The 144,179-nt window shown below is 30.4% G+C and overlaps 2 protein-coding genes and 2 long non-coding RNA genes across 11 annotated transcripts; 1 reads left to right on the forward strand and 3 right to left on the reverse strand.

Annotated features, from left to right (window-relative positions):
* Window positions 1-9,239: 9,239 nt before the first annotated feature.
* Window positions 9,240-112,968, forward strand: LOC123660590 (cGMP-dependent protein kinase, isozyme 2 forms cD4/T1/T3A/T3B). The gene is made up of 11 exons (XM_045595645.1): window positions 9,240-9,554; window positions 56,783-56,949; window positions 87,476-87,695; window positions 98,328-98,469; window positions 106,044-106,138; window positions 107,622-107,768; window positions 109,834-110,158; window positions 110,365-110,447; window positions 111,377-111,561; window positions 111,951-112,167; window positions 112,637-112,968. The coding sequence occupies exons 1-11, from the start codon at window positions 9,241-9,243 to the stop codon at window positions 112,800-112,802; spliced, it is 2,061 nt and encodes a 686-aa protein (XP_045451601.1). The 5' UTR covers window position 9,240; the 3' UTR covers window positions 112,803-112,968.
* On the reverse strand, window positions 30,404-31,238 carry LOC123660593. The gene is made up of 2 exons (XR_006744228.1): window positions 30,952-31,238; window positions 30,404-30,630 (listed from the first exon to the last, which is right to left on the reverse strand). It is a non-coding gene; the product is annotated as an uncharacterized LOC123660593 (long non-coding RNA).
* On the reverse strand, window positions 81,146-84,657 carry LOC123660591. 8 transcript variants are annotated; one of them, XR_006744223.1, is made up of 6 exons: window positions 84,002-84,122; window positions 83,233-83,547; window positions 82,987-83,153; window positions 82,124-82,448; window positions 81,305-81,436; window positions 81,146-81,176 (listed from the first exon to the last, which is right to left on the reverse strand). XR_006744223.1 is itself a non-coding variant. In XM_045595648.1 (5 exons), the coding sequence occupies exons 3-5, from the start codon at window positions 83,147-83,149 to the stop codon at window positions 81,431-81,433; spliced, it is 540 nt and encodes a 179-aa protein (XP_045451604.1). In that variant the 5' UTR covers window positions 83,150-83,153; window positions 83,233-83,547; window positions 84,492-84,657; the 3' UTR covers window positions 81,338-81,430. The 8 variants fall into 8 exon arrangements, 3 of the variants coding, with proteins under 3 accessions (XP_045451604.1, XP_045451603.1, XP_045451602.1); XR_006744222.1 differs by lacking the exon at window positions 82,124-82,448; XR_006744224.1 differs by lacking the exon at window positions 82,124-82,448 and having other exon boundaries at window positions 82,941-83,153.
* Window positions 84,850-85,641, reverse strand: LOC123660592. The gene is made up of 2 exons (XR_006744227.1): window positions 85,040-85,641; window positions 84,850-84,911 (listed from the first exon to the last, which is right to left on the reverse strand). It is a non-coding gene; the product is annotated as an uncharacterized LOC123660592 (long non-coding RNA).
* Window positions 112,969-144,179: the final 31,211 nt, after the last annotated feature.

Genomic DNA, 144,179 nt, shown 5'->3' on the forward strand with positions numbered 1-144,179 from the left:
GGTAACGGGCGTGTTCTAAAAAACCCAATAAACGACGATAAAATCCGAAAAAGTTGTTCATATCATATAACTTTTGTTTTGCATATTTTATACAAATTTAATTTTAACTTTAGTTTTACCGATTTAACTTTAGTCAAATGTGTAGTATATGATGTTGGTAACAAGTTAATCGAATTATGTTCCTGTCAAGACTTACCTAGTTTTTAATCTTTATATGGATATAAATATGTATTAAGATTCTACATGAAATGTAAATTTTAAAGGTCAAATTAACATGTCTTAAATAGGATAATCTTGAGAAAAACCGATCTACATAGCGAGTCATATGCGGTTACTTGGTAATATCTGTTACGAGCACATTTTTAAACGCATACGGTTAACGGTTTGTAATTAATTTAACAAACAATTTCACATTATTTAATAATTACAAATACGAACTACTCTGTCTGTTTTACATTTAAATATCTAAATAATTTAAAACAATTATAATTTAAAGATATGCAAGTACAAGTACTTGAAAAGAAAGGTGCGTAGAAAAGACTTCAAGATGAAATATTTAGATAGACAAGTCCATGAAAAAACATTAAAATTAACACGTACCGAATCATTACTATTTCACTAGTAGATAGTTCTCGGTAATACCGACATTCCATATCTACAGTATTGTCGTGACCAACATGCTGATACTAAATCCGCTGAACTATCAATTTGTATTTGGCGGTATTCATGAATTATTAATCCAATGAATGAAAGAAACTTAAAAAAGTTATCATTTGCTTGTTTGGACATATCAATCTTAGGATACATTAAACTGATTTTTTAAAATTTCTGTTTCCGAAATAGTGATTATTATCGTAATTAATAAATATTTTTCCTAAATAGTTTGAAGTGTCAACCCTATCAAATTCCCTGAATTAGACGCTCTGAATGCGAGCACAAGTCGCTCTACGTCTAAAGTTGGGTTGTTCAATTATATAATGACTGCATCTCTACGGAAGACCCTTATTTGGTACAAAGTAGTTTTTTAGATGCCTCCTCGGTCCTCCCGTGACCAAGTTTGCTGTCAAGTATCCGAAACGTCGGGCATCTATACACTTAATAAACCGCGATAAAATCTGAAAAGGTTGTTTCATTAAAATATATAATTAATAACTAATACATTAAAATATCTGTAGTTTTTGGAAAATACACGGTGCACTCAATACACTTCACAATAAATTGTAAAACTTGTTTTTCCCTTTTTAGTGGTTATTTGTCGTAGCCAGGTTTTTTGTTTTTTAATAATTCATTTTTATTACAGACTTTTTAGTTTATCATTAATAAATAAGCATCTTTTCGGAACCCAAGTTTCTTTTCTAAGAAAAGCAATGTGAGGAGTTCACATGCTGACTAATTATTTATGTGTTTAAGTTTCCACAGACGTTGGAGCTCTTCTCGCATACACGTGTGACTCGAGTTCGAATCCTAATCGGGATTAATTTAATTTTTTTTGTGTTTTTATTCATGGTTTTAATTTACGCAGTGACAGCGTAAGACTTAAGAACATATGAATATTTTTTTAACTCTCTAGAAAGCGCCACATTGGATTTAAGGCTATCAATATGTATTTGTATATTCTGAAATCAGCTAGTCAAGTCCTTTTTTTCATAGAAATCTTACATACATACATATTTCATACATACACTCAAAAAACATTAACCTCCTTCTGCAGTCGGGTAAAAATAAATATGTTTGGTATTTATATTTAAAAAATACGTATATATTTAAAAGAAAGGATTAGAAAAGGAATTTTAATTACGATAAAATATCACTATCGAATCTCATATCGCATCTTTTAATTTCTCAATAACCGCCATTAAATAAATCCTAATTAATGACTATTATACTAAATATACTAACACAGTGTACACTATGTCTACTCTTAAATAAGATAATTGTACACACAACAACCCAAGCTCTTTTGAATTGAAATAAATTGAGAACAATCTATAAATAGCTGAGGCTGGTATAGTAAAAATAAACATTGAGGTTTATTAGCTTTAAGTGGTTGCTTATGTTTCATAATTGGTTCAACGACAGTCTTGCATGTATGTGCTTTTAGGTACAGATGATTTGTGGCCTGTGTGTCTGTCTCATGTTTCATGTATGTACCGTGTAATGAGACGCGTCTTCCAACGAAATATTTTTATTTTTATGATGTAAATATTACTCAAATTAAAAAAAAAAACTGAACGTGTTTAACTTGTAATTAAATAAAAATAAAATCTTCTCACGCCTTCAAGGTAATTCGTAAAATAAAAAGCAAAAAAGTTCCTAAAAAGACAATATAAATTCTTTTCGCATACAAAAAGAAGGTTAAAAGCATATGTTTTTTTTTATAATATATAACATTACTGGCCCGTCGTCACAGTTGAAAATGACCCTGCTTTCCATCCTAGGGTTGTGGAAATGATTTATTTGTTCGACAGTTTCCTAAAACACAGGCACTAAGTTGCTTACCTTAATTAACAGACCACTGTTGTTTATGTTCTACGATAAATATATACATATATATTTCTATATATGTGTTCACTATTGACCAACTGCTACGTAACTGATAAGTACATAACATTTTCAATATATGCAACAAACGCGCTACTCAGGTCTCGTAAAGGATTAAATAACTAGTGTATTGTATACCACATACATTATTGTATATAGCCCTACGATCTAGAATCTAGATCGAGATGTTTCCATATAACGTAGTAATTTATACCTCTGACTTATTCCTCTTGAATGATATAAAAAACATTCTGCATTTCAAACATTATTTTAAGACATAAATAACATAAATTTTCCAAATCTTCCTTAAGACCAGTTCCTAAATTCAGAAAAACGGTTCAAAAGTAAAATGAACAGTTTCTTTTTTTCATTTTACTTATTAACCGTTTTCTGAACAGATAAAACAACCAGGATTGTGTGAAATTTATTTTCACTATCACTAATTTCATATATTTATATATTGGTTAATGGATTCAAGAGGACCCGTGGATAAAAATATTACAAAAACTTATTACAAAAATTTAACAGATGTGTTAATTATTAAATTGATAAACATTGTCAAAAAACAAAATATGGTTAAAGCATGCTTAAGTCTAAGAAATTTAAAATAAACATATCTTCGATGATTATATGAAATTTAGAACGTTTTAGAACAATTTAAATTTTGCCGTAATTTACATAAAAACAATTTAACCTGTTTTCTACTAAATTACTCAGTTTATTTACATTTAATGAGTTTTTAAACGCCTTAATAGTTGATCAAATTTTTTAAAACGAATACTTTATATGTTAATAATGAGAGTATTTACTGCAAAACATGACTTTTAGTAGCGATTAGAAATGACCTCAATTATATATAATATATTAAATGGTTTAATAAATTCTTGTAATTAAAGAAATTTATGAGGGCGAATATGGTCCTAAAATTACTTTTTATACTTACTTTAAATATTCCGATTTACTTTTAAATCAGAATATTTTTTTGTATTTATTAATGTCGTAACAAAACCTTATTTAAAGCTCGTTTAAAGTAATCCATTATAGTAATTCGAAGAATTATCGTCGGCTATATTAAAGGAACAAAGTTTAAACTTTTGTTATGTCATTAAAAAGTAATTTGTACATATTTATCAAGGTCCTGCACCCGTTTAAATTATCACAAATAATTGCTATCATTTAGCATTCTTCTTACTGTAACATGCAGCGGAATTTGGCATAAAGTAAATACTGTGCATAATTGAATGCAATCCTTAATTAATCATGTTGTTGTATATCGTTTTCCTTTACATTAATCATTGTTGCAATGAACTGAATTCATTATATAATGAGAAATTTATCCGTAAACAACCAGCTAACAAACCCAAATAAAAATAAGATATAATATATATATAAACGCTTCACACTTAACGCTCGCCAGTAGGATTATGTCCTGTGCCAATGGTCCGGAAACACAAAATACACAAACGAAAATGCCCTGACTACGACACACATCTATATGTCTAATACAAATGTTTGTCATGTGCGAGCATCGAACCCGCGACTGCTAGCGCAATATACAATGCTGTGACCACCGCGCAAGCGCGTCGTCAATAATATAGTTACGATTCATTCTGTAACATCCCCCCATATATGTAATTATTATAGGCATATTTCTCCGTGTAATATTTGTATTAGTGTTATATTTGCAATCTTTTGTTTAGTGAATCAAAAAAAAAAAAAATGAGATGACTTAATTCATAATTATTACGAGATCTAAATTATATCAAAATATTTTGATAGAACCTACATATAGTATATATTATCTATAGCAGTAAATAACTGACGCAGGATTCGTTACGTTTATTTAATTTGATAATAATTTGTATCGATTTATGTTAATTAAAATATATATATAGAGGTTATAAAAATCAAATTATATATAACGAGTGGAATAGTACGCTCTTTTAAACGCTTTCAAGATTTTTTGTCACAGTTATAAGCACAGATTTATTTACTACATTTATTGTGGTGTTAGCGAGAACCTGTTACGATCAACATTGATTTTAATGATTATGTAAATGAAATGTTTATGCACGGACAGTTTGAAAACTCATAGCATTAAATATGCACATTTGCAAGACGAAATTGATCGTGTAATAATGAATTTCTTAACGAACGACATTTAAAGAGTAATTAGACATTCTGATTTAATTAAAAATGAATTAGATAATATATTTACATGTTATAGACGTCTCAGGTTGCTCTACATAGGATTTCAACATCATTAAGCTACTGTGTGGTCTTAGCATATAGGGTTTATAAGATACATGTACATATCTAATCGTATAACCGTTGTGAGATGTTTGTTTGTCGGAGAAATATTATGTATTAAATTAATATGCGCCGTTCTCGTTGAAACGAATCGAGATGGAACAGCCTGTGCCTGTCAACGTGCCACTCTAGAGCATTATCAATATAAAAAGCATAAGATCAGATATATAAACGTTAAAATTTATTTAGATTATTTAAATATATTTGATTCTATTAAAGTTAAAAAAAAATACATTCTGAGCTTTTTGACTATTTTATAGAGTAGTCAAAATTACTTAATTATTAAGTTTTTCAATTATTTCAATTTTTAATCAACCTCTCAAATAATTAGCTTCATCCATCGATAGTAAATTTCTTTTAAAAATTTTATACACCACGACCTCGTTATGTTTATCATAATATGAATAAAATATTTCTGAAAATTCAATTATAGCTTGCGTAATTTCACAGTAATTGTTAATATATATGGCAACGCTTTGGACTTACATTGTATTACGTCAAAAATGATTTAATTGAACAACATTTTACGTTCACTTTTAAATTTATTATTTTTAAGGTTTCACTGGGCCTGATAAATTTCATCTCTAAAATAAATTACTAATAACATTTATCAGTAAACTAACAAACTATAGCTTTTGAATTAACATGTTGAGAAAAAATATCTGCAGATTGAACAGAGCTTGATAATGAAAGAGAAATATATATTATATTATAACTTTTATTAATCTGATAAAGATACAAGTCAGATGAATATCAGTAATCGATGAAAAAATTAATTTTTAACTATTTCCTTTATGGATGTATCGACCGTATTTTATGTTCACAAAGGCTGAATTTTACCAATAAAAGTAAAACAATTTAACAAGTGACAAAATTAACACGTAGTCTATTTAATAATGTATGTATACCTATATAGTTATACATTATTAAGCAGATATCGATCGGTAAATGTCAAATAATTTTTATGGTACATATATATCATTATATATTCTTCATTCTTCATATATATTCTTCATTCCCTATGTTCTTGATTTGAGACGTTCAAAGTTTACATATTATATATCGAAATGATCCTCCTATATAAACGATCGCATTTATGGTTTCTTTCGTGTTAACAATTTTTCACTCCAATTAAGTTAATTTCGCATAATTGCACGCCGACTTTCGTCCTTAATTTTTTATGCAAACATTATAAAGTTCATGTATTTTTTTTCATTGACATAACTGTATAATTGTGTATGAATGATCTGTACTACGAGTGTCTGTGGCTGACATTAATATGTATGTATGAAGTTATTGATGTCATCGGCAACATGGTCTTGTGACGTAAACAAATTTTATAATCGGTTTGACGATTCTGAACTACGATATATACCATATTGGGGTAGCAGGTAGCTAGAAATATTTTTCTCTAAATCTCCTCATATAAGGAAACTACCTGGAATTCTGAACCTTACAGAAGATCCTTTTCACCTTTAAAAAACACATAACACGAAACATACGAGGCGTCCGACTTTTATTTTAAATAATTATCTCTTTCAAATTATACGTATGGGATAAAATGTCGTTATTTAGAATTATATACAAAATCTCATTAAATTATGTGTAATCTTGGAAAATTCATTCAGTCGGTGTTGTGTTCATGTAACGAGTAAGGTAGCCAGAGCTCCCGAGGGACGTCGGGGCTAGGATTAACAATTAGATTGCAATTAATACTCCTGGTATTGCATTCTTCCAAAGGCCACGATATTCGCTTACTTTGTAGTACATAAAAGTCGTTGATACATTTTCATACATATCGACACTTATATCAAAGAACGGTTTGTTATTCAAAACTTACTGCTTTAACTTTTATTTAATCTTTCATCTTATGGTTTGAGCAGTTTTATTTCAAGCTAAATTAATAGGGAAAAGCACTCGTCTCGGCCTTTATACATCACGTATTTGGAAGGAAACAAAAAAAAAAACAATATTAATTTCCACCTGACGCATTCCCTTCGTATTTGTGACCATTGAAAAACCTTCACTCCAATGACCTTTTATTTCATCTTAACGTTTTAGCAATTGTGTGCATATGAGATATTAAAAACTTGATATTAATTCACGGAACAGAAACACCCACTTTGTAATGGTTGGTAAGGTTATGATTAACATAACACTTGGAATGGAGGTACTCCACCTTAAACTCATTCGAGTTTTGAATAAATGAGGTTTTCGATTTGAATCAATTCATTCTAACCTAACCTATTTTTGGTTATTCGATTATAAAAATACTAAAAATAAAAATATATAAAACTTCACATCGTTAAGTTGACAAATTACGAATTACTTTCACATACTATAATTCATTATTTTATTATCTTCTTTAATTCTTGGCGAAAGATAGCCTTTGACATTTAAAATGCAACCACAGATAGGTTGGTATATATAGATAGGTAAGTACCTCATTAATATTCGATGGCAAAAGTTTAAAAATGTAACGGACAGGTAAAAAAATAAAAAAATAACAGCAAGTATTTTGTAACAGCGATGAAAATACTATAAGCGTTTATTAAAATAACGTCAGTTTTGGCTGAGTGCCTCGTTTCCACCAGGTTATTTTCTTTTAAGTTCGAATTTTGTTTGGACAGTTGATTAGAGATATATAAATTAGGGCAAGAATTTTATTCCTATTTATATTTTTTTATGTTATTTTTAGAAATAATGTTTTAAACAGGAGTTGTCTTTTGGAAACTTTAACGCAATTTTTAAAGTTATTTAATGATAAGAAATTAGTATACAATTAAAAACAGTGGCTAACTTTACTTTTGTTACAGCTGTTAGTTATTCTCAATTTCAAAGGAAAACACTTACATATATTTATTTATTTTTCGTTCCATCGTTGCGCAGTCAAATCCTTGGTAATATTGCGCTCAGTGTGAACTTGTTCTTTGATATCAGATACCGCTCCTATTTGTCAATTCAAAATTTAAAAGAGATTAGATAGTCAGAATCATGTGGTCGTACATACATACGCAACTTTCAATCAGGTGATCAGTGCTCTCTTAATACAAATATGTATGTAGAAATATGTTATCACTGATATCATTGATAATCTATTATTTGAAACCACTATATAAAACTAAATATCTTTAACCGTTATACGTATTTGTCGAGAGTTGTGGAAAACTAATGTTTACCTACGTGAACGTACCAGGGTAGTTCCAAGTTACACAATTAGCTGATATATCGTGGACCTTGTGTAGTAAGAGATCTGACATATTTAGCGGTTGTTATAAATTAACTTACGTTTATTTATTTTAAAAGAATACGGGAGTAAGTCGTTTTTAGGGGTGCGCGTGAGTTTCGGTAAGCGTAATCAAGAGGCATTAATCTAAAAATACGTACTGATAATTATCATGCGATATTATGATTATAATTATACTTGTGATCGTAGGATAATTTTTGTTTATGTAAGTATAAGATTAACATTCAAAACATATGATCATATATTTTATAGGTCCATGTTTCAATGAAAAAAAAAAACATTTTCGTTTTCCATGCATTTGGCTTTATCGAGTGCACTTATCTTAGCGATACAGTTTTGTTTTGTCTCATGATATAGACATGACACACATCGTGTCGGTTTTAATTTAATCCACCCAGTGCTGACCGCAAAATGCGTCCACAGATAAATAACATAATTATTATCTAAAAATACTTTTGCTCAAATTACAATTAACTTAAAAAATATATTAATAATTATTACGAAACAACAATATTTTGATCAAACTTTGTTGTTCAATTCAATGTCAAGTTCCAGACAAGATAAAGCTCTGTAGCAAATTAAATCCTACAAGTATTTCAACTTTCAACAGATAGTGTATACTTTGAAAGAGATTAGATATTTATTGTAGTTAAATAAAATTTACGTATAACAATTAAACGCTATTTTTATTGACAAATGGCCGATAATGTAATGAGAAATGTAATTTGCAGGACGTCACCGAGGCACGCGGGGCTGACAGCGGCGTAGGATCGCGTATCAGCACTATATCGCCCGGCCGCGCTCGCGTCGCACGACTCGCACGCACTAACCCACACACATCCTGCGCTTCCCTCTAAACTGTGACCAAGGACCATTATAAGCGAACTCAGTGCTAGTGTTCGACACACGTGAACCTTATTAACACAAGTGCAATCCTTAGTGGTTCGGTGCAAGGCTCGGTAGCCGAGTGAATGCGCGTCTGTTTCGACACCCTCTGCTTTGGATCGTCGCAGCGAACAGCTGTTGACGATGAGCCGAGGGCCATAGTGCATACAGGTGGAGGAGCGCTTACCGTTGCCCCTACTGTCAACGGGGATAGACGTGCCTTAGACGAAACGTATCGAGAACAGGTAAATGGTATAATGGGGACACCAGGCGCGATGGATCTCGATCTGGAGAATATTGTCGCTAACGCAACGGCCCCTCACGAAATGCAGCCTCTTGTAAATAAGATAAAGGAATTAGAGCAATCGTTGAAGCGACGTGAACAGGAGATGTTAGAACTACGTTCGCAGTTAGATAAATTGCAGAGTGTGTTCCCGTACCAACATTATGGAAGAGGGTCCAGGGCTCCGAGGAAGCAGAGAGCTCAAGGTATTTCTGCAGAGCCGCAGACGAGTTCATCGTTGCAGGATCTGGCTCATCAAACATTCCCGGTCTATGACAAAAGTGAGATGTAAGTAGCTTTTTTTCCTACTATCAACTCCTAAATATTAGGTATTTTATTGTTCTATATCAAAACTCCTATAGCAGTACTAAAATTTTTGAAAAACTTCTTTTTTAAATTTGAATTTAAATAAGAATTTTCATTGTTTTTTATTTATTTTTTTATTCGGATTTAGTACATTGTTTATCAAAATAAACTTTAGAAACTTAACTTTAATCTACGTATATTTTTATCTTTCACGCAAAACATATCTACACTTTTACCTTCACAATATGATATTATGGCGTCTAGAAACAAACATGGTTATATTTAATTGGCAATATGTCCAATGTCAAGCAATAAATGTTTATCATATCAAGACGTAATTAAAGTTATAGGAAACCAAGGGAAAAAACCTGACACAAAGTTGCCTTAGGAGTTTTACAGTTTTACCTTTTTTACTAGAAACTCACGTATATTCACGTATCGAATCATCTCGTATTACAATATACTAGTAGTGGCCTAGTGGTCGAAATTCGACCATAAATAACCTATAACTTACATATATATCATATTAAGTGGATTTATTATGGTTACCTTTGACATTCAGTAAAGACAATATTAATTTATAATCTATTCTCACCACTGACCACAGACTATAATAACAAAACAAAAGAGTATATATGCATGCATATATACTGTGTGTGTCAAATACATGGTAGTGTGTGTAATGTTTTTATTATTGATTTAATGTTTTTTTATGCATAATTAAAAAAAAAATTAAATAAAAAAATTAGCATTCTGAATTATTCTCTATATAAACTATAAGTGTGCTAAATTTAATACTCCTCCGTCGGTGCAATTTTCGTAAAATGGAGAACAAAGTTGTTGCACCACGTATTTTAATATATAGATAGATATACTTTCAATCAACAAAACGGTAAATAAAAAATTACTGTGTATACACATATTTAAATCGTTTTAATTTCATTCATTACCTACAGACACTTTTTTGTATGATCGTATGATCACTGTTTCGAGTAACTATATAATCATCTACATAACGAGCTGATCGTCAGCCTTATTTCAACAATCGTGACTGCCGAACGTTGAAATTTACGTATGTAGTTTACACTGATATCATCTTAAACCTCATTGTGAATAGCTAAAAAATATATATTAATTGAATAAATGTCACACGTTAAGGCCATGATGTGCTAAATACATTTTTTTGTTTGTTTAAGTTTAGCTTATTACAAAATCTATTTGTATAAAATGATACATTCCGTTTATCTGTGTAAATAAATGATTTATTTTTTTATTAATTATTTAACTATTTTTCTTAACTCGTGTGTATGCAAGACGCGGCAAGGATTTGAATCGCATATGTACTAAACTAACGTGTAGCATATTTATTAAGATTGGTAAACTAAAAAAAATGATAAATTAATAAATACAAAGATGTCCTCATACATGAAAGTTATTGTTTTTAGAGATAATATTTATATTTATCTCCTAATATATGATTTACCTATGTACCTTTATATACTTACATAAATTCGTGTCATCAGTTTTGAAGAATTATACTCGTATAGTATAAAAAATAATTAATTTATTAAGCAGCGAATTAATTTCAAGTAAGTCAAACATAAACAAGTGCATTGATGATAATTAAACCGGTCAAGTTCACATTACGCAGAAAACATCCTCCTTAATATAGGGTGTCTTTGTTTTAACTTGTATTACCTATTGCATATAAGTTGTACTGTATTGATAATATCAATACAAATAATTGATAAAAATTGATAAAACTGGCTCATAATACTGCATTAAATATAATCCTTTAAATACATAATAAATTAAATAAAGAGAATGATTAAACAAATAAACACATAAGGTACTCACTAGCTAAGACATCGCGTTAAATTTTTTTTTTTTATTTTATTTGAGCATGTTAAAAAATATCCTAAAGTTTTATCTAACTCATGAAACATACATTGAAATAGACCCAGTAAAATTTTGTAGTGATATAAAATGACATAATTCATACATTTTAATGCAGTAGTTTACTTTATTGGCGTGGAGAAACTACTTCAGATGCATAGAAATAGATAGGTATCTCTACCAGTAACACATTTGTGACTCCACCGTTAAAGACCTTTTTTTTACGTGGGTAAAAATTCGTCATGGATACCCTGCGGCGCGGGGGCGCCGGTTATGTCAGACTCCTACTGACTAAAAAACCACCACGTGTGAGCAGTCCGCCTGGGTGAGCGAGATGGGGTCGTACCTCGCCCCGGCTCCCTTAAAGACCTTCCTTAGCATATAGACTAAAGACATATGAAACATAACGCAATCTAACTAAACTAAAATCTGGGCAAAATTTCTTAAGTTTATTTTAACAAACTGCGACAAGTATATCTATGAAAAAAGAAAATATAGTAATGAGTGATTTGATAATTCTATTTACAACACATATTGGACACGTAGACATGTATACAAATAAACATACTAACAAATACTAAAAAATGAATGCCAATTATAGACAAATATTGATAAAATGATATCGAAACTTCTACGCTATCAATAATTAATCGGCCAATCGCTAGATTGTCCCTTCCACGTAATTGACGAGTCTTTCACAAATATTACACATATTCATACGTAGTTTTGATAACGAAATAAGTATTTATAATTAACGTATGAGTGAAAATCCGTAAGAATCCGTAAGAATCCGTTGTATATACAATTTTATAATTATCGCACGAAACAAATTTTGTATCGTTCAGGAAGTTGAAATGAGGCAAAGAGGCGAGGTAAACATATTGTTTAATTATTGTTGAAATAATTTCTTTTTAGTTGACAATGTAAACTTTTGGTGGAACTTCCGCCTCCTTAGCGAGAAAAGACACAAACTTATCTGATAGAATACGTTGTGAACGGGCAGACAAATATCTGTAAATATGAAAATATCACATCAAGATTCGTTTAAGTTGGTGATTTTCATGTGATCCTATTTCAATTTGATCGAGGTCTGACGAGTACTTTTTAAACTATCTCTAACAATGTGTATTTAATTAATTAATTTATTCACTATGCTTAAACTCGTAGTCTTGTCGATGTAAATTGAGGTGGGTTTTTTTTTTCTTCGCTTAAGATAAAACACAATTATATTTTGTGCAGTTTTATCAGTGTGTCAGTTACTTTACAAATTTGGTATAGCCGTGAGTTAATACATTTTTTGTATTGAAATATAATTAAGATATAAGTACTAAATATAAATAGGCTTTTCTTGTAAAAAACTCTTTTTTTTGTTATATTATTGTAGTCATATAAGTTATTTTCTTTCAAGATCATAATCAGGCATGATGTAAGCTTTACGGTAGATGTAATAAAAATAAGCTTTATGTTTAAGTAATATATTAAATAACATTTTAGTATAACTTTATGCAAGCGAAGGTTTTTAATTGACTCATAAAAACAACAGAGTGCAATGCGTTTAACGATCACCTAAAGGAAGCCGACACGTAATTTATGTATCTGCGTTAACTTTGCAAAAGGATTCATATTTTATTCAAAATTCACACTTGCACGTGTATTTTTACTTCGATTTTATAAATCATTACTACATAATTATTTTATAAATACAAAAGTGTATAGTGTGCTTGTATTTATAATGTGGTAATCTTAGATGTTTGTCTGCTATAAAATACTCGTAGTTAGTAGAATAAAATATAATAATTTTGTACTTTTTTATTTGATTCTTATTTATTGATTATAAAAAGTAATATTAAGATTCGGTACATAGAAAATATAAAACGATAATGATTTTCATTAAAGATTTGCTTAGTTGTTCTTATAAACTGTACACAAATTGTTAATTTTTTTTACACTTGTGGCACTTTCCGTCGTGAAGATAGAAGTCGTCTTTGATCTCGAAACTTTCAAATGTCAAAACTGATGAGCTTAATCATAGGTCAGTTTATTTTACGTGACATTGGCGAAATCATCGGTGCTCATTTGGTACTAATGAAAGCCATTAACCCTAAAGAAGAAGAAGAAGAAGATAGGTCAATTTGGCTAAGGTAATAAAAACATTAAAAAATATATAATTGAATTTATTTCTAAGAATAGTCTCTTTATTATGATGCACCATTTAAGCTGGAAGCGAATGAAACTTGATAGGTCGTGGAATCATAAAACAAATGAGATAAATGCAACCTGCATTTTGCTGATGAGCTTTAAAATACTTAGTAAAGTAACGAGAACAAGGACTTAAAAGTGTTAACAAGGATGCTGACAATCGAATAAAGCCAATTGACGAGACCAAAGATCAAAGAAGAAAAACGCTATTATCATTTCTACTAAGCAAAACGTCATAAGAGAAATTTTGCGGTTACAACACGCCTATACAATTTTGATGAATTAAAGAATATAAAACTCAACTAACCAGACACTAAACACAAATCATCGGCCTAAATATCAATCAGCCTCTTTATAATTTCTAAGCTCTTAAGCAGCTGAAGGACTACAAATATTAAATTGTGACAAATTTAAAATATATATAGGCTAAAAAGTTTGAAAATTCTTTTAGTAGTTAGTTGTACAAGTTTATCTTACGCGAGAGCAAATTAATGTTTAGATATGTGGTAGTTCTTTTCGGCTGATTATTTCGCTCCGTCTAAAATTGCTATTGCGTACTCATTAATCCACTCTGTCTGACTAGTGAAATTCGAAAAGGCAGATCTAATAGTTATAATCCTGCTAATTTACCCGACGTGCGCCGATGACCTTTAAATCGGTATAACATGTTGCTTTATTAAGGTCTTTATAGAGATATCTAATTATTTTTTTTTTATAAAAGCTTCTATGAGAATGTCAATTTTTAATAATATATCCTTGTTTAAAGTTCCTCAATGTCTAACGACAAAAGTGTTCGGCAGGTGCGTGTTTGCTATTCACGATTTAATATCTGAAACTTGGCCGCTAACTATAGACCTCAGATGAATGCTCATGGTCACACAAACAATACTTATCTTTGCATGACCGAATAAGAAATGAGTTGATTCGTGCTCTGAGGATAAGAGGTTCGTAAATACCTCTCGCCAAGACCTTCTTAATGAGTAGTAACTTTCTCAATGAAAGAGGTTTCGCTAACATAAATAATTTTAAAACCTAATTGTTACTCCACGATTTATAAATAAACTCATGTAATACTAAGTATGGATTTGAAATAATTAAATAATAATCTATCCAAGGAGATAATTAAGAATTTGTTTTTATATTTACATGTGATTTAATATGAAAAATAATATTCTATACGAATAAGTCATTGATTTTATTTAAATAGTATTGTTTGTTTATTGTCAAATTAAAATATGTATGTAATGGTAGGTATATAACGTTTGTTTGTAATAAAGTTGTAACTATAACTTTCCAGAAAATCATAAATATACAGAGTTATTGGACAACTAGAATAAAAAATTGTTGGTTATTTATTGATTGCTTAACGTATTATGGTTATATGGCTATCCATGTAGACACTATCCTTGTCTGTTCCATTATTATTAAGACGATAGATTTATTTGTTTGTTTATAATCCTTTACTCAAAGTACTTAATATTAGTAATATATATATATATATATATATATATATATATATATATATATATATATATATATATATATATATATATATAATGTAAAGATGTCAATTAAACGCTACATGTAAAGGTAAATAGAGGAAATTTTCTTATTATTCTTTGCATATTAATAATCATACATGCAGTTTTTTCATATGTTAACAAATAATTTTAGATGCCTGAGGAAGATCTAATATAAGATTGAAACGTCCTATCCTATTGCTGGGCATAGGCCTCTTTAATCTGCTTAATCCACCACGCTGCTCCAATACGGGTTGGCAGATATATTCCCTACTACGAGTATGAGTAATGATCGCTATCAGGTGTACATGATAACACAACCGGGGCCGACGGCTTAACGTGCTTTTCGAGGCACGGTGGGGAGACCCACAAGAACTGCACAAACACCCAGACCACGGCCAACATCTGTATGGCCAATAAAAATGTTTGTCATGTGCGGAGATCGAACTCGCAACCGCCAGCGCAACAGCCACAACCCAGTGCTGTGACCGTTGCGCCAACGCGGTGACGAATTGTATTAAAAGCTTGAAAAATTACACAATCATAGACAGCCGTAGTCATTCAAAAAATTAACTTCTAATATTATACGAAAAGAAAATTAGCTGTATCGAAACAGATAAAAGTGTTATTATAAAAACATTAACCGACTGCAATATAAATTTCAAAATAGTAATAAAACAAACGGGGTTAACAGTAATTATAGGACTGTTTTATTGAGGATACAGATAAAAATTCTCAAAACAAGTTTAAGAAACTAATGTAACGTTATTGAGTACTTACAATTATAATAATTCGTTAGTATGTCGATCTAGATACATAAACAGTTAAATTATTTTCGAAATGGTTTTTACTACTATAAAAAACGTCTATTTAACCGTGGATTTAAGCACGCAACGTGTTTTATCAAATTGTTCATTGTATAAGCTTATCCATAATTGTTTTTGTTCGCAAACCAAATAAAACTCACTTAATTTTACATCGACAACGTAGGTAGTCGAAAAAATAGTCAATTAGGTACATAAATACGCCTTATTGGGGATAACTCAAAAAGTACTTGCCAGATCTCGATCAAATTCTAATGGTCCCATTTACACATGACAAGTTTAAAAGTTAAGACAGCTTTCGTATAAAGAAATAATCAGCAAAATCGGTATAATAATATAGTCGAATTGATGATCTCCTTCTTTTTTGAAATCGGTTGGAAATGAAATACATGTAGGTACATACTGTGTAGTAAGTACCTACTCAATGGTATCTATGTAGTAAAATATTATTTTATATATAGAAATATTTGTATTTCTACATTGGATTTTTGCGGGGATGATGCGTCTAGGAATACGTACATTTTATACCTTTTTTTTTTTTTTTTTTTTTACGCTGGAAAATGCATTTACGCACCCCCGTCGCCCGAAGGCGACGGAAGTCTGAGACTCCCGGCGGGGAGTGCAATGCCGGACTACTCAGTAAAAACCAGCGGTGCCCTCGTCGTCCTGGTGGGGCGCCACGGGACCACTTAGGTACATTTTATACCTACGCGTATTGTTAAATATTGCATTGATATTCTTTTACGCATGAGAAGATCTTACTAAAGATTAAAGAAAAGAATAATGACAATAAAATATACTCAACCTGAAAATAGTCGGTAATTTTGTTGAAAATTTTCAGTTATGTAAAGCTATTGAAATATAATCTTTGTTTATCAATGATACTATAATAATTACATTTGTTGTTTGAGCTTGATGCACATATTCTGTCGGACTTACTTTTTCTAGTTCGACTATTTCTTAATATTTTATAATTTGGTTAAATTTAGTGTCTTACATATTAATGATAGTTAATCATTACGTAGTATAAAACAAAGTCGCTTCCTGCTGTCTGTATGCTTAGCTCTTTAAAACTACGCAACGGATTTTGATGCGGTTTTCTATAGTAAATAGAGTGATACCAGAGGAAGGTTTATATGTATAATACACGCATAATATAGTTGAGGAACACTGATACTTTTTGCAACCGGGCGAAACTATGGCTTACTGAATCTTATTTTCAAATATCTCATGTAATCTTCTCACGTAAGAATAAACCCTATTTTAAAACATCTCACGAAAAGAAATAAACAGTGATTAATTATTCTCTTTGAATTCCTGATGTGTGTAGGTTGAGGTTTTATTACCGAAATTGGCCAATTAAGCTATTTTTACAACACAATCGTATAAGTCACAATTTAATTATTAATTAATATTCGTACCACGATCGCTCTTTATTCGCTATTGCCCCCAAAGTGATAAAAGCGTGAAATACACCATGAATTTTAAAACGTTCATTAGTATGCGAATAGATACAGAAAGGAAAATTTAAGTAACAATGTCCTCTTAATTCAGCATTGTCCTCTCCACATACATTGTAGTTTATAGGGCTAACTAAAAGATTAGATGCAATTACTCACTTTAAGTGATCCTATTTAAATGTATTGTTATCTGTTAAACGGCATTTATGTTGATAGCTATTATAAATAACATATAACAATACAGTACTATAGCTTGCTAATGCGACATTCGAATAGCAATGATTTAAAATTAGCGTGAATATTAATATAATAATCTTGATAGTTCAATATCAATTTATTTTAGACTCAAATGAGATCCATTACAACGAATCCAATGTCATAATATCTTTTGAAACGAATCTTCAAATCTTATTTGGCACTAGGTTGTGTGATAAATATAACATGAAGACTGCAATGTGTCGGTCAGATAAATTATCGTCGTGACTTGTTAGATTTACAAGGGTCATCAGAACTACTAAACGATCTAGATAAACTCCCTTGGCGTGTCATTAGCATAAATTAGGCGTTTGAAAAAAAAATATTGTCAAAAGTGGCGGTTCAAGGAGACGAGATAACCTTACCGATTATGCCTTATCGTTGCATCGTCTAACCCGTATGCTAGGAGCGTACTCGCGCCTCAATTTTTATTGTATTTGGGACCTTTTTGTGGGGTGGAGTACCATGCTATGATCCTTGAGTTTTTACTTCATTTACAAGTACCTACCTAATGTTGTTTCCTTTCGGTGACTTTGTTATCATAAATTCAAAGACATTGTTCTCGTTTTTATCGTTTTCAAATAGTAATACTGAATTTATTTTACTTTTTCTTTTATATTTAAATTTCAGTTGGTTTAAATAGTGAAAGTCTGGTACTTATTGAGTTGTCATACTAAATTTAAATTTAAAGTTACAAGCCAATGTTTTAAAAGATAACGTTAATAGGTTTTTAACATTTAAGTAAGTAGTTGATACATAAAATTAAGAAGTATAAAGATTAATAAAGATAAATTATGCAAATACATAAAATTCTAGATTTGTTTACTTGTAAGAACAAATTAACACGCTCAAATCAAGTATGTTTAGGATATGTATTACGACTGGCCATCTTTGGATGGCCGCTTATATTACCCTAATTACCTTAAAAGTTTCAAACATGACATGTATGTATATACAAGGCTCAAGAAAATATTGGTTCGTAATAAGTAAAATTAATAGTATCATAATTTAGAATTGAAAGAAAAAGAAATTGAGACGCTGAAATATTTTACTGTTCTACACAACAACTTCAAAATCTTGAACGCTGTTCTTCATAATTTGACATGTAAATAAGGCAATTTCAGCATGCGCTTTCGTCAAGTAAGTCGTTCGATTATTCTAAACATTTTAAACATTCAGGATTTAAGCAAAAAATAAAACAAAAAATATAGAATTGTGACTATTAGAATTTCATTTCAGTACCTAGACAGCTGTAATTTAGGGATCGAAAAATTTTTAACAGTTTTTTATTAAATGTTACCTTGGTTATCTGCAAACACGTCTAATGCCTCGTTTTTAGCTGTAAATTCTCTGTAGAGCCGAAATGAAATTATTGAAATTAGCTGAAGCCAAAACGTCCTAAGGGCCTGTTTTTTCATTATGCTGATAAAGTGATAGCAGGAACCTATGCGAATGATAAACTTTATCATTAGAACCCAGTGAAATAGTTTCTAAGGCTTTTAATCTCATTATTGACACAGTTTCATACGTAAATTGCAAAATTTATGCATCGAGAACGATAAGCACCTGTGTAAATACACAATTTATAAGTCACAATTATAAATTTTCTTTTATTTTCAATTACGAAAGACCTTAGACCTTTTTGTTCCTCCTTATCTGTATGACCGCCTTTAAATAAGTACTAATTGTTTGACATTAGCATGAATATCACTAAGCTACTTACATAAGCAATTTTATGGAAAACTAGGAGCATTTAGCTATAATCTAATGTATTGCTATAATATATCATGTGTTATAGTGACTGTGACAAATAGAAGCAATCTATTTCTGTCTAAATCGATATAGATTAGATAACATAAGATATATCTTGATTTTAAAATGTTATGTCATGTCATGAAGAGAACATGGAGAAAGATTAGATTTGATTTTGAGATATTTGACGGTCTAGACCGTTGCCGCAGTTTGTAGTGGCTCTGCTTTTTGTTTCGGGGGTTGTGGATTCAATTCCCGCCTGAGTCTGGGTGTAATATTTGTATTTATTTATATATGTATTATTTCGATGTATATTTATCAAAAAAAAGTTATAACAGTCGGCTGTTACCAATTACACAAGCATTATGTTGCTTACAGTAGGAGCAGATGACTGTGTGTAAATTTCATACTCATGCTACCATACACTAAATAATTTTCACAATGAAGTCATTTAAAAAAAATATATAAATTTAAAGGTTTCGAGATCGAGTCGAAGTTTATGAAGTAACAGATCACATAACTCTAATTTAAGTAGGTAACGACGGAGACACGCGAAACAAATAAATCCATTCAAAGTTGAACTACAAGTGCGGTGTACAGTTGCCGAATCCCAAAGATGGCAATGAGAGAAATCTCGTTTTCCAATTTGGCCTTTAAGATATGCCTTGCGAGTTCGAACTTTTTTTTTAAACAATTTATTACCATGTTGTTAATTCTAGCTCGTGTTTAAGTGATTGTGAAATTATTAGAAAACCGCGTGCGAATCTGAAACGGGACCACAAATTTTATTCAAGCGGATAGTAATGGTAGCACATGTCAGAAGATCGTATTTGAAAAACGTCTCTATAATTTAGTGTGAAACAGACTATAATTGCTTGACATACAATTTAATTAATTCACAAGAACCAGATTTAAGATGATATTTCTATTTAATGTCAGCCTCCTTTGACCAATTACGATGTCTCATTAGACCTAAATTGATGAGTACAAGTCAAGACAAAATTGATTAGCAAATGCCGAATTCGTCAGCCAATAAATAAAGCTTGTCTACGTGAGAAATAAGAATCTGACGTGGCTTGTGATATTGCTATGATATTTGATAAACATTGTCTAGTACAAAGTGATATGTCAGTGGATGTTTAATGTCACATGATAGCATCTCGATATTGGCTGAAGTCATTTCTGTTTTACAGAATGTGTGTCAAGAGATTCAAGAGTACTATTCGAGAAATCATTTTATTGTTCAACTACTTGCGGCCGACTATTGGAAGGAAGGACATCTGGCACGATATCATTAAACTAGGATATTAGCAATGTAACATTTCATTCGTCTTAATTAACTTTTAAATTTAGATTTTTGTATTATATTTTTTTATATTTTTATAATTTTTCATCATCATCATCATCATCATCATCATCATCATCATTATCATTAATGGCTATAACATTTTGATATTATTAAAATTTACATGATCCGGATATTAATCAAAGATTAATATGTGTAAATTAAATCGATTAAAAAACATATATTACCATAAAGGTATAAAGTCGAATCTTCCGATACTTATTTTAGGAAATTAAAATACATGTAACTATACTTTTACTATTGAACTTTGTACATAAAAAGGTACAGTTAAAACTTTTTATATATAAAGTAATAAACTAGCAATGTAATGGACAAATTATATTAAATCGTTATAACACATTGAGTTATCTACAGTTAATAATAGTAATAACATTTATAATACAGACGTATAATAAGCTTGACGGGTAAAGCTGCTGTTTTTTCCCTTTTATAAGACAACTTTCTTGAAATAAGACAAGAACTAGGCATTACCATCGTTCTTTTTCAATTTCAAAAATCAACAAGTAAGTACCTATGACTTAAAGCTTATCTTTATCAACGTATCTGGTAACCAATTATATACTCGGACGTTAAAGATCAGAGATAACGAAATGGGTTCACTCTCACGACATGTGAATAATGCATATCAAGTAACAAGCGAAATCGAAAGATGTTGATATTTTTGTAAATCATTCAAAATGGCACGTCATTACAGATCAAAATCTGTGAACATAATAAAATATACAGACAAAAATTTAAGTACAATATTAAAAACTATACTGGTATTGGTTACAGTGTTTTACCGAGTTTTTTGCGTTATTTCATAAGTATATATACATGTACCCTTATCTTAAGATCCTAATTCATATTCATATTACAAACGCGAAAGATTGTATGTATGGATGTTTGTTCCTCTTTTACGCAAAAAAAAATTCGAATGGATTTTAATGAAAGTTTACAATAATATAGCTATACAATAATATATATTAGAATAACACATAGGCTATAATTTTTAAATATTGTGTTAATTGTCCAAAATATAACGATAATTGTCAACTAAGTCTGAAGAAAATCTGCCATCTGTGAGCTATTCTGGCCTACGCTGCAAAAACTATAGAGTTTACACGTATATAATGTATCTTTTATGAGTAAGTCGTTATTATAAAAAAATGAACCATAAATACAATAAAAATTGGTAATATATTTCTAATGCACATTTTGTAGTAACAAATTAATTTTTATGTCGCAGAACCAATTTAGATGAATTTTGGTATAAAGATTGAGTAAATAAATAATAAGCTACTCGAAGTACTTACTAATCCTGCGCAGACGAAGTCGCGGATACCAGCTAGTGCTAATAATATCAATGTTAAGAAGCGAAAATACTTTAATAATTTACATTACATTGACCTGATGTAATAAAATTTGTTTACCAATTAAAATAACATCGGATAAGATTTAAGATACGAATACAAAATAAACTCGCGTTATCTCTTTTCTCTCGAAAGTATACGAAATCGTTGATTGGTTTATATATTTTTAAGGTTTTTATTTTATATTTAAATATATTTTTATTTTTGTGAAATATTTATTTTCATTTCAAAGATCGTACCGATTATAAAGGATTATAAAATAAAATAAATAATTTCGCTATATTTATTTTATTTATAATAGATTGAGTGAATAGAATGATTATTTTATTTATAATATATAGATTTTATTTATAAGAGATTTTTTTTCAATTGTTATTTTAACCGATTTAGTTTTGTTATAAGCAAAAAATATATTAAATCATCCCTAAAAAGTTCAGTGAAATTCTGAGAGGACACAAGAATTATGTACAATAATATTCATATTTATAACAGTAATATTGAAATAAATTTAAACAGTAATTACGTTCGTTGTTAAATATTGAACACACAAAGACATACTGTTCCTAAAGTAGAAGAGTAATCAGTAACAAATTGGGCAAAATCAATAAATGACCAAGATTTTATTATAACATTTGGTAAAAACATGCGTTCCAATTTAATTTTATTTCAATTGGATTATAAAAATGTACCAACATATGCACCTTCTACGACTATAAAACCTAATAAGTATTTTGCGTTTGAAATCCGATACGATTTAATTATAACACCATCAATAATTAGGACCAGATATGTAGTCTTTTCCATACAGGTGCTGCCAAAAGTATGCCTATAATTGAATTGATACGTTTAAGCAACTTTTTGTGCACTATTTTAATTCGATAGTGTAAAAACACTTAGTTAATTCCTCGATTTTTTACTCCAAATTCTAGTTTTTGCTGTGAAACTGTTGCTGTTTAGAATTTTGTCGTTAGATTATTTTTATAACGTCATTTCTATAAAAATTATAGAGTTCACGACAAATATAGTAGACAAATTTAATACCTAATATCCAAGTAGTAGATTTTTTTAATTTGACGATGTCATAAAACTGTCATATTTTATGATATAGCTATTTCAATCTAACTATATTATGTTAATGGGCATAGCACTGATGTCTTTTAAAGAGTATATAATTAGGTTATAAACTTTGTGGCAGTAAACATTTTTGAATATATGGTATGGTATATATGGTGTCGTCTCCTGTCAAAGATTTTCATTGTAATATGAAACTTTGAATAGTTACGGGTTTCTGTAAAGAACTCACTATAGACGGCGCCACGGTTCGCTTAAACCGAAAATAAAATCATCATATCAAAAATTTCGATCTAGCGGGTACATCGTTCTATAGCTTAATTGGCTAGAGCGCCGACACGGTCAGTCGGAGACGCGGGTTCGAACCCCGCTGGAGCGGTCAATGTTTGATATGATATACAAAAATGTTTAGAATTCCTAATGTGTTGGTAACACAAAAATAAAATCGTACATATTTGTGGCAGTATTTGATTCATATTAATAGGTTAAAATCAATAAAACCAATGATAAAAATATCGTTTTCCTTAACAGAACAGATATTTTGAGGAAAGTTAGCACGGTTGCATCAAAAACCTTTTACGGAAAGTGTAATTGAAAAAGTCGAATAAACCTGTAATATTAACAACAACCAATGATTACTCACATGACCCTAAGGTAAACTGCTAATCAAACCGAACGTGGGTGTAACATTTACTTCTAGTTGTGCATAAAAGTTAAATTTTTATTTTACAAGTCGCTAAATATAAGGTTTCACTTGTCTGCTTGATTGAAGTAACTTTAGGGCTTTCGACGTGTACGTTTTTTTTTGTTCCCAATTTTATATAATATGGCATATTATATCTATGTGTACCTCATAAATTAAACGAATTAAAGTATGTGGTTTTGGATTTGACTAGTAGGTTAGTTAGTTTGTTATAATGTCGAAAACTTGTTACCAAAAATGGGAGTTCATTGCTTTAGACTATGTAAAATCGAAAACTATGCAGACGTAAAAGTAATAGTAATAATTAACAACAATACCTTTTTTAAACTCAATATTTTGTCCTCGGTGACAAATTAATCGAAATCAATTTCTCTTTAATTGTTTTTACTATTCCTCTATTTTCGTTTTATAAATTTATATGAAATTATTTATTAATTTTTTTATAAAGGTCTTATCATAAATTTTCCTTCAATTAAGAAAGCGACCAAACGAGTTTTTTCCTACAAATTATTAGTTATTAATGTAACTGAAATGTAAACACGCGTTTGAAAATTATGGAAATAACCTCCGGAAATGTTTCTAATGCTTTACTCAGAACTAGTTGGATTCACGTTTCTCATGTGCTGTATAACATAAATGAGAGTTTGTAAATTCTCTACATTTATCGATACATACTATATTTTACTTATTACAAGTGTCTAGTTGAAATGAACTTAATAACACTTTAACATAAGTTTGAATGCAGAAAAGTTAAACTTCTGAGACACTCATAACCCGTTGTTCTAGGAAATTGATAAGTGTTGTTTGAAACGAAGGAACGAGAAATTATGTAATTATTATTTACAACCTGCATCAGCAACTTCGTTCGTGATTACGTGTTTATATTTTCTCATCCTATTCCAAGGGAATCAAAAAGAATTCGGGAATAAAATGTATCTAGTGACTTCTTCGTTGTATGGACTTACATCATACCATCATACCAATAAGTTTCGTTAAAATCTTTTTAGCAGTTTCGGCGTGATATGCAGCCATGATATGAAGTTAGCAGTAGATTATAGAATGCTATAAAAAAAAACTGAACTTTGTTTTGAAGTATGTTTTCGACGCGAGACATTTTGCTGTATTATATCAAGTTGTATGACTTCGCTCCTTATCATTTTTATCGTTGAGGTCAATGGACTTGATGAGTAATTGAGAAGAAGAAACAATTAGGGTATTTTTATTACTTGTAGACATGAACGATACATAATAATTTATTCTATTGATAATAAAAATTTAATTGAAATTATGTCATTACTTAAATGTTATGAAAAAGTAAAGAAGTTGTTCAAAAATGTGGAAATCGTTTAATTCACATAACAAACAGTTATAAAGATTTTCTGATACGCTTTACAATGTCATAAGACCTGAGATCATTCACATTCAGACTTCATTTTTGACCTTGAAATTAATCTGTATATTAGTACACCACAGAACACGTGTTCGTAATAGTTTGTTGAAAAATTTGCTATAATTAAGTGTAAACCTTTCAAAAACATTTTATTAATTGCTAGTTCGTGTTAGATAAATGTAAGATTTAAATATAAAACATCATTACAGCCTATACAGTCCACTGCTGAACATAGGCCTCACAAGTTCACGCCAAAAACAACGTGAACTCATGTGCCCATAGTCACCACGCTGGGCAGGCGGGTTGGTGACCGCAGGGCTGGCTTTGTCGCACCGAAGACGCTGCTGCCCGTCTTCGGCCTGTGTATTTCAAAGCCAGCAGTTGGATGGTTATCCCGCCACCGGTCCGCTTTTTAAGTTCCAAGGTGGTAGCGGAACTGTGTTATCCCTTAGTCGCCTCTTACGACACCCATGGGAAGAGAGGGGGTAGCTATATTCTTTAGTAACGTAGCCACACAGTACAATATAAAACATAAATAAATAGAAATGAGAAATGGGACTAGAGGAGTTTATGAGAGGTACTAGCGAAGAAGCAGGTAAGTGATCAACGCTAGTCATAAACGCTTTTGAAAAATATACACCAATAAGTACCAGAGGAACTAAAAATGCGTTATTGAAGGGTTGAAGGGAGGAAGGAAAAAGTTAAGGATGAGAAAGGGAGAGAGATTTGCTACTGTCTAATCTATATGGCTAGTAATTTGATTTTTAAATAAAAAAATAAGCAGGGCAAAGTCGTATAATTCTGACATAAAAAACGTTTAAAATTTTGAAGAGTCAAACCTTAATATTTATTTCGTGGACCAATTGTTGTACTGAACAAAACAAACCTAGGTCGTCATCGTCATTAAGTGTCATAAGAAATCTTAAACTAAGATAATAAAAGCAATAACAATGACTTTATTGAGGAAAAAGTGCTATTCAAGTGAATTAGAGAACTATTACAAGATTTTATGAGAGTCGTGCATTCTTTTAGGTTTTTGATATAGGTACTCTGTAAAGGCGTGCAAACCGAGCAATAAAAGCGATTGTGTCAAAAGATCGGCGAGATCTCGACCAAAGAATACCATTAATGCAGCGTCAAGTCACCAAGTATATATCGCCCATTTGCGACAACAGTGTGATACGAGGGGCGGCTGAAAAGTTCTGAGCCTAGGGTACTTGCAGTCGTACTATTTACTTATCCAGTGGGTCACTATTTGAACGACATCTACCCACCATGTAAGCGAAGTTACACGTCATTAGCTTTATTACGCTTTGAGTAATTGAACCGTAAACATCACCATGTCTGAGTCATCACTGCACTTAACGAAGTTTGAGCATCGCGCCGTCATCAAATTCCTCGTTAAAAAGGGAAAAACAGCAAAAGAAATTTTTGAAGAAACTTCTAGTGTATACGGAGATTCTGGACCGTTGTCAGCCACGGTTAAACGATGGACACGCCTATTATAACAAGGCAGAGAGACTCTGGAAGATGACCCCCGCTCGGGTCGGCCGAACACCGCAGTCACCGATGAAAACATCCAAAAAGTAAAAAAAAATGTACTGGACGATCGCCGAATAAAATTGTGGCAGATAGCAGAAGAGCTTGGCTTTAGTAAGGAACGAGTTGGAGATATTATGCACAATCATTTGCATATGAATAAAGTCAGTGCGCGTTGGGTGCCAAAAATGCTCACGCCACTTGACAAGCAGCGGCGCGTTGAAACTTCTGAAGAATTTTTAGACTTGTGCAAGGATAATTTGGAAGAAATTTGCACTCGTATTGTTACCGTTGATGAAACGTGGATCCGACAATATGACCCAGAATCAAAACAGGAGTCAATGCAGTGGATAGAGAAGGGGGAAAGACCGCCGAAGAAGTTCAAGGTGGAAAAATCGGCTTCCAAACTCATGGCCACCATTTTTTGGGATTGCGAAGGAGTTTTGCTCATAGATTACCTTCCAAAAAAAACTACAATGAATGCAGAGTATTATGCTGGGCTTTTAAAAAAAGTTCGCGAAGCCATTGTCGAAAAAAGAAGAGGTAAAATCAGCAAAAGAATTTTGTTTTTGCAAGACAACGTGCCGGTTCACACGGCGCGCATTGAGAGGCAAGCCTTGCGAGAAACTGGCTTCGATGAAGTAAATCACCCTCCCTATAGTCCAGATCTGGCCCCTAGCGATTATTTTTTATTTAAAAATTTGAAAAAAGACTTACGGGGACGAAGATTTGGGGATGATGAAGAGATGAAGGTGGTCGTTAATGAACATTTTCTAGCCAAAGACGCGGGTTACTTTTTATCAGGGATACAAGCCCTCTATAAAAGACGTCAAAGGTGCATTGAAGTCCAGGGGGACTATATTGAAAAATAAATTTTATTTAGATTTTTATCTAGACTCTTAATGCCCTAGGCTCAGAACTTTTCAGCCGCCCCTCGTATATCAAAAATCGTAGTTTTACAAAAAACGACTTTTTAACTTTTGAATGACCATAACTCTTAAATTATGGTCAGAATAGCTTAATTGTGTATGAAGTGATTAAAGATAAACTATTATTGAATTAAAATATTAATAATAGGAAATAAATTTGTGTCTAAATTAATGAAATTATAGCGATTGAAAAAAAAAGAGAAAAGATATCACGTTGTTCTAGTAAAAAAATATATTTTGAAGATGGTAAGTTTAGTTGTCACGTTGAAGATGATGTAAAAAATATATTTGCCCATGTTATTTTTAAATAAAACGTTTATCTTGAAAATATTCTTTTTATTTTAAGAACAATACAATCAGTTAAAATGAGGTAATCATTGGAATAGGCGGACGTTTTGCTTTGCTATTGCAATTTGCACTTGTAAAAATATTATTTAAGTAGGCAGGTACTATAAAGGTATATTATATTTAAAATACTTATGCTCACTTTACGTTTTCTTTACCTAAAAACTAAAAATTATTAAAATAAACGTCAAACTCTCAAAACTAACAATTTCGTAAAGTGCTGAAAAAACAAAGGAAGAGGAACTGTAGGTATATAATATGTATACCTCAGTAGAAGAATATGTACCTACTAGTTTAATAAGTCAGTATAACAGACTAGTTATCACAATTAAATACTAAAATTATCAACGCAGTCGCACACATTACACACTTAGGGCTATTATAGATATTCATCAGTTCTATAAATTCATTCTTAATTGTTATGGTTTAAGCTTCGCCTTTAGTATAGTCATATAATAAATAATATAAATTTAACATTTTTAGTCAACGTTAATATAATAGTATCAAATTAAAAAATGTTATAGTAGTCCACTTCAGCTTATTGCAGTCCATTGCTGAAATAATCCTCTGCAAGTTCACGCCAGGCATTATGGCGCAAACATTTTTGGCTCAAACTTCTGGAGGCCTATGTCCAGTAGTGGACTGCGAAAGGCTGATGTGATGTGATTATGGCGCGAACTCATGTGTTTTGCCCATAGTCACCAAGCTGGGCAGGCGGGTTTAATGACCACAGGGCTGGTTTTGTCGCACCGAAGACGCTGCTGCCCGTCTTTGGCCTGTGTATTTCAAAGCCAGCAGTTAGATGGCTATCCCGCCATTGGGCGGCTTTATAAGTTCCAAGGTGGTAGTGGAACTTTGTTATCCCATAGTCGCCTCTTTAGACACCTACGGGAAGAGAGTTTTTTGTTAAAAACATTCTTAAGATGGACCTCATTAACAGCTTTCTTTTTTATTACCACAGCTTTTTTTCATTTGATCCGCGTCAGAAGTACAGTAGTAAATCGCATTCGGATCATCTTTTTGCACTCGAACTACTTTGATTTCAGATGTTTTAATGACCTTTTTGTTTTCACCCTTGTGAATTGTAAAATTCATTTGATTAAGAACAGCCTTAAAATCATAAATGTCACTTCGTTTACATGCATTGGTTCTGTCTTTTTTCTTGGAGCTTTGATGGCCCTAGGTCTATTTCTTAGTTGCCTTCTGAGTCTTCCTCGTTGTTTGTGTGCCCCTTAAGAAGAAATTTGTGTGTGATGGAGTTATTGTTTGGAAGGTTCAGCAACGCATAGAGGTAAATAGCAATCATGAACTTATCTGTGTAAGAAACAACACCCATTGCTCTTTGCCTTTCAGAAATCTTCTTTAAGTACTCCTAAGCACAGATCAATCTCAACAACAGAGCAAATCAAACAGAGCAATCTCATTCACACCGCTATGAATTTGATTTGAGATCATAAATTGTCAGGCTTAATACGTTTAGTTTTATAGTAGTAATAGTATAAGTAATTTTATAGTAGTAATTGTAAGGTTTAATATGTTTAGTTTTTTAGTTTAGGTTTATAGTAGAAAACGGAAATTTCTTCTTGAGGCACTGAAATAAAGCTTGTAAATGAAATACAAGTACAAAAATATCCTTGTCTTATCTTTCTTCTTCTTAGTTCGCGACATCTTCTTTTCTTCTAGGTGTCTTAGATATTGCTTTTTTTTACTATCCCTGTCTTCATCTGTACTTATTTTATAGGCTTCGCAAAGTTCGCGTTCATCTTTTTTGAGAGTAAAAAAAGATATATTAAAATCTTGAGTAAATACGCGATAGAATATTATGTAATTTGCGTATAAAACGTTATGGGCTTTGCAATATTCAACGTAGTCTCGGTATATATCGGAAATGGGTTTATTTCCATCAATGTAATGTCTCTTGGAATTCACTCTGGATGTAATGGGACTCTATTTTTGGTATGGCTTTGATGAAAGCTTTGAGACCAATTTTTATAATTTCGTTAACCTGGTCATGATTATTGTGACATCCAAGATTATATTTAATTAAAAAAAAATTGTATTTTTATTTTTTTTCTTTAGTGTGGTTTTTATAGGTCTATTGTTGACATTTAGTGTATTTAAAAAAAAAAGGTTTTACAATTTTTATCTTAACCTCAGATAATGTGAAAAAGAAAGCATTGTTGTTATCTCGCTTTAGTGCTATCGTTCCATCAGAATTAATTTTGACATATCGATACTGTTCTGGTTTATTTACAGTTTGTAAAAACAAGTTGTTAGAAGTGATTAGGTTTCCACAGAGAAAATCTTCATCCATGTTGCTTTTTACTGTTTCATGATTTCATCATCATTCACAGTTTGTAACGAACTGTTAGAAGAGACCAGGAAACTGCTGCTGAGTCACTCGTCGGCTATATTGCGTTATGCTAATTGTAATATTCGTTTAGGCCTAGTCCCCATCTGCAAAAATAACTGGAGTTTAGTATTACTGTTTAGTGTATATAACGTGATATACAGAAATACCATTCAATTTCATTAACATACATTCTGCAATAACAGAACATCAACAAATGACCTACAACATTTTTCCGATATAAGAAAAATATTCAGCATCTACAACGTTACTATTCAACATGTCCGATGGTACTTCGGTTTTCTTACATGAATAGCGTGACATTAAAAAAAAGTCTCGTTAACTATGCTTTTTGTTTTACAAGAGCATTGTGACAAGCATGACGTGCCACATTGTCGAAAAAAATAAAAACATTATAAAATACTTACCTTTGTCACCAATACCGCGGTATCCTTGAACATCACGTTTTTTGTTTAAAAATGAAGAACACCTCACATCAAAGTGCAGGTGGCAACTGAACTGTCACGGTGTCGAAGCAAACTAGATCGCCAAACGACACAGTGCTATAACGTAACATTTTGTCTTTTTCTCTCACAGTATTGTTGTTTTTGGAGTAACAAATACCATATTTTTGGAGATAAAAGAACACAAGATCGCGATTCAGAATTTCTATAAAACAAAAAATCGTATAATTCGAGATGTCACACTATCGTCGCAAATGGGCGATATATGAAATCAAATTAAAAATAATTTTATTCAGAGAAATTTCAAAAGACATTTTGAATCTACATTTTAAAATTAGAACTATAATTGTCTTTAATATATTAATATATAAGTAAATATGAAGCTATTTGGCAGGTAGATTCTTCTGAGGAATCGGCAAGAAACGCAACAAATACATAGTCTATTTTACAGGAAAATAATTAAAAATGTCGGTTTATCCTGCAGCAACAAATGTCGGTCAGTTTAATGGAGGTACCTAGAATATAATATGAAGTATTAGTTCAGATTGTGACGACGCGTTGGTGCAGCGGTCACAGCACTGGTTTGTGACTGTTGCGCTGGTTGTTGCGGGTTCGATCCCCGCACATGGCAAACATTTGTATTGGCTATACAGATGTTTGCCGTATTCTAGGCGTTTGTGTTTGTGTATTGTGTGTATTTCCGGACACCCGACACAGGAAATAATCCTACTGGGGGCCGTTGAGTGTGAAGCGCTTATTTATTTATTTAGACTGTAGCTTCTAAAGACTTAGCTGTTGTATATGTGGGTGTTAGAGCTAGTTTTGTAAAAACGTTTGAGAATTTAATTTTTCCCTAGAGATTTTAAGATCCAGACATAGTTGTATACCGTTCGTATTTGTTTTTATTTCGTGGTTGGTTAAGCTTCTTAGAAAATCGTAAAGATTGTTATGATTAGCGTAATTTGTAACTCATTAAAGTGAATTTATAAATATTTTATGATTAATATAATAGTTAAGAAGCATATTCTCGCCCTGTTTATACGTATTCGTAAATCAATATGGTCAGAGAGTAGATCAAAACGTTTTTGTTTAAAAGAAATAAGTTGAGCAATTTGTGTTATTGGTAATTTAAAAAAAATATATCAATAGCAATTATAGAAACACGTGCAACCGGGTGGGATCAAAATATTCTGCATTTCCTAAGATTTGCTCTGTTGGACTAATAGTCTGGCGATGTTTTATCAACATAATTGCGTTTGATCACAAACGACAAAAATCCGACTGTAACTACAACAATCAGTAATACATCGTAGGTAGCTGAAAAAACAGTCAAGTAAATACTCATTAGAGATAACTTAAAACGTACTCGTTACATATTAAAAAAACATTATCAAAATCGGTCCACCCAAAAAGTTATGAGGTAACACACAAAAAATATTCAGCTGAATTGAGAACTTCCTCTTTTTTTTTTTGAAGTCCAATAAACAAATATTGGTTTAAAGCATGTTTTACTCCAAGTGGGGATTAAATTCGGAACCGTAAATGGCAATGCAACTCTTGTCAAACATCAGAACTGCTACGAACTATATTATAACATTAACACTATATTTGCTAAATGTTATGTTTGACTGGTCGTGGCAATATATATGTGTATATATATATTTATTTAATATGAGTACATTTTTAAGGAATAACTCTTGATTTAAATATAATCTATGTTATGTTATAACTATAAAATGTGCTAACATTATAACTTCAATTTGTTTTTTTGTTCTATATCTAGTTACGTGAAGGTGGGTTTGATCTAAAGAACCATTTATTAAAAATATTATGAAACACGGACGCCTAATAGCAGTAGTATCTAACTATAGATGTTTGTATCTGGCTAATAACTCGTCTGTTCTAATTCTAAGCGAAACAAGAATGTTCACACACAAGAAATGACATTATCTTTTTAAATCGGATTAAGTTGATACAGTTTCAAGCTTTATTTATAGTTATATTAGTATCTATGTGGTTGTAATAAGAACCATCGGCAGAAATGATCACATGTATGTAATCGTTCGACCAACTATATACTCACCTCGAACTTAATAATATTCGAAGTTTAAGTTAACCGTTTATAAACACACTATATGTGTCACGCGGTTTCACCCACATCAAATTAAGAATAAAGAGGTACTAAAATATTATAGAGCTTATAGCCTTCCTCTATAAACGGGCTATCTAACACAGAAATAATTTTTTAAATCAGACAAAATTCCTGAAATTAGCGCGTTCAAGCAAACAAACAAACTCTTCAGCTTTATAATATTAGTATAGATACAACAAGTATATTGTATAATGAAGCGTCGAGTTACAAAATCTTTTATATGTATTATTTAATCCGATATTAATGACAATGATGAAAACCGCTCTTAAACGTTACGATAGTAATACTAAAGATCCGATATCGATTCTGTTGATTGACATAAACATGTTTTGAGAACAAAACAAAATAGATATAATTTCCTAAATCTTATATATGGTTTCTCTCCCATTTCATATGTCAAACTTACTTTCACAGTCTTCAATTTTATTTTTTTACAAATTTCACCTGAATTATTTATTAGCTACACGTAAAACAATGTAACAATGTTTAATTGGCACTAACTATTTTGAAATGAATGGGGTTGACTTTAAAAAGTCAAATGACTGAAAACTCTCGATTTTCTATTGTTTTGTCTATTTTGCTAGGCGAGTCAGCCAGACAGACCGAGTTTGCGTTCATTATATAAAAAGAGATTAGCATAAAAATTAAAATAAATCTATAAAAAACATAATATTATTGTACGATATCAAATAATATAAATTCATCAAATTAAACAAGTAGTTCATTCTACAACTTAAAATCGCAGTTAGCAACCAGCGCAGACAAAACAAGTTATCACAATAAAATTTAATTACATCGTAAACCCAGCTTACAATTACTTAATTTAGCTTAAACCTAGATTGCGTGTTATGTTCTGGTCTTATGATAGTTACGAGTATGTTTGTTCATACGTCAAATGACATGAAATGTTTTACGATCTTAACAGATAATGTTGTGTAGTATTACAGTTATGCCTGTTTTCTAATAAATTATTTAAGGGTGTTTAGCATCCGTAACACGTGTATATATTTTTTATAATATTTGTAAACATTTTAATATTTTTATGATGGTTGAAGAGTATCGTTAGGTTGGTATTTCTGCGAGTCTATGCAATTTTTTTTGTGTTTTTTTTGGCGATATTTTTGGTGGATATGTAAATCGTAGAATAGACGCTTACATATAAACCACTCTTTTTTTCCTTTATTGTATTAGTGGGTATATTTTTAACAATGGACACTATTAACTTTAAATAAATCTAATTATAAGTGATTGTCCATAACATACTATAATTATACACTAATCTACTTCCAACTAATACAACCGCTCCACTTGTTTGAGCCTTATAATAGTGGAAATAAATTGTACATATCAAGATCCGATATAATCAGTAGATGGAAGTGCATTAGACCGCAGATTGAGAGCTATAAGTACCTATTTATATTATCCACGCAGAAATTTACTAAGAAAATACCTATTAGTCGAATTTGTCTAAGAAAATTATAGAAAATTATTTACATAATTTATAATAGGTATTCAATTGTACAAAATGTAAATAATATTCCTAAATTTTTGTTACTAAATAAATTTTAAATTATATTATAGAAACCTTTTATTGATAGATGAATGACTTAGTAATTATTATACGTGGAAATATTGACACAAAAATTATCTTCTTTATAAAACTTAGGACAGTTAAATGTTAAACGAAAAATATAAGGACTACAATATAAAGACGACAAACGGTTTCATTTGAGTTGGCGTCCTATTTTTAGTCCGCCAACGAGCCGCATACTCGCGTGTTCACTTCATCAACAATCATACGCAATCAATTTGACCTATCTCGACGCTTTGTTATAGATGGTGACCACATTGGTACTCAATTCTTAAATTTGTAAAGTAAGATATGAAATGCTTTAATAAATTAAGTCACGAGGCAAATATTTTTGACGAATTTTACTTAAAATATTAATCTATATTTATTGTCTTTAAACCACCATGTTATACAATTAATTTTGTTTTTTTAATTTTTATTATAAACGTAATTTTAAATTCAACTTTGTGCAGCGCCATCTCGCGACGAGTAGATATTATACTAATTTACACTTGTAGTACGGCAGCTGCCGAACAGGTGACGCTGATCGTTTTTTTTTTTTTTGTTGAAACTTTATTGTAATAATTATTATCAAGCAAAAGTAATGTTATTTTGCAAGTACTTTATTTTTTTATAATTACAAAATTATAAAATTTTCTATTAGTAATACTTTAAGAAAATTGTATAAAACAACCATGCGCGCCACTTTTAATTAGTCTCAAATTAAAATAATAAGCTAAATAAAAACAAGAATCTCTGTGGATTTACATGGTTTTGGATATTTTCTGTCTTCATTGCAAGTTCGGAATACAAATGTGGTAAGAAAAAATATTTGAAAATGCAACTATCTGTCAGAAAATCAAGTTAAACCAATGAACTTTTCGAGTTTAATGACTAAGTACAAAGAAAGGAATAGCCATAGGTACACATATTGATATTTTTGTAAAAAACCATAACATATACATGTGCAGTAAAATAATACGAAAAAGAAGCATTAATAATTTTTCGAATTCATATTATTTTTATTATTGAACAAAAAAAAATGCAGGAAAAATTATTTAATTATGCAAGACACAATTTATATATATATTCTTAAAATTATGTATTGTAATGAAAATTAATTAAAATACTATACAATTAATTAAACTACTAGTTCAGTTCGTTAGTTTATTCAGAACAGAACCTATATACCAAGGCACTAGTATCTTATCAATAAGTTTATGGATAAGTACACTCTCGATTTTAAAGTGCTTCTGAATTGTAACTGGTTAAAAATATATACTTTTTTATTTTTAATTGATATCGCACAACATTAATTTGGATACTGCCTTTTTAACTTTTTATTGGGAAGGACGGATTTCACTGTAGGAAATTTGTAGCTCAAATTTTGGAGCAGCATTGGGGAAGCGCCTTAACCTTACAAAATATCACAGCTAAATAGCACTCCTCTCAAGCAGTCTTGTATTCGTGTTGTGAGTCGGGAATAGATTCGGCAAAGCGCTGGAAATGTTGCTGGTATAGCTGACGTTCACAAGCTACGGTATCTGCTTATCATCGACGGATAGTAGGATTAGTAGGCTGACATAATTATGATGCCACCTTTGTAATTCACAAATATAAAAACTTTTACAAGTTACTGTCAGATTACTATAATATAGAGACTGTATTATACGTTTAAATATATTGATATTTTTATATATTAGGATGTAATAAAATTTTCTCTGTATAAATTCGTGATAAAACTGCAAGAATTAAAAAAAATGTCGTCTTGCAAAAAAAAAAAACGTCAAATTAATGATAAATTATGAGAACTATAATAAAGCAAATCAATTAGTGACAATAAAAACTTATACCTACTGTATAATGAAGTACGGCAAATTTTAACACAAAATGTTACCATGTCGTAAACAATAGACTAATTTAATGCCATCTAAGAAACGCCCACATACAGACAAACCCAAAATACAAGCGAATTAACTAAGTTAAAAGCTCGTATTTTTTAATTTAGTGAATTTTCTAAATTCTAATATACTTAATATATAAATACTAAAATTGTGTATAATATAAAATTTCTTGAAATATGTTTTCATAATACTTAAAACATCAGAAGATTGAATGAGAAATAACAAGTTTTAGGTAGATATATATCTTTAATCCGGAAGTTCAGGACAGGAAGTATTTAATATTGAGACTATTAATATTAAACGCTTCAGGTACTTCGATTATAATCCATTCTCAAGTAATCGATAAGTTCTTAATGCGCATTGTTCTTTATTACATACGCACAGCCACCACCCACTCTACATTTATATTTAAACTAGCTGACCTGACGAACTTTGTATCACCTTATTGTTTCCTGAAATATAATAATAACATTATATATCAAAATAAAATATAGCCTAACTTTTAAGTTGGATCGAACTGTACATGGTGTGCGAATTTTATTATAATCGGTTAAGTGGTTTAGGAGTCCATTGAGGACAAACATTGTGACACGAGATTTATATATATTAAGATTAAGTGTTTTAAATTTGAAAACTAAAAAGATGCTAAATGTGTTTTATTTGGTGTTGAATATTGGTATAAAATTTATAAATTAGTTGCTATACAACAAATACACTGTCGATGTAATTTAAAAGTTTTAGCAAAGTGGGTTACCGTAATTTTATGCCTTATGAATTTTTTTCATTTTACAACCTTGAACTGAAAAGACACGTATCTTAAACTAACCACTTTGTTTACGTTTAACGTATAAAAAAATTATCGATTTTTAAATTTGTTCCTTAGTAGGTAACACTTCTTATTATCTATTACTAAATGATATAAAATTTCTAATTCATCATAATTTCTTGTTATATCACGTATTTATCTGAATCCGTAATCGCCGTGAGGTAGGAATTTGACCATAATTAAAAATTTCAATTAAAGAAAACCAAAAAATAATGAAAAAAAAACCTTTAAAAAAATTCAATTTGACTACAGATTTTGACAATCAACTAAAGAGTATAAATATGCGTGTGTGCCAAATACATGGTAGTGTGTGCAATGTTTTTTTTTAATAATTGATTTAATGTATTTTTTTGCATAATTAAAAAAAAATATTAGTATTCTGCACTCCTCTATATAAACTAAACTATAAGTGTACGAAATTTCATACTCCTCCGTCCGCGCAATTTTCGAAAAAAGACTTACAAAGTTTTTGCTTTACGTATTATAATATATAGTTAAAAAGACAGGCACATGTTTATCTGTCTGTCTGTTGAGGTTTAAGATACAATTCCAAAAATACAAAAATAAACATTATACATTTCATCACTTCAGTCTATTGCAGTCCACACTGGACATAGGCCTCCACAAGTTCGCGTCAAAAATGGCATGAACTCATGTGTGTTGCCCATAGTCACCACGCTTGGCAGGCGGGTTGGTGACCGAAGATACATTTAGTTGAAAGTAAAAAAGTTGATAGTAAGGGATTCATTAACTAGGTAAATTTGAAGTAATTGAAAAATAATAAGTCCTTTCATGTTTTATTAGGCTGTTTTTAGTTTGATGTTCATTTTATTTGAAGGTTGCTATTGACAATACCTATAAATTTACAATAAAATATATGGAACTCAAAAATGAATTACATGCTAATCTTAGAAAGTGGGAATGCTGTCGTTTTATTTGAAAAAAAAAAAATCTTTTCGGACTTGAAGTAAATGTAAGTCCCGGGTATCGGAATTCCGGAGTTACAGAATATAACGCCCTGAATACACGGATCAGATTTAAATTTTTCAGTACTCGAAGACCTTTTTACTGTGCAAAAAACAGTACAGAAAAAAAAACTGTCGCTAATAGGAGAGAAGAGGTAATTTGAAAATGTAAAATAATATTCTGTTTATTTGATTTTATACCAGTCTTTTTATTAATCAAAATACAGTATGAAGCCAGGTATTCTACATATTTTACAGATTATCGAATAATTTTCATCAAAACTTTAGCGTCGATTCAGATTTCAGATACCTGGTTTATGGCAAAACAGTTTCAAGGTTAAAATCTATTCGCCGGTGGCTAAAATAGCATCAGGCGAGGCTACCGTCCAAATTAACGGTTATAACTCGATTTTAAAATCAATAACGCATAAGTGATTTATAATTATAGCAATATTTTGTTATTAATAATACTATTACAACATTGGTACATGTAAAAGTTGGAGTACTTACTTAATTATAAATTTGATGCATAATGTTTTACATAAATGAGGTCTTATTAACCTTATATTTTTTTTATAATATCATATAATAACTTTTATCATAAAAAAAAATATCAAACATATATGCAATGTTTAAAAAAAATGTAAATGAAACATTATCTTACTTTATCTTTTATCTCTGAGGTTTTTTTTAAATTATTTATCATATTAATTGGCATGTAATCTTAATGTATTTGGATTTATTGAGGTCAATTTAATTTTTTTTACAGTAAGTATATTAATAAAAAATGGTGCCTTTTATTTATTTAATTTTTATGTCTATGGAAAGTTTTCGGTTTTAAATAAGACGTATAATATAGAAATGTAGGACATTTTTAAGAACAAATTAGTAGTCGGTAACACTCGTAAAGTGTCCATTTTTCTACTGCAAAAAGAAAATGATAATTATATGACAGTCGGTTCCAGAGAATTCTTTACAAACACACGAATGATCCTTCAATTGCGCCCATCTGGTGACCGCAACGAGTTCATTAAACATGAATTAATTTAAGAACCATAATAAGTCTACCAGTCAATATATGTTCAGACCCACGGGCTGATTCGCCATGACGTTGACGCGAGCTCTAGTTAAACCGCGACGTCCGAACTGATATAACGCATAACCGCGTTTAAAAAAAAGATACATTTTTTTTCGAACGCGTCGTGTCTATTCGGCCTGTGTAAATTGTTATTATTAAAAAAAGTTTTTATTATCAACTGTCAAGTAAGGTTGTGTTACATAGCGTCCGGGTATATTTTATTCTATTTTCAAAATCAAGCTTTTATATTTTCTTGTCACGTACCGATTTATTTTATAGAGCTGTGACGGACACTGTTTAATTTTAAGCGCGCTTTTTAGTATGCAAGAGATGAAACTGTCACGAAATATTTATTACTGGTTATTTATTACGTATATTTTTTTTTTTTTTGTAATTTTAATTATTGTTAACATACAAAGTGGATAGTTTGGTATTTTTAAAGTATATTAACTACAATTTTTTTAAATTGATTATTTATAGTTAGTAAAAGTAGGTATTGTCTTCTTACAAAGAGGTTATTTAGTACTTCCTAATAATATACGTATTAACAACACATTGAAAAATCGAACTAATAACGGAAAAAAGTGTCGTGTTTTGTCTTTCATAGTAAACTTTATTTTATAGTCAACTTTATTTTATACTAGCTGGTCCCACGACTTCACCCACGTTGAATTTAACAATCAGTTATTGTTCAGTTTGCAGTGATATAAAATAAAAATAAAATCTAAAATAAAAGTAGTCTAAGTTACTCCTCATTACATCAGCTATCTGCCTGTGAATGTTCCGTCAAAATCAGTCCAGCCGTTTCAGAGATTAGCCGGAACCAACGAACAGACAGAGAAAAATTGTAAAAAATATAATTTTTACGTACCGTGTATACATCTATATGCATTTAGTAAAAAGCGGTTTTTTTTTAATATTACTAACAGACACTCTAATTTTATTAATTTGTATAGATTTATCTATTTATTTGCATATATTCTTTGATATATTTCAACCGTAGTAATTTTTAACTTATACAAGAGGAGGAAAAGCTGGTGATTGAGTTCCGTTGCCACCCTTTGGTACGGAACCCTGAAAAATAAATATACATTGCTGTTAGTGTTGATTTAAATAGTAACTAAAATAAAGTTATAAAGTCGATAGAAAACAAACACAGATAGGTGGTACCTACATATTATTAACTATTATAATATTATTAACTAAACTTGGAGACGTAGTACACTGGTTTCTGTTCGCCACAATTTTATAAAAGTTATTTTTGTAACTGCTCATAAACTGGTTTCAGTTGTTAGACAACACATAATATATAAAAGTAATAACTACTCAAAAATAAAATAAAAATGAAGTCTATGGAGAGAGAAAAAAGCATAAAAGTGTATATACATATATCGCAACACAATAGCATACGTGTACATGAAATATGTAATTGTATTGACAATTATCACTCAAATTTTAGTTAGCGACTTTATCACGATTACATATTATGACTATTATCTCCGCTTTCGAGAAAACTATTGAATTTCGGGATAAAAACTACCTATTTATAAGACTGGATAGCTTCATACACAATTATTTAATAGTTTCAGTGTGACATTCGGTCAACTTCCAAACAGACAGACAAAAACGCAAGGAATTCGGTATCAGAATAAACTGCAAAAAGAATATTTCCCATGTTTTATATATAGGATACCAGAAATCGCTAAAAGTTAGATTTTTTATCAAAAAGAAATGGTCAATTACTTCAACGTATGCCATAAATATCCCCCTAATCCCTTTTCGATGTTTAAGGATCTTGGGACACTACTGTGGATCAGAGCATGATTTATTATAGTCTATGTAACCCTAGCATAAGAACTGACAACCCTATCCTCTTTATGATATTAGTAGGTATAGATTTTCTTCGTCACGCCTCACTAAGTTCCGGTAACATCAACCTTGGTTGTTTCTTCCGTTTGTCAGTATTTTCTTATTGTACGTTATTTATATTTAGAGCACAAATGTAAGAATGTCAAAGAAATCAAAGTGTGTACATAGACTAGTTTTACTTTAACTAATAAATAAAAGCTGATGATGATGAACTTCGTACCGCCCGAATTTTTATTATTATTTTTTTTAATTTCCTTTTATATAAACTTAGTCCTTATAACGAAGCAAAATTTGTGCAGTTGTTCGAAAGTTATACGCGTATATAGATTTTGTCGAATCATTTTTATTTACATACACAAAAGACAAATTGAATAAAGGGCAAGCTCACGGCATTATTTCCAAGTCAACCTTATGAGTACAAGAAAGGATGATAGATGTACAAAATACTATCACATTATTTAGCAACAGATACAACAATTTTCGTGAATTTAATTTTAGTTTATGAGTGACTTAGCAATGCAAATAGTTGCTCCTAAATTTTTGTATTATATATTTTTTTTCCTTTTTCCATCCTTTATTTTGAATATCTTTTCAATTTAAAAAGATTTTTATTAATCACTGCTGGATTAAAAGCATGCGCGTACATAGAAAACAAACATGTCTGAAACGCCCCATTCTTAACATTTTCAACCTTATGCTTACTTTAGATTGTCTATAACAAATCATTTTTAGTTTTAAGGTCACCTTTTCACTACTTGTGTATAATTTTTCCTATTAAGATTTAATTAGATTTATTTCTTAATGCTAACAATAAGGAAGGTATTCGTGTTTCTATCTCATCATAGCATACTATTTTACTTTCTTATTTTGCTATATTTCCGATACGATTAAAATTAAGTTTAGCCAAAAGTATTTTTCTAGCAAGCTAAATCAAAAATAAGTAGACTTATTAGACGATAAGTACACTGGGTAAATCAGTTGAATATTGCGTTCAATTTCGATACATTTTTATTTATTTTGTTCTTATTCCGCTTAAATTAATGGTAGAGCAATAAGTTTTCTTGATAAATTATCCGTCTAAAAATAGAACGAGATTCTGAGATAAGAGCCTTCAAACAAACTTCCAAGCTTATTACATCACGGATTTATAAAATGATATCATAATGGCAGATTTTATTTATTACAATAGAATAGTAAAAAAAAACTAATCTCTTATATTATGAGTCGTCTTGCACAAATAATACTGACAATGTTATTTGCATTGATTATAGTAAGACGTAGTGGTATGTTATTTTTTAATCGTAGTCATTATGGCTAATTGATGATACTTCAGTATGGTGATGTTCTAAGAACCATTGCGTGTATTTTTTTTTCTATATTTTTATCTAATAGTAGACAATTCGCGTTGTTTCATTTGTAACTGGTGATGACATGCTTTGTAATATTTAGTAATTTAAGCTTGGTTATTTTATTAATGACAATTGTGTTTGCTCGCAAACGAAAAAAAACCGACTTTAATTACATCGACAAGTAATACAACATAAGTAGACGAAAAAAATTAACAAACGCACTAGTCGTCACTATAATTTTCGATGGTTCCCTTGATTTCTCTGGGATTTCATTATCAAATCCTGGTTCTCTTATCATGGAACCACACTTGGGATATCTCCTTTCTAACAAAAAAAGAATTATCAAAATCGGTTCATAAAAGACGAAGTTATCGACGAATTGGGTAACCTCCTCCTTTTTTGAAGTCGGTTAAGAAGGTAAGTTTTTTTTTTTTTTACAAAACTTCCAATATCTTACAAATAAAAACTAGAACGTTTCATTAGTAAAACAAGTCATTTTTTTTAATATACGAACTACGTTTTAGTGTATAGGTGACCGTAATATTTTTAACATTTTCAATTCGAAACATTGAATTCAATACGTCTTGTACTGGTAAACAAAGCCATGGATTACATTTATTATCAAAGTTTTTGAGACGTCAGGTGAAACATACTCGTATAAATAAAACATGTTAAGTTTGAGCCAGTTTATATATAATTTTTTGAAGATTTGGAAGACTGTGTGTATATCAATAAGAATATGGGATGTAATATATGGTGGTATGGGAGTAAACTTTCTCAAAGTAAATTCTATTCAAGTAAATTTTTGATAGAATATTTTTCACGCCTTAAAACCTTTATTAAATTAAATGGTAGGGAGCCCAGGATAAACGCGATCCAATATGATATTTAAATATAATAATCTTAATCAATAATCATAGTACTTTTTTTGTACTCTTACGTAAGATGACGATCAACTAACGAACACCACTAATACATGTAACTTTTTTATTTAATTTTTTTTAGTGTTATACATTGAACAGTCATTTTTTATAGCCAAGTTATTGATCGATCTCTTTATCTGTTATATAATATTCTAATACATTTTAATCAATATAACACCTACATTTAAATAAGCATAAATTAAATTATGCCACTTGATATAAATTCTAATACGATTTAAATATGTTCTACTTATTTAATGCTATTAGTTTAAGTATTAATTACAATCTATAATAATATTTTTAGCAGGGGTAGTCAATTAATAATATTATAAGATATATAATTTTTGCTATAAGTTTCGGCTATTGTTGCAAAACGTAGACTTTTAAACACGTCGCTAGCAAAACCCACGAATGTGATATAGTATTAAATCAATATAAATATTATTATCATCTTAATTAAATTGTAGGCACTTGAATATGTTGTTACAAATTACATTATTACAGCACCTGTAGCTCATTATGCAAGTGAAATGAATAGCATTACTCAAGAGCGAAGTGCTTTGACAGCTTCGAAATAGTATTTCAAAGTCACATAAAGCAGAGTAATTCCGGTTCTGCACGTGTTATAATATCAACCGAAGTTCAAAAGGAACATATTGTATAGGTGAATGACGAAATGCAAAATTTCGAATACTATTATGCTCTATTTCGATAACATTAGTTATTTAATATACCTACACCACAAAAACATTATTAAAACTAATCTAAAATAGTGACAGACTGCGTAGTTACAATATCCGGACTTCTAGCTAATTAGCCATTTCTTCCAAACAATCTAAATATTGAGGTTTCTATTATATATTAAGGATTACATAATTTTAGGGTTATTTGCAAACGTTGCCTTTGCTCTATTTTTCCTCACTAACGAGTGCATTTTTCCGTCGAATTCGTGTCAAGGTTCACATTTTTAAACAAATTACTACTATTTTGTTTCGGGATTATTTTTAAATAATTAAATGTTGTCAGAATTATTTTACAAAATGTCATTAAGAATGTTTCTGTCAATTTGCGACGACTAACGATATTGCGTTCCAATTTTTTTATGTAAATGATTAACTATCTGTAAATATTTTTATTAATGTTCTGCATATGTAATTTACATTACATAAATATTTAATTTTTTTATATATATAATGTAGTTTTAAAATTTTAAAATTACGTACTGTATCGTGATTAGAGTCAAGAAACCAAATGACCTGGTGTCCTTGAAATTGTTCGGCCATTAAACGCTTGATTCATATCAAAATATTTATACAGACATTTTTAAATATACTGAAGTGTACTTATCTTTTTCAACACTTTTTTTGTGTAGCAAATAAGTGTTTATTAATTGATTTCTTTCAACACAGATTTATCCACTAAAATTTTTGTAGAACGTTTTCATAAGACGTATTAAATACAGTTTAGATTATTATTTTTGTCAGTCCCTGCCTTTTTACTAGAATGCATTAAAAGTCAATATTTTATTTATATTATATTATTGTATAAGGTTGTATGTGATTATAAATTTATTTCAATTGGACCTTAGCACTCATAACTATTTTTTTTTTGTAAAAAACCATCATCATCAACAGTCATGTGGAAACGCGACACGGCTTTGCAAACGTCTGTAAATGATATTTACTTACTCGGTACTTTTTTTTTTGTTTCGAATAATTATAAAAAATAAACTTACTGGCAAATGTTGGCTCCTTATGTTACTAAGAGCATAGTTGAGGGTTCTCTTACGTTGTTATATAAAAAATAGTTGTTTCTTTATCATTAAGATAGAGTACAATAAGAATATTTTTAAACTTATTATTCAGTCATTGAGATGTATCTCTATGTACTCGCAAATTAATTTGCTGCTAGGTCAATGTAGAAATTTGTTTACCTCAACCTCACGAAACAGAAGAAATGTGTGTTTATTTGCTACGATGACTTGATTAATTAAAAATTATAAACTCTTTTAACATTTGTTAAACGTATATAACCATTTTTAGCAATATAAATAAAAAAATTGACATTTATTTGTCTAACATTCTTTAACATCTATTCTAATACAAACCCATATAAAGTTGATGAGTTCGTTTGGTTGAACGTAATGTAATCTTATAAACTACTGGTTGGATTTTAAAAATTATTCAATTCTTAGATACCCTATTTACTGTGTTAGGCTAAACATTACGCAACGAGTAATAAGAGCGAAATACCTACTTACGGAAAAAGTTGCAAAACCGAAAAAAAAATATTTGTTTTGATAACGTAGATAATATACGAAATAATAGGAAAATGTATATGAGAAAGTAATTGCGGACAAGAGCTAGTTTATAAACAAGCAAAAACCAGAAAATTTTAGTGCTCTTTCGGCGCAGTAGTTTTTAATTACAGTTTTTAATAACACAGATAAAACTCCAACCCACATGACGTAATCTACGGTAAATGGTAGCGTTTTCCTAATGGTTTCGGCCGTTTTACTGTTATCTTGATAACGTCAATATTTCATAAATAACATTAGTCTCCAGTCTGTCAGACTAACATGGGCTTAACTGGGACGTCATTTACTGTTTACCGTACGCCGTAAATAAGATTATCTAGCTTTTTAACTAAATCCGGTTAACTGCATATTGCTTGTGACGTAATAATCACATTATTTCAACGAAGTATATGTTGTATTAATTTAATAGAATTATAAAATGGAACCCTTGCTTTTTTATTTTATTTTATATTATATTGCAAATAAATTGCTTTTAAATTACGCTAAAACAATACAATAGTTACACAAGGTGCTAAGGCGTTCATATCACTGACAGTGATTTCTTACAGACAAATCCTAACATTAATTGACATTTGATGTTCTTCTTTTTATTAGGGTAAAATACGGCATATATGAAACTCATGCTGATTATTTTCGATTAGTTTTAAATTTTTAATGTGTCTTACAATTTCCACTACTTATCATACACAATTACACTAACTAAATGTATACGAAAGTCGACATTGGCGTATGCAACGTATAATAATAAAACGAATATTTTAGATATTTGAATGAAAAATTGACAGATCAGAGAGTATTGAGAGAGATAGAGAGTATCCTTTTAGATTTGGATTTTATCGAAAGATTTCAACATAAAATGAGTGATAAAATGTGATGCAATTTGATTATTATAGGTAAAAGATAAGCAATTTATTGAGAAGCATGTTGCAACGTTAGTTCTATTTTTGGGAATTAAAAATGTAGAAAAACGGAACGCAATATTTCTTAGTGTAGTACCTTTTAGTACAACCAAATTGATGCCACCATTCCTACTAGAAATTCTACAATTGTTATATGCTGTGTGCTTATGGCAGTAAAGAATATAGCCACACCCTTCCTTCCCGTGGATGTCGTAAGAGGCGACTAAGGGATAACAAAGTTCCACTACCACCTTGGAACTTAAAGAGCCGACCGATGGCGGGCTAACCATCCAACTGTTGGCTTTGAAATACACAGACCAAAGAGGGCCAGCAGCGTCTTCGGTGCGACAAAGCTAGCCCTGCGGTCACCAGTCCGCCTGCCCAGCGTGGTGACTATGGGCAAAACACATGAGAGCGCGCCATAATGTCTGGCGCGAACTTGGGGAGGCCTATGTCCAGCAGTGGACTGCTGAAGTGAATCTACTATTGAAAATATTTATGTTGAAAATGTAAATATTGAGTATAAGTACTAACCTTCGAGTCTATGCACAAAAAGCATAGCAATTGTAGAGAACATGTGCGGTGCTTTAATTGCTTTATGCTTTTGAAGTAAGGTTAAATCAATTAATTTCGGCGGTTTTCCTAGAAATTCGGGTTGAAGAGAGATTAACACATTAAATGATTTGCACGAAATGTATTTCTTATTTTTTTTTCAATCAGAAAATGAACAAAATTGTACGGTATTCGTTCTAACATATCAACGTTTGATTAAGCAAAACAAACAATGTAGCAAATCGAAAATTTTAATGGAATTGAAAATGCGTTTGCGGTGCCATTAATTTTATACATGTCTCATATTTCACGAAACTAGACTGTTTCTAGTAGTAGTTAATACTGTATTACTTACTCGAGATTTATATCAAGCAAGATACTAAACAGAAGGTCGAATTAATACATGTTACTTTAAATTAACATGTACATGATAGTGAAGAGAATAAACACAATTTGTCGTTACAATAATTTGTTACAATAAACGCTTAACAACATTGTCCGGTTTCAAACAATTAGTATTTACGATTTGTGTCTCGTTTCTGCTTGTACAATTAACAAAGATAACAAGATATTTGTGATTACAAATAAATTAACTCTGAACACCTAAATAAGGACATTTTTTTTTTGTTTTAAGTAATTAATATTTGATTTAAGCCGTATGTACTTCGAACATAATACGTTTGAAATTTAACGATTAATTAGTAAAACGAAACTTTCTAATTATAATAACCTGACTTAAAATAACCTGAAAAATTTTAATTAGCCATGTGTAAATAGACTGGCGATTTTTTTTTACTGAATACTATACTTTGGGCTTTTTTCCAAGAAACATAATGGGGTCTAGGTTATTGTCAAAAAATACGTCGTTTAAACTTGCATATTACATTTTTCTTTCTAACATTTTACAAGAATCGTTTAAGATAGAGATCGCATCTTCAAATGTTGGAAACTAGGACAAGGAGAATTTTGTATGCAATTGCGACATACATATAAGATGGTAAAATATATGATTTTTGGGTTTTTGATAGTCCCGATTTTTGTCCGATCCCTAACGAGTCAGTAGAAACAAAATATGTATACACATATACATACATATTAATATTATAGACGCTACTATTATAAAACTTTTCGAATAGATATAAAAAATTGGACACAAAGATTACTTTTTACAGAACTACGGAGCAAAGCTTAGAATTCTATAGTTCTTTTACATAGGTCCTGTATTACCAGACATCGCTATTTGACGGATAATGATATCCAACAGATAAAAGTTTTTGAGGTATTATCCTTTTTCGCCATGGGATTTCATTGTATTTATGAGATATATCTAATCGCAAAAATGAATCTAAAAGCTGTACTTTATCATTTGAGGTGTACAGGTCCTAAAGGCCTATTGTACCTTCTGCTGACAAAGTCTAATTGTAAATTGTGTGCATTTTAAATATTATCCGTAATTGCTAAAGGCCCTAAAAGTACCCCTAAAAGTACTAAGATAGAAGGCCCTAAAAGTACTAAGATAGAAGGCCCTAAAAGTACTAAGATAGAATCGCTTGTCAAAAGAAAAATAAAAGGTTTAGTTATTCGAAGTAAACTCTAGAAAGACTTGCTTGCAATTGAGATATTATTCCTTATGTGAGCAGAAACAAATAGAAAAAAAAAAAGAATTTATACGACGTAACCAAGAATTTTAATGTAATTTCGATTTTGATTGCATATAGCTTTATTATCTGTTAATTTCCATAACTTATCGAATTTTACTCTGAATAGAATAATTAACCTCTCAACTAATAGTAATTATGGTAATTGGTATAATCACCTGTAATCTACTTACAATAATTTGCCACAAAACTTGATTTAATAATAAACATGCAATTTTCTTTTCAAATAAACAAATACCACATATTATCAGATGACATATTTACCGATGACTCATAATTGCTCAGTCATGGCACGTGCAATTGCTTCATATCAATTATACTTCTATTACGAACATATCGCTTGGTGATCGCTCACTGTCAAAAATATTTTTTTTGTCTTTCGTTAAAATACTAATGTTATTAAACACGCTTTGAGAGGCAGATCTCATCATGCTCAGTTATCGCGTATAATTTGCCAAATGACATAAAATTAGTGAATTTTACAATGCTTGCTAACTTGTTATGTTTACGCTAGAACAACATACCTAATAGACAAACGGAAAAGTTTTTCGCTTGACCTGTTTTCAAGATACCGCGAACGATCTGCAGAGAATTAAACAAACATATGGTAGCTTTGTAAAAGTATTTTAATCTGTAATCGTCTGCTATCTTATCTTTTATATATATCTATAAATAAAGATACTAAATTGATCGGAACATAATTGCGACTGTCTGTAAGTTATGTGATAAATATGTATTTATATCTATATTAAAAAAATATTTATTATGAATTAAGTAATTTTTTTTAAAAAGATATTGAAAATAATCAAGTATTTACTTTTTTAAATAGTGTTCAATACTAAGGATATAATTTTTATATTCGATATTTTTAATTACACTAAAGTGTTGGCTTTTATAAATTAAGCAATTAATTAAATGTAGGTACTTCTACTTAATTTAAATAAGAGAACATGATAATAACTGCTCTATGACCTTTATAAATAAATAAAAATATATATGATATTACATTTATTTTGTAATCACACTGGATACCCTCGATTTCTTGGTGTATAAAATTTTCAAGTTGTCAATTTTTTTTATTTTTGTTAAATATAAAGCTATATGCAACTATGCAGATTTAACGACTGCATTTTTTGAGCTTAAAAAATTGAGTAGATTTTTTTTATTAAAGCGAATGTTTTAACTGGAAACAGCAGACGCGTATTTCATGCTTACTAAAAAGAGAAAATGATGAATGATGGTTTAAAATTAGTATAGGCTATTTCAAGATTGACTTGTTCAAACAAATTTTTAGCATGATATAAAGAGTTGCCAGGTGTTTAATAGGCTTAGCCAAATAGATGAATCAATGTGGGTATAATTTTGGTAAAAATCTTTTTTTTTTTAAACAAGGTCGACAAACAATCGTACGGCCGGTTACCGTAGACTTAGACACTTGCAACACCAAAAGCATCGAAAGTGTGATACTTTCCTATGAGCTCTGGAAAGAAGAAAGCAGGAACAACCATAACTGTCATAAAACACACAAAACCTAAATATATTAGACATCTTATACGTTTTTCGGAAACGTATTTAAACGTATTATAATTATAGCATTTAAATAAAATATTACCAATCCTAGCCTTACAAAATTAACGTGAATATTGTCCATAGATAATACGTCAAGTGCTTAGAATCCTCAATTAACATCTGAACTTTTAATCATAACTCATAAATAACAAATTAATATCACTATATAAAAACAAGGTCTATGCCATTGATCGTAATGTGATCTGATTTATCATTTCAAAGTGTTTCATAACATTTAGCTCCATGTGTCCCAAATTGTTTCTTTATACATTAATCTTGTACTGGCCTTAGCTTAGGCTTTGAAAGGTATAATTATTTCTCGTTACATGTTGTCAATAGATTGACCTTACGCTTATTAAAAACACTTACACATACAAACTATTCATGTGCTACACATGTTGTATGATATGATGTAAATATTATATTGTAGCACTTATAAAATTTCAAAACTTTTTTGGGTAAGCTCTACGACATAATTACTATTTTGTTAAAAAAAAAAAAACTGTAATTGCAAGTGTGAGTCGGAATGTCAAACGATATAGGTACGTCTACATTACATATATGTATATTTTTTAAATCAGTTATTTAAAGTCGAACTTAAAACCGCGAAAAACCACGTTTCGTGTCGGCATACAATTTGCCCTTATTTAACCTTAATTTTTATCTTTATTTTCTTGTTCATTTGGCCATATTTACACAAAACTTTTCAAACTATTATTCAAAAAGTGTCTCACTATTTTTGTATGGGATTCTCCTTGAATTTTATACGTGCTTCATTTTATTTTAAATTTGGACTTACTCGTAGTTGTACAAAACTTCAACTACCTGCGGTTCAAAGATATGCTAAACAACGAATAATGAGAAAATGAATATACAATAGAAATCTCATTGGATCGGTATCCTAAAATACACCACAGTAGCTCGTTATGCTAATTTTAAAAAGCTTCCATCATAAATTATTATAATCCTTGTAATTTTAATAGTTGACATTTAGTAATTAATGAAACGTTACGAATCAATGTCAAACATGTGATTATGCAAAACTAGCTATTCCTTGCCAAAATAAACACGACGATCTATACAATTTTATACAACCAAATTAAGAGCATTTCACGGTTGCTTGATATTTTATTGTTAGTGATTTTTTGTACCTCCAACACGCTCTTCAAGAGCATAGTACTCGTATTCATTGTTTCAATTATTAACATACAATAACGTTCTATTTGAATAATAATAGCAGATTGTGACGTCACAGTTTCTTATTGTAGTTCAATCTCATGTAACACAACTTTCTAAATGACGAATAAAAATAAATCTAAACATAATGAACTACATTTAAAATTATAATAACTTTTGAGGCGTTGGCGATACACGATATCTGATTTTATCAGTATCACCTGATAACGAAAATAAGTTGAAAGCAATTTAGGCGTATCATATAACAGTTTTGTTCATTTTTAATACGATCTTAAAAACAAATGTCGTATAAAGACATTATGGTGAACTGTTTGCAATCAAATTCAGTACTACCGAAGAAGTGAGTGAAACTAGTGTGATAACAAGGACAGTAACTATACAAACATGGCGCAAACGCATACAACACAGTGTAAAATAGAACATTATTATAAGCTGGAGAAAAAATATATGGAAATGAAAAGATTGGTAATAGAAAAGACGGAAGAATTAAAGAAGAGAGACAAAATTATAGCGTTGCTTGAAAATGAGATCGATGACAAGGATGCGACGATACGATATTTGAAGAACGAAATCGACAAATTCAGACAAGTTGTTAAACCATTGACAAGACAAATGTTCGACATACAGAGAAATGGGACGGAAAACGAAGATGAACGCTGTCCTCATAAGATACCCGGTGTTGAAAATACAAGAATCCTTCCACTTGGCGAACCGAGACTTAAAAGGACTGCTATATCGGCAGAGCCACTGTCGTCCTTAACTCAAGATAATGAGATGAAATTGTTGAAAATACCCAAGAGTCATAAGTAAGTAAATTAATATAGATACTATAGCCATCGATTTTCTTAACTAACATATAAATTACTAGTTGATACATAGTATTTTTGGTTAAAGAGTGTATCAAAAGCCAATTGAGGAAATAAAAATAGCTAAATTAGTCAACGTTAAACCCAATGCAGTTTATCATTTTTAAGTTGCTAATATGTTATTTGAAATGTCACCAATCAATCAATATGATTGAATTTCTTCAACGTGTTCTACCGAGGCCGACGTGTGTTAGCCGGTATGCCTTCAATCGGACACATTTGGTATAATTACGATCGAACTTTACGATTGTCCTCGCCTAAGGCAGGGCTATGTCGTTCAATATGAATGACTACCATAGTGTGACATGAGTAACGTTTCGATTTTCTCAAATAATTATTATGTTTCCGTTACTTGTCTTCAGTTATTAATTCAGTTTGTGGTTAATTTCGTAATCAATGTTACTGGAAGGTTAAATTGTCGGTAAATGATTAATTTAATATATATTACGAAATACCACAAGTAAGGATTTTTAAAATTATGTTTAAATTCAAGGAAATTCTTTCTTGATGTTAAGGTAAAATTGTAACGTTTTATAAGTTTTCCTTAACGGTTGACTAATGCACCAGAGAGACGAAATGTTTCATCTGAATTGACATTTTACACGATAATAAAATTGATTGTTGGCAACTGAGTTGTATTAATTAATGAGCATGCATTTTGTTCTATAGTTTCCGTAGGTAGAATTTCGAAAAATCACTTTTTCATGAGCTTTTTAAACAGCTATTTTTCTTGTTTTCGATCAGTAATTTCAGCTATACTATGAAACTCGCCAACACCTATGTATTTACATACATCAAAACATAAATATTTATTTTGGAGAAATAGAAAGCAAATAATTAGTGTAGTACCTAATAAAGCTTTAAAAACGTTAAGACTGGATTCAGATCTCGGATCTCTTGGCGGTTGGAATCGAATGTTTTTTTTTTGGGAATGTGTTTTGAATAACATGAAGAAAATTCGCTCCCTATTTAAAACTTGTGCATTTGATTTAATGCAATTGCAATAACTTATAAACTATAAGAAAAATTAAACTGTAGATTTTTATTTCTTGTGAAAGTAGAGAAAGCTATTACAGAAAATAAATAAATTATAAATATTAAAATAAAAAATAATTAAATAATTTCCAAATGTATTTGTTTATTTTAATAGTTTACAATAAAAAAATTAATATTATCTTCTATCTATAACATAGATAAAGATTATCAAAAAAAAAACCCTTTGGTTACATGTAAATTCATTCAGCCCCGAGAGATCTGAGCTCAAAACTCCCAGGCGCTCCACTAAATATCTTGCGTTAGTCGTCGTCAATAGCTTATATTTAGGTATCCAAGGCACGTCAATTTGTTTTGATACAAAGGTTATTGTCATTAAACTCTATTACTAGAATAACCTTGTCTTAAAATACACAATAATTTATAAACATTGTTTTAAATAGAATTAAGTGTTGTACATAAAAAACTAGAGAGGAACTTTTTTGATAGACCAAGATAGTACATAATTCTCTCAATTTTTAAGCGCGAGTCTAAAATATTACTTGGTTGTTAAAACTTTGCGTTACTAGGTCATTTGATAGACTCAGATACTATATATTTAAATCTGACACATAATAGTAGCATGTGTTACTTAAAAAGTTTGGTATAATTATTTGAACTAGTGGTCGCTCATAGGCCAAAATTCGACCTTAGAAAACCAAAAAATAATGAAACTAAGGAATTTTTTTAAAAAAAATTCATTTTGACTACAGACTTTGACAATGAAAAAAGAACGATGTATGTGTTTGTGTCAATTACATGGTAGTGTGTGTTGTTTATTTTTTATTGATTTAATATATTTTTATACATAATTTTAAAAAAAAATATTAGCATTTTGCACTCCTTTTGTATATAAACTATAAGTGTGCGAAATTTCATACTCCTCCGTCCGCGCAATTTTCGTAAAAAAGGGTACAAAGCTTTCGCTTCACGTATTAATATATAGAAAAAAAAGGAATACATTTCATAAAAATTAATTGAAACAAGCAATTTCTGTATTAACGAAAAGATTTTTCTTTGATATATTATTTAGTCGCATAGTATTATTAGAATATCTTAAGAAAAATCTTGTCTGCTGGTATTACTTCATCCATAAAAAGAAACATGCGATTTGCTTGCATAGTTATAATACATTGCAAATGACGGCTATCGTGTTACTAATTATTTTTAATTAGTCTATCCTATTATATATCCTAGAGACAAGTCGTTAGTTTACCCAGTATTATATTCTTGTTTATAATCATGTAATTCTTACGTTGAGACAGTCTGACATAACGTGATGGAGATAACTTTTCTGTTGTGTTTATTTTTGGACTAACATTAGATATTAATTTTATATCTGGAGTGATGTGATTCTAATTAAAACCTCATGTAATTAAAATTGTGTTATAATTATGTGGTATTCGAATTTTATAAAAAAAAATTAATACTGAAAAAATTAAGTTTAATAAAAAAAAATCCAATTGACACTATTATATTATTTTTCTATATATTGTGGTTTAAAATGAACGTGATTTTTATATAAACTTTACTTTAATTAATGGAAACATATAAAATATTACAAAAGAACGTATGACCTTTGATGTCAAAGTGAAGTTTTAATTACTGCAACAGAAACCCTTCGACAGGTACATAAAAATTTTTAATAGTCTTAATTTTGAATAAAAATAAACTTGAATATAAACGCAATTATCACTTAATCTAAAATTCTGGCATTATTTTGTCTGTTTATGATTTATGATAATTATATCTGACAATCCGCAGTGGTGTAGCGCGGTGGATTCAAGGTCCAATCTTTCTCCTATATGAAGAAAGAGGCATGTGCCCAACCGTGGGATGACAGGCGGAATGAATGAAGATAACTTATGATAAACTAAATAAAGTTTTGGTATAAAAAAACGGTCTATTTACGGTCGAATTGAGTAACCTCCTCCTTTTTTTGAAGTCGGTTAAAAATAGCGTACGTTTTTTTGCTACATCTGTCAATACTTATATATACTATGAATTCTACCATAAATTAATTATAGCAGTTTTTTACCCTCACTTTTGTTATAAAAATATCATATAGCGCTTTACTAGTGAAGTGACACGCTTGACTAGGAACAACGTACTTCTTATATTTAATATGTTGTATTTCTAATGTATACGATAATTGAAATTCATGAAAGAAAAATGTATTTGATGAACTAATTTCAAATGAACAAACCAAATGTTACAAATGTGTATATTTGTATTATGCACCTTCTCTACATTTGAGTTAAAATATCTGAGTTTGTAAAATAGTTTTTTAGGATGTTTTAAAAAATAACTTTTATTCCCTATACTCAACGTATTTTTCACAGTTACATAATTTTGTTTTTATACAGAACACTAGGTATCGAAATTATTACATGAGTTAGGCGTCATAGGTATGTATGCGGATGTGTCAATTTCATTGTATAATGCATACAAAATAATTACACTAATGGATTGCCGTTAATAAACTTCTTACTGTGCAATCTTTACAAGTGTTATTATTCTGTTTATTTATTTAATCTAACAATAAGCCAAAGTAATTGTTATATTAAGACTGACACACACAAAAAGCCAACCGATGGCGAGATAACCGCTGGCTTTGAAATACACAGACGACACACAACGCAAAACAAGACGGGCAGCAGCGTCTTCGCCGCGACAAAGCCAGCCCTGCGGTCACCAACCCGCTAGCCCAGCGTAGTGACTATGTGCAAAACACATGAGTTCACTCCTATTTTGGCGTGAGCTTGTGGAGGCCTATGTCTAACAGTGGACTGTAATGGGCTGAAATGACGATGACACACACAAAATGTGCCATATAATATATACGAAAAAATTAACAGTAATGTTTATTTTTGTACCCCTAATCCAACAAAAGTACCTATAATACAAATCTTTAGTTTAAAAGACGCAAGTTGAATATATTAAAACTGTCTAATATAGATCAATACAATCATTAATAGGTATAAGCCTGCAAAATTTTGTGTAAGTAATAATAGTAAAATTTCGAGTGCTGAATAGCTAATACATGTACAATTTTCGTTTGTATTACAGATCACGGGAGCTGATAAAGAGTGCTATCCTAGACAACGACTTCATGAAGAATTTGGAAATGACGCAGATTCGTGAAATCGTCGACTGTATGTATCCAGTCGAATATGGCGCTGGTAGTCTCATTATAAAAGAAGGAGATGTTGGCAGCATCGTTTACGTTATGGAAGGTAAGTTTTTTTAACATAATTTTAGTAACGATGCTTAAGTTCATTTAACAACTATCAGCTGTTAGAACCACGTACCGTGGTTAGAACTCAATTCGTGATTAACGCCATCTAGTAATAGGATGAGGGAATTTTAGCGCCATCTATTAGTGATGTATTATAACTTTTAACAGAGCCATCTGTCGTACAATAGCTAAACTGACTTAAAAACAATTTGAATTAGTTTCTTAAAAAGTCGATAGATGTCGGTAAAACAAATAATATATTAAATTTGGAAGGGGTATAATTATAAATTACCTAGATAGATACTTACAACTTAAGCATAACGTTTTTTACAAATTTAAAAAAATATTTACTTTTTAATATTATTTATTCTGGCTAGTTATATTTTGAATAGTAATTAATAATTTATAATTTTTTTATAAAATTAAGTCTGCAAACAAGCGTACGGCTTACCTAATGGTTAGCTGTTACCGTAGCTTATAGACACCTGCAACACCAGAAGCATTGTAAGCACGTTGCTGACCCTATCCCCTATTCCCCCCTTGAGGTCTAGTCATCGTACTTATCACAGCAACACTGTTTGAAAGCAGTTTTATCTAGCTGTAATCTTCTGCGCGGTCGAGGTACTTCCCCAGTCGAGCTGGCCCAGATTTTAAGCAGAATATTTCCTGCTGTGCCCTATTTCAGTAAATCATACATTATATGTTGTAATATTTTTAGTATGTATGGCAATTTTGCAGTAGAATGTGCCGCATTGTAAGTATTAGATAGGTACTTTCCCCTAGTGTGAAAGCGGAAAAACAGCAAACGATACCGCCTTTTCTTGTGAGATGTTAGTGCAAGGCCAGTATTTCTTTTAGTAGAAATCTAAGATAACTTTTAAGGATGATTCGTTCTACAAATAAAAAGAGCTCCTATATAATATTTAAGATTTTAAGAAACTGTCAAATACTGCCTTTAATGTAGTCGACTACTTGCAGACCCTAAAATTTTCCATGCATATTCTTACACATTTTTCTTTTGTTTTTTAAAGTTATCAGGTTAAATTTAATTAAAAAGTGGCATTAACGATTACGAGGTCGTTTAAAAAAATATTATAAAATGTTTTTCACGTAATAAATACGTAATAGATACTGTAAGAGGTCAAGTAAATAATTTACGGTATAATGAATAAATATAAACGGAATAAGTACCTTCTATCAAATTAATAAATTTCGCCTTTTTTAATCTGTTAAACCAGATTATTTTGTTGTGATTTAAAACATTTCCCGTTTTTGAAAAATTTTGTCGTACAAAATACATTTACGGCATAAGTACTTCGTAATCAATTTAACTAACTTCGCAATGTTAGTTTTGTAAACTTTTCACGAATACGAAATGAATTATACACGAAAAATGGTAATAAATGTAAATCAACTGAACTTTAGTATTCACATTTCTTCACTTGTGAAACTTTCATCAAAAATAGAAATACCCCAACCTAGTCGTTTGACTGGGACTTTTTTTTAACAAATTATTTAATATTATATAAATAGACGTTATATAAACAATTCAATCAAAACTTTAATGAAGCTTAAATTTTGTCTTCAAATAGATTCTAGAACAATCAGTCGAGTTGGAGGTGTGAGTCCATTAATTTTAATCAGAAGTCCGAGAGATGCAAAAACAATATTTTCAAGTTAAACTCCTTTAGGCCCAGTATTACTATATTATGTTTGGAAAAATGTTTTAATATGATCACGTGAAAAACTAGAAATGAAATTTTTCTCTACTTAAGATGCAACAGAAATGGGAAAGTTGTAAATACGTACATAATTTTAACACTAGGTACTAGTATGTTTCGTCGAATAATTAGTATAATTAATGTTAAAAAAAATCAGCTATATATTATACTTATCTAACTTTTACCCCGTGATCTTGAGTACCATAGTTTCACACATTTTATTATTTCATAATAGGTATAATTACTTCCTTAAACTAATTTAATGAACATACGTTTTCATCTCAGTACAACACTTATTTGTATAATTCCAACATTAAAATAATTTACATGTAATAATTATTATGCTGTCGGAAGAGAAAGTAAACGCAACGTACATATGATACGTCTGTAATCACAGGACCTTAGGAGGCGAGCGTGTTTAATTCAAGTGACGAGTGACGACAGAGTGCAGTGACCGAATTATTTGTTCCCTTGGTTAAAAGGCATCAAAAGTTAACTGATTTGTTAATTTCTACTATAGTTAGGTAATCAAACAAACTTTATAATATCATAACCGTCTCTATATTTAATTTATTGGAAAATATATAATATTTTTAATGGAATTACTAAAGGTTTCTCGTAATTTTACCCGCGTTTTGGTGTCTGTCGAATAATTTGATATATATAAACCAACTCCCAAAAAGGAGGAGGTTCTCAATTAAGTATTTTTTATGTATTACTATAACTATGTATACCTCGGGACTTTTTACTGGGTGGACCGATTTCGATAATTCTTTTTTTAATAAAAAGGTGGTGCTTATCATATGATTTCATTTAAATTTAATTAAGATCTGACAAGTATTTTTCGAGTTATATCTAATAATGCGTATACTTGACTATTTTTTCGACGACCTACGATATATCAGTTGTCGAAGTCAATTCTTTTTTCGTCGTTTTTGGTCAAACAAAATTATATTGTTTTCCTTCGTGATTTTAATACTTCTAGATGATGGTGATGTTATTTCTAAAAAATGTTGCTTACAAATTTTTAAGTCATGAAATGGACTTAATTTAATCACATTATTTGGTCAATAAAACATGAAGATTATGCCTTCCTATTATATTGTCCCTAACTACTGGTTAAGGTCAAAGACATGCATGTATTTCGAAAAATGGAGTATTATATCAAATTTAGTTTTTTATTTCATTCACTTCATTTGGCTTCAAATTGTTAAAAAAAAAAGTTAAAATAACTTCTTGTTTTATTTATTTACTGTTGTAATAGTAAGTTTTAAGGGGTTTAACTGTCTACTATTTGGAATTTCTGTAAGAATATCTTAAACGTGACTTTTGTCTTGTGTCACACGCCGGACGTCATAGTTTTCTGTGGAAATGAAACGGTAACTACCTGCAGACTTCATGCAGTTAATGCTCACATTTTCTAATCAAATATTTTCTTTTTATATCTTATGAGATACACACACACGCAGTCGTTTACTCCTGTGGCAAGCAACGTTATGCTTGTGTTATGGGTAACAGTCGACTGTTATAGTTTTTTTAATATACATAGAAATGGCGTACATATATAAATATATAAATACAAATATTAAACTCAGGCGGGTATCGAGTCTGCAACCCGCGGAACAGAAAGCAGGGTACTACAAAGTTGACCGACGGGCTTGTCAAATTTTTAATGTGCAATCTGGTATTGAATACAATATATGAGCGGAAACGCCACAATTACATTAAAATTATATTGGATAATATATGGTCACAATAGGTATTTATAATCAAAATCAATTCATTATTTCGTAATATGGTAATTTTTTTACGTTTTTGATGCTATACAATATACTAAACACAAACTCGTTTCATTAAAGATGCACTAAATACCATAACACATAATTATGTAAAAGCACAAAATTTAAATTGTAAATTCGAAAAATAAATAATTAAATATTTATAATGTGATAAAAATGTTTACAACTGATCATTTTAGGTTTTTCCAACTTCCCGATTCTTTATTTCTTATATCATTGTTGTTAAATATATTTTTATGATAACGTCAAATATTGATGGTAAATGACGTAAATACCTATTATATTAGAGTTCAGAGCCGGGAAATCCCGGTACCGAAAGAACCGGGATTTACCGGTTATTTGGTCATAAGAACGCGGAAATCAAATTTCAGTCCCGGTTCTTTGGATACTCTCGGGAATTTAATTTTAATTAGGCAATTAATACTAAAACAAACTAGATATGCAAATTAGATATGCTCCACGTGATGAGATCAATAACGTGTCCTGAAGAGAAGACAGCTATGGTAACATCATGACAATGGAACTATGTCAACGAGCTCTACAGAAATCTACCGATTGTACAGACGGTAAAAAATCATGTAGAATTAAAGTTTTTTATGGAAAGATGAAAGGATACCTAACGGTAATAAGGGACATTACATACTGCCCGTCGTTGATAGTCTAGGAGTCGGAGCATATATCAGGCATCTGCAAAGGTATAAACAAAATTCCAAAAAGAAGTCAATATTCCAATGCGTCCGAAACATCGTCTGAACCGGTTCAGTACTTTACAGCAGCCAGTTTGGCACTCACGACATATCTGCAGGTATGTTTAGGTATTTAAAATATATCAGTAGTTTACTTCCTGCAAAACCTAGAGTTAAGAATACTTCTCTAGTCAGAATATCTTCTTCTGGATAATATATTCCTTGTAACTAAGACAATTAGTGACGTTAGCCATGTACATATATGATGCTTACTAATTATTGATTTATTTATTACAACTATACACGAGAATAGAGAAGTAAGAAAATATCGAAGACAGAGTGATTAAATGCTGTTTAATCCTAATATAATAATTACTTGAAATTCAAAGAAAAAATATTAAATGTTAAATTGTAGCATATTTTTGAAGAATATCAATTATTTGAAATAGTAAAAAAAAAAAGAATCGAAAGAATCGAGAAATCCCGGTTCTCAAAAAACAGTCCAGTTCTGGAAACCCTAGTACCTATATCTATCAATCTATTTATCTCTCCTACCGTCTTTCAACGACTGGTGTTAAAAACTAAAGCATTCTGAAGGTATATATAATTCACAAATCATTAGACACGTTTTTATAAATATTATGTCAAGACAGTCATCTTTATTTATCTAAGCTCTATTTAAATTAAAGTTATCAAATTTCTTATCTGCTCTATCTATGTGGAGTGTAGGCTAAGAATAAACTTTATCCAAAATTTCGTAACAAAGCCTAGATGTAATTTTTAACCATTTATTAATCAAATTATAATTATTTAATAATATTGAAATTTATTCGATTAACCGGCAGTGATTGTCACAAAGTTATCTTATTATAGCAGTGTGCTAAAAGAAAATAGTTGTATGTGTGGAAAAGATATCCCACCAAAAACATTTTCATGTAAAATGTTGCCAAGACGAGATCATATGGCTCGCACTGTCAAAAAGTTATCAGATCTCATGTAGAGCCAAGCTTCTAACCCTACACGCCCTAACTCTACAAACCCTAACTTTACAAACTCTACACCTTAGTCAAAATATGTGGCTTGGCCGTTTCGCTACCGTCACGTGGGCGTAAGGTGAAAAATTTATTCACTGTTTATTACTTTTCTGTTATACAATAGTTCTATTAAAGAAAAAATAAAACGAAGAAGAATAATTGATATACATATAATACAAATAAAAATAAAAAGAGAATATATATATATATAAATGAGACAGAAAAGTCGTCATCTACAACATCGACAGCCGGTAGTAACGAAACGGCCAAGCCACATATTTTGACTAAGGTGTAGAGTTTGTAAAGTTAGGGTTTGTAGAGTTAGGGCGTGTAGGGTTAGAAGCTTGGCTCTACATGAGATCTGATAACTTTTTGACAGTGCGAGCCATATGATCTCGTCTTGGCAACATTTTACATGAAAATGTTTTTGGTGGGATTTCACTTCTTTTTGTAAGTTGCTTATGACAATATTATAGCTGCATTTTACCACCGACACATTTTATACCATAAATATCATCCAATCTTCACAATATTCGGTTTAAGCACGCTGTTTTTGATTTTGTGTTGAACTGATATGCAAACGGTGACCTCCGCCAAAACTTAAATACCAAAATTACAAAATGTAAATTTTCGACATAAACTAATAACCGATTTTTATTTTTTATATATTTTATTATTATTATTAATAACAAGGAGTCCCTATATCAATTTTCAGACCTCTAGCATCAAAATTTGCGGAAGTCTCATACAAATTTCCATCTCCTAGTTTAAGGGGTTGGGGGGTAAAAGTTCCAAGTTTTAGAATTTTTTTGTTGTTTGTGTACTAATACTAGCTTACATACCAAATTTCAGCTTTCTGGGACTTCAGGAAGTACTCTATGAATTTTGATGATCATCAGTGAGTGACGAAATCGGGGTTTTTTAGATATCAATAAAATCTAAAGTATAAGAGCTATGCAATTGAAACTTTATATGTTTAATAAATCCGCTATTGACATCATATCCCCAGAATTTTGTTTATCTGGTATAATTCAAACCCAAGTTATGAGGGTTCAAAAAAACGACGAAGCACTTCGAGAAAAGATAGGTAGTGCTTTTCGTTTTTTTTTTTCTTTTTTTTTTTTTTGGCTCGTCTTGGCGGGGGCACTACCGTGCCCCCAGATGAAGTGGTTCATTTCTAAAATGTGGAAATTAAATTTCATTCTTTGCCTATAAATGTATATTTCAAAAACATACCATACCAATAGGCCGTGAAATATATCGTTTAGACATGCTATTGTAGCCATAAATTTTAAATCTCATGTAATATTATAAGTCGATTGTCTCTTTGTTTGTATTCAATTAAATTATTATCAATTCTACCAGCTTACAGTGCTGTCAAAACTACTAAAGAATTTAAATATTTCATGAAAACTAGAATCTAACATAAATAAAGATATAGACTGTAAAAATTCCGCTACCACTCACAGTAACGGTACATTAACCAGCCATAAATGGTCGTGAAATTGCTAAGGATAGGTATCTAGTTTAACACAATTTTCTCGTAATAAAAACTGAAACTTATAATTGATTAGAGATAAATTATATACATCAGATTTAATAAGCGACAAGTACTCTATACCAACATAACTTCAGATTCAGTACAGATTCTTAGTAAACCATGCTGAAGTAAAAGTCATGTTCAGTGATCAATTTTCCCGAAATATCACCTTTATGTTTTGTGAATTAAGGATTATAATCCCGTGATATTCTTTTCATGATAATTTTCGACTTAGTTCCACTCACTCTAAGTGACTACATTAGTCAATAATATGACCTTAATGCCTATGGGTTATTGTGAGAACACCGCAATGTGAGCTGGTTACGAAATTCGAATCGTAAATTGAAGTCGTTGTTACTCCAATTGTAATGAAAAAACTCATGACTTGATGGTCATTTGACATTGACGCAGCGGATTATTTATTCTCTGAGATTATATTTTTGTAAAAAAAGTTTGTGTTGCTTTGAAGAAAAATATTGGTGTGTTTACCTGTGGGTAGTAAGGGTTATCGTATCGCACTTGTGAACTTAATTGCTTTCTCAATGAAAATACTAATAACAAATACCTTAGAAAATATATTAAAGAATTTTTAAATACAAAGCTATCATTCTTTAAGCATTTACGCCCACTACAGAAAAAAGTTATAGTAACAGCAATAGTATGCGTAACACAATTAAAAAGAAAAAAACCGTCTTTTATAATTTTTTTTTTTTTTTTTTGATCTTATTCTTCACCTTAAAGACTGGCGACTGAAATAATCAAAAGTACATAATTTGCTTAAAGCTAAATGAGAGTAAAATTAATTGCATTTCATTTAATCTAAAATCTTAAATGTAATTTATCCACTTATAAGAGAATTCCGACGTTCAATTAACTGATTTACGATAAAATATTTATCACTAATTAATGACGACAGAATTTAAACAGTAGCAAAATACATGCAAAATGAATTCCACTCAACTTTTCATTCTCGCATGGTGTTAATTGTCATCTTTAGTTACGTTCCAGTTCCGCAAAAAGTGGAATGTTACTTGAACAATTTGCAACGGAATAACATTATAAAGGTCTTCTAAATAACTTCAACCTTAAATTGACCGTGCAATGTTGAATTGCTACTAGAAGTACGCAGATGTCTCCTACGAGAAGATAACTACATTAGCTATTATATGAAGTATAAAAATATCGACTCGAAATTTATTAATAAATAAAAGACTAAATAATTGAACAACATTTATTACTAGCATTAATTTTATAACTATCCACTACACACTATATCCGTGAAATTTATTTCTGAAAATAATCATGTAAACTCTGTCTCCAATTTCGTTCCATATTAAAAGTAAGTTCTGGTAATTAATATATTTTTAGTTTATTTGAGATTTTAAAAAATTACGTGGTAAAATTTCTTTAAAATATTATCAGAAGAACCGCTATCAGTAATAATTAAATTACGTCACTATTATTATTTCTACTTTAATCTCTAATTAACTGAGGTAGGGCACAGCAGGAATTTCCTGGTCAAAATATGGAGCAGCCCGACTGGGGTAGTACCTCGATCTCACAGAAGACCACAGCTAAATAATACTGTTTTCAAGCAGTATTGTGTTCCTGTTTGTGAGTAAGGTGATCAGAGCTCCTGGGGGGGATTGGGGATTGGGTCGGCAACGTACTTGCGATGCTTCTGTGTGTGTTCTTATGTGTTGCAGGTGTCTATAAGCTACGGTAATCTCTTACCATCAGATGAGACGTATGCTTGTTTGCCGACCTAGTGATATAAAAAAAAACTGATCTTCTTTTTTTACTGTTCTCGACGAAATAAATTGATTTAAAGAAAAATGTTAATTATTGAGGCGCAAAAAGGAGATATGTACTCACAATGTAATACATGCAATATTTATTTATTAAATAAATGATAAAGATATATTTGTATTTCTTTGTAAATATTGAACCTGTACACAAATTCCTTTGTCTTTTAAATGAAAATCATGGATAATTTTCTAAACTATCCATGATGAAATATATTCTCGTTATAAAACAAATATATTTTAACAAAGCGAAGAGAAATGAAATAAAATTCTAAACCTATCACAATCAGTCTCATACTACAGCTGGAATCTCCTGTTGTAAAGACGAATTGAATAGATTTATATAAGTATAGTAAATTATTATGATTGTTGTCAATTGTCACAAAACCCCCATACCGTATTCTCATTTTACTGTTCAGTGACAGCTGAATGAGGGTAATATTGCATCCATTCAACTCCATGGTCGTGAACATTTAGTGAACGTTAAATGCATAAGATAAGATCGAAATAGTTAACGTGTTGAAATTATACTCTTTGCAATTATTTGCTTAGCATTCTCGGTGTTTGTTTCAGGAGAAATATAATTTTTTGACACATTTTATTATACGTAACTTGAATCAAAATATGTAGCCCACAATATATAGATAATTTTTTAATAATAAGACTAATGTAGAGCGACTTCAATATCCAGAACAGATGATTGGAGATGCGAGGTTTTTTATTTTGATTAAAGCTCCTTGAAAAGTTGCCTGGATAATATCGATTTTCAATTAGAATTCTATTGTAGCTGGTACTACAAAACAATACTAATCTTTATTTATGTTTTTTTCTTTCATTTTCTGTTAGAGCCAAAAATATAACATTAATGAACGTTACAATAATGTGTTAACAAAAACTACACCGCTCGTCAAAAGCAGCTTAATTAACACCAACACATTCACGGCTTTTGGATTACATTTTTTTTAAGCCGAAGATTAATCGTGATTTGTGAAAGTGAAGCCACACAATCTCAGCCTTGACCGCAGTTTGATTTGCGTCACAAATGAAACACGATTCAAAATTACCATTTTTACTTTTACTTCAAATTTAATCTCTTACGTTCATGAATTGTAATTTCCTTCTGCATTTTGTTTCGAAAGTTCACTTTTCTGCATACATAATAATTATGTTAATATCATTCATTACTATTTACTTGTAAAATGAATAGTAATTATTTATCACTAGCTCTGATTATTTATCACCCACACCCCGGACAGACTTCGCTCTGTCAAAGTTAATAGTAAAAATTAAATTTTTTAATTTTTTTTTTGTTAATAGTAAAAGTTATTTTTTATTAATTTTTTTAAATTATTTTTTTTATTTTTTACTATTATTAAAACCTTTTATGGACCTTAAGGAACATACAAAAAAAAATTAGGCCAATTCTCGAGTTATGTGCTTAGCAACATTCATATTTTTTATTTACATAAATTTACTTTTTAGTAAATGATGTACAGTCGATATGTATAACTTGTAAGCTATTTTATTGTGGGGTGATTCATATAATACATCTCTCTGCTTAAAATTGTAATGACGTTAAGTTCGTCAAGTACCTTCAATAATTATAATATACCCAAAATGTAAAAATACATAGATAAGACAATCAGCGCGATTTTAACCAAATTTGATTGAAAGTTATACTCTAACTTTTCGTGTCTGTTATTAGTGATAGCTAATATGTAGTTCACAAAATTTTATATGGTCTGGATATAATGTTAATTGTTTTTCTTTAGGTAGGTATAATTTAAAATTATGATTTTTTTTCTCATTCTTTATTTCATTTAGTACTATATATTAACTTACATTTGTAACAAAATTATTTAACGGACAAAGCTTATTCAAATGTGATAAATAATATAGAAAGAAAAAAAAATCGCTTTCATTGTATAATATTCATTACTCGAATAAATACATATTTGATTGGAACTGTATTTAGTTGACAGTTTACGTTGTTAAAATTTTAGTCGGAAAGAAAATTTTGTCATTTTTGTGGTTAGTTTTAAATTATTTGAATTTGAATATTAACTCATTCATAATCAGTTTCTTAATTTTGAAACCTTTTAAAAATAGATCAATAAATCAATTATGGTAAATTGATATTTGTTTTGATAAAAATATTTTTTAATTGCTGTTTAAAAATGAACTAATTACTACACACAATAATTTATTTACAATGTGCATTTAGATTAGTCTAAAGATAACAAAATACATAACATAAGCCCATTTCTAGATACTTGTATTGAACCAAATTCATAATGTAGACAGTAGTTAGTAGTAAAAAGTAAAATTAAATTGAAATATTTATATGACACTAGCTATACCCTGCGCGCCTTGCTATGATTTTTTCTTTGGTTTCAGAAACCTTTGTGGGCTTATGCACAACACTTTGCTGACGATCATGACATAATCAAATGCATACTTTACGATTCTATAAAGGACATACATACAAACATTCATTCATATATATATATATATATATATATATATATATATATATATATATTAAGATGATATTTGATTCACGTTTGATATATTTAAATGAGTTTATGATTTAAGTATTGACCGACTCTATTAGCGGTTTATATTTACGTTTATACTCAAATCATATCTTTAAGTTAAACTTTTCATAATAAAAGGCTTTTATAGCAAAAAAAAGAACTATAACATCAACAAAAAATAACCTAAGAAGAACACGTAGTTTCAAAGAACATAAAAAACTTTATCCACTTTTTTATGATGTTATAATCTATTCGATCGATAAAGATTCGATGAAGATCAATAGTAGTAAAAGAAATATTCAAGTAATAAAAGCCTTGAACTTTTGTTCCGTTTTCTAATATTCCGATGATATCCGAGATTTACCATAACTTACATAACTGAGAGGTTGTGACACAGTTATTTCAGTTAATTTACATTTAATAGTGTAAACGGCTCGTTTATTTGAATTTTCACTTTCTCCTCAATTTATTCGTCGTTCTTATAATTTATAAATCTAACTAAGCCGCAGTTTCACCGAACCTCTACGCGGCAACAATGTTTAAGACAATTGACAATTCTTTATCATGTTACAAATATAAATTTAATTCTTGTCTGTTCTAATTTTGTTTATGAATTGAATGTAACCTTCAACTACAGCGGTTGAGTAAATCGTTAAAACAAAGCCATTCATCTCTTGCTTGCTCGTAATAATGATTAGGTTCGGTCTACTACAGTGCACCTTTTTGAAATTTATCGTCTATTAGCAAAGGTAAATGCGTGTGTTCATTAACGGTTCTCTTTATCTTATAAGACTACTCGACTCTCTTTATTTCTTTATCAGGGAAAATTAAATAAAATTAGTAAAAGAGTAGTAGATAAAAACAAAACCAACTTATTGTTCTAATATCTTGCCATACTTATTCTTAGAAAAATACTAATAAAGTAATTTTAACCTTTACGAAGCTACTTTGTCTATTGCATTGTTTATTTTTACGAAGCTTTTGAATTCAGGTATAAATATTTTGTCTCTATCTACATGTGTTTTTTCTCGCTCGCACACGTCAACAGAGCGTGCGCAGGAGTTGATCAAGTTCGGACTTCGGAGTACTGCAGTAAGCGGGGTGACGCTATCGTGATTGGTCGTTGTGTTCTTGAAGTCTTGCGTTCCGAATTCATAATAATCGCAGCTAGAATTACATTGCAGAATGATGTTTTGTGTACGGTTAAGTTTTTGTTTTATTTGCGTTATGTTGTGATAAATTACAAAGTCGTGAAGCCCCAAGGCTCAGTGAAGTGTCAAGGTGTTTTTTTCGCGAAACTTGCAGCTGTCACAACAAAGGTTTCGAAGGATTACTAAGTGTATCGAAAAGTTCGGATAGCGTACATCCGTTTTATGCCACAACAATTTTGTTAACTTTTATTGCTTTAACCAAGTTTTAAAGGCACATTTTTGATAACATAATAACATAACAACGATTGTATCGCTGAACTTTTGCTGGTTAATTCTTTAGCCTTTTTTGAAGTAATGATAGTTTTATGAGTCTGACAATCTGATCATTAGAGTTCGTACTCGAGTTTGTTTGCGTGCATTATCCGCATGTGTCGTGAAAGTATTGGAACGTAGTCTGCACGGTTAAGATTTTAGCATACTAATGTTTAAGAACGAAGCTTTCTACGCTGCCTTTCATCCTCACAACATATCAGTTTGTTTTGATATATTTTAAACTTCATTGCGTGTTTTAATTTCTTAATTGACCAAGTTCGTTATTAAAAATAAATCTCGAGAAGAGAAATAAGTAGAACGTATAACGTTCCTAATTGGTTGACAGTCATAAATGATGTTTTCAGAGATCGTTGAAATAAACTGGTTTCGTATAATTTCTGATAGATATGTTTTTGATAGATACTACAATTTTAAATTAGACTTTAATTGTGAACGAATTGTCGTTAGTGGCTACGATTTCATGAAATAAATTTGACTCCCCAACCCCATATTCTACGACTGTTGCATTACAACATATTTTTACATATAAAAGTATCGTATTTGTACATCGAAAGAGAGTAATGAATGCGAGTCCCGTCTCGTCAATCAATTCACTTAGGGATTAGAAAGTTATGATTTTATCAAATCAATGTGACCGGCGCTGTGATCGTGATTTACTGGTTTAATACTGTGGTACATTCTCGTCACACGTTTGTAACAACGATTTTATCATTTAATAATAGTTTATGCTATAATAAACAGTCACGACACCATAGAAAGTTGTTTTTTGCTTTATTTAAAATATAGGTTGACTTATCATTAAAACATCACGATTTTTCACATTGGCTAATGTTATTTTGAAGGCCATTTGTGATATTTTAATGGATCTTGTAAATAGGTTTTACGGGCATGTCAGCAGTAAATAGCTTCGAAGAAATTCAGTTCATTGAATTCTTAGGACGCTATGCTTCGTTGTATCGTCTGTCTGATTTGTGGACATCGATTTGTTCATGTTCAGAACGAGATATTTGTGAATCTTTCATTATCTCCGACATTTATATCACTCGAGTATGACTCATCGCGTAATTTCCTAATAAACGTGACTTTATTTACTTCGATTTTATTAGATTATATGACGATTGTTCAATTCCATTTTCTATAACAATAATAGTTATAATAATAACAGCTAGGCTATATAAGTAAATTAAAAATTTTGAATGAAGCCAAAAAAACCTGCACATTAATTTCGCTTTTTGTTTTATCAATTGATTTTATATTTATATAATATTATCATAAATAATATAAATTTTTGATTACCTCATCACGTCGCGCATCGTAACAATTTCGGTAAATTGTATGCAAATTTATATACGAGTTCCCAAACGCACATATTTCTCATGGTTCACATTGCTACAAATGCTAGATATTGTTTCTTTATTAATGTTTAATATTAGACAGATTATTTTATTCTTTAATTATAAATAAAATACGAATAATCATTTATATACCCAATCCAGCCATAAGTTCTGTTACAAATGAAAATGCATTTTTTTTAAATGAAGTAATGTAATATTATTAAAATTTATACCTACATATTTATTAACGTCTCAGCAAAACATAAAAAAATATTCTATTCGAAATGGCCACCTTTAGCTTTTATACAGGCCTTTAATCTGTTTGGCCACGAATCTATGGATTTACGCACTGTTTTAGGGAAATTTCGCCACTGCTTGCTCCAAAGATTTTTTATGAGACTCAATGTCGCCGTGTCGTTCAGAGCAGGCCATGTCCTCTAAAACTGATCATAATTTGAAGTCTAAAGGGTCTGGGCTAGATGAGGGCCAGTCTTCAACTCTTATAAAGTCCGGAACGTTTGTTTCAAGCCAGGCTTGGGTACTTTGTGCCTTGTGACCAGGTGCAGAGTCCTGCTGGAAAGTCCACGGTATATTTTTAAAAAAAGGTTTCACAACACGATCCAAAACTGTATCTTGATACGCTTTGGCTAAAGTTTTCACTCCTTTTTCACAAAAATGTAGTTTTGTGACTCCTTGATAAGACACGCCCCACCAAACCATAACTGACGCAGGATGATGACCACGTTGTACCTTTCCGACAACTTGAGCAGCTTTTTCTTTAGAACTGTGAACGTACACTTTATCATTTTGCTTATTGTAGTGTTCTTCAATCGTGAAAATTTTTTCATCGTTAAAGAGGATATTTCTGTGCCGTTCACCTGCGTATCGCGACAGAAGGCGTTTTGACCGATTCACTCTCTTTAATTGTAAAGATTCATTTGGGGCATGTCCTGTATATCGGCGATAAGCTCCGAGCTTCAGGTCTTGTTTTATAATACGCGACAGAGTCCTAGCGGGAATCTTCATTTACCGCGATAAGATTTTTTGCTTCCTAATGGGGTTTCGACGAATTCTGGCTTTAACAGCATTAACAGCCTTTGTAGTTCTATCAACGCGCGGCCGCCCCGATCTTTTCTGGTCTTCGACATACTAAGTGTTGCTTATCTGTTGATGATAGTACGAAATACGAACATACGGCTGATACCAAGCTTTTGAAGTGTCTGGAATATAATCAACTGCTCCATACCCACATTGTGCAAGGCGATCACTGCAATCCTATTTTCTTTAACACCCCATTCCATATTGTAATTTGATAATGAACACGAAAAATATGTGAAATGGCGCAAAATCGAAATAAGTTTTTAAAATAATATTCGTGCTCCAATTTCAAAATAATTAAAAAGTTGAAAAAAAAGAAAAGTTTTTATGTAACATATTTAAGGCCAGACTAGTTATGTATTATATTATACACGGAACCAAAATATTTATGATTGGCGACTGTTTTGCTTGCTTAGCATATTAACTAAGTCTTCCAATAAAATGTTAATGTCATCCATTGCAATAATAAATAAATATTAGCCGTTTATGAACAGTAAATTTATTAAATACTCACATTTTCTCGCGACTTTACCCACCTAATATTTGGCTTTGGTTTGGTTTCTAGCTATCTGCAAGTGTTACACAATGATAACCAGAAAACCAGTTTGGAATAAAAATGGAGCAAAAAGGTATCCATTCACATACCATTTAATCTTCCAAATTATCAAATTTATATCTATATGTCCACGATTTCACTTGCATTGACACTTCTAACTACTGTTCCACTTCTCATCTTCGGTCACACAGAAATGTTATAAAGCCTATCTGGTTTCCAAATATTGTACCTTACAAAGAAATATTGAAATCGATCAAGTGGTAACAATAAAATGCCATTGTCTCTACTGGTAGATATTAAAGTATCCGTATTCCCTTTTTTATTAACATTACAATATAGAAAACTACAAAGGAAACACGATATGCCTCGTTTCGGTAATTAATTAGCACCAATATTACCATTTTTAAATTATTCGTTTTTACTTGTTAATGAGACTATGATAACTAGGTATAGATTTCCCAAGTTCCTAGATTCTCACATATCGATGGCCAGTCCACTGGATATGTGGACCGTTGAACTGGTTTCAACTCTATCGGTCTAGAAATCGTTTTCTAGTAATTCGATCATGCGTTTAGTGATTAATTTTAATTTGTAAATCATGCGCTAGTGTTGTATATGAGCAATTTAGGAATCAATTTTATCGATTAATTAATCGTTTGTTTCGTACCTTGAATGAAATAGTACTGAATATTCAGACGTTGATAAATTTATGTAAGTGGTTTACATTTAAATATTTTTGTGAATATTTATAAAGTAAAATATTACTTTATTTCGTTTTGAATGTGTGTCAATTATGAGGTAATTAATACCTAGACGATGATTTTCAAACTTCTTTATTTAAACTGACTTTAAATATTTACTACATGCAACGAGAAATTGTACAATGAAGTAAAATGAAATTGTTTCTTGTTGTTATTTTTGTTATGTTTTGTTTTTGGCAAATATTATAAAATGCGACAAAAAATCAACACAACAGGTATCGTGTCTTACACATTATTAATTAACGCTTTAATTAAAATGTATTCCTTAGTAGTTACCTTTAGGGTTTCAAGTATGGTACCTATATCATTTGTGTCACAATTATAAATTAAAAGAACAGTACTGACACCAAAACTGTTGTCTTTGACAATTTTGATAATCTTTGTAATCCACAATGTTATAAATATGCCATAAGAGCAATATTGAATATTCTTAAAATAACCATTGATGAATATAATTATTTCATACTATTTTTAATGCTGACTCCAGCTGTAATACTCGTGTTACAAATTATAGCGCTTGAACGTTTATGCAGACATTCACAAAAACACAAACTACTTTAGATTATGCAAAGCATCATTAAGATATTAAAACACATTTTTCTCCTCCATTAATTTTTATTGGTCTTATCTACAACTTGAAACTCGACAGACTACACACTACTATTACTTTCGTCGACAGCTTGTGGTATAAATCACTAAAACTGACCTCACTTTTACTAAAATAATTTTTATATTTATTTTAGTGATTTATTACGAGCATTTGACCTTTTAAAAGCCAGGTACTTGTTCTAGTATACCTTTCAAAACCTTTTTATAAATGTTCTTACCAGGAATATATTATACTACCAGGAACAGATAAAAAATTCCGTGTTATTTTGGTTATTATAATTTATGTTAGTCAGGATCTATACTAATTTTATAAACATGATAGATTTGTTTGTACGTAATCTATTAACTCTCAAATTAATTATGAATATTATTGTCAATTTTAATTATTCCTCTCCCATTAAAACAATTTTGTAGAAGAGTACAAAATAATGATACGAGTAAAATCACGAACGATATCAATAAAGATACGAGTATTTTACTTTTTATTAACTGCAAGTAACGTTTGCACCGCCCCAAATGAGTTGCACTAAATCGCAGTGAAAGTGCAATAATAACAATGTTAAAAAACTAGCTTCTGTGCGCGGAATACAGTCGTCCATTATCTAATTATTGCGCAACGATACAGTTTACATTGATGGACTCTTGAGGCCCAGTTATTTCCTCATGGAATGATGGCTTGTGCAATTCGTGTTTACGATCCGTGAAGCGCCTGTTCTTACGGAGTATTCTTTATAGATTTTCACTAGTGAAAATTAAACCATGACTGAGGATTCTATTTAACATGATTTTATGCATATATTTTGTAAAACAATATACTTGGAAAATTATAAGTAATATCGAAAGAAAATTTTCGTTAATCCTTAATAATACATTATGTTGGGAATGACCTAATCGGATGGTTTCCGTCTTATAATCACTGAGTTTGTCGCATCTCGAAGAATAAATCATACATGTATGATGTATGTCCTTGTTATGAGTCATGTTAAACGTAAGATTAAGGTTATCAGCGACTTTAACAAAAGTTGTTGTGGCAAATTTTAATTAAATTAATTTTCAGGTTCGGTGTTTATGTAGATAATATTAGTTTTAATAAAAAAATAGTGCAATTAATTCTCAAATTACAATAGAAGAAAAAATGGATTTAACAATGTTTCTAACTAAGAAATACTTAATATTTGAAGTGCTAATGAAATTGAAGACATTATGAAAATCAAACACTATCCAGGAAAAGCGGTCATGGAGGATCCGTGGCTTTCTATCAGCGATAGAACTATGGACCTTGTTTATGCCGCTAACTGGGTCGGGGCAAATAATCTCCAGAATTATAAAGAGGATGACAACCAATCGAACAAATCTAACTTTAGTCCCATATCTAGAAGTAAATCCTGTCGAGATGTTGGTAGCAGTGTAGACAGAGATGAAGACGACGATACTTACGTACAGGCACGTCAACGATATAATTACAATAACAATGTTTCTCATGAAAATATATCTCAACTAGCAAAATATCAACAAGACATTGAAGAAAAGGCAAAAGCAAATAACAATTTCCTTTCGCCTAATAAACTAAAACATAGTTACAGTTTTAAAGATATGCCAAATGGTTACAAGCCATCAACGTTAAGAAGAGTGAAACGACGAAATTTCACTGACTGGGATATTGAATCTTTTGGTAATGATGGTCAAGCTCCTGCCCCACCACAAAGAAAAGAATCTCTAAAGTATGCACATCGTCAAAGAAAAGTCGATTCTAAAAAGAGCTACTACTCTCTCCCTGACCCAGGACCAGTTCCGCCTGATCCATCGTCCGAATCATATTATGAGTACTATTCAAGAGTTAGTCAACAAAATAATGATACTGATAGTGATAAAATTAAACTAATGCAAAAAGAGCCTAGAAAAGAAAGAAACATTCTTAACGGCGAAATAAAATCTAACGGAACTATTCGTGGTTATGGTAATGATACGATGTATCAGTTAATAAATTCGATGGCGACCTTAGATTTAACGCCTATAAAATCCAGAACAGGAAACAAAAACCTCGACATGAATAGCGAAACGGAAGATTTGGGTTTATACATGCATCCTATTAACGAAACGTTATCTACAAACGAACCACTTCCTAAACGCATATCAAAATCTAGCAATGAACGGAACGGACGTGTAGATAATATTAAACCTAGTTTTCGCTCTAAATCTTTGAGAGTAAAAAGCGAAGGTAGGACGCCCTTGCGGGCGTATCTCGACACACACGAAGAAGAAGATAAAGTGTATAATGGTGTTACCGTAACACAACCAAAACGAAACCTCTCACCGAGCGAACAGCTGACATTAATGCAGCACGGGATGTTTCGGGGAAGTCAACCGCCACCTGTCCCTGCGATCCGTAATGGTTATCAGTCAGTCGAGTTAGGAAAAGAAAGTGATAATCGGACTACAAATGGTGCTAGACAAATTAAACCGGATAAATACGATAAATTATATAATACAGTGAGAGTGAAGAGTGAGGATCGGTATGATAGGTATAGGGACATATTATCTTTTAATTCGCCTAGAGATCGTATAAGTGAAGAACGTGTGACAAGTAAAAATGGTGTGTATACGCGAAGTTCTAAAAGTTCGTCAAGTGGTTCAGACTCTGATTTCTCTATTCCTCGACCAAAACTTATAGTGCCTGTACATACTTACGGAACTCGTAAAAGAAGAACGGGAAACCTTTGTCAACGTGACAGTACAGCAACAGAGTCATCTCTAGACGCGGGCGTATTACTCGATGTCACGCGCTTAGAAGACAAAACCTTTGATAAACATGAAAATGGTGATTCAGGTAAATATTCAATGTTATAAACTAGTTTTGTTCGACTTTACCTTTTTACATTCCTTATCTATATCATATGATAGTTAAGACTACACTTTTCACACTGTTAACAAGGTTGACAATATGATTGATGTGGTCTCTAAATTAAGACTATAAAAGAACCGAAACTCATTCGAATATAGAGTGCTGGTATAAATTATTTTATTGAAAAAAAGTATCGACTTAGAATATTTCAGCTTACAAAGACTTTTATTTTTATGTAAATATGTGAGTTCTAAAGAACAAAGTATTTAAACTAACACGCTCGTTAATAAAGTCGTCAAAATCACAATCTTTTGTGATAGAAAGTGAGAACAAATTATTCTTATGATAGCAGTATGTAGTCACTTAATTTAACAAACACCATTTGGTGGCTTGTTGGATGATAAATAACGTTTGGAGCCAGATGCTTCAGCACATAGGCTGCTTGAAGATTGTTAAACAAACCGAGCTTGGTATATTAATTAAAACTCGCTTTTAAATGGTCCTACTTTTACAGTAAATGAAACATTTACATGACTAAAAGAGATATTTAAATAAAGATAACCCTGGTGACTGATTCTAATATTACATTAATGTCACGAACGTAGATAATGAAATAAATAGTATATTTTGACAGGTTTGAGATTCTTTTAATTTATGTAACTCAATTTTTTTTAATTAGCGAACAACTTCTGTTTCAATTGTGAACATAAATCAGGTCAATTCATACAGTCAGATTTCACTATCAGTCAGCTTTTTGACAGTTCTGAATATGATAAACTGAAGTTAATGTAATTTATTATTTTATTTTAATGTCTGTTGTAAGACACAAAATATAATTATAAATATTTCGTTATTATTATTTAATATTATTGATGAACACTTTAATGAAATAGTTATATGTAGTAATTATTTATTTCAGTAAATTGTTTTTTATCTATGTAGGTTTAACTTTTTAATTTGTTAAGACTTAAAAGAGAAAAAAACATTTCTTATTATACACAATAAAAACTTTTTTTACAATTAAAATAAAGAAAACTGAATTACTAATATACTTATAAAATTTAACCACATTTTAAATACATAACATTGTATTTATGTAATCGTTCTGTACCTAACAATGACCTTTTGTACTATTTGATTCCTTGTTTGGAAATGATAATTATTTACCAGTAAGGCTCCCTTTTGTTGTTCAAAACAATGTTGATGTTATTGTCAGTATGATTATTATACAACTTACGATTTTAGAACAAATTAAAAAAAAAAGATAACTTGATGTGACGTAATTAGCTACAAACTACCGACAAATAGATCAATGATGAAAAAAAAATTAGATTTTTATCCATGGAACACGATAGAAAAATAAATAATCTGCCCATTGTTCTGATAATTAATTCGACAAATTTTCGATGGAATGGAATTTTGTTCATCAAACGAAGCTTTATTGTCACAATTCTTATAGTACCAATAACCATAAGAGACGCATTTAGTGAATAATCTTTAGTAATGATGTCATATATGACAACTCCTTCGAAGCTCTTAGTTGCTTAATTTTAGTTACATCTTGTTATCAATACGACAAAACAAAATATGAGGCGTTTAAACTTTCGACCCGAAATATTATACTACTCACCTTGAAACACTTTCATATGCGAAGCCAACAATTTGTCTTCGTTCGGCTTCACAAACGCAGCGCGTACTATATGTTATACGATAGTATATTATTATGTTTGGTTCGTATAGTTTAATATTTTGTTTTTCAATCTAATATATAAATTCTGTGTCGCGGTGTTTGTAGTTAAACTCCTCCGAAACGGCTTGACCGATTCTCATGAAATTTTGTGTTCATATCGGGTAGGTCTGAGAATCCGCCAACATCTATTATTCATTTCCCGAAGTTATAAGAGGGTTTGAAGGATTGAGAAGATTAATAAAATATATGGCAAACCAACGTTTGCGGGGTCAGCTAGTTTCTTTATAAATATTGCCATCTAATTTACAAGTTATGGTATAGAGTGTTTTCATAAAAGTGATTTAACGAAAGTGGACAAATTAGAACACAGTCACAAAAGACTTTTATTACGTTTTTTCGGCAAACGGCTCACCTGGTGGTAAGCGATTACCGTAGCTTACATACGTCTGCAACACTATAGAGACATCGTAAGCGCGTTGCCGACCCTATCCCCAATTCCCCAAACTTACCTTACTCACCAACAGGAAAGAACACTGCATACAAACAGTATTATTGAGCTGTAATCTTCTGTAAGGTCGAGGTTACTACCCCAGTCGTGCAGCTCGATATTTGAACAGGAAATTTACTACTGTGCCCTACCTTAGTTCCTTAGTTATGTCACATATTCTTTTTCATTTAGTTTTTTTTAGTTTGAAAAGTTAATCTCTACATAGTACTCGTAGAAAGCCTTAATCCTATTTATTAATCCTATAAGCCTATAAGCCTCTTCCCATTATCACTCCTTGTATTCAAAACACTAAAATAAACGCAAAACACATTTTTAATTAACAACTTCTCAGTTATTTTTATCGTTGGTGCAAATTAAATATCATAGATGTATCAGATACGAATATCTGACGTTATAATTGAATATTTACATCGTTTGCACGCACAGACTAATGAAGTGTTTCAAAAAGATAAAGTTGTACAAAGAACGATATCACACGCCTCTTTGTGTTTTCGCACGCATATCACCTTGACTTAATTGCGTTACCGAGGTTTCAATTTGTGATACATTGTTATATATTTAATATAATTCTAAAACTGTGACATGGGAAGTGTTAATTAATTTTAATTTAAGAGGTAGATGCGATTTTATTAAAATCGGATACAAAATTCGTCTTTCTCTTGTTCGTTTTATAGCTTCAACCGTTTTATTCTGTAATTACTTATTTCTTAAATATACTTATGAGTGGTATTTGAACTAATTCTATTGTTAGCTATATTATGTGTAATTCATTTAAGTAAGTTCTAAGATAAATTAATTTACGAGGGACCGGCCGTGAGTTACATTAATACAAACACACGCAAGTCACGAAATTATTAAGTAGTATCTACTATTTAACTCACATGTAAAATATCTTGTAGGCATTGTATATCTCGACTAACTTGGATTGAGAGAAAGGTATGGCAAGTGTTAAGCGTTAAACATTGCATATATATCCACAGTAGTAAAAACATATTGACGTGTTAACTACTTATGTCCAAACAAATAAGAAATTCAAGAAGGCAAGCCAACCTGCATAGGATTCGAGGTCGTCGACTTTTCTGACGAAAGAATTAAATTAGAAGACAACAGAACAGACACAGACTTGATGCCAAGTCTAGGTTAAAGATCATTTATTTCTCAAAAGAATACAATGCACTTACATGAAAAATTACAAACACTAAAATTAAAATATATATATATATGTTGGGTATATTGCAATACAATATATAAAAAATTTATAGTCGAGACAATAAATAACAATATGTAGGGTAGTATTAAAATATATATACACAAGTTAACAGAAATATGCGCAACTGGAAGTGTCATTGTTAAGGAGTTATTTTATGTTTAATACACGTATTAATTATCTATCGTTGTGTCCATTTATTATAAATATTCTTTGACGATTAGCAGGAAAGTGGACATAGGGTGCCAATCAAACCACCAATTGCAAATTCATGCGACGTTTCGATCCTTTATTGGACCATCATCAGGCATCTATAAAATATAAAATCATTGAAGAAAGCTGTATACATAAACCAATCCATAACAACAAACAAACAAAAAGAAACCAAATCCTCAGTACCTTTACATACGGTAGTCAAAAGACATCTCCCCGTCAAAGTTCTTTAAGTAAGATTCTAAATTCCAAACATTATATACTATTTTTTAAGTTATATTCTAAACTTTAATCTCTAAATTTTGAAAATTTAAACTACAACATTTGAATTTATTAGGTAACAATATGCACACTTTTAAGTTATTAAGTTTTTAATTTTACAATTTCAAGGCATCAAATTCTCCGAACTTGACTATTGAACTGCATCTAAAACATCAATCATATATGTACACACAAATAACCATCAAAGACTGACAATATCTACATAACGATCAACAACCAACATTTTATATTACCTTTACATATGTTAATTAAATTTATAATTTTTTTTCCTCCTATTTTGGTTCCTTTAATTTATATTATTTCTACCCACATGTATTTTTCTTCAATTTTATATATTAATTTTTATTATTCATTATTTAAATTGTTAAGATTTACAAAATATTAGTCATTTCTTATCAAATTGTCATTAAAATTAAGTCATTTAAAATTGGCTAGTTAAAATTTACATTAATATTTCTATTTTGTAGTTATTGCTCTTTAAATTTACATTTTGTTCTCCAACCTCTTGTATTTTCATGTCTAAAACAACAAATTATACATAAGCCACAGCCGAACACGTTACATTGTACAAGAAACAAACTACCCACTACAAGTGTACTAAATACGGATTATGAACTATAATCATTATAATACAGGCTTTTACTCACATATAGTCGCATCAATACATATTTTTGATTATTAAATTACATCCTCCAATTAGTTTTTTAATTTTAATTTTTTTTTTTTTTTTTTTTTTTTTTTACGGCCGAAAAACACGTCACTCCACATGGATGTCACAACTGTCAAAAAACCCCTCGTTATGTCTGATTGAACACAGATGTTACATGCAAATAATTATCAAAATGTCAAATATTACCACTTACAATTCAAAATTATTAATTTTCAAAATTATTACTTATTTTCAGGAAAATTCCATACATTTAATTATATTATATTTCAGATTTATACTTTTTTAAAATATCGTTATACAAGATGCTCAAATTATTTGTGTCTGTTCTTTTATTCACTGTGTTATTTACTTTGATAAAAAACATTTCACTAATATTTCTTTTAAACCAATTTCTTTCGTTGTCTAATATACTTGTATTTTCAAAATTAAAATTATGATGTTGGTCGAAATGATGGGATGCTAAAGCAGTCTTATTATCTTTTGCGGCGTTAACATTTTTACAATCATTCACATGTTGCTTGACTCTCGACACAAGAAATTGTTTAGTTTGTCCTATATAACAACGGTTACACTCACAAGTAATTTTATATACCAACCCACTACGTTCTTCTTTTTTTAAAGGATCTTTTAATTTAGTATAAACACTATTTATCTTCAATAAATTATAGAAAGCTAATCTTACATTTGTGCCTATAAAACATCTGTTAATTTCATATGACAGCCCTCTAATAAAGGGAAACCGACAATATGTGAAGGAGTTTGCGACTCTAATGTTATTATTCAAACGATTACTTACTTCCTGTCTAAATTTTCCTACAATCGCGTTAATGAAAGACTTATTATATCCATTTTTTAACAACAAGTTACTAATAATTTTATAATTTTTTTCCCAATGTGCTTCATTACTTAATTTAATCATTCTATCCAATAACCCAGTAATCATTCCTATCTTTTGTGCACGTGGATGGTTTGATTCGAAATTCAACATTCTACCAGAACTTATCGGTTTGATAAACCAGTCAGTAATTAAACACCCTTCTCTTCTTTCTATCAAAATATCAAGGAAAGAGATGCGATTGTTTTGTTCTATTTCTAAAGTAAACTGTATGTCTTCATTAAACCTGTTAAATAAATTTAGAATATTATCAACTTCACTCTCAGGCACCGCTGCCACTGTGTCATCTACATATAATTTAATAAACGGAACTTCAAATGGTAATGATTCTAAGATTTTACTAATTGCATAATTCATAACTATATTTGCAATAACGGGGCTAGCCGGATTACCCATACTACTACCTTCTATTTGTAAATAATACTGACCTTCAAACACAAAGTAACTCGACATATAACAAAAATTAATCAATTCAATTAATATATCTTTAGGAATTTTGACAAATTGTTTGATAATATTCCAAGTTTCATTAACTACTTCTAATATTAATTTCTGTTTTACATTGGTGAATAATGACACTACATCTAATGATACCAAAACATAATTACTTTCTAATTTTACGGATTTACTAAATTCTACAAATTCAAACGAGTTCCTAACATTAAACTGATATGTATCTACCAATGGAGCTAGTTGTTCATGCAAATAATGTGCTAACTTGTAACTGGGTGAGTTTATGCAGCTAACTACTGGTCTCAATTTACATGTATTCTTATGTGTTTTCCTCAAACCGTAGATCCGCGGAGCAACCGTGTACCTCGACGTCAACCTTTCAGCACGTGATTTATCAATTAATTTTAATCCCATCATCTTCTTGACTATATTGTTACCTATACGCTCGAACTTGTTAGTGGGGTCTTTATCCATTTTCCTGTAAGTTTCCTCATCATTAATTAAATTAAACATTTCCTTCCTATATTCTTCCCTCCACATTATTACAGTGTTATTACCTTTATCTGATCGTGCAACAATCAAATCTTGTCTATCCTTGAGGAACCGTCGTGTATACGTTAAGTTTTTTCTAATTATCTGATGTTTTTCATTCAATTTATTCTTTTTATAAAAATTTGAAATGACATTAACTACTCTGGATCTTAAATTATTTTTAATATTTTCTTCAGTGGTTTCACAATTTTCTACCTTTACCGATGCAATACCATACTCAACGTCCTTGATAACCGTAGGTAGATACTTCATATTATTTTTTGTCTCCACCCCAAATTTAGGTTCCAATTTCAGGATACTTTCTACTTCTGTTGGTAACCCTATATTTGTAAAATTAAACACCTTGTTATTTGTATTATCCAAATTATTTCTATTCAATTTTTCTTTTACTAAGTTCGATAATTTTTTAATGTTATTTTTCTTTATTTTGTCAAAAAGTTTATCAAATCTATTGTTATTCATATTTATACACTTATCCAAGACGTCTCGCGGTACCACTTCGCTAATTAATTCTTTTAAATTTTGTATTTTTATCAGTAGTTGTTCAATGTCCCATATTGTTACCTTTATTTCAATATTTAAAAAAGAACGATGAAAATTCTTTATTAATTTATCTACTTGTTTATTGTAAGGGTGTTTTTCTAAAAGTAACGGGTATGTGCATTTAAAGTTTTGAATAATATGTTTCGGTATAACCTTATTGAGTCTACATTGTAATAAAAAAATTCGTCTATTCTTTAGTGAAGCTAATTTTACTGTGCTATTGGCCCAAACCTTAATATGTTTTACAACTTTTTCTCCATAATTTTGTTTGATGTTATTAAAAAATCCCCTCGGTAAATTCTCATTATCTATCGTTGTGTCCATTTATTATAAATATTCTTTGACGATTAGCAGGAAAGTGGACATAGGGTGCCAATCAAACCACCAATTGCAAATTCATGCGACGTTTCGATCCTTTATTGGACCATCATCAGGCATCTATAAAATATAAAATCATTGAAGAAAGCTGTATACATAAACCAATCCATAACAACAAACAAACAAAAAGAAACCAAATCCTCAGTACCTTTACATACGGTAGTCAAAAGACATCTCCCCGTCAAAGTTCTTTAAGTAAGATTCTAAATTCCAAACATTATATACTATTTTTTAAGTTATATTCTAAACTTTAATCTCTAAATTTTGAAAATTTAAACTACAACATTTGAATTTATTAGGTAACAATATGCACACTTTTAAGTTATTAAGTTTTTAATTTTACAATTTCAAGGCATCAAATTCTCCGAACTTGACTATTGAACTGCATCTAAAACATCAATCATATATGTACACACAAATAACCATCAAAGACTGACAATATCTACATAACGATCAACAACCAACATTTTATATTACCTTTACATATGTTAATTAAATTTATAATTTTTTTTCCTCCTATTTTGGTTCCTTTAATTTATATTATTTCTACCCACATGTATTTTTCTTCAATTTTATATATTAATTTTTATTATTCATTATTTAAATTGTTAAGATTTACAAAATATTAGTCATTTCTTATCAAATTGTCATTAAAATTAAGTCATTTAAAATTGGCTAGTTAAAATTTACATTAATATTTCTATTTTGTAGTTATTGCTCTTTAAATTTACATTTTGTTCTCCAACCTCTTGTATTTTCATGTCTAAAACAACAAATTATACATAAGCCACAGCCGAACACGTTACATTGTACAAGAAACAAACTACCCACTACAAGTGTACTAAATACGGATTATGAACTATAATCATTATAATACAGGCTTTTACTCACATATAGTCGCATCAATACATATTTTTGATTATTAAATTACATCCTCCAATTAGTTTTTTAATTTTAATTTTTTTTTTTTTTTTTTTTTGTTAACGGCCGAAAAACACGTCACTCCACATGGATGTCACAACTGTCAAAAAACCCCTCGTTATGTCTGATTGAACACAGATGTTACATGCAAATAATTATCAAAATGTCAAATATTACCACTTACAATTCAAAATTATTAATTTTCAAAATTATTACTTATTTTCAGGAAAATTCCATACATTTAATTATATTATATTTCAGATTTATACTTTTTTAAAATATCGTTATACAAGATGCTCAAATTATTTGTGTCTGTTCTTTTATTCACTGTGTTATTTACTTTGATAAAAAACATTTCACTAATATTTCTTTTAAACCAATTTCTTTCGTTGTCTAATATACTTGTATTTTCAAAATTAAAATTATGATGTTGGTCGAAATGATGGGATGCTAAAGCAGTCTTATTATCTTTTGCGGCGTTAACATTTTTACAATCATTCACATGTTGCTTGACTCTCGACACAAGAAATTGTTTAGTTTGTCCTATATAACAACGGTTACACTCACAAGTAATTTTATACACGTATTAATTTTATACACGTATTAATTTTTTTAAAAGTGAAATCTTATCAATTGTTTTGCTTTATTCTAAATTTTAGTATTTTTTTATTATAATTTAAAAAATATTTTACTATTATTATCTTCTTTCCTTGCCAAATTCCATAACCCGTAATTTAGTTTTAAATTAATGACATTCATGTAGTTTAGTTTTTAATTACCTAGATATTTTTATGAAATTGAATTAATTAGTGCTTAGTTTATAAATTATTATGATTATATTATTCGATTTTTTATATAGCTTTTGAGTAGTTGGTTGAAAGTAAAAAGCGATTCAGCTGACTTAACGTCGTTTGGCAGTTTATTGTACAGTTGGGTACCTTCGAACATTACACATCTCTTCCCATTGTTAGTGCGTGGTTTGTGAAGTATAATATCATTGCAGATCATAATTTCATCTTTTATATTTCTTGTTTTTTTGTTAAAGTTATTTTAGAGTGTAAATGCTTGTTTAATATTTTACGTATCAATAAGCAATTATAATAAACATAAGTTTTATGAACATTCATAAGAGAGTTTCCTTGTAACGTTTTTGGTTGGAGTTGAAGAAATTATATTTAAACAAAAAAAAATTATTAATTTACTTTGTGCTACTTGTAAAGGTTCTAAGTTTGTTTTTTCCGCTGAGCCCCAGATTTCAACCAAATAATCTATGTGTGGCTTAATAAGAGAATTATATATAATATAACATACATCATGTGACAAACATCGGACGATGATTTTTATAGCTCCCATTAAAGAAGTTAATTTCGATTTTATTTTATGGATATGTGGTTTCCATGTCAATTTACTATCCAATATTAATCAGCTATTATATATAATAAATATTTTTCTTGGTCAACTTTTGTTATTTCTTGATTAATACCTTTTGATATATTGTTTATTTTTTGGAGCAAATACGATGTATTTAGTTTTTTAGATGTTTACTGTAAGCAAGTTAGATTGAAACCAAATATTCAAGATATCCAAATCGTTCTGAGCATACTTTGCGATAGTTTCTAAGTTATTTCCATAGTGAAATAAGCTACTATTTTCTGCATATAACGAGATATCACCTCAAGTTCATAATAAAATCCTTTAACATATAATAGTTAATAGAATATACAAATGATTTTAAACATATTTTAGTTCTTCATACTTAATAATGCTTATTTGTAAGTAATTTTGCATTATAAACGATTATTTTAAGGGTTCATAACATGTTCATAAGTTAAAACAAAGTTAATGAACCTCACGCGATGTGTATACCCACACAACATAAAATTTATTTTTAGGCATTAGTCATACAACAAAAAATAACGCTGACAAACAAAAAATCCGCTTTACAAAAGCTTTGATATCAGTAATTAATGTAGGAATAAATAATATTTTTTTGTTGTTAATGTACTAATTAATTTTTCAACATCATATAAAGTTATAATTTCCTCTAGTTCTATAAAGTACGAAACTTTTTGCAATATCCCGTCAAGATTTCTAACGAGACTGGTTGTGAGTCACCCATGAGAAACGATTAGTATCTGAATAAGCAGCCTTGGACATTTAAGGCTGTGTGTCAATACACAGTTCCGTTATTATAATTTTATGTTATGTAATTTAAATTAAGATAAAAATGCTTTGAGTATATTTTATAACAAAAAACCAAACGGATGAAGTTAGTTGAGAAATTTTATAATTATATTACGATAGCTATCTTTATAGACTGACGCAATTTTGTGTGTAGTTGTTATGTGATCACCAACGCCATTTTTTCTTTTTGTTTTGATTCTAATTCAATATTTTTGTTTTCAGAGGGCAGAGTTGAAGTTTCGCGCGAAAACAAGTACCTCAGCACGATGGCTCCGGGTAAGGTGTTCGGTGAGCTGGCGATCTTGTACAACTGTAAGAGAACCGCAACCATCAAAGCAGCCACCGACTGCCGACTTTGGGCCATCGAACGACAATGTTTCCAGACCATCATGATGAGAACTGGACTTATTAGACAGGCTGAATACACTGATTTCCTTAAGAGGTAAGCTTTTTTATTTATAGAAGTACAGCACATACACTGGTTGTAAACATTTACAAAAATTATGAAGACAGTTTCTACCGAAGAACATCTTACGAGTACATATTTTTATATATATTTGTATGTACATATGTTACAAATATGGCTTATCATTTTTTACACATTTAGTAAAACAATGTCATGTGTTGTTTACTAGTTTTTGTTGCAGTAAACAACTGTGTTTAGTTTTGTTGTAGTTCATTTAAAAGCTAATTATTCAATTTGGTTTGAATATTTATAGAAGGACAGTTAATATTTAACAATATCAGAATATTATTATGTAGTATTAAAACTAGTGGAATTTTCTGTTACGTAAAACAGAAATTACTTTCTTACCATAAAACTTACTAAACCACAAATTAAATAGTCGTATTTTTAAAAGATAACTTTAATTATACGTTCACTTTTTAAATAAGACCAAAATGTTGCAAGTTATTAGGGAAAATAAATATTTGAGACTCCTTGAAAATATCTAATGAATGAATGAATGATATGAGCTTTGTTTATTTGCCAAAAAAGCTAGTTCGTTTGTCAAATCAAGTAAATTGTAACGAAGTATTTTCGTAGTAACTATTTCAGGGTGCGATATTTTTACACCACACGGTGTTTACGTTTGCGGGGTCATCAACATTACGATTATGAGTGACTTTCGAACAACGTAAAACAACGTGGTTTGTTTATAAGTCTTTGGATTATTTTTATTCTCAAGTCAACATTTCTTTCTATTACATTACGTTATCTTTGGTTTTATGGACAGTTTTTTTAAATGTTGTACCTACTAGTATTTTTTTCGAGTACGTTGATCTCTTCGTTTTATTGTATGTATGTCGACATACTAAAGCGTTCACGATTTAGACTTATGTTTTGTTAAGATTATTCAAATCTTGAGTTACTCCGACACCTACATAACATATCTACTAATGTAATTAGACGGAAAAGTTTGTTGTTGTATATGTTGATGATTAAAAAAAAAATGATTATTGGCTAGGGAGGTTTATAAATATCCTTTAAACATCATACTACGACTCTCTACGACGTGCTCTATTTTTGTATTACTGTACAATGCTTATACTTATGACTTTGTTGTTCGCTAATGCAATAAACAAAATTTATAAAATTCGTGTAATGTTCGTGACGTAGCTTTGTGGCCTTGACGTTGACCCATGGTGAAGTCTTGTTTATATTTCGGTTTTTTAATTAATTAATTATTCATTTTGAAATATTAGAATTTCTAAACTGATTACATTTAAAAAATCGGTATTTTTTATGAAATTCAGTAGTATTTTTCAGTTATAAATCTAAAAATCATAATGCAAATAATATATAACTGATACAGTCACTACTTTTTGGTATTACATAATAAAGTCTTTATTATATTATTCATATCTTATGTAAATGAAATAACTATAAATATCTCATTTTGTTATCAATTGTTAATATATTAACTATTTTATGCCTAAGTCATTACTGTAGTCGTTTTATCTAATGTACAAAATATTATTTAAAGATCTCTTTTGATAATTGTTTAGGGTATAAGGGTTGTCATTTGCCGATGTCGAAATAAAACTGCGCTATCAATCACATTATTGTAAAGCTTTTATATTCTCTACTTTGTAGTTGGTATGATAGTAGATCGCGTTTACAGGGTTTGTTTAACTAATGAAGTTATCTGATATATGTTGGTACCCAATAGATAAATGCTTATGATATATATTCCACCATCAAATTCCACATTGTCTGAGATAATTATCTTCGCAACTAATGAATTAAAAAGTTGTAGTTTATTCGTTAACTTGCAGTGTTACAATTTTTTATAGACCTATTTTACATCCTGCTGATGAAGATTATCAATTATACTTATGGCAAGATAACCCTTATCATCACCATTTCAGCCTATCGCAGTCCACTGTTGGACATAGGCCTCCACAAGTTCGCCCAAAATGGCGTGAACTCATGTGTATTGCCCATAGTAACTACGCTGGGCAGGCAGATTGGTAACCGCAGGGCTGACTTTGTCGCACCGAAGACGTTTACCCTTACCATCAAGCAGTGAAATATACCCAAAATCATTTTAATTTTGATATAACAACAGAGACAAAATTGTTTCAATTCATTAATATAAAGGGAACATGTCAATTTGTTGAAGCCGTCAACACTGAAACGCATTGCTGGGAACAATTTAGTCTGAGGGGGTAATGAACTGAGCCTCTTATGCAAATTCAATGGGCGTACGACGTCCTATTCTTCTACTTTCATGCATCGAATTGTCGTCGACACCACTTCGTTCAGATAATCGAAAGGTTAAATTTCATAGGAACATTTTCTTCTTATTTTATTCAAAATTCGTTTTTATATTTTAAAATATTTTTCATTAACATAATCAGGCTATAATTAAAGTTAAAAAAAGTTATCCACATTTTTTAACTTAATTCGTCGGTGTTTTAATGTACATTCTACGATATTTTCGCTAAATCCTAACCAATTATGATAATAGTTTTTACAGGATTTCATAGAGGTGGTCGTTGAAATGATTTAGGGGAAACACTGCTTACGGCAAACAAAATTGAGATTTTCATAATCATCATTATCACTCACTTCAGTCACACAGTCCACTGCTGGATATAGGCCTCCCCAAGTTCGCGCCAGACATCCCGGTTTTCCTCATTCCTCATCGCACAAAATCGCAGTTGTTACCTAATTTAAATATTGGAAGCACCTTTTTAATAAGTTCTTTTTAACTCTAAAAAAAGATGAAGGCTTATAAAGTAATGTTATACATATAATTTACATAAATTCATTGTAGTACTACATGCAGTTCTAGGTACCGTGATATTATTCATATGGTGTCATGTTACGAAAATATACCGTTTCTTTTTCTTTGAATCCCTATACTTATTTCGTACATGACTTCATTATGTATATTGTAACGTTTTTCTTTTCTTTCTCAAAGAGTTTTAAAACTGAAACATTAATTCACTTTGTTTCGTGACTTCATTTTATAGCAGATAATATTATCAAAGTTTTACAATGTCCCTGTGTTTATTTTAATCATTATCATCACGTTTGTCCCGCATTTATGTTCAAGATGCAATCGTTACGACACCGCGACCGCCCTGTTATCCATAAATCACATCAAGAAGGCCTTTCCCCGACAGTGACTTATAACTATCGTAATATTGAGTATACTCTGTATTCACGAGACGCAAACGTTGTGCATACATCCTTTTTAACAAAAATTAAGACTATTGTAAAACAAAGACATGATGAAACTTGTAAATATTACCCAAGAGGCTCGTGCGATACTTTGCGAAATACTTGTCACGTTGTAGCTCCATGACATTTGAATTTTCAATCCTTTCACTCATACTTTGTCCACGATACTGTATCATTGTATAAAGACTGGTCATAAATGCGTCACTGCCACACAATGTTTCCGTTTGTATGTTTATTATTATTTAAATAAAAAGTCGAGGTCCTTTTAGGAACCGAGCTTTGTCTGTAAATTAATACCTATTTATTCTGATACCACAAAAAAAAAAACAATATTTAATATATTGTCCTTAAAAGGTGGAATTATGTTTTTTTTTTTAATTTCATATTTTTATTTGTTTTATACCCATTTTTTACATTAGTTTAATTATTTAAAGTATGTACTAATAATATAAATTAAGTAGTAGGTAGCTAATAAATCATTTTGTCATCATACAATTGAGATGATGATAGATTGCATGTAATGGGAGAACAGAAATTCCAAGTAGTGTCATATATCATTGTGTTTGATATTGTTGACTTTTATATTGGTATTCTAATTGTGGTTAAATTGTTTTTCATTCAAGCATCTGCCGTCTTGACATACATTGTCCACATACTTTATCTATAATTAATTACTTGTCTGAAATATTATTCTGCTATTATGGACTTAGGATGTATTGTAACGTAATAATTTACATAGATTACTGTAAAGGATAATGAATGCAAATTCAGTTGCTTTAATAAAACAGTTCTTATCGACGAAACTTATAATAGCGTCAATTAGTTTGCTTTTTCTTTTTTAATTTTAGTGTGAGACATTTAAAAATAATATTACGCTAAAATATTCATATATTTATTATTTATTAAGTTAAAAATAATGATTAAAATAATTAAAGTTAAAGACGTCTTAAAAATCGTATCGATACAAAAGAATTAAATAAACAAATACCTATGACGTACACACGTGGTCGTTCCTAAGGTAAGCAAATTAGTACTTGTGTTATGGGTAACAGCCAGCTGACATAGCGATATTTTTTAACCGACTTCCAAAAAAGGAGGAGGTTCTCAATTCGACTGTATTTTTTTTTTTTTTTTTTTTATGTATGTTACATCAGAACTTTTGACCGGGTAGACCGATTTCGACAAATTTTGTTTTAATCGAAAGGTGGTGTGTGCCAATTGGTCCCATTTAAATTTATTTGAGATCTAACAACTACTTTTCGAGTTATATCTAATAATGCGTTTTTACTTGACGCTTTTTTCGTCGACCCACGTTGTATTATACCGCATAACTTTCTACTGGATGTACCGATTTTGATAATTCTTTTTTTGTTGGAAAGGGGATATCCCTAGTTTGGTACCATGATAAGGAAACCAGGATCTGATAATGGGATCCCAGAGGAATCGAGGGAAACTCTCGAAAATCCGCAATAACTTTTTACTGGGTGTACCGATTTTTTGATAATTTTTAATTTAATCGAAAGCTGATGTTTATCATGTGGTCACATATAAATTTTATCGAGATCTGATAACTACTTTTTGAGTAATCTTTGATAACGCGTAGTTACTTGATTATTTTTTCGTCGATCTACGTTGTATTACTTGTCAATGTAATTGAAGTCGGTTTTTTTTTTCGTTTGCGAGCAAACACAATTATTTATTAATACATACATGAAAAAGGATGTATATTACACCCAGACTTAGGGCGGGAGTCGAAGACACAACCCTTGTAGCAAAAAGCACTGTATCCTGCGCCGTCAAGCTAGTCAATAATGTTATAATAGATAATTATAACTAATAAAAAAACATTTATTTTTTTAAATTAAATTAATTAGTTCTAACACATACATATAACATGACATATACAAATAATTAAAATTTATGTTAAGTTACCAACTGTAATTATTAAGGTCAACGATTTCTACATTAAAATTAGAGATAGTAACTTTCCTTTAACTCCCACTTTTTTAACAAATTCTGCCATAGGCATATCAAAATACTTTTTATACATTGATAAAAAATAAAATTAAAAATTGACAATTTCTTATGTTTATGCCACATTTAATTCCATATGCTATAAAAATATTGCCTGTTATTGAATTTCAATTTGTCATTTATATGTATTACAAAACCGTCTGTTATATTTCCTTAGAAACGCTCGTTCGTCTTAATTCTGATGACGTCATAAGTTCGCAATAATAACATAATTACATGTATTTCTTTATAGATTTATGTGTACAGATGTTATTATTTATCAAGTCCGTTTACATAATTATAAAATTGTGACGCAAATGAACAAAAAATCTATCACGTATCTTTGAAGCTGAGACAAAGAACAAATTATTGTATTATTTAGTAATGTAAAGAGGTCATAGTTAAAACGGTCAAAGTTATGTCGGCCGTTAACTGACTTAATAGTATGTATCACCACTAACGCGGCTAGTGTTACGCATTAGAACAATCGTCACGAATTCGAACTCCAAGCATTCATCGATTCGACAATTTGTTTCGTAGTAAAACCTTACAACACTTTATAATTATTAATTAACATTTAGTCAACGTTAGATAATTAACATTTCTAAATCTTATGTTACTTACAAAACCTTGGAAACCTTACCAAACCAATCAAAGTAACACATGAGATAAAAAAAAAACAAACGTTTATTTTGTAACCATACAGAGCAATGCCAAACATAATATCCAATAGCCTTAGGTATTAGTTTTTGCAACTATTTTCGGTAATCAATTGCAATATTCTCACAGTATTTGCAATTTTGCAATTATTATTCAAGAATGCGTTTTGTTTTTATGTTAAAAATTGCATATATATATTTAAAAGATTAAGAGTTGTAAATAATTTTGCAAGTATGAAATGTTTAATGTGTTCTTGTAACATAAGAATGTTGTAACAAATATGCTATGATTACGCAATTCATATATGTAATAAAATAAAAACAAAAATATTCCCCTATATTCGATAATTAATTCCGAAATAAACACAGACAAACAGTCTAACAAACAGATTTACTATATTAGTGTTCGTAAGACTAAAAGTTAAATTTATAATTTAAGTATATATAAACGTGTGATGCATACTATCAAAACCAGCAGATATTATTTACAACGTACGTAGGTATAATAAAAGTTTTTGCCTGATTTCATCATATTAAGATATATGTCCGATAAACTTTACAGATAGAAGCCTAACTTCAAATTTCATTTAGCTTCCGGTAATATCTATCATTCTAAGCTGACGATTTAATTTCCATAAATTTTCGTCCTCGTTTACTTTACTTATTTATATTCATTGTTTATTGTATAAATATTAATAATATGTATATAAGTTCAATTTATGAGAATAAGTTTGTATCATAAATACAGATTTACGAACATTAATTTTTATTTGTGTCACAAACTCGACAAAGGAAAATTAATTACCTTCGCTTGACTTAAAAGTGAAAACATTCATCGTGGTCAAGCGAGATGGCTATCTATATCTACATTAGACATCGTAATTGTAGTAAAGATTTCAACTATCAGCCGGATTACTGTTTATCCTGCTGAGTTCGAGTATTTGAGTGCACTATACCGTAACACTTGGTGTACATTGCAGTTGGGCAAAGCTATTTTCTAATTTGAGAGCTACTCTACTTTGCTGCAGATTAGTGGGTATATTCGTTCATGTATTTTCTTCTATAGTAACCCGTTTTTATTAAATTTTACTTGACCGTTGTAAGATACAACACGAAAAGAATTTTATTGAAACGTATAATGAGTCCATTGCGAGTATACTACATACTATGGGATAGTTCGTGTAATGAAAATAAATACAACCTCATTTCGTAGCGCGTCATCATTTTATAATGTGTGATATTTTTCAATAAACATATTTGTATTTCATAAAAAGGTGTTGAAGCTTCAAAGATAGCCCATTCAAACAAAACAACAATATTATTATTGTAGATACATATATGTACGGACACTAATTTAGAAATGATTTTGCCGAGTAATACAGCCACAGGCGTTAAATGTGCAATAATCTCAAGTAAAACATAATTCAATACCCATTAGGTAGGTTTCGTAATCGGACCCGGTAGTAATACAAAAAATGACTTTACACTGACACTTTCGATTTGCTGTACTAACACTTTCGGTCAAAACTCGTTGGCCGTGAAAATAAAGCATTCACAACTAGTGTGACCACATTTGTCGTATTTTTCTTGTCGTTCCGATTTTATGTAAGTTTTATTATTTATTAATTACAAATTTTATTATGAATTTAATTGTTCAGTCATATTTTTAATTACGCTTTATCTTGGTTCATTACATTACTTAAAAGGTTAACCCGAAATCACTATGGAATAGGGATTGATTCAAGAAAACCTTTAAGTTATATAAAAACATATGTGGACATCGTTAACAGAACCGCTGCTCAGAGCCTGTTTATAATGAACTTTAGGATAATTGATGTTGCCAATCCAGCTTTTTATACATTGCCATTTTTCAGAACTCATTATTATTCATTCACAATATACAGACAAACCTGAAACTTAGGAATTTGTCACTATTATCATACTACAATGAATATAAAAATGAAATTTCCATTGCAAATATAGCGATTAAACGAAAATTAAATCAAGTGCAATTATCAAACTAATAACCAATAAAATGTATGTACAGAAAAATGAATATTTAATATAAATTTAGTAGTTGTAATTAGAATATAAAATTTTAGTAGCAGTAAGTATATTACATTAGCATTATCGGTGTGTGAGTAATTAAGGTTTTGAACTATTTTGATAATAACCTTGCGTGTGATTAATTTTTATTGTTGCTTGTATACATACATATTTGATCCTTCAATATTTATAAAATAAATTACCGTAAAAATTACTTAATTGCTCCAAAATAATTTTTAACTTTTCGAAATTTGCGTAACAAACTCCCGTTCTCACCAAGTTTCCCGTTTATTTTATTTATACGCTTACGAAACTTGTAGGTATAGTTTTGGTTATAGATAAATTACTATCAACGAATAAACAATTTGAGAATAATTAATTAACAAATACGAAAAATACTGGTCATGTGATTTCAGAAAAAAAATTTAACAGGCCTTTTAATATGTATAAGTATAATTTATAACCAATATTTTAACAATTAATGAACTGCGTTACAGTAAACTTGTTTAAAATAGGAGCAAATTATTGTTATTTGAATCGTAATATTTCGCTTAAATTAATCAATAAATAATTATTATAATGTAAGATTAAGTAATTTGCTGTCCTCGTTTTAACAAAAACCTATGAACTAACTACGAATAATGTAAACTGCACTCAGCCCGACTAAGTATACCTTATCTTTGTTTTACGTTTATTTACGTTTTTATATAATAATAAAACTACTAACGTAGTAATTGATTATAGCGTTCGTAAAATCTTTTGAGTTTCTTAATATAAGTTAAAAAAGCATTTAAGTTATTAATATTAAAATGAATGCACTATTTTAACATATTTTAATAAATACTGCTAAAATGTGATTATTAATTTAAATTTTATTTAAATGAAATGTATGATATCGACCTCCACATAGTTATGTATAGCGGTTAATTGTTATTATAACCTGAAGTAGTATATATAAATCCTGGACGCGTAACACTTTGATGTTCTTTGTCTCATGTAACAGACCCATACAATTCTGCATTCACAGATCCCACCTCATGTTTGGAGTGCTTTGTTCTTACGACCGGTTGATACTAATAATGGGACTTCTATGTTACTAGATTTATTATTCAATTCTGATGACGTTTAAAGCCAGTTTCGATCACACTAGGAGCCACTCTTAGGACGAACATCCCCCTAGAGCTACAAAGGGCTTCCATTCTTGCTTCGCGGGTGGTGTTTTTTGTGCCCCATCTGTTCTGCCAGGGGAAAACACATCTCGAAAAAAAATGTTCTATTAATGACATTGACAAATCTTACGTACATAAAAAAAATGGCTTCTTAACAAAAAATACCGATAATAATTTAATGCACAAAATATATGTATATCTGACTAGAAAAATATAAGACTAATAATACTCGTAATATAGAGTCAAAGAAATAATTTAACACTTTTAGTTTTATGAATAGGAAAATGTTTATTTCTTACATTTATTTTTATCTAGGTTTTGTGAGAGTTGCCTTGTTAATGCTAGAATAACATTCTCCAAGTTCGAATGTGTACGTATTACAAAGAATCTATTGAATTTTTTTTTAAATACAGATGAGAATTATGTATACATATGTATTTTAGCGTTCTGTATATTTTTATATACTATTCTTTTTTACAGGAGTTGATACACGTATAGGACATTCAATTGTTGAGACAACTTGACATATTTTATTTATTAAATGAATGCGTTTAAATTATTGTACATTCCGCTATTGAAACAAACAATTTAAAGGTTATAAATTGAGCCCATTCGCTTAACTTTTGCTTTATTGTTTTTACACGTATCTACATGAACTTCATAGCCAAGCTATAATTAATGCAAAAAAAATATGTCACAATTAAACTTAAGTACGCTATCGATTTTACAAATAAAAACATGAATATTTAAATGTCAAGTGTCAATTTAAAAGGTCAATTATTTTAATATTAAGAATGAAATAGAATGTCCTCTATTTAAACTCCCGGACTTTGCGACGTTTGAAATTATTAGTCTATAGAATTTCCCTCGTTTAGACTTTAGCGGAAGTAAAACTAGTTATCTGTCAAGTATAGACAGGAAAACTTTCTAATTTCATATATCCCAACGTTAAACAGGCCAAACCTATAAATAAAATAAATCTAGTGGAACATTCTGTCTATTTTCTAAAATAATACTTTGATATTAATAATATATAAATATTACTTTAGGCCCCAGCGGTTTCATTATTGAGTTACTATCATTACAGCTTATACAGTCTGCTGGATATAAGCCTCCACAAGTTTACGCCAAAAATAACGTGAACTCATGTGTTTTGCCCATAGTCACCACGCTGGGCAGGCAGGCGGGTTGGTGACCGCAGTACTGGCTTTGTCGCACCGAAGACGCTACTGCCCGTCTTCGGCCTGTGTATTTCAAAGCCAGCAGTTGGATGGTTATATTAATGATACAATTTAATATCAATATTATTATTTTGTTATCCACCATCCTATATTGAAGTACATTATTACATTATTTTTTCGCACACTGCGAAAAAATAATTAATTCAGTTAAGCGTTTTCCGTTATCGACACATTCATGTGATAGATTTTTAGTCTAATTTTAAGTTTACTGTCTTTGTAACTTTAGTTATTAAAATTTTTATATTTCATCAACAGTGTGCCGATATTTAAGAACTTACCAGAAGACACACTGATCAAAATCTCGGACGTATTAGAAGAGACCCATTACCAGAACGGCGACTACATCATTCGACAAGGTGCCAGAGGAGATACGTTCTTCATTATATCCAAAGGACAGGTAAATGAAATTATTAATTACATTTTTATTAGTTTTGTATAGCATAATATAACTCATAAAGAATCAACGGTTAACTCTAGGTACTAGATCTCTTATTTTTCGCCGATAAACAGGATTGGGGATTGGTGACGCAAAAACAATTATTAAAAGTATCTATTACTTTCTGAGATAACCAAATTCAAGTATTCATACAAAATAATTCTATTTTTGGTGGGTATTGTAATAAAAATTATCGAAGTGGATTTTTCCACATTTCTCCTTATTTTTTACGAGTACGTGCTAAATACTTATTGATTTATGACTAAATGTTGAATATTAACTTTGGCAATGAAATAAAATGCAAATAAAATGCAAAATAAAATGCAAAATTGCAATAAATAAAAATCTTATAATGTTTTTGCACTGCTGTTACAAATTTACAATAACACCTACTTTGTAAAAAATATTTTAAACATGATCTGCTTAATATGGAATCGGAGTAGTTGAATGCGTAATCAATACGAATTACCTTTCAAGGTTTAAAATAAATACATCGAATAACGAACGTTTTCGGTACATAAAACAACATATTCCTCGTGTTTTTACCAATGTTAACTTTTAAAATTGGTTAACATACTTAAATTTATAGCTACATTTCCGTCCCTAGAAAACTTCCTCTTTGGTAGATATCCTAAAGCGACGGGATTTTACTTTGATTTGACTGATAGTTTTTGAAGCCGTAGTAAAACAAAGAAAACGTAAGTAACAACGAAATGCATCGTGCTCTGTAACTTAATTATAAATTAATAACATCAACTTCAAGTTTCTTTAAACAAAAAACTCACTCTCGCACGTAAGCGTAAGTGAAAACCATATCATTACAATGTCATTATTTATATGTAAACGATTTCACCGAACGATCTTCTTCTATCCATCTCAGTTTCTAGACTCATTTGTTTTGATAACTTCGTGTTGTAGAATTTAACATAGTGAAGATGTTCTTCAAGCGCAGTAACACCTTTACTTTCGTTTGTATCGACTTTCGACTTACACTAGCCAAGTCTCGGCATTTTATAAATATTTGATTTTCCTCGCTCACCGATATATATGTGGCTTCACTACATATTTACTTGTCGCTCTATTATTTGTTATAAGATGGATATTAGACACGCGTTGATGTATGTATGTATGTATGTCAGTACATGATTTATGATTTAAACTAAGTGGATTTAAAACAGGTTTGTTTCATCCTATTTGTTTTATAATTAGTATGTACATTATTTGGAACTTCGTTTCCTTTGTATGTGTAATTTAAATAAGTAAAAAAAGCAATCGTATGCACACGAGCAGGCACACGACCTTTTAAAAAAATGTTGTTTTGTAAAAGGTAATAATAAAACGTGTTTATTTATTTTTATATTATGATAGTTCCAGTACCAATTCTTTGTCTGATAAATGTATATCAGGTTATTCGTGTTTAAACCATGAAATTATTGTCAGTATCTCTTGAAGCGGATGTGGCAATAGGCTCAATTAGACATCATTCTGATAACTTTGTTAAGGATTCATAAAGAGGGGCACTAATTATGAGAATTATTATGATTACTTTTTATTAGTGACTTTGAAATTATTATGTAGTCCGCGAGAGGTGATTGTAAGTATAAGTTCACCTTGGCATTTAACTGAGCCTCGATAGTGTCTGCACACTCATTCGCCCTAACATAATGTGCTATTTTGAAAGTAGCTTTTCAAATAATATTCTTAATTGTTCTTTTTAGTTTTTTCGATTTTGAAGTCTGAGAGTGCGTGTGTCAATTGGGTTTCGGAATTTATAATATAGCTGATTAATATTTATATTATAATTAAAGAAGCAAATTATTGACAAAGCTGTGACTACAAATAATATTAATCACCCGTCAAAGATTTACTTGTAAATGTAGTTGTTATAAATTGATAATTATTATTGTAAATAAAGTTATTATGTCATGATTTTAATTCGAAATTTATTTTATAATTTTACAATCGAGTTTATTTGTAAGTTTATTGCATATGTGTATTTGTGGAAAGTCTCCTACTGTATATTAAGTTCAAAATACTTTTTTTTATAATCATAACAGTGTCAACAGTTGATCGAGTCTATGACGAATGAATAAAGAACTGAATGTTATGGTTCACATTTTTTATTAGTGCGAGACTAATGTTATTTCCTGAATTAGAAAATAACGGTTAGGTGATAGATACGATAATTCCAAATATTAAAAGAATATACACATCAAGTGTCTAGTACTAAACATAATACGATATTGTGTTATGTTTCGTTGTAACTAACACACGTAGGTAAAAATAAAGACTCCATTGCCTTAAATTATTACCTAGTAACCCAAGATCAATAATAGTTCTACATGCAACATGTAAATCTGTCGGTTTCAATGTCAGATAAATGACTACAATCTGTATATATTTATATGCTACACTTCTCGTGACATAGTAACAACTTCAAAGCCGTATAGTTTACGTATAAAAATGCAAACATGAATGCAGTCACAATTCAAACATCAGCTGTAAAGGTTTTCATCGCCACTCATGTGTTGGCGACTAAAAGTTGAAACGAGCGAGCAGGCTTTAGAGTTTAGAGGCCGCAGTGTATGTCTGTTGTTCTACAAGGTCAGCGCACTGCGCGCAGTCTACTGGTTAGGGCGGTGTTGGAATCAAAGCTATAATTTATACTGTTATCTAATTTTATTTTATTTAAATAAAATTAAGATATTTTTTTTAATTATGGTACAATTTGCTTAAGAATCTTAAGTAACGATTTTTTTGTTATATTAAACGTATACAAGATTATAAATGAGACAAAAAAAAACCAATTAGGTACATACATTACATTTATACAATTAACCTTTTTCGAAAAATACAGCTAAAAAGTGTTTACTGTGAAAATAAATTTGTATTAAATTTACTTATTTTCGTAGTGATACCAAAGCAAGTAGTTTTATTTAACTAATACACAATGTAGTATTTCAGTTCAATATTTATCATGATTTGGGGGAAATTTTTATTATATAAATGTAAAAAGCCAACTTCGTAAAAAAAGGAAACAAAAGTTAACAATAACTCGAAAAAGATTTTTTAATTGTTTAGATACGACAATTTTTGTTGCAACTTCAATTACAGTAATAAAAAAGTTACGTGTGACAAAATGAAGCGTCTCAGATGGAGGTCACGGTTTGTGACTGTGGTTTTCAAGGCAAGGACAATCTTCTGCCACATACTAGATAAGTTTTGCGTATTACTCATAAATAATTTAAAAAAAAATACAGTAATTTACCAATATAGATAGAAGATTTTTTGAATAGTAATATTCAAATAGTTATATATTACATACTGAATGATTAAATTAATATTCAAATATATTTTTTGATTTCTCTAGCTGAGCCACGTGAAGGTTCACCTTTACATGCATGGGTTATGAGGTCAAATTTTGTTCGTTATACATCCGTGTGGAAAATTGTTGTCTGCATACTGATTTTTACATTTATGTAAAACTTTGTATACCGGGGTCAGGGTCGAACATTGCTTAAAAATAGTTCATACAGTCATTTATGAACTAAATTACGACAAGTAAAACATTTCATATTACTGATAATAACAAAATAGCTATTGTCAAAGTTCGGTTACTTTTTTAGCAGTTTAGTTATATAGGTGTATGTAATATCTATTTATAGAATAATTGCAAAAATGACTCATGTTTCTTGTTTCTACGTTAACATAAGTGTCATTATTGCTAGTCTATTATGGTTGTAAAATAATAAGAGTGGGCAGATTTGATTTATTACCGTAGAGCCGAAACTACTGTGGGTAGAAATACGAAATTTGCGGAGTTGTTTCTTGTTGAGATTATAAAAGCTCATTAAAAAGCAAATTTCCAAAATTTGTTTACTAAGGTGCACGCATCCTTAAATTCGGAAGAAGCGTACAATCATATGGAATGGATAATGTTTTATGGGATGGATATTGTATGAAAATCCAAAAATATCCGCCTTTTAACTACTAAGACTCACCTGTTACAGGCATAACCTAATATCATGTCTTAAATAGGAAAAAAACTAATCTATAACTGATATACTACTGAATAATGATGAAGTTAAATTATAAAATAATAAGTTTTTTTTTTTTAATTACATATAATTAGGTCGGCAACAAGCGTACGGCTCACCTGATTGTAAGCGATTACCGTAGCTTATAGACGTCTGCAACACCAGAAGCATCGCACACGCTTTTCCGACCCTATTCCCAATTCCTCCCAAAAGCTCTGGTCACCTTACTCACCAACAGGAACACAACACTGCTTGAAATCAGTATTATTTAGCTGTGATCTTCTGTAAGGTCAAGGTACTACCCCAGTCGAGCACCCCATATTTTGAGTAGGAAATTTCCTGATGTGCCCTACCTCGGTTATAATCTTAAGTAATAATATTGTCTTTAACTAGCCTTAATATATTTAAATCATAATATAGCTTTATGTTTACTATGTACAAATAATCATTTTAATTTGATAACTCATTCCCGTTAATTATGTGTAACGTAAGTCAAACATATCAGTATTAAAAGCCAATAGAGTATTACCTATTATATTTTTAGGGGGTTAAAAAAAACATAATAATAATAATAGACAATATACCGATTAGTTTTTATTAAGCCTTAGTTAATAGTATCAATATTACCGCGTGTAACAAGTGTTGTTTTATTTTAATTGCTTGTTGTTTTATATCGAATCCTTGGTTCAATCGAAAGGTGTTATAAGATGTAAAAAAGTTAACCATTTTAAATAAAAAAGGTAATTTAACTTAGAAGTTAAACAAGCTGCAGCAAAGCAAGCTTTGAACGATTAATGTGAGTTTTGAGAAAACAATGGATCGTATGAGTTGTCTATAAATTAAATGATTGTGTGAATTATGCTGTGAGTTACGGAATACAATATGAACAGATGATTTAGAGGGCAATGGTATCTATATAGGTAGTGTATATTTATAACTTTATGAAGACTGACTTTTCTGTCTTCATATAAATGTTTGATATAATATTGAAGGCGCTTTGAATGGGGTTATTCTTATTTACTTATATAAATATGCTTCTTTATCTGCACAATTCTAAAGACACATTGTTTGTTCGAACGCACACATCATAATTATCATCTAAACTTTATATTCAAAAAATGTTTAACGTAAATGGAATGAAATCGTGCTTTATATATAAAAGTATGAATTTTTTTTTTTGCTTAAAATATAACCATAACTTTTTTTTCTTCTTATAACATACACACACGGTCGTCTGTTCCTATGGTAAGCAAATTAAAGCTAGTGTTACACGGAAAACAACCGACTGTTACTATACTACTATATATTTTTTATAAATATACATAACTACTATATATTTTTATCTAACTATATATTTTTTATAAATATACATAGAAATAATACACATATAAATATATAAATACAAATATTAGACTCCCAGACTCAGGCGGGAATCGAGCCCGCAACCCGCGGCACAGAAAGCAAGGCCACTACAAACTGCGCTAACGGGCTACTTACTAATAACATATGAAACTTAATAATAACATATGAAAGTAAAGTATTGTGACGCAAGCCTGTAACAAAAACACGACTGCTTTGATTTTATGACAATTAAAACGAAATAATGAGATGAATAAACTTTTACAAAATACACTCAAGGAAAATATACAATAATTTTGGCGGTCGTGTAAAAGCAGTTTTTATTTTACTCAGAAACATAAATGAAACGAAGGTTCACCATAAAAACAGAATACGAACCAGGATATAGTTCTTTTATACGAATGTTCTAATTACGAAGTCTTTTTTTTTTGTGTATTCGTCTTTGCTCGTAAAATATTAAGTTTTGAATGATAATATAATGAAAAGTTTTGCATATTTAAGCTATTTTTTTTTGTTTTAAACTAGGAAGACAAATATATATTGGTTGAGCGTGCAAATTGATTAACAATGTTAGGAACTTTTGATTGGCATGACCAAACTGTGGCATCTTAATTGTTTTTGGTAGGAATTTTTTAAACGAAATGTATTTGCAATGAATTCGCATAAACCAGACTATTAAAAGTAAGCCTTTAATATATTTTAAATAGCATACAGAATAGCAACATTGCATAATTATAACAATTCCAATTATACATTTTTTTACCGTAAATGACTAATTTTAAATATTATCTTGATATTTTGCTATATTTTTGTAACTTTTTTCTGTTTATAGTTTCCTCAAAAAAATAATTAATAGTTTTTACGAGTAGATAATATGATATACCGTCGCTACCTTGTACTTATCGAAAATAAATATTTTATGCATAGCACGAGTTCTTAGTTATTATTTCATTAAGTACTATGTTTAATTAGTCACATTAAAAAGTGAAATCGTCAAACGTAAAATTACAACATCTTTTATTAAATAACAACGACAATGTTTGCAATATAAAATGTATCGAAACGAAAGTGACCACAAGCGCTCGTACTCAACATTATTCAATGTTGACTGAGTTTTTTTTGCTGTTTTGTTTTCTTAGCGATTGGTTCGTGTTAAGTAACCGTTGCCGTAACCATGAATCTGAGACGAGTTATCTCGTCGACTTCCGTTGTTTGCTCGATTTATCATTACAATTTTTTAAGTATATTTTAGAGTGTGGAATTCGTTTTATCGACTTTTTAGTATGGTGTTTTATTACATTTTTTACTTTTTTATTTCTTTCTCAAGTTTCTAGAGACCAAATTTAACGTTTATAAAATGCTGAAGGTGCGGACGTCCCGTTTCATAAATAATGTACAGTTGACGTATAATTACTTATAATTCGTTCTTCACTGCATGGTTACGGCAGTAAAGAATATAGCCACTCCCTCTTCCCTTGGGTGTCGTATGAGGCTATTAAGGGATAACACAGTTCCACTACCACCTCGGAAATTACAAAGCCGATAACCATCCATCTGCCTGCTTTGAAATACACAGGCTTAATTTGGGCAGTAGCATCTTCGGTGCGACAAGGCTAGCCCTGCGGTCACCAACCCGCCTGCCCAGCGTGGTGACTATATAGGCAACACACAGTTCACACCACTTTTGGCGCGAATTTAACTTGTAGAGGCCTATGTCCAGGAGTGAACTGCGATAGGTTAAGTGGTGGTCTTGTAATAAGCAAACTTTACTTACGAAAAAAAAATTTACTCGAAATCATCAATTATAAATATTTATTTTTAATTTTTCGGTTATAAGTTGTTATTTATTTTTCTTTTCCTCGGTATAAATCAAAAACACTATAGTAATATTTATAGGGTTAATTATATGATAATGTATAAGTTTGAAATAATTTGTACGTTAAGGACGGCTCTTGAAAATACTGTCACGTAAGTTATTTGTAAAAATTGCTAATATAGCAGTGCCGTTGTAGTAGTGCCTAGGTTTTAAACTAATTTTAACTTTCAAAAAAATTCAGAACGTACCTGACCATCATATATTATTTGCAACAAATGCAAAAACTTAAAATGATTATTAATTCGTGATTTACTTTCTTTCAGGTCAAAGTTACACAAAAGCAGCCCAATAGCAATGATGATAAATTTATTAGGACCCTCACTAAAGGTGATTTCTTCGGCGAAAAAGCATTGCAAGGGTGAGTAATTGTGAATATACATAAATAGCAATAAAATCTACTGGAACATTAAACCTACAATAAGATTATATCGCTCAACATCAGGTCAACGGGTCGGGGACTAAATTTTTTCGTATTTTACATAGAAATACAAAGCAAAATGTTATAAAATTAATTTACATTAATTATAATATAATTATGTTTACCACAAATTTTTTTTTTTGGCTTGAGTCGCTTTTTTCCCTAGTTTTCCCTTGTTGTTAAGTAAAAGTTTAAAATTTGTCGAATTTTTTCGTTGGATTCACCCATTTTGGTGGGCAGGAAAACAAATGAAAAATAGTGAGAAACTGACTTTTACTTTTTAATTTCATTTATAAAATCTCACCTTTTCATAGTTACAAAACCAGCCAAACAATGCAACCAAAAAGATTTAATTGCTACTTTGTACTAGAAAATACGGAAAACCTTTTTCCCCAACCTATTATTACTATGAAACAACAAGTAAAAATCTAAACGTAAGAAAATATTAGATTTAGATTTGCAAAGTTTTAATTATTTATTTAACAGTAATGTTAAATTTAAATGTTTTTTTTTTTTTAAGTACTTTTATCGTTTCACTTAATTTGAGGTCAGCCTCAGGCTAATAAGGATTTTAATAAAATATATATAAGCTAAAATAAGATTTTAAATTTTGGAAGTTATTCTTCTTAAATGTAGGAAATTTTACGAAAAGTACTTTTGGGAACCCAAGCCGTACTCTACTATATATTGCACTATCGAACACATTGGCTAATAAGAAAGAAAAGCGAATCAAGATATGATTTCTATTGGAACGTCTAAGCTCACTTTAAACGCATTTTCTATTGTAAGTAGTTGTAGTAGTTTAAAACTTTTAACTTAAAAATTTTTGAAAATCTTTGTACTTACTGTAGTATTAAGCTAATATAATACTAAAAGTTTTAAGAAGATCCAGCAGGAAAGTTACTCGTAGATAATTTGAAACTCATCGCAACTGTGGTTGCGGTTAGTTACACTCAGATTTCTCTCATCTTTTGTTGCGAAATGTTCTCAATATCAAAAAGAGTTTCATTTAATTTTTTCAATTAATTTCATTCTTTATACGAATATATCTAGAAAGCAAAAATAAGACTTCGCTTAGTATTTTGGATCATTAAAATTTATGAACCAGCAAATGTTCGGCACATTAGAAAGTGTTTTCGTGTAATGCTCACACATCAAGGCGAAATTATATTAAAAAAAATATCCATTATTTGATACAATATGACTTCTGTATTTGGTACGGTAATAAATACTTCAATTTTCGTTGTGAATGTTAAATCTTTTCCTTTCTTGTTAGTTTCTAAAGACTTGAGCAATTTATTTAATACACAACAACAACATTTTAACATTTGGAAATAAAAATTAGAAAGAACACTTTGGAAGGATTATTTGGGTAATATAATTGTTACTAATCTTTACAATTTGTTTTCATTCATATTTTTAGAGACGATCTTCGAACGGCTAACATTATTTGCGACTCGCCAGAGGGCACCACGTGTCTCGTGATCGACAGGGAAACCTTCAATCAACTTATTTCTGCACTTGACGAGATCCGAACAAAATATAAGGACGAGGGTGATGATAGACACAGGTAAGAAAATTTTAATCTCTAAAACTTAATTTACCGTCACTAATGGTCAAATAAATCTTAATTTCCTTTTCCTAAAGTTATTACCTATAGCGGTACTGTATATCAATAAAATTATGAATTCAATATGAATCAGCCATCTAATTACGTAATTATGTAAATGTAGATCGTATTTTGGTAATTTTTCATTAGGAATAAAGTCTTGACTGAATTATCAGAAACAAAAGATATTTATGGCTTTACTAAACTGTTGATAATACGAAGTAAATATTACATTGTTTTCATGGACTAAACGTTTAAAATGCAATATAATGCAATACAATTAATAGTAAACGTAGTTAACATTTAAAAATTATCTTGTTGAGAATCGGATATTTTCAACTGTCGTCTTTTTTGTCAAGCTCACGTTTCTTATGTCAAGTTCATAAAAACACCACATCTAAGCCGTTTGAAACGGACAACAATAGATTTCACAAGAATGCCTTTACAATGCCATTGTATTAACGTTTTATTTTGAAACATCGATACCATTTTCGGCCCCGCTTTTGTCTTTGTTATATATAAATATAATTTGTTTTTATTTCTGTTGATGCAAACACGGAATTGTTTCGCGGTAAGTTGTTTAATAATAATTAAAAGAAATAATAGATATTTACGTAGAATATGCTATATATTTATACATGGATTATTATAATAAAACCAACATGTACGTATATTTTTTTCAAATAATGTATGCATTTATTATTCCAGAGTAGGTCAATAGCGCAATTTTTCAAACTAATTTTTATGCAGGAATTCACTAGTTTTTGTTACAACCAGTTATTATTATCACGCTAAATATCATGTTTAATAATTAAAGTATTCGTCTTTATATATTTTTGTCGTCAATGAACTAATTTAAATTCTCAAATCTAAACTTGATAAACTTTGATCTCGTATTTCTGCGAATAATGGTACCAATTGACCGTGAGTCTTAATAAAATGTAATTTAATAATAAACTTGGACTTTGGTATACCAAGTGAAATTTGACAACTTGGATACTACAAAACGTTTATTGAATAATTAAATTATATGAACACTAATTACTTTCACTGGTTATTGCGCATAATGAATAATTATAAAGAAAATAATATCGACTAGTGGAAGTAAATCTTGAAGCGTTATTAACTTTCCTCTTTGGCATAGAAACTGACTTTTTCTAAATGCCACTCAACCAGCTACAATTACGATCCCGCGGTTTTATCGCACCTATTGTCATTTATCTATAACACAATACCCGATATCCGATAAAGACGGCTGCGGATAATATAGGCACGTGAGGTTGATTCAGGAAAGTAGAATGCACTAAGGTGTTAACACTAACGCATTGTTTCTAACATACCATGCAGTTACTTTTATAATGAGGTCGTTTTCAATTACACTTTTATAATATTATTCACAACATTTTTTTTTCGATTTAATTCAATTTAATTATAATTAAATAACATGTTTATAATATTGCCAACAGCAAACTTTCGTTCCATTTAAATGATATTGGAATATTATATAATATAGCCTAACGGTATTATCTGAACTAAACCAAGAACAAAAATGAAACGCTCAAACTAGCCGCCAAACAATGATAAATTAAAATTCTTTTTTGTCTAGTTTCTTCTAGTTTAATGTAGCACGTAATGATATACATAAGTTACAATAGTTGCCTTTGCTCGCAAACAAAAAAGCTACTTCAATTACATCGACCGTAATACAGTGTAGGTTGATGAAAAAAGGGTCAAGTAAATACGCATTATTAGAGGTAACTCAAAAGTACTTGTCAGATCTCGATTAAATTTAAAAAAGACCACATGACAAGCACCATCTTTCGATTTGAAAAAAAAACATCGAAATCGGTACACCAAGTAAAAGGCTATAAAAATTACATAGAATACAACGTAGGTTGACGAAACAATAGTTAAGTAAATACGCATTTAATTATAAACCATACATTTAAAAAATACAGTCTAATTAAGAACATCCTCATTTTAAAAAGTTGGTTAAAAATAATTCATTATTTCTGATAAATTTCAGACTCAACGAAGAGTTCGCCAACTTAAGGTTGTCGGACCTTCGCATCATCGCCACATTGGGTATCGGCGGTTTTGGACGAGTGGAACTCGTACAGATCCAAGGCGATTCCAGTCGGTCCTTTGCATTGAAGCAGATGAAGAAGGCCCAAATCGTTGAGACGAGACAGCAACAACACATTATGTCAGAGAAAGAGATAATGTCTGAAATGAACTGCGAATTTATAGTCAAGCTCTACAAGACATTTAAAGACCGTAAATACTTGTATATGCTGATGGAGACTTGCCTTGGTGGAGAACTATGGACTATTTTAAGGGACAAAGGTAATGCTGTTACTTATTTGGTGTACTTCCAAAGGAATGTAACATTTTTCGAGCGCACGTGTCTGTATGTGTGTGTGTGTGCAGGTGCGGTGAGTGTGGGTGTGTGGTGTGGTGGGTGCGTGCATGCGTGTGTGCATTTAAATAGTTATTGAAAATTAACATTTAAACATTAGGTAATAGAATTTTTATAATTCTTGTATTTTCAGGTCAGTTTGATGACGCCACTACGAGATTCTATACGGCGTGCGTTGTTGAAGCCTTCCACTATTTACATTCTAGGAATATAATTTACAGGTAAAATACTTTTTTTATAAATAATGACATTTTATGTTCAGCTAAAAATTAAAAAAATTTAAATGAGATAACTCATCGCCTAATTTTTAAACTATTAAACATTGTTTTTGAAAGTGGTGTAGGTGGGTCCCTCTAGGGATCCACGAGAGACTCGACGGGAGTCTAGACGACGAGACCAATAAATGGGGGTCACACTTCATAAGTGGGGGTCCACTAAAATTTATCTGGTTAGGCACTGCGGGGCATGCCCACAAGCTTTAGCCAAAACATATTTTTCCTTGACTGGATTATTTTATAAAACAATGGAACGGCTGGCCTAAAACAAGGTCAGCCGAAAAATTTCACTCTTTTTCATTCCTTTATTTCTCACTCGCACAACTCAGCCGCCACGCAAATTTAACGAATTTGACGGAACGCGTAGTTAGATCTCTTCTTTACATTTTTTGTAGAGTTATGGGAATATGTTAGAATGCAGCTGCAGAGTCCACGGGAACCAGCTAAATTTGAACGTGATCTATGAGAAAAAAATTTTTGGATACTTCCGAATTAAAACTTTATAATTTTTTCTTATAATTTTTTTTAAATAGTACATCATTTACTTTTATAGAGCAATACACTTGATGTGATCTCATTAAATATCGTTAATGTAAATAATTTGTGATAATTTAACGTCAATTGTTCACATCATATTCACGTGATCCGGAGTAAGAGCTGATCAAATGTTTACATTATTGCGTCATAATTTTATGGTATCTGAGTTTTGTTTTACCACACACACACACACACACACACATATATATATATATATATATATATATATATATATATATATATATATATATATATATATATATATATATATATATATATATTTTAATTAAAGCTTCTGTAATAGGGTTATGTATATAAAAATATTTACGATTTTCCAGAGATCTCAAACCAGAGAACTTATTGCTTGACTCGAAGGGCTACGTGAAATTGGTGGACTTTGGATTTTCAAAGAAATTGCAAACGAGTCGAAAAACATGGACATTTTGCGGGACGCCGGAGTACGTCGCGCCAGAGGTTATTATGAACAGAGGACATGACATTAGCGCCGACTATTGGTCTTTGGGTATGCTACAAATATAATCCCGAAAAATCTTTATTTTCACATAATAATTTTATATATAGTATATTAAGTCATGTTTAAAAATTATGAGCACGAAAATATCTATCATCACTTCACAAAATACCCTATATTGTTTAGAAGACATTAATCTTTTTTGCGCATTTACTGCATCGAAATGTAACTATTAGTTTATTAGACATCTATTTGTTTTTTTTTTTTTTCTTTTAAAAACAATATCACTCATGTGGTTTAATGTGTGTAGATCTTGAAAATTATTATGTTACTTACTATAGGGGACAAAGTAATGAACTAGAATTTTGTTTGCCCACTTTATTATTATATTAACTCTCATCTACATTTCATCTACAATAAATTTTACAATACCATTTAAGGTGTACTAATGTTCGAGTTACTCACCGGTTCCCCGCCGTTCACGGGAGCCGATCCTATGAAAACGTACAACAAGATCCTGAAAGGCATAGACGCGGTAGAATTCCCACGCTGCATAACGCGCAATGCTGCCAACCTTATCAAAAAATTGTGTCGCGACAACCCTGCCGAGCGGCTCGGGTATCAGCGTGGCGGTATCACTGAAATACAGAAACATAAGTAAGTTATATTTTAAAATAGTATAAATTCCTAAATAGACCCACATTTTTCAATTTGTTATATAGAATCATCGCTTCAGCCTGTAATATCCCACTACTGGGCATAGGTCTCTTTCCCCATGTAGGAGAAGGATCAGAGCTGAATCCACCATGCTGCTCCAATGCGGGTTGGCGGATATATTCCCTACTACGAGTAGTACATGATAACAACCGGGACCCACAAGGATTGCACAAACACCCAGACCACGGCAAACACCTGTATGGCCAATACAAATGTTTGTCATGTGCGGGGATCGAACCCGCAACCGCCAACGCAATAGGTACAATCCATGGCTGTAACCGTTGCGCCAACGCGGCGTCTATAGAATATTTTAATTTTGATTTTTATATGCCAGTAGGAGTAAATAATGTATTTAAAATTAGAAATTGTATGTATTTTCAAAACTGCGAACCTAAACTTCTCTCTGCAGATGGTTCGATGGCTTTAACTGGGAGGGCTTAGCTCAACGTACATTGGAACCTCCAATAACACCCGTCGTTCAGTCAGCAATCGATACGCATAACTTCGACCAGTACCCGCCTGACGCTGATGAACCGCCACCTGACGACTTATCCGGATGGGATGCCACATTCTAAGTTGTCGCGACGAGGCAACGATTGAGAAACCATGTCGGAAACAACATCACTATAAAATATAGACAATATTATAGATTAACATGTGCCTTATGCAAACGAATGATCTGGGTGATACCTAAAAATTTGACGACAATTTTAATACATAATAAAATAAATACTAAAAATATTTTGTTCGTAGAAGTTTATTCAATATTCATTTGGTTCAGTAGTGCCAAAAAACACAGATAAATCTCAATATCACGAAGAGCGGAGAAAATGCGTCAAAGTAGGTTAAATTATATTATTCACAGTGGTAAATCATAATTCAGTCTGTAACATCCCACTGCTGGCCATAGGCTACCACCACTGGTCACAACATCCACCACCCTGCTCCAATGCGGGTTAGCGGAGTGGTGAATCAGTCAGGAATAAAAATATAACAACTTGGACAACTAACAGGCGTGCAAACTTAATTTATCTAATTTATTAAGTTAATTATGTGAACAAAATATTATTATTATTATTATAAATAGTATTATAAAAAATGTTTGTGTAAAATAATTCGCCTTTTATTGTTATAACTTAGATCAATTTTATTGCGTAAAAAGACATAAAATCGACGTCGTCTCAGAGCCAGGTTGAAGGGTTGATAACTTTTTTACCTAAAATAAATCGAATATTGCATTCAAGTTAGGATCAAGTAAGAATTATCTCATGTAGTTTTAATGAATGCTGTTGATAAATGTTTGCCATTATATTAATACAGCGCTTGCCAATGGTAACAGATATTGAATAATAATGCTGGAAGTTTTTAAAGAAATATATTTTTTGAAATAAAACAAAAAAAAATACCAACTATTTATTGAATATAATAAGTTGATATACAATTTGCATAATATTTTTAAACGTAAATATTGAAGTATATAAATAAATTTATTAAAGCAAACTAGAGAAACTAACAACAGGGTTTCAGGAAAACCAAAATATCGTTACCAGATACCTATGTATGTTTTATTAGAAATACATTTTTTGTACTATACTTCTTTTTTAAATCTGATTAGCTAATTAAATTCGAGAATTGCACATCTTATGTATGTTTCTAGGAAATGATTGTTGATATATCGCTTGATATTTTAATATTTATTGCGATTATATCTTGGCGAATTAGCTCTGTTAGAAGAATGGAGAAATTTGTACTTGTGCTAAATTATTTGATTGTTGTTAGTAATGTATGACAAAGTTAGTTCTACAGTTGCAAAAACGTTTTAAAACCCTAATTGTTGTTATTATTTGACCTATTTTTATTTAACATGACTTTAAATGTGGTCTAAAATAATTTGAAAATCATCAAAGCAATATTTAAAATCTGGTTAATTATTTACGAAAATAGATTTCTTTTTCCAAATTAAAATAAAAAGCGCAAGTCATTGTACTTATAAATGGTAACAATGTGTCTTTTTGTGAATATGATTAAAAAAATAAATTTTTACATGTTTACTAATTGTAGTTAAAAAAATCTAAATATTGTATGTGTCTAGATATTTTTGTTTAAATTATATTGTGTATTATAGATATACTGTCATTAATATTTTATCTGTAGAATGTAAGTCGTATGTCAGTCAATGGTAGCTACCTTCCATACATGACGTAATATTAGTAAGACTAATCCCTCAAATGCGAAGTCAATTATTGAGTCTTCCCCAGTAAAGTGACTGCTTGATTGTAAATATTAATGTACGACGTATTCTTATGAATTTTCATAAATAAAATAAAATCATATAGCGTTAGCTATATATTTTTAAAACTATTTAAGGACATTTATTTTTGTAATCATAAAATAAATAGTATGTACGATTAATGAAATTTTATGAATTTTGAATAATGAAAATACATTGTTTTGATTGGAAATCTTTTGTTTTATTTTAAATAAAAATATCTCCCGTACAAAAAGTGTTGCTGTTCGGAAAAAGTCTAATACTTGTGAGTGGGGTTTAGAGCATATTGGAGTTTAAAAAATTGCGTTACCTTCAGTTGCGTTGGCGCTACGGTCACAACACTTTTGTGGCTTCTTCGTTCGGGTTCGATCCCCACACATGACAAACATTTGTATTGGCCATGCAGATGTTTGTGGTCTGGGTGCTTGTGTAGTCCTTGGAGGTCTCCCCACCGTCCCTCGGAAAGCACGTTAAGCTGTCGGTCCCGGTTGTTATCATGTACACTTGATAGCGATCGTTACTCATAGTAGGGAATATATCTGCCAACCAGCATTGGAGCAGCGTGGTGGATTAAGCTCTGATCCTTCTCCTACATGGAGAAAGAGACTTATGTCCATCAGTGAGACATTACAGATTAAAGCGTTGGAGTTTAAAAGTCTAACGGTCTTTCATTCTCGTCAAAACAACAACAAGCAGGTATTTTTATTTACACAAAATCAGCAACACGTGTTTTCAACTGCACTTAGTTTTGAATTGTCATTAATAATGAAGGAGAGTAAGACTTATTATAGTACTTAAATCTTTCTAAAACAGTTTTTAGGAATTTACATACATACATAGATTTGAAATCCCACCTGCTAACATATTTATAAAAAAGAAGTAGGTACGCATAAACTCAATCTAGTCAGCCACTTCACCGCAAAGCTTATGAATATGATCAAACTGGGTAAGTCGTGACTACAGACAGACATTTAAGTTAGAATTTAGTTACATTTCAGACATCCTTTGCATGTTATGTGGTATAAGTTACAAAATACAAAGTACAATTGTCTCTTACGTTTTAAAATGAACAACATTTACCTAGCTTTACTTTTTATTAGTTGCTTTTTTAATATGACGTTTTATTTGATTTCTTTCTTATTCACTAGATTTTTCTTTATCATATTTAATAACTATTACAGGTTAAGGATTTTATTTTCTTTCCATCCACTTTTTTACACAGTAACTTAAATAAATTCAACTCACATTTTTGGCGCAAAGTTGTGGAGGCCTATGTCCAGCTGTGGACTACAATAGGCTGAAATAATGATGATGATCATGCCTTGAACATAAATTGACGCTTGCTATTCGAATCGGTACAATAAATGCTGGTATACAAATACATTATACATATGTCCTGCTAAAGCTAAAAGCGCTACAAAACGTCACTTTTAGTCTTTGTTTCATACGATTTCACTCCCACACTTCTTCATACTGCGCGTCTTATCTATAGTTTTTTTAAGGAGAAAACTCCAAAATACTTGCAAAATTATCGTAATAATAAAAATATTATTAAGAATAAAACTGTGACATGTATTTCTTGTACCAAACCCCCATTGCATCCCAACGCGGAATTCCGATGGTCGCTATCTCGAACTTGTCGTTCCTATCCTGTCCGCTACTAGCAATAAAATTGCTCACTCTAAGCGGATATAAGGTAAACACGCGATTTAATTCAACACAGTTCGAAATATTTGTAGGTCATTTCTGGTACAGGACAAAGAGTCAGTGATGTCCTGTGAATATATTTTCACTTATAAGGTCATTGCGTCTAATAAGGACCGGATTTTTGGAAATCTCTACAAATCATTTTTGGGAAATGTGTTTTTTTTAAAAGATATCATAATTAAAAAAAAACGATTTCTATTAGAAAAGGAAATATTGTACAAAAACAAGATACTTAGGTCCAGTCACTGCCAAAAGAAGTTTCTTAAAAGCTAGTCTACGTTACTTGATGGGCACAAGGTCACTAAATAAAGTCCATTATTGAACTGTAAGATTTTAGGCGTTGTAGCAGAAAAATCTGATCTTTTAAAAGCAATGGCGTTAAACTAGTACTACTACATTAGTAGTTATCGAATAATATAAGTGAAATTCAACAAAAATTACATTTGTGGTCCTTATAAAGTCTTAGGAAACGTATATAATCGTAAGTTATAATTAATATATTATTTCGTTTTAAGTGAAACAAATCGTAGTTTTTGAAGTTGTAAAGTTGATCTTATTAGACAATTAGACATATCCCTTACCAGACTTAGGACCCGTCACCACAAGTGACCTTCAAGAAGCTCCCTCGAACCTTAAGGTTACTTCCCTCCTCGGGACTGTAAAATGCGGACGATAGATCCCCCGGTCTATCACCCGCTGGTCCGGCGTTACGGCGCGGCGGCGATAGGAATCGAGATAAAAAGCAATAATGTTGGTAACTTACACTATCGATCCACGTTCTGATAATATTTAATCATTACTATTACGGAATTACATATTACATATTAATAGGACTTTATTGCCAAACGACGTTATATTGTATTGGCATATTTTATAAATTGAATCACATTGACCGCTCCCGAGGTTGTACACTTAATGAGTGGTGATGCACTTTTGTAATTGTTTACTAGGGAGAGAACAACGATATCTGTTTAAGTATTAATTGAGAGAAGTTTAAAGAGATGGGCTTTATTAGGTATAGTCCTTTTTAGATAGAACCTTATTTTCATTGTATGTTAGAAGTAACCCTATAAAAAAAATCTCATGAACTTTATAAAAAGATGGACAAATACAGTCCACATTCTCATAGATCTCGTAGGCTCTCATAACGCGTGGGACGACCGCTCTGGTGTATGCCGTGTCGGCGGCGCCTAATCACCTATGGTCGCGGGTTCCATTCCAGCTTGGAGTGGATATTTTTGTTTATACAACTATTTAATTCCAGTCTGGTTGTGTTAGTCCTTGTAGGTCTTCCTTCCTTCGGAGAGCACGTTAAGCTGTCGGTCCTGATTGTTATCATGTACATCTGATATCGATTCACCTGCGATCATTAATCACCGCCCCAGCGAAAACCACATTGGAGCAGCGTGGTGGATTAAGCTCTAATCTAAACATGAGGAAAGAGGCCTACGCCCAGCAGTAGAATATTACAGGCTGAAGTATCTGTCCTGTCCAGGAGATTTACGATTTTTTTCCTTAGGGAAGTTCGTATCTACGGTATTTTGTTATTAAGAGGTTGTAAATACATTTATCTTTATATAAATTAATGTTTGTCTGCATGTCCTTTGTAGAATCGTAAACTATGCATTTGGTCATGTCATGATCTTCAGCAAAGTGTTGTACATGAATCCACAAAGGTTTCTGAGTTGGTACGACCAAACGCAACGCGCGTAGATTTTTATATAAAATATTAAATAACAAATATCATTGTTTTATTTGCAACCATGAAAAGTAATCTTTCTAAAAAAGTTCATTCCTTAAGGCAATACTCGGAAAGATTTTTTTAATGAAATGCACAGATTCATTAGAAATTTCATGTATTTTTTACAAGATCTTAGAGTCAACTATAACAGATTAGATTTTGCAATGATGAATCAATTAGTCAGTCGTTGCATGTTATTTATAAGTAGATACGAGTGTATCTACTTAGTTAAACTGTTAAATTATCGATTCCGCGTGAACTATGTATTTAACGCGTGTAATAGTAGGTATAGCTTTCGTAACTCAATTACCGAATATAATTGATTGATAACACATTTAGACGTCGTTACGAAATGCTTTGTATTATTAAGGAACTTACATTGTTAGTTATACAAGTAATATTTTAATAAGAGAAGTAAGAAAACTAAAATGATTTAACAGAAAAAAAATTTTGCGGTAGCTAATTAGTGTTCTTATTTAAACATGTATATACATTTATTATTTTTTACTTTTGTTTTTGTTTGTTCGCAGTTTTATGTATAGGTGGTACCTAGTTACACAATATGTATAACTATTTCTCGTATGTGAATGAATTGAGGGTGTTTGCATGGTTGCGATATATGATATTGATAATAATTTGATAAGAGACGTTAATTAAGTAAAATAAAGTGTTAGTATGGTTATGAATCTATCGATTGGTATCTATATCGTATCGGCTCGTATATGCTTTGTCACTAACTATAGCTTCTGTGAACTCAAGTTTCTATATGATGTAATATGCCACTAAATTAATAAATGTGTAGTTTGTGAGGATGAATAGATGAGTGGTGGATAGACTACTTTTTATCCCGACGTTCCCACAGGATCGAACGTAATATAACAATGGTGAAACAATGATGAAATCGTGAGTCTCAACTAGTTTGTAACTAAAATCTTTGTATTATATTCTATTTGCAATATATAGATAGCTAATTATTTCATAAGCCGTAATTGACACGATATCAATGACATAAGAAGCATTGTAATAAAACTTCATTACATAAATTTATGTTAAAGTTCGGTATATACTACTGAGATATATTACTGAGAAGTTGGCTAAGGCTGAGGCTTCAACTTATAATAGCCGGACACAGATGTATAATTTTTATATAAAAAAATAAAAATACTGCTTACTTGAAAATACCTCTCGGTCAATTCGTAAAAACGTATTAGACAAGCAGATAATTAACTAGAGCTCCACGTCAAACCGCAATGCGCGTTGTTTGAGAAAACTAGCCGAGATCAGAGCTAAAATAACTTGCTATTTAACATGACAAAGTATTAATTAAAGAGCAAGACTTTATTACCTGTAAATTGAAGCGAATAATGAAGTTTTAATCTAATGAGAGATCCCAGTAGAGAAAATAGCGATCTAATGAGTCTACGTATTTGCACAGGTAACTATGTACGTGTTTGGTTTAGGTATAAGTACATAGACTTGTTATTAATTAATCATTTAAAATAGCAAGACATGCTACGCAAACACATGCATTAATTGTAACAAAATGGGACACAAAATCTACGCTAAAATTAAAGTCCTAATGTTCCTCAGAAATGTTTGCAGATACGCGTCAACGCAAGAAGTTTATTAATCTGTCGTCTACACTTCTACAAACTTTTAACTTGTGATAAACCGACTTCATAAAAGGAGGAGGTTACTCAATTCGACCGTATATATATATTATGTATGTTCGGGGATAACTCCGTCATTTATGAACCGATTTTGATAATTCTTTTTTTGTTGGAAAGGAGATATCCCTAGTTTGGTACCATGATAAGAAAACCAGGATCTGATAATGTAATCCCAGAGAAATCGAGAGAAATCTCGAAAATCCGCATAACTTTTTACTGAGATGATTTTGATGATAATTTAATCGAAAGCCGATGTTTATCATATGGTCACATGTAAATTTCATCGAGATCTGATTACAACTTTTGGAGTAATCTTTGATAATGCGGATTTACTTGACTATTTTTTCGTCTACCTACGTTGTATTACTTGTCGATATAATTGAAGTCGGTTTTTCTTAGTTTGCCTGCAAACACAATTATTAACACTTAAAAGTCGTAGCGATATTGTAACAATTTCTAATAACGATCTATAAGTGTAACTTATGCAATACCTTTTGTAATAAGCAGGACTAAACACATCTGAACTATGTTCATTACAAAGTAAGAATAATGTGTGCCTCTGTTATAACCCCAAAGTTATTTTTCTCATTCAAACTTTGAGCATCGCTATAAAAAGAGTTTTTAAACTAGCATCTTGGAGACAGTTCCACAAAGTAGATAACATATTGGATGATTTTTTTTTATAAAATATATCAAGTACCACATTATTCTTGACACCATACATTGATTACAAAATTTATACAACAAATAACATAGTTTATGTAATAATTACAACATAACGATCGCAATTCAGCCTGTAACATCCTTTTGCAGGACATAGGCCTCTTTCTCTATGTAGGATAAGGATCGGAGTTGAATCCACTACGCTTCTCCAATGCGATTTGGCGAATATATATTCCCAACTATGAGTAACGATCGCTTTCAGGGTATTTATGATAACAACCGGGATCGGCAATTTAACGTGTTCTCCAAAGCATGGTCCCACAAGCATAGATACCCAAACTGAAAAGAAATATAAGTAAAAATACAAATATCCTTTCCGAGTGGGAATCGAACCCGCAAACAGTTGGTGTATGGTGTGTGGCACTTACACGCACCACTACCCCAGACCGGTAGTTATCAAATACGTATATAATTATTTATTATCGATTTATATTGTAACTATAAATCTGTTATTACAATTAAAGTTATATTTTATTAGTTTACCCCGTAATCGGTTTACCCTTTGCGATTTCTAATATGTCAATGCAAACTTACAAAGCGAGCGTGTAGCGAGGAAGCGTCGTATTTTCGCGCGTCGATCCCCGTTCCTGTAGTTAATGGGATAATTCAGTTCCGTGCCTAGGGTCGAACCCTCGGCTATTGGCATTTGACAGATTGCACTCGTAAAATTCAATCGAAATCGGTGTAAGCTGCATCGTAAACTAAGCAATTCGGTTGCTATTATTGTCGAAAGGAATTATCGTTATTGGGTTTTAAATTAGACGATGACGTATGGATATATATCAGATTTCAGAAGAGACAATGTCTCTAATGAAAGTCTAAACGAGATTATTTTTGTTTGAATTTGAACTCAAGGGAGACGTATCGTTTCTGAATAGTTGCCGTCCTGTTTTTTTTTTTTTGTTTTTGTTTTTAATAGATAAACGAGGAAATAAAACGTGTACATAACTAATACGTCAAATCCCGTTTGTTGCGTAAAAAATTAGAATGTCATTTTGTGGCGATTATCGTGTCATTAATAAATAAACACCTTACACTCCAAGGAGCTCCCAGAAGAATGCACCCAGTCCCAGTCTTGGGGATCTGGAAACAAAACACACAAGCATATACGCTCAGAAAACGGCAAGAATCTACATGGCTTATACAAAATAATGTTTGCCATGAGCGGTGTCGACGCAACGTTGTTGCAAACCGCTGTTACGCGTCACACAAACACAAGCTGCGTGTATGACAACACACGCACACAAAAACGCTCGAGGATCAGGGAATAGTCTATACATCTATACTGTTGTAACTGCAAAATATACCTTAACAAACACCACTACAGCTATTTTAATATCGTGTCAAACGTTAATTTACGTGTCTAATCTTCGCTGCATTAACTTTCTTATTAAATGAAATCACGTTGATAATTATTTTAACAAGCTCCGAGATCAGACCGATTATGTTAACGGAAAATTTAGTGATAAATATCTTCTATAGAAATAAAAAATAAATCTTAAATACTGATATTTTCGCAAAATAGGTATATAAATGGTACCACTTTTATCAAATATCTGTTAAAGTTACTTCTTTATTTTTTATTAACTTAGGTAGGGCAGAAGATTAGAGCTAAATAATACTGCTTTTAAGCAGTGTTGTATTCCTGAGGAATTGGGGATAGGGTCGGCAAATCGCTAGTAAGGTTTTTGTCGTTACAGGCATCTATAAGCTATGGTAATCGCATACTATCAGGTGAGTTGTACGCTTTTTTACCGACCTAATTTTATAAAAAAAGTAAATTTACAAGAAAATTAATAAACAGGTTTTATTTAAGTATACATACCGTATATTAAAAGTAATTATTATATTTATTGTACAATATTTATTGAATCAGTTGTGTCTACAAATCAGTTGTGTCTATATAGATTAGGAAGGCTTAAGAATTTTATCATAAATATCTCAAATTATAAATATTTATTTCGTGATGAGCTATTTACATATTCCTCAGCTAAAATATTGTTTTTCCTCTGATGTTGTTGTATTTGCTTATAAATACACAGATACAAGAGAGATAAGGTTATGAAGGTAAGAGACAGTTATTTCCCCTGTGTCTCTCATTATTCTATCTTACTCGCCCTTCCCTAACATAGCTGTAAGAAATACAATACAACGCGCACTGTTCCTCTCGCGTTAACTATAATTGTTACTGTTCTACCCATAGGAGCACTAACACGACGTTTTATAGTTCCACATATATTTCTCTGTAAAAATGTGTGAAGTTATACGTCTATATATTATAAGTATCTATTGGCGCGTTAGGAAAAAATTATGAAAGTACATTTTTATAATGCGCGCGCACACCGCCACCAAAAAAAACCGATACACTAAAGTTCGCTACGAAGAAGAAGTTAGCAACGTGAAGTTAGCTGGCCAATTAATGATAACTTCTTACGTGCGTACATAAGTATACACACTTTTTTTAAACAGATCGATAGAATCTAAAAGAAACTCTAAAATAATTACGAACATAAAACTACTGTGTCTTATAATATTTACTTTGTACGTATATTCTTCAGTAAGAGACGCCCTCCGGCTCGCTAGACCGACGATCTACGTGAGATCGGCGACAGAGGCTGAATAAGAATTGCGGAGAACTGGAATGTTTGGCGAGAACTTGGGGAAAGGCTTCCCCTGTGATAGACTAAGCGAAGCATAATATATTCTTTATCACAAAATAGGTAACAGATAGTAAGTTTATTTTAGGTACTTTTAGGTAAGGTAATATATTTTCATATATATATATATCATTTAAAAATACATACATACATAGCAAAAAAACAAATTTTTTTCTGAATCTTTTTTAATTATACAATAATTTGATTTCAATATCTGTAAGTAAATATTAAGTGTATATATTTATATTTATGTATACCAGCTATGCCCCACAGTTTTACCGGTGTTAATTTGAGGGACACTTCCTAAGATATTATATAGGCAATAGCCTTTTTCGGTAAATGGACTATCCAACATAATTATACATAATGATTTTTTCAGTTCGAACCAGTGGTTTTTAAGATTAGTGCGTTCAAACTAAGAAACAAAGTCTTCAGCTTTATAATAGAAACAAAGTCTTCATCTTTATAATAAAAAAACGATTATAAAATCATTTATAAAATCGAATAGAAAATCGATTATCATCAACCCAACCACGTGCTCTCCGAGGCACGGTGGGGAGACCCACGAGGACTGCACAAACACCCAGACCACGGCAAACATCTATATCTCCAATACAAATGTTTGTTATGTGTGGGGATCGAATCCGCAACTGCCAGCGCAACAACAATAAATCAGTGCTGTGACCGTAGCGCCAATGCGTCGTCAGTAAAAAAAAACTAGTAAAATGACTACTAAATAAAATATTATTAAATACAATAGAAAACGCAACGATTTCGCTCGTGTGAAAGGCTGCTAATTGCAGTCATGAATTTTTTTTTACAAAATATGCGTATAATAATTGTAAATATCTAATTGGCAGTTTGATATTAATTTGGCACAAATAAACTCCTAGAATAATTTATAACAAAATTGTCTATTTCATTACTTTAGACTTCAAAGTAAGGTATATAAATTGGTTATAATTAATTAATTAACAGAAATATCTATGTAATATATTTGAAATTAATATAGTTTTCACTTGACAGTTAATTTGCTTACCGAGCTGTAAGACGTTTCATTAAGTTTGTAACGTTTTCGCATGTGAACGATAAATTAATAACGTCTTTGATAATTATATTTGAATTGCTTTATATGGGTTCGTAGTGTTTGATGAATTTAATTTTAGAACAAAGTATTTAGTAAACGTTATAATTATTGCCTTCATAAACATTATTTTCTTATTGAAGTAAAATTTTATACATTCAAGAAATTTTGAACTGCTTTTAATATAATATTCTAAAAATTTTCCTCTAAATTCAATATTCTGAAGATAAAGTAATTCCAACCATTCTCAAAATATAAAATGTGTGTTATCGATGTAAACGGAACGTAAAATTATTCAAGTACTGAAAATATCTAAGTTTTTAATCGTCTATTTTATTATCCATGTATCAATAATATATTCATAAAAACAATATTATAAAGAAAAAAATTAAAATTACCATTTTTGGGATATAAAAAGCAAAATGAATTCAGTCGTCTACTAGGTATGTCGTGTTCGACCATGCAATTGGAAGCGAATTCCTGAAATTTATCTGAGGTAGGGCACAGCAGGAATTCCCTGCTCAAAATATGGAGCAGCCCGACTGAAGTAGTACCTCGACCTTACAGAAGATCACAGCTAAATAATACTAATAATAATGTTTTTAAATAGTATTGTGTTCCTGTTGGTGAATAAGGTGACCAGAGCTCCTGGGGGGGGGGGGATTGGGGATTGGGTCGGCAACGCGCTTGCGATGCTTCTGGTGTTGCAGGCGTCTATAAGCTACGGTAATCGCTTACCATGAGGTGAGCCGTACGCTTGTTTGCCGACCTAGTGATATAAAAAAAAATTTTAGAAAACCTTCGATCAAAAGTAAGTAAATTGTGGAAAATAAAAATAAACAAAATTCTTACTCTGTGCGTGGTTTGGTAGATTTGAAAAAATCTATCGAAGCTCTAAAAGTAAAAAGCGGACCATAATCAACACTTATTAAATGTATAAAACATGGGAGACTTTTGCATTTCTGGCTCATATGTGAATATATTAATCGTATATATGTGTTGTGTTCCTGTGGTGAGTAAAGTGACCAGAGTGCCTAGTGCGAGTTTTGTTTAATCCGCTTCGCAATAACGGGCGTAAATTTTAACTTCATTTTGTATGGGAAATTTGGGATTGCAACCTAGTTCTCGTGTTTGTCGTTAGTAGACTCTGTATCGATTGTATCGTATTCTATTCTTTATCGTCTTTGCTGCACTGCTTAAATTCCCATACAAAATAATCTTCACGTATAAACGCGTTTCTGTGAACAAAACTCGCACTAGGCACTCAAAATCTCCCGGGGGAAGGGCGGGATTACGGTAGGATGGGCAACGCGCTTGCGATGCTTCTGGTGTTGCAGGGGTCTATAAGCTACGGTAATCGCTTACCATCAGTTGAACCGTACGCTTGTTTTTTTTTTTAAATTCAATTAATAAAAAAAAGACTAAGTTTAGCGAAAGAAATAAAATGTGTGTAGAATAATTTAAACAAAAAAAGTGTACAATATTATATAAACAGAAAAACTGAGTGGCGCTTAACTAAAATTTAAAATACTATTGTGGTTGCACTTATACGGTATTTTTGAGAAATCGTATCCTCATACTAACCACAAAAAGGGTTTTCACACCAAATACCTATTGATTTCATAGAATCATGATTTCAGTAGCTAGGAGGACGTGTAAGTTAGAATGAAATTATTTTATCGATCTTTGCTGTATACCAGAACATTGTTTTTTTTTTTGCTAAAATAAGAAAAACACAAAAAGCTCTCTTGTAGAGCAATTTTTCTCCAAGAGCTTAAATAACGAACTTGGGGAGGCCTATGTCCAGCAGTGGACTGCAATAGGCTGAGCTGACTGACTGACTGACTGCTGACAGCTTAAATAAAATTTTTGTTATTTTACTTTAGTAAAATATAAATTAATGTTTATATTATAGTTTTATTGAAACATGAATTAAGTGAAAAGATTCATAACGTATAAAAAAAAACAAAATCAAATTAAGTAGTCAATTTAAAATTTATATTGTGATTGAGAAAAATCAATTCCGCACAGAAGCCACATAGCAAGCGAGCACGCATCGGTCAGCTGATACAGTGCGGTCATGTTTTGTTAAGGACTTCTACGGATAATAAATTTGTAAATAAAGATTGAAATAAAAACAATAAATTAACGTATTCAATGATTATAATTATTTAAAGTAGCTTAGCTTAGGCACAAACAACAGCACGAGCTGTGTATGTATGTGAAAAATATTTATTTATTGAAGTAAAACTTCTTTCTGTACGCTTGACTTGGAGAGTAAGCTGGTGAATGCGTGACGAGAGCGTTACGAAAAGTGTGAAAAGGCGAACGGTGCAAGTGAGAGAGGTATTAGTACACATTATCTCTCTCCTTCTTTCATAATCAGTTACGTTTCATACATCTAAAACAGTGCAGACCTAGCAATTGTGCAGGCCTATTGCTAAAGAAGTTTTACTTCGGTCGTGTGTTCTCTAAAGCACACTCGATTTTTTTATTTATATTTAAAGAGTTTCCTCGTTATACAGTACAGTTTTATAAACTACTAGCGACCCGCTCCGGCTTCGCACGGGTATAAAATATAATTATAGCCTATATCATTCACTGAAAAAATGATTAAAATCGATCCAGTAATTTTGATTTATTCATTACTGCCCGTGGCCCGCTCGCGTTAACTTTAGAGTAAAAGCCGGCCGGAACCGCCGCAAACGCTACGTACCGCAATTTTTAAATCTGTAATATCTTCGAAAATATTCATTTAAATCATATACTGTAAAGGGACATATAGATCTATATTAAATCAATAATGTACTTAAGGTATTTAATTAGATAAGGATTAATGCTGTATTGGTTAAAATCGTTTTGAAAATTAGCCATTATTTGTCGTAAAAAGTAAATGACAAAAAAATGTTATTGTGGGATATCTATAAGAGATAGACATACACCATAGCGGAGTTTTCTGTAGACCTTTTCAATGTGTACAATACTTAGTACATTATTTTGATAAATCTCGTAGCGTTCAGCCTGCGTTTGCAATTTAAGCGAAAAAATAATAATTATTTACGACATAACATTAGAAAACTCAAAAATAACAGTATTTCTCCACTATTTAATGGATGTTATTATACATATAAACCTTCCTTTTGAATCAATCTATCTATTAAAAAAAACCGCATCAAAATCCGTTGCGTAGTTTTAAAGATTTAAGCGTACATACATGTGCAGGGACAGAGAAAGCGACTTTGTTTTATACTATGTAGTGATGCAGTTTTTATTTTATTTTTTATATTATACAATTAAATACACAAGCGAAATAAAATGGAAAAGTTTGTTAGTTTTTTGAAAACGCTAATCCCTAAATGTACGAGATACTAATATATCAGACGATTTTTTTTTTAATTAAAAGCACTAATCCTTAGACGTTGGAGATGCGTTTTATTTTTTGCATTAGTCACCTTGTTTGTAATGGGAAATTATACCTAAGATAGAAGACATCACTCTGCGATCGAAACCGACAATTAACATGGATCTATTCGAACTTGAACCGATAACCGCCAGTAAAACCTTAACAAATAAAAATATAATTTAATTTAATGTATTACAATACTAAATCTAGACGCGAAAATGTAATACTTATAAAATTGACAAGACATTCGCTTGGCAACTGGTTTTATTTTTGGCATCATTAAAATAAAAATGAATAAGTGGATAATGTAAGATATTCAGTATGCAACAATAAAATGTGTTTAACATTAATTTATTCAATAGTTCAAAAGTACATACAGTTAATTCAAATACTAATAGAAAGTATTGTATTCTGTTTCTGTATGTCTAAAGTTTACGTTAAATCGTAAAAAAGTAAAATTACACACTCATATTTAGAAAAAAGAATTAAATTTATTTTTAAACCATTAACATTTTGCAAATAAAAACAACAAAAATAATAAATAAGAATAAATACATGAAATATATCATTTTCAAATACATATCATATATAATACTGACACTGCTTTCATGTATTTGTTTGCATAGTGCCTAAAAGAAGCCATAACGGGTCCACGTTGAAATCAATGCGCAGCTTTCCGACTTCCATCGTGCAATATAACATATTACTTACAAGTACAGAGATATTCTGACTGTGACCATATTTGACTGAGTAATAGAGCCTTGTATGCTCGCAGGCATAAAATAGGCACGAAGAAAGATTCTTGATATAACTTGGATTGTATTTGCCGTATTTCTTCTTATATTTAAAAATGTGCTTTTATCAACTTTACAAATATATTATTAAAAGCGATATCTTTAAAATAAAGAGATGATTAAAAATTTCATAAGAGTAACGTATAAAAATAAAATAAATACAACCAAGTAGAGAAATAAAACTGTTCAATTACTTTATTACTATCAGTTTATAAGTCTAGTTTTATAAGCACTACACTCAAGGAACACACTCCCTCGTAAAGGGCCGTCATAAATGAGTGAGTTTACTTACAAAACGTATATGAGGGTTATTTTACCGCAATGCGTATGGTCACGAAAATAGATAAAATACTTATGACAGTGCAGTAAAGTTTAAGGTAATTAGTCTTTTCCTTTTAAACAAAAGCTGCTGACCAAGAAGTACGGAAAGAACCCGACGGAAAATTTTGATTGATCACTGACAACTCTTAAGAATTTTTCTCATTTATTATCCAGGAATGATAAATTTAATTATAAAAATAAATAACTTTACAAAACATTTTTGTTATAATTTATATTGATTATACTGTAATAAAAATAGTATTAGAATATTATAAATAAATAAATAATAATAATAGAATATTACCTGGCATAAATTTTGAAACTTTTTAATTACAAGAGAAAGGTTATTGACACCTATAAAAATTTCAATACAAAAGCTGAGAATAGTCTCGTAAAAAGTAATTATAAAATTATTTTTTATTGAAATAAATTTGAATGGCAATATAGACAATACTGTTACATAGATTACTATATATGTTAGTAAATGACTCTACTAATCCCCATAAATACGAAATTTAGTGTCATATAACGTTGTTAATAATATAACTTTTTTATTTAATGTAGAGCGCATAAACGATAAAATAATCAGTATTTATGGTGACGATTTCCGAATTTTCGCAACAAATATAAAAAAATAAAATAAACGAGTTCTAAATCTTAAGCAAGTAAATACAAAGTTTTATAACTAAATTTGTTACAATTAAGTCTATTTTACAAAACAATTATCGATGGAGCTAAAAGTCTTCTCATTAAATTATTGTTAAATACAATATCTTAAGAAGTAAATCAATTATTTAGATTAAATTAAATTTGGAGAATAATTTAACGGAACATTTTTGACGCGGAATAAAACCGATCATATGATATAATGTAATAATGGCAAGATGTTTGTTGTATTGTTGCTTACACGACTATAATAAAAAATATAAAAAAAAACTTTACTAGTAGCATCTATCAATTTTGTAAAATATATCGAATATAAATTTATATAATTGTAATTTCATAAAACCCTACAAATTAAAAAAATGGCGAGTGGTAACTATTATTGATAACACTTATTTTATTTCTTTAGCAGGTTTTTAGAGACAGGAGTATACTTTAATTGTATCTTTTAACAACCCATTGATTCTTTTAGATATGGACTAGGTATAATTTTATAACAAAACAATGTGGTATTAATGTGCTATTACATAGCATGAAAGACTACGATATACGCCGGTGCTCACCGAACACATTTTCCACAGTCGGTTGACGGAGGAACAATTTTCATCGCGAGTTCGCAGTTTCAATACAACGCTCGGAGGGAGTGCTCGTCTTTCACTCTAAACTCCAACATCGCGAACGTAAACAAACGAGACAGAATTTAAATTCGGGATTACAGTGTTAATTTGAAATTCCTTTGCATGACGTTGTAAGTCCTTACAAAATTTTACAGTGACATAAAAGCACTCTGTGTTTTAATTACGTGTGATATAATTGTTTTGACAAACCTCTCTATACGTGCCTGTGACACTGAGATTTTTCAACTAGTGTGAATTGTGCGGGGTTAATGACTGCAGTTTTTCAGGTATAAAAATCGGGTTTTTTATTATATTAGTGAGTAATGCTGCGAATTCACGATGTGCGTGAACCGACAAACGCTAGTTTTGATTTCACCGGAATTTTTAAATGGATCATAATTAATATGTTGTTTCCTACACAATTACTATTATTGTTTATTTATTTGATGAAATAATTACAAACCGGTGGTAGCTTCACTTTTAAAAACGATTAAAATTTTAATTTGTAAAAAGACGGTTCGAAGGGGCCTTTAAATAAGAGTATTTTTGATTTTGTTATTGATTTCTTAACATTTTCACAACATAGTTGGATCCTGATAAGTAGGAATCAAATATTTTATATTATGATTTGAAATAATTTAGGATCACGTCGTAATTTGCAAGGCAGCTTCTTACTACAGGATTCCTATAACTGTGTGTGTATTTTTCACAGGTGGTTTGCACTACTAACACCACCAGACCAGTTTATTAAAACTCGTTTGATGATATATAAATCACAGTTTTAATGTCAAAAGTTCGAGTTTTATAATGTGATTTAATCTTTTTTTTTTTCTTTAATTTTCTGGTAAGACGAAACGGAAATCGAGAAATGAACGTATAAATTATTTAATTTAAATATACAATAATTAAATTCACGCTCATTTTCCGTGCTAATTACATTTATTAACATTATAAATAGCAAAACTACAACATACTCTTAATATGGCTGATTTTTTAAGACATTTTAAATTTCTTTTTACTAATATCTGCTACCTTAAATCTAATTAGCCCTCAGTCTAATATTAGCGATTAGTTACAATAAACAATATCTATACATATAATAAAATGGTAGGAAAGTCAAAACTGTACATTGAATATTTTTTTTAAAGAATACTTGGGGTGTGATCTACAATCGATACCGAAGTCAAAAATATAGTTTTTAGAATTTTTGTCTGTTTGTCTGTTTGTCTGTATGTATGTCCAGGATAAACTCAAAAAGTACTGCATGGATTTACTTCAAATTTGCCATAAATATTATTAAGAAGTCGGGTCAACATATAAGCTACATATTATCACGCTATCACCTACGGGGAAGGAGCAGTGAACCTTTATTTCTTCAACGCATTCTGTGACAACGTGTAATCTAATGACGCATATTTAAATGTTGTTGTCATTATGTTAATAACCATGTCATAAGCTAGCTTCACACTATAAAGACATATAGTATATTTAGTATCAGCATTGCACCCGTGCGAAGCCGGGGCGGGTCGCTAGTATACATATATATAGCTACCGCTCTGGTGTAATGGTACGTATAGTCGCTCAAAACACCATACAAATATTTCTTTCCGGTTTGGAAGTCTTTCCTTCTGGGTCTCCCTCACTGTGCCTCGGAGAGCACGTTAGGCCATCGATCGCGGTTGTTGTCATAAATACCTGATAGCGATCGTTACTCATAGTAGGGAACATATCCGCCAACCCGCATGGAGAAAGATGTCTATGTCCAGCAGTGGGATGTTAGGGGCTGAATCAATTTCATATATAATATATAATATAGGAATCCTGTAGTATGTATAATATATTCATTAAATAAAAAGTCTATAAATACAAATGTATATTTGTAAATAATTATTCTCAACGTCAGGAATATACACTGAATAGAAAATGGGACTTTATGCTCTACGGCTACATGTAGATAGAGTTTCATTGTGATAGGTTCAGTAATTAGTCCCTGAGACGGGAGACAATACAAAAGTGGTTTGTCATTAAGCAATGCGTTTGCTTCTCTCTGATTCAAAATTCTTATACCGTATCAGATATTTTATACGAATAATTTTATAAATTTAATCAAATTATCATTATTTGTAATCGTTATTATAATAGAAGAGAAGTGTCGAAAGTTTACATTTTAATTAACAATAATTATAATAAATTGTCCATTTTAACACTATTTAATTTATGCAACTTAGGAAAGCAATTACTTATTTTATTTGTGTATTTTTTGTTGTTTCTAAATTTACCACACTACTCTACGAGTACACTTTAAACATATTTTTTTCTCCGGTTCCACTAGTTTCTTTCTATCCAAGTTAGATTTGTAAATATTTATTATTAAAGAAAGACCTATAGATTGGTTTGTATCTACTACTATTTATAGTTTACAGGAGAAAGTCTCAAACAAATATATTAAACAAAAGTGAAATTTATAATATTTTCGTATATATAATGACACCTCTCCTCACATGAAACTTCGTCATTGTCGAGTAATTTGTTATTGTAATAATCGATTGCCGTTATTGTGGGAACATTTTTTTCAATAGATGTTATGGCTAAAGAGTGATCCCGAGTAGAAATTTTTTCGTCTTCCTTAGAAGGACCGGACCAGGCATGCCTGATCAGGACTAGATAAGGCATGTAACGCAGATGATTGGTCTGGACCTGATCAGGATGAGATGAGATTTCCTGCTCTGGACCTGATCAGGAAATCTCATCTCATCCTGATCAGCGGGTTCGGTTCGGTCCTTTTAAAAAACACGAATGTATATTTTTGAAAAAATTGTTTAACAAAAAAAAAGCGAATTAATATAAATATGTATTAACATAATTATTATAATATTTATTTCCGTTTATTTTTTCCAATGTATTATTTATTTATGTTTTTACTTTAAATATTAATTATTTTTATTTATTTTTATGTTATTAATTAATTATTATTATTAATTAAATTTTATTTATTAACTTCTAATGATTAACTACTAACTACTATTTCCTATTACTTACGATTGCTCCACTGTGTAGAAATGGACTCCCTGCTAGATTGTCCTTATAACTGTATATATACTAAGTGCGCTTAAAAACATTAATAGCGCGATTCAGGCTCAGTTCGCGTCATTTCTTTCAGGCCATCCTGATCTGGACCGGACCAGGTCCTGATCCAGTATGCCTTACCATACTTGGTAAGATTTTACATCAGGCTAGCCTTGTCTGGACCGGACCTGGTCCTGATCCAGTATGCCTTACCATACTTGATTATATTTTACATCAGGCTATCCTTGTCTGGACCGGAGCAGGTCCTGATCCACTATGCCTTACCATACTTGATTATATTTTATATCAGGCTATCCTTGTCTGGACCGGACCTGGTCCTGATAGAGCTTGCCGGATGATGCATGCCTTATTCTATCCTGATCCGGTCCAGATACATGATCTGGTTGAGCCTGACCTTTTTTCTACTCGGGATCTTGATATGACATTGAACTTGGTACAAGACTCACTGTACAATAAGTACTCTTCAGTGCCTGTTTGCCAAGTGGGTGTTCCACAAGGATTAATTTTAGGTCTATTTTCGTAATTACTATATAATAATGATTAATACTTTTTTGTATATTATATTTTTAATGTTGTATGATATTCAAAGACAATAGTAAGAAATGCAATAAAGCGATAGCAAAAATTGTCACTAGTCCAAAAATAGTTAATCTCAAATTAGTTTTAAAAGCACGTTTTAAAAATATGTGTAAAGTTTGCGTTGTCTATTGTTCATCAATATCCGTACAATTAATTAAATTATATATTTAGTTCAGAACAATGTTTAAGGTGTACAGAACAATGTTTAAGGTAAGTATTAGGTAGGACTAAAGAATGTTAGTTTGGTAGCAAGATTTCACTTTAATGCATCGAAATGTTAGTGACTGCCTTTTGCCGTTTGGTACAAATATGTATTACTAAAAATTCTAAAACAACTGTTAAAAATAATTGTTCATATTTGCTATAATAAGCTCGTATTTATAAAGTTCATTAAAATTCTTCATTGAATGATATTGTTGTAACATCGATTGTTCGATGTAGTTTGAATGTGTGATTCAATAAATGAACAATGCGCAGCAATAAAGAATATTTTTAATTCTCATATATCGATGACTATCATTGTTCCTTATGATTCTGATCGCTAAAAGAAATGTATGTGCACTTTTAGTGTAATCAACCCGAACGTAACACGTACAAAGGGATTGATTTTGAAAAGCCTTACTTTCATAGCGCCCGAATAAAGCGGAAACCTGCGGGATTTTCTATAATACAAGTTCATACTTGTTAATAGCTCTTGTAATGTTAATAGAATTTGGAATATGAGTTGATTGAAGGATACTTTGACATTATATATTTTAGCTTTTGACCAAAGATATAATCCATACACTTAGTACGCATCATCCTTAAAAAGCATTCCTAAATTGTTGACACATATCCTGCCACACAATCTGTTGCCTGATAGTTCATAGACGGGTTAAACGAGGTAAATTAGGTCAGTTCGCCGTTGCCTAACTTACATTCAAGTTTATTTGCGTCCGACATTGATCTTGCCAATCGAACGTTATCGATTTAAAATCTGTACCATTATCGAAGTATTTTAATGATAATGATTTCTTCTGGAAAATCGGAGACTTCTAACTTCTCCCAAAGGGGTACTAGACAGAGCAAAAGATATTGATCTGGTAGTAGTTATATAACATGTTATAAGTTTTGTGTTCACTCATATGTATTTTAATCAGTAATATTTTGTCCCTTTTAAATTATGATCTATGGGCAAAGCAAAAAGCAAAGATTTTTTTTTACTTTTTCATGTTAAAATTCATATAGTATTTATACCATGTTATATAACTCTTATATTGACGTTATAAATGTTATATAAAGATATCCTGTAAACACAAAACAACAATTGAATTAACAGCTATAATTAAGTAATTAAATTCTCGGAAGTATGTGTGGGAAATACATTAAAGGAAAACATTAAAAATACCTGTTTTTGAATAATGTTTTATAAAATGGCTTATTGGTACAATTTATTTTCTGTGACAAACAAATCTGTATGACTGAAGCCCAAAAAGAAAGTGTTGCGTCATATGGTCGTTAAAATCAAGATAAACGATGGATAATAATACCTACAAACTGCGATTGTATAGAAGTATATAGGTACGAGTATAGCTCTTGGAAATATGTCTTCTTTTCTATTAAAGATACGACAATAGGAAGGGAAGAATTTCATTTTTGTTACCATTTTCTTTTCGTTTAAAAGAACCTAGAGTTATGTCATTCAAGATGTTTGATGATAATTATCTTTAATTTATACCCATATACCTATGCGAAAAATTAGTTGAAATAAAAATCTACGAATTGTAATGCGATTTACATGACATAACGAATGACTTAACTTCTTAATTTAGACCGAGGACATTTTTCTTTGTCATAGTTACTTTAAAATTAAAATTAAAATTTATATAATTAAACGTGAGTTCCTTTCTCTAGCTGCGTGGGTTTCGGTTTGTCCGTGAAAAATATAGCAATAAATTTATATTTCACACTCTTAGAAAGAAAATATAATCAAGAAAGTTATTATTTTCTTAAACAAATTAACTTTAAGTAATGTCCAATTTTGTGGTTCTATTTGATTGATAGTGTTGGTCGTTTTCGTAATACATGAAATCGGCTTACAGTGGTGTAAACGTAACAAACAGAAGTACTTTCGCCTTAATTATGTTTGAGTATCGATTTTCTACTTAAATAAACGAATTTATTACTTTGAGGTATTATGCACGTAATTGTGTATAGAATTGTGTGTTACACAATTTTCTCATTTTTTCCTCGATCACGATTCAGCCTGTAACATCCCACTACTGGGCACATGCTTCTCTCTCTATGTAGGAGCAGGCTCGGAGCTTAATCCACCAGGCTGCTCCAGTGCGGGTTGGCATTTTTTCCTAAGTAATTTTATTACGATACAAATTGTCTCAGCCAACTTCGTACTACTATTTTTTTATGAACATATCTTTTTTTTTTTGTTGTTTAAAACAAAATATTTGAAGTATTGAGATACATTCACCTAAAATAAATCAATTTATTATATCTTTACTTATTCGTAATAATCGTCGTTAATATTGGACAGGCAAATTATTCAAATCTAACAAATACTAACCCTTAAAGGGCCAAAAAGGTCAACAGTCAGACAACGATAGTTATTGTTCACAAAAGTATAAATTTTGTGGAATAATTAACATACAGTATACTCGTAAGTCTTATGCATATATTTGTTGGGTTTAGTTTTTATTACTTTTAATAAAATAAAGTTCTACTAATGTTATAAAGTTGAAGACCGTGCATGTTTATTTACTTTGATTTCTGAATGTAGTCGGTTAATAATTTTTTTGAGAGCCTGTTTAGCAATGTAAGTTATAGGCTGTAAAGCAACATGCTATAACTCTTCGGGACCACAAGCAACAGTAAAGTTCAACGACCGTAAATCTCAAACTGGATATAATGTTTCACAATTACTTATTTAATAGCACAAAAAAAAGGTTTCAATATTAATTTACTCTATATTAATAATGAGTAAAAAAATATTCATTCGTATTCGTTCATTCATTCTTACGGATCCAAATTATTTCTACTTATATTTTTAATATATTTTAAAAACTATGCTTTCATGTTAAAATAGTAACAGTATATTATGTTAAATATATTTAACTGTTTTTATACCGAACGGTAATTAGATGTTTTTTTTCCATATTTCTCAAAACGTAACTGCTTACTTATCCATGCATGAAGCTTGAAACAACTAATTCTGTTTTAGTTAAAAATAAGGGCATTTATATTGTATTAACTTATTCCCGCGACTTCGTCCGCGTAGAATTACTTTGGGTACCGTTTTTAACTTTTTAAGTTACTTATTTTGAATATAGGTATATAAAATTATAAAATAATTTTAGTGAGCATTTGATTAGACGCGAATATTTCTGCAGATACGTCGTCCTTGAACTATGGAAGTTTCATAAAGTCAACGAAATTTATGGATTTGTGGAGATGACATGTTTCATGAGTTATGTCTCGTATAATATAAAAAAGAATTTTTACCTACTTAAGTTATATAACACAAATTGATTTCGAGACATTAATATATCTGTTTATAATATGATTATACAATGCTAGATTGTTGTTGTGAACAAGTGACAATTCTGGCCTATCTTTATCAATCTACACAAATTGTATCTATACAAATAAATAAAATTGGAGTGCCTGTTTCTAATATAAAAGAAGCGTTTTTTACTGAATGCATAATGGATGCGGATGATGATGGACACGGTGCATATACCAAAATAACATTTTTTACAATTTGTTAAATTCCACGCAGACGAAGTCGCTGGCACAGCTAGTTTAAAATAAATTGACTGACTGACTCTTTAAATACTGAAGCAAAAATAATTATTGTTTTGTTATTGCGCATGAATATCTTCAACAGATTACACAGGTAATAAAAAAAACAAGTCTGTGTCAAAGCTTATATGGAGTAATTTTAGTAATTTTCAGCACGAGTAAAAAAGATACATCTAATAGCTCTTACTAAAATTTATTAAATGTAAATAACAATTTTTCTCAAATTTAGTGGTTATTTGAAATGGAAATTTAAATTTCTCTAAAATTTTCGACGTAATAGTTTGACAATAATAAACTCAAAACGACTCCAAGAAACGATTCCAACTTAACACAGTTATTGATTATTATTTTCTTTACTGTGACAATAATGATGATCACTTTATTTTTGTATGTATAATTTTATGTGAAAATAAACGAAATGTGCTAAAATGTAGTTAGTAGTATGTTTGTACTATTAGAGATGTTTTTAATATAAGTCATGATACGATTACCTACTTAATGTTTTGTTAAATTTGTGTCAAATATATTATATACTGTAGTAATAAATTATATAATATAGAACACAATTAAAAACTTATTTTATTAGCGGTTTTAAATAAAAATACTTTTAGTGAGAGAATTAAATCAAACATGTAAACGACATTTTTTTTTGTAACGATTGCAGCCTATTATATCCCACGGCTGGACATAGGCCTCTTTCACCATGTAGAAGAAGGGTCAAAGGTTAATCCACTACGCTGCTCCACTGCGAGTTGGCGAATACGACTTTTTGTGCAAACGACGTTAAAATATTTTAAATAAAATAAAAAACATTATGTTAAAAAACTGCCAAAGCAAAAAATCTTTCAGAATACTTCAGATAATCTTGTAGCGTCAATTTAATTTAACGATTCGAGATATTTTGCTACATACAAAAAATTGTATATACAAAATCTTTTAAAGAAAATGATGAACATTTTTCTTTTAGGCAACCTCTCTAATATTATTGTCATACTTGACCTAAAAATTTTAGTGCTTCTTGTAGAATCTTATATACTTCTTAACCTTTCAACTTAAATACTCAAAGAGATAAACACCCAAGAAAGAAAAACAAAACCAAAAACGTTCGTAAATGTTAATGGTTCTTATTCCAACAAGCTGCTAGGTATACACGAGGTATACATGATATTATGCTGCAAACGGGAGTACAAAAATGTTTAATAATTATTAGTTAAATTGAAAGGCGTAATGATATACGGATACGAAACATTAACCTTCGTTGAAGATGAACGCAATCTAGTCATTGTAGCGTTCTTATTATATTATTTTTATTTATTAATGCAAGGTCGATTTATTTTTTTGATAATTTCTTATTTTTTAGTTAAAAATAATGTTTTTTATTTATTGAAATAAACAATTAACCCTTGAACTAGTATACTAAAATAAATGGGCGTATAAATAAATAAACAATTTGCTAGCTTTTTATACCAACATCTTAAGCAGTAATTTTAGATCACGTATTTATTTCAAAAGACCTTTATATTGAAATTCCAGAAAAACCCGTAATAGATCACCATGTAAATAATATTCCATGTCATTTCCTTCGACCTACTTTCGTCATATTTACTCCAAAACAGGTCGAATATAAAATTATGTACCTATTCTGTGATGAAGGATAGCCCCCAAAAAAAATACCTTTACTCCAAACCTTACTGAAAATTGAACCATTCAACCGAATGATCCCAGATAACGAGCAGATTCGATATAATGGAATATTTTTCTTTCATTTATCCAGGCGACTTAAATGAACGAATTTCTTAATATACCTATATATTTTTAAATGTATCTACCTTTAGTATGTATCTCCAATGGTTCTTTTATAGTTAGTTTTGAACTATGCGTATATTTCGTATATCTGAAACACCTTGATTTTCATAAACATAGAACCTGGTGTTATTAGAAATACTCTTTGTAAGTATGTATTTGTGTGGTTCAGAGAGTCTAAAAATAGTTGCCAAAGATGGTCGATAAGCCAAATCTGCAAAGTGCAAAGGCAAAGCTATAAAGTCCCGTTAAAATTAAAAAATTTATAATAAAAGACAATTTTGTATAGAATTCAAAAATGAATATCTTGTTTTGTTATTGTTTCTTGGTTTTATATGTAATTCAAATAATTAAATCTGTCGAATCTATATTAATAATTGTTTCGTCATTAGACAGCTCATTGAAAGTAATAATTGAGAAGTAATAAGCGAAGGTTTTAAGCATTTATAGTAATCATTTCACATAATTACTATAATTAATTGTTAATCAATCTGATGGGTATCAAAATTTAAAGTGATTTTTAAGAAAAAAGTCTATGGTATAGTAATTATGTAGTAACTGCATAAAGTGCGAAAGTAGGCAATTTTTATCAAATGTAAAACTACGCGATCGATTTTCTTAAAGGATCAAGTAAATTTATATCTTTAATTTATTAACAGAGTTGTGATTGTTATTAATAATTAATGAAATTTAATGAGGCCACAAACATTTAGTATACCTAAATAAAACAGCTCTGTGGTTTAAGTCTTCATGATTTAATTACTTCTCTTTCAGTTGACCAGCTTCATTGATCTTAACCATAATCTGATGTGGATTAACAAGGGTTATTCCCAGACGTTGGCTACAAACTAACCTTAGAGAAAATCAAGCAAGATTATAATTTAATCTTGGAAATTCGGTACGAAATAAGGGCACTTAAATTTAGATCACAGCTCACGAACCTGGACTACGTTCAGCGTAATCTTTTGTTTTATAATCGGATTATTGTTCAGATAGTTGAATGTTTTAATGAAAGAAAAAAATATCTTAATTTTAACTGCTTATCTAGAGAAAAGTGTTCTAGATAAATTACATTTCGTTTTCATCATATTATATTTGTTAGAAAAATATGTATGTAGCTAACTGACCCAACGGACGTTGGCATGTATTGCGAACTATTAAAGCTTGATGTTTAAATATATTAATTTATTATATTATTTTTATTTGATATATTATTATTTAGTAGATAGGATAGCCTAAAAACCTATAGGTATTAAATATATTTTACGACCTATTTTCATATCTACGAAGCTAAACAAAAAAATAAAAATCGATCGATCCGTTTCGGCGATCTGCGGGCACAAACATCGTGACATATATATTTTTTTGTGTATTAGATTATTTAAAATTTTATTTAAGTGTTTTGTTTAAAGTTTTCGGTAACGAAATGAAAACATTCCTATCTATTTTCTTATTACTTCACACTATTTAATTAAAAGGTGGAAATTCCCAAAGGAACCAGATAGATAATTGTACCACGCCGTGCCGCTGTACAGGCAATTTTGCTTGTGGTTACTCCCATACTTTGCGCTAATTTGGTACAAAAGCCTGTCTGTCAAATTGTATTTCCAAAATACTATATACTTTCGACTAAAAAAAAAAAAAAAAACAAATCGCGAAAGCGGTTTTCGAAGACTTTAAACATTTTAAAATCATCATGACCATTAATAAATCATGAGAAATAGTAAGTGTTTGTGTTTCTCGCCGCCATTTTTGTAGAAAAGAAATATTTCACATTATTAGTACTATACGCTGATTCGAAAGTACGCACTTTAAAAATTATATTCAAATTTTGAGGAAAGTTAATTTTTAGAATTCGTATTAAAGTATTAATTATACGATTTTTTAAGTATTTTAAACTCTATAATCTGTATGTGTGTATCTGTATTTTTAACTTTACGTTACAGACTTTATAATTTCAGCACAAATATATTTGTACACACATTTTTATAACTAAGTTATGAATTTGTTTCAGAACTTCGCTTAAATAAAAGTTATATTGATGTTTCTACGAATAAGCAGGCTTTATAAAAGAAATTATTTAATTTAAGTAAATATAAGCCGTTAAAGCAGATTTACGAGTTTGCTTGATATATTCCTTCCCAGTTTGTCAAGTTTTTAATAAAGTGATAAAAATGTTAATCAACCATGCTTCTAGTATTTAATATTATAATATTTAATATTTTATAGCGATTAATAGTATAGTACTTATCAATTGTATGTAGTACGGTTAATTCACACGTCATTAATAAATTATCACTCTCTTCAGCGTATCGCAGTCCACTGCTGGACATAGGCCTCCAAAGTTCGCGCCAAAAATGACGTGAACTCACGTGTGTTGCCCATAGTCACCACACTAATTGATTATATAAAACGACACAAATATTTTTGTAATTTTACGAGATTATAATTCATTCCTTTATCACTGTAAACACTCATGCAGTCTTAATGCTTTTAATTGGAAGCACATTAAATTTTACTCATGTAAATAATGAAGTAAATACGACTACAAAAAGATTTTACATACCTTTGAGACGCAAATACAGACGAAGAAACAAAACCTTGAAGCAGCCGCAGCAGCAAGAAATATTTGTTTATTATAAGAAGACTCGAATACGAAGCGCTCCTTTAACGTTTGTAACTGTGGACGTGCATAATTATAAAACTTCTAGTTATTTCCGTGTTGTTTCAGATTGTTTCAATTGTGTGGAATTTCAAGTCTAAAGAGCAATAGAAAAACATATTGAATACGAGCCAATTTATCGGATTTATTTCGGATTACTCAAAGGACTACTCAACGCCACAGAAAATCTATAGGCACTTTAAGAATAAGAAAGGCCAGATAGTCCCTCATAAATTAGACGAGACCCAAGCAAAACGACGTGTAGAGTTTTGTAAACAGTTCCTACGCATACCTAAATTACATAGATTTTTTTTTATTTTCTTTTTTGAGAGTTGGATAGATGGAGGGATGAAATATACAAATCTGGTGTAAATAAATTTACAGAAAATATCTGAAATATTCTAAAAGAAATTGAACAAATTATAGTGACATACTTATTAAATAAAAAATATTAGAACGTTATCACATGTTTCAATTTTGTAACTATATTTACAACTTGCTGTGTGGCTACGGCAGTAAGAATATAGCCACCCCCTCTCTTCCTGTGGGTGTCGTAAGAGGCGACTAAGGGATAACACAGTTCCGCTACCACCTTGGAACTTAAAAAACCGACCGATGGTGGGATAACCACCGTTGGGTGGTTATCCCACCATCGGTCGGTTTTCGGTCTGCTTGGCTTTGAAATACACAGGCCGAAGACGGGCAGCAGCGTCTTTGGTGCGACAAAGCCAGCTCTGCCTGCCTGCCCAGCGTGGTGGGCTATGGGCAACACACATGAGTTCATGCCATTTTTGACACGAATTTATGGAGGTCTATGTCCAGCAATGGACTGCGATAGGTTGAAATGATGATGATTTACAACTAATTAATAAAAAACAAACGTGAAAAATCGTAGACACCGACGGCTTTACATTGGCTATCATTGAAAAAAATAATTATTGAAAAATATATAGTTATATATATAATTAATAACAGAAGCTCGTCACTGTCGTACTATGACCCCTAGCTTTTCTATACAGTCTGAGGACTGCTGGTCTAGAGTGCCGATTTAACAAAAAAACCGCTCGCGGGAAAACAATAAAATGATAAATGTTTAAATAAAGGCACGGGCTACTACGAGTTAATTGTTGAGGTGAATGTTGTTTTATGAATTAAAAAAAAAAAATAAAGTGTGTGTGCAATTCACACACGGAAGAAGTGAAATTTCTGAAAAGTAGCTTACGAGGGATTTTTTTCACCGATAATATAAAATACAGTGTAATCTATTCTATTTCTATCTCAACTTCTATACATTTATATGCTTTTTTCTTTATCGAGATGCGTTTTCATTTTATCGTATTTCAAATCACAAGGAACTTTCACATCAAAAAAACTATGTTTACTATGTAAAAAAATTAATGAAATACAAATAAGGATCTTCTAAGTCTATAAATTAATATTACGGTGGTGTAATGGTTTGTGCGATTAAAATACTAGCTATGATGTGAAATTCATAACAGCGACTAGGATGTTAAAACTCAGCATTACTCCCCTTATAAAATGTTACGATCCTTTATAGTATTAATAAAAGAAAAAATATCGTTTGAGTTTTTGAAATACTTAAACTACTAATTTTTAAATATTATTTATTGTTAATGATATTGCTCCAAAATTCTTACATTTTATTTTGTCTTATGTTATATATCCTCTTCATTGTATGATTAAATTTTTTGAAGTATATCAGCGAAATTATTTAAAAAGAAGTATCATAGTCGTCAACTCCAAAATATATATATATATATATTTATTTAAATTTTAGTTAAGCTAAGTTGTCAAAAATGCTGTCGCTTATAATTTGTACTATACGCACGTTGCAAAAGAATGGTGTTAAACCAGCGTAATATCTTGAACGAAAAGGTAAATATCTACCCATGTTTGTTTTATATATGAATAATAATCAAATGTTATTATTATAAACTAATATCAATTTAACGATTTATATAAGATTATTAATTTTTAAGCTAAGTTTGATTATTAATATTATCTCAACTTTACACTTTATATAAATTTGATTGATGACCTTTTTAAATGAATTTTATTATTAACATGTAGTATCTTTACTGTTAATTTTTTATGCGAAGTAATTTTAATTATACTTGCTACACGGCATTAATATAATGTGGAATGTTGTGTACCCCGTGATGGGATACATATTAGATAATAATGTAATAGTGAATTATATATAATGTTCCATATGTATTTTGTGGATGTACCTATAAAATAAAATAAAAAAATAGATAAATAAATAGTTATGTAGTGAAATTTAAGTAAATAACAGAAATAGATAACTTATACATAGATAAACAAATAATAACTATATAAAAAATAATATATATAT

Source organism: Melitaea cinxia, chromosome 15, assembly GCF_905220565.1.
Source record: "Melitaea cinxia chromosome 15, ilMelCinx1.1, whole genome shotgun sequence".
In the NCBI taxonomy this organism is placed as follows: Eukaryota; Metazoa; Arthropoda; class Insecta; order Lepidoptera; family Nymphalidae; genus Melitaea; species Melitaea cinxia.

Bases quoted from the DNA above. Each gene is read 5' to 3' on its own strand.
- LOC123660590 (XM_045595645.1), top strand. From the start codon at position 9,241: ATGGGGACACCAGGCGCGATGGATCTCGATCTGGAGAATATTGTCGCT. The intron at 87,696-98,327 runs GTAAGCTTTTTT...TTTCATCAACAG, and splicing joins TACACTGATTTCCTTAAGAG to TGTGCCGATATTTAAGAACT. The intron at 110,159-110,364 runs GCTGTTACTTAT...TTTTCAGGTCAG, and splicing joins TTTTAAGGGACAAAGGTAAT to TTTGATGACGCCACTACGAG.
- LOC123660591 (XM_045595646.1), bottom strand. From the start codon at position 82,675: ATGTCGAGTTACTTTGTGTTTGAAGGTCAGTATTATTTACAAATAGAA.